Genomic DNA, 139,033 nt, shown 5'->3' on the forward strand with positions numbered 1-139,033 from the left:
TATTCTTTAAAAAAATCTAACTACCTTTCTAATATTTTTGTATTCTATTTTCTTTTCATTTATTATGCAATTGTATGTGTGTGTGTGTGTATGTGTAAAGACCTCTAACTAGCTTGCTCTATTCTTTTATTTTTTATTCTATCTGTTTTCTTTTTATTTATTATATTAGTTAAAATCCCATGCTACGTGTACTGTGTTAACTTAACTGAGACTTGTTATAGCACTTATATATCATTGCTCTTTTTGTTGTTTTTGATTGCTTCCACTGTCTTCATCTGTAAGTCGCTTTGGATAAAAGCGTCTACTAAATGAATAAATGTAAATGTAATTTTTTTAATGGCTACAGAAAATGAATCAAAATGGACAGACGTCAATTGAGTGGTTTTGCAAAAAGAAAGTTAAAGAAAGACAAAGAAACTAGACATTTAGCGACAATTCAAAATGTTCCAGGGATCAGGTTTTTTTTTTTTTTAAACGAGTGAAGAATGAGCTCAGGATGACAATGACACAGAAGCGATTGACTGCACTCTCCCTGTTTACCATTTAAGTTAAAGTTAAAACATTACCATCGCGAGAGGGCGCTCTATGCTGCTCAGTTCTCCTGTAGTCTACCACTGAAAACATAGAGCGCCCTCTCGCGGCTGTAGACAGTAATGTTTTCTCCTGGTTCTTGGTTTTAAATAAATACGATTTATAGTCCAGTGTGGCTTATATATGTTTTTTTTCCTTGTCATGATGTATTTTTGGACTGATGCAACTTATACTTAGGTGCGACTTATAGTCTGAAAAATATGGTAGCTGGAAAAGGTAATAAATGACATTTGAGAAATCACCTTAATTATGGCTTTGGGGGGGGGGCTTTTGAGGTACCACGCTGTCTTAATATGGCCTGCCCCCCTGCGGCTTCCTCCACTCCCGCTCGGCCACAGCAGTAGCCTTCACCCCCGCCGCAGCGAGGAGTTGGCCGCAGAAGGGCGGCGCAACCCGTCTTTGCCCCTAAGCCTGCCAAACGCCAGGCCAAGCGGCGTTCCTGAGACGGACAACCCGGAGTTGGAGTCGTCAGCTCATCAGGAGATGGTAGCAGGAGGGCCGGGGGAGAATCCTTTGTTTTCATTTTCTTTTTGTTCTGCCACTGGCCCTGCGGCCGGTGGTACCCAAACCTTCACTAAAATAGCTGTTTCCTGTACCTCCGGGTCCCAAGAAGCCACGAACGACAGTTGGCGACGTGCTTCCTCGCCGCTCTCGTTCTCCTCTCCCCTTGCCAGTTTCCATGCAAAGCTGACTCGAGAACGCTTCACCTGCTCATGCCCTCTTTGCTACTTAGAGTCAGACAAGTGCCCACACTCCGCCCCTGCTAAGGGATGCTATGCCTCCCATGCCGGGGCTGCCCCACCGTGGGTACGCCTGTAGTCTCATTGACTCCACTGGTTCGGTTTCTGGGAGCCTGTCTAGAGCTAGAAAACTGCACTCCTAATGGCTTTGGCTTTGGTGAAGAGGGTCGGGGACCTGCAGGCATTTTCAGTTGACGAAGCGTGCCTGGAATTCGGGCTGGCAAACTCTCACATTATCTTGAGACCCCGGCCTGGGTACGTGCCCAAAAGTTCCTCTCCTTTTAGGGATCCACTCCAAAAGTTCCACTCCTTTTAGGGATCAGGTGGTGAACTTGCAAGCGCTTCCCCTGGAGGAGGCAGACCCATCCCTGGCTCGCACCTACATGGACAGAACTCTATGCCTTAGGAATTCAGACCGGCTCTTTGCCTGTTACGGAGGCCAGCAGAAGGGAAATGCTGTCTCCAATCATAGGTTATCCCACTGGATAGTGGATGCTATTGTCCTGGCTTATCAGGCTCAAGACCTGCCATGCCCCCTAGGGGTGAGAGCTCACTCAACTAGGAGTGTAGCTTCCTCCTAGGCGCTGGTGCCTCACTAACAGACATCTGTAGAGCTGCAGGCTGGGCGACACCAAACACATTCGGGAGATTTTATAATCTCTGTGTAGAGCCCGTGTCCTCCCGGGTACTCGCTGCTTCGGGCCAGTAAGGACCTGCTCTGTGTCAATCCGCTTGCTGCGCCATTCCACTCCCGCGGACTGGATGCATGTGCTATTCCCCTCAGGTGAGTTCCTCAGTCAGAACCCTGGGTTCCTCCAGCACTGTTAATGTCCAATACTTGCGTACATGCCCTTTGGTCAGCCCTGTGTGGGACTAGGTGTCTCCATGTGTTGTGATTCCCCTTTTCTGGGCAATCCCACGTATGTATGTCCACATTAAGTAACTCCGCAGCATGTGTCTTTCCCTTGGCAAGCCCCTTGTTAGCTCTGTAGTTGAAACTTCCACCCTGCGGGCTGGGTACCTCAGAGTTCTTATGTATCACCACCTTGGTGGATACCTGCCTTCTGTAAGTTCTCCCACGGGCAGGCAGCCTGCTGTCATACGGTATATGCTACCCAGTGTATTCTGTTTAAGCTATAGGCCCTCACTCGTGCTGGCCTTATGACAGTGTGCTGTCACTCACACGGGTCACTGAAATGTGGCGTTTTATAAGGGACCCCATTCGTAACGTCGAATGTGACGGAATGAAAGGGAATGTCTTGGTTACGTATGTGTAGCGTATCTGACCCGAATCAGACAAATTAAAGAGTCGATTAGGACTGTGGTTGAAACACAAGCCAAATTCCTCAGAAAGGCAACAGGAAGTCATAAAACATTCTGTGCTACAAGTTCCAAGCAAGATAACCAACCAACTCTTTCACAGAACAGCTTTCAACATTAACACCACTAGAAAAATTATTGACAATTTCAATTCAGAGAAGAGATTGTCAAATTTGGGGCAAGCAATTGAGATGCAATGCTGGACATCACATGTAAACCCATGAGAGTTATACAAAATATCCTTAACCTGTTAGCCAGCACCCCCCATTATGGGACTCACAGATGAAAATGCTGAAAGAATAATTTGATTAAGAAAAATAAGAATAAGAAAAAAAAAGAAAAAAAGATCTAACTTTGTTTGCCAATTATAGAAAATCCTGAGAATGTTAGAAATGCAGTATTTACAATGATTTACGATGCAAATAAGTGCTGAAGTGCTGATGGCCACTTATACAGATGGTAATAACACAAATGTGCCATAAAATCCACTCTCTATTCATATAGACGCGTTCACTTTGATAGCCGTGATCATACAGTAATTTTGGGCTGATTTGCACTCAAACAGATGGTCATCACGCAGATACATTCACATTCAACATAAAACACACTCTCACATATATAAAAACTGTCGAAAAATAAAAGAAACAAAGGCGATCGCTGTAAGTTCCACCTCCATCAGCTGACAGATGTGTCAGACCGCGTCACGAGGGAGCACCAAATTCAAATAAACTATATTTCGCTTATCTTTCATTCATTCTTTTTTCCAGTGAATTGCCTCATTCAGTTTGTGACACTGTACGCTGCAAAACCATGCCGTGTTTTTACTACCAAGACACAGTTTCCGACTGTGAGTTATTCCATAACGGACAAAAACAGTTCTGTCGCTGAAGAACTGAAACGTAAACAAAGGAATTATGATCCATATTACAATGGTATTGCTTCGTTGGACTAAACATGCCCCATGAGATGTCGTTCAGTGGACCCTTACCTTTCTAACTAAACCGGGATTTACAGCTGTGGATGTGTTTATGTCTCGTTATTACAACGGATCTGGTATGTACAGCATTTCTAATGTTCATGTTTTTTATGTGTACTGCACAAATGTAGCAAATACAGTCTTTATAAGCTTTCCATTGAAAAACAGCAATCTGTAGTCGATGCTAGAAGCTTAGATCTTTATAATGATACATAGTTTGTCAAGATTAAATTTGTCCCGTTTCATTTAATCTTTTTTTAAACACTGACACGTGTGAGTTGAGTTGCTTTGAGGACGAGGGCGTCGGGGTGCAGGCTAAGTTAAACACTTCCCCCACCTAGCAGAACCAGACTGAAATTCCTAAGTGGGGCCTTTGAACCTCTGGTCTCCACAGAAATCTATGTCAGAGAATGACAAAAATAAATAAATGGACCAAAATGACTTCTAAATGAATATCAGTCCATCGCTTAACTCTTTATTCATTTATATGTAACCCACATATTTGACTATCATGTTTAATCACTTATTGTGTATGTCTTTTAATAACTATTGGATAGCTTAAGGATACATATTCATGTTTCATATGTATGTGCTTGAATCTGCTTGCTTGAAACAGTCATGGCCATCAGTTATTTGTCAAATGTATCATATCAAAATTAGACCCAGCAGGAGCGGGAAAATACAGACCACATGCTTGATAAGATAACATGATTTATGATACCCCCGTGCCAAGACAATATCTTGAAGTGTGGCCAACAGGCCAGTATAAATACTCAGGAAACCATAAAATTTAGCTTTTAGCTTTTGTTAAGCTTTTGCTATCAGTCATGTCTGCTTTAGCTTTTTTCTTGCGTTTAGCTTCTGCCATTAGTCATGCCTGCTTTAAGTATGCTTTTAGCTTGTTTAGCTTCTGCTATTAGTCATGCCTACTTTAAGTATGCGTTTAGCTTTTAAATTGTGTTTAGCTTCTGCTATTAGTCATGCCTGCTTTAAGTATGCTTTTAGCTTGCGTTTAGCTTTTGCTATCAGTCATGTCTGCTTTTAACTTTTAATATGCTTTTAGTTTGTAGCTTTGCTTCTTAGCTTTAGCTTTTAGCCATGCTTTTATTCATCACTGTTTTTTTGAGTGCGGTTCCAGCGTGCTTCGGCCTGCACGCCTGCTGCTACAGGAGACGCAAGCAACTTTAAATCCAGACGGTGACCTTTACTGGTGTATCTTATATAATTTTAACCTCATTGAGGAACTCAATGCGAGGGCTAATTAAGTGATTGATGGTTGTTTATGTCTATGCAATTTAAGGTATTGATGTAAACTTGGGATTTCACATTTCCATTCTCTTAAACTCATTCTTCCCTAACTTTCGATCTTCCTGCAACTTGTGTGAATGTGTGAGTGCGTGGGTTTATATGTTAGATTAGTTTAAGTCTTAGGCTTGTGTTCACACCAAACACGGATAGAGCATCTGGCGCGAATGATTTCAATGTTAAGTCAATGCAAAGGTGCGTTGTCTGGAGGTCTCGCGGTGGGAATGAGGCATTTAGCGAGGCGCGGAAGACGCGAATTCGCCTCATTCGTGCATCTAGTTGGCCCAAATTGAGCGTCTGGCACGATAGGCACGTTACAAGCTAATTGTACTTTTGTACATTTATGTGTTTGACACGAATTCGCGTCTGCCGCCCGAGTTGAAAAATTTTAACTTTGGCGTCAATTCGCGCCGCCTAAACCAATCAGGAGCCTGCTCAGGAGTCACTCATTCAACATGGAGGAACGACTGATGTTGTCAGTGAGCAGTCAACCGGAGCTTTATGACACAAGTATCACACACAAGTTCATATTTCAGGAATATAAAGGACCTCGCTTGGATGAGTGTGTTGTAAATACACATTTAACTTTTGAGTCACGTAAGTTACACATTTATCGACCCGCGGCCTTCCCGCTGTTTTTTAACAACTATTTTCCCCCTAATATAGGCTACAGCTACTTTTCGCTAACAAGATAATGCGTTTATTCAGAGGACGTGTGCAGGAAAAAGTGGAAAAGACCCGAGTGCTCGATCAACATCAGCCATCTTGCAAACAGACAACCACTGGCACTTGCCCCTCCCACAAGAAGCGGATTTCACCTCAGACGCACATCAATTTCGCTTCAAACTTTTGCTTTCTATGCGCGTCTATTTCGCTCTAGACACGCAAATGCATATAAAATGTTCAAGTGGCAAACTAGACGCGGTAGACGTGAATTTGACGCTCTATCAGTGTTTGGTGTGAACACAGCATTAGATTTATCTAATAAAGCCTTATTCATATTGAAAATAGAAGTATCTTGTGTTTTGTGCTTACAAGTTAATGCCATAAACTGCCGATCTTGTTACTGTGCTAATTGATAGTGTTTTCACTATACTTTGGATATTAATATCCAGCACAGATTTGATGTTAAACGGCTTGTTCAGTGAATCGCAGGGTGTCTCAGTGATCAGCCGTGAAACAGTGATTCTGTTCAAATTCCCTTTAAAATCTTAAATGTTTCCCTTTGAGCTAAATTGACCTGTTTCCCTTACATATGTAACCCTCGTTCCCTGAAGGAGGGAATGGAGAAATTAAGTCCCCATGCCATATCGCTGTTCCGCTGAACGGCTGGTTCACTGGCTTGGCTCCTCAGCGAAGACTTGAATGCGAGTGTTTTGTACCACTCGAAGGTTATTGGGCTCTCGGGAGAGATCCCATTCGTAACAACTCCGTTCCCTCCTTCATGGAACGAGGGTTACATACGTAACCAAGACGATAATTTAATAATGCTTTTTTTGTTTGTTTGTTAAATAAAAACTAACTAAATAAAAATACAAATTTGTAATCATTTGTAATCAAAGGATTCCCCGTTTCTTTATAATTCAACCACTGAGTATTATACTCCAGGAGTAGAGCTAAATGACCCTGGTTTTGGAGTTATCATACAGAGCTAAACATGCCCATAAATGAAAACAGTGTCTAAAGGTGTCTTTTCACAGCAGAGTTAAATGGCTGGTCTGTGCCTGCCCAAAAATTAAGTGTAACTTAACAGGTTCAGACATACCTCAACCATCAAAATATACAACACAGTTGTAAATGCATTTATGCCACTTCTGAGCAGCATTACCCTTGTGAAAAAGTGCTTAACTGTATTAAAAATGTACTTGTGTACTTCCAATCATAAAAATATATAATTTAAATTAAAGGCCACTTACTGTAAGTGTACTTAAAGATTACACTTTAAATCACAATAGGTCTTAACATACTTAAGTACACTTAAAAAAATGCACTTTATGATGTCTAATTAATTGCTTAAACATACTTTTTACATAATTCTATTATAAATAAGTACAATTATTTTTTATGTATATCAATACTTAACCACATGTAAAATAATTGATTTTAATTACAACTTAAGGGTGTTCTCCAAAATTACAGTTGTGTATTTTAAAATGCATTACTATTTAGACTAATATATAGCCTACTATGTGCATTAATAAAAATAAAACTTCAATACAGTATACTCCAATAAAACTTTGAATTATTGAAATTTAGTACTTCTTCAGCAAACCACTTTTACTCGAGTCATTTTCCAACATTGCCGTCGGTATAGGCCAAAATATTATGCCCCAGGGTGCAGGTTAGACTTATGCATTAGGAAATAAAAACGCCTCATTTACTGAAATGTATTGTAATTTGTTTCTTGTCAGAAGGATTGGGTACACCAGGATTTTCTCCTCTCAGCTAAACATGCTAAGGAATCATTTTACTTGCCAAAAATCACTGATGTAAAAAAAAAAAAAAAAAAAAAAAAAAAAAAAAAAAAAAACCCCACTCACACTACTCTAAAAACCAACACTGACCTGACAGCAAAGGCAAAGTATGGCAACCCATACTTGAAATGGTCCTCCAATTTTAACACTTCCAAGTTACTACATGCACATGAGCAGTGAACACACACACACACTGCAGTTTGCAACCAGTCACTGTCGTGCCTGCGGAGCAACTGGGTGTATTGAAAGTGGAAGGGAGCACGTTCATTCAATCCCTAACCCACATTCCCTACTGGTATTGGGTATTAAACCTTTAGGTCACAAGTCTGACTCAATCCATTAGGCCACAACTGCTCAGCTTGCAACCAAATCTTTCCCCACACAGGCAAAAAGTACTAGGATGAATGACAGCGGCATCGAATATGACCCACAAGTTGTAGTGGTTGAGTCTCAGCCCAATGGTTGATTAGTCAGACCTGTAACCTAAAGCTAATGGATTGAAGTCTCAGTCCCAGCAGGAACCTTGTTCTGCTCCAGGAGGATGGATAAAGGACTCAGAATGCACAATCTTACAAAACGGAACCTTGGTTTGATAGGGAGGAAGAAAAATAAAACCTGACAAGATGGGCGTTTAATATCAGATTCTGCAAAAAGTTTATTAAAAACTAGATTTACATGACCAGAGTAACTGCTCCACTAGAAACCACAGTCTGCTCCCCAGAGACAGCCTTGATACGAGTATCTCTTCCTGAAAGAGAAGGGTTAGAAGTGAGAACACTTCTAAAATGCTCCGTTCCTCTTGTCAAGAGAAAGCGAGAACTCACGTTTCCTGGTGCAGCTTTGCTCACAAGAGCCAGATGATGGATGGCACACCTCTGTACTGCAATGGATGAAGATCTGACAGGAAAGAAAGAGGCTCAAGTCATAGAACCCACAAGTAGTAGATACAAATGTTCAAGTAAAGGGGGGGGGGCATACAGTTTCCTGCAGAGCAGCCAGTGAGGCTGGGTCTACAAATGTGAACATCTTCACAACAAAACGCCTATAGTGGGTTGGGAACTGAAGACCAGATGATCCAGTCACTGGAACCAGTGTGGTCAGATATCGGTCGTCCTGGTAAGGGCATCTGAAGACAAAAGAGAAGGTTAGAAAGGGTCTCCCAGCAGACTAACGGGAAAAAGATCAGCTGTACACTCACCCATCAATCAGAAGGTCCCACTGGGGGAGACTGAGTGGACTGGGGGTTGAAGTAGTCCAACAACGTCCCAGCATCAGGACAATGTTGGGGTCAGTCCTCTCCATAATGTGCACCTCAACATACACAGGCTCTCGCAGGACTTTTGTGATGGGATAATCAGCGTCACTGTAGTAGGATGTGTAGGCCTCATCACCTGAGGAACACTGGGGTTTAACCAGACTCAAGTTTGAAAGGCTTTAGGCAGACACAGGACAAGACCTTACCTTCAGCACATCCTTTGGTGACACATTGGCCATTGGCCAGTCTGAGCGCCACCCTGAGAGGCCCAGGAGCAGCTACTGGTAGAGGTGGAGGAACGGAGTTGACCTCCACAACCAGAGCTTCCACAGAAGTTTCAGAGTATCTACACTGGAAGAGGAACCTGGACAACACACAGCAAGCTTATAGCATTTATTAGGGACTAATATTCACACCAAGTCATAGATCACCTACTCAAAATGACTGTCCCTTGTGATGGAACCATATGGTCCAATCCCCACTTCATAGGAAGAGGTCATTCGGTTTTCATACACCACATATCCGCCGTCCTCCTGTGAATAGAAGCCGTGGCAGCATCCAGTCCATCATAAGCAAATGCAGAATAAAACCAGTAGCAGCTGCTCACCATCACACTCGTGCCACATGCGGTCACAGGGAACTGGTATATGGCAAAAGAAGGTGTGGACCCCACAGGAGCACAAGGTGGGTCGTTTCCACCCAGTAGATGAACCGAATCCAGACTCAGTCGAGGCAGAGTAACGTCTCTAGACACCACTACCACAAACTGACCATCTCGAATACACTGGACAGTTACTAGAACAAGGTACAAGAGCAGGTTAATGCAGAGAATCAGTTTAACACAAACAGAATAAGATTGAGAACGTTTACCCGCTCTCCCATAGTAACACTGCTGTGCTTTAAAGCAGCAGTTGATAGCTTCACACTCAGCACCACTGATGCCAGGTAGACCACATTGGATCTGCTCAGAATCAGCTACAGCACATTTATCAATAGGATCTGTCTGCACTACTGGCTTCTGAAGCGGAAACTGTAGTTTAGGTTGCTGAACCGGCTTCTGAAGCGGAAACTGCTGGGGAACCTGCTGGTTACTTGGTTGTTGAACCAACTTCTGAAGCGGAAACTGAGGTTTAGGTTGCTGAACTGGTTTCTGAAGCGGAAACTGCTGGTAAGTTGGTTGCTGAACCGGCTTCTGAAGCGGAAACTGAGGTTTAGGTTGCTGAACTGGTTTCTGAAGCGGAAACTGCTGGTAAGTTGGTTGTTGAACCGGCTTCTGAAACGGAAACTGCTGAGGAACCTGCTGGTTACTTGGTTGTTGAACTGGCTTCTGAACCAGAAACTGCTGGTTACTTGGTTGTTGAACTGGCTTCTGAAGCGGAAACTGCTGGGTCATCAGAGATTGAACATCCTGAAGCGATTTACTCCAGTGTGGAACAGCATGACAGAAAGCACAAACCAGCAAAATCTGAACCAAACACCAACTTCCAGCCATTGTTTAACAGCTAAACACAAAGTGGAAATACTGCCCTTTGGTCTTTTTGTATTCTACAGATTTCTGCTAATTAACGATAGTCCCTCCCTCTTCATTAACACTCATGGATCTCAGAAAGGGGAGCTTATGCAGCTGGGTGATTCTCATTGGATCTCAAGATAGAATTCATTTTTTCCCTATTTTGAACATAAATGCACAAACTGAATTTGAAAAATCTTACTAACTTATCTGATTGTAATTGATTCTCAAATTCTGTTAACATGGTGTTTCTTGAGTCCAATGTCATATTGACAACAAATAAGATTGGTTCAAGTCCAATGTTTACCGGAACTTGCCAAAAGTAGATGTTTTTCTTTGGTGCCATTGTCCTTACCACCCCCAGCTGACAAGTGTGCTCTTACAAATATGAGGAAAACCCTATATTAAGCAGAAAATGATTTTAAGTATATGGAAGCTTATTTCCACCACAGAATAAAAAATAAATAAATAGAGAAAAAAAAAAAAATCATTTTGACTATTTATGTCACGACTGATCTATCTCACAGTTCGCTAATATCTCAAGGTTGCTGACTTTTTTTTTCCAAATTGACCTTTTTGATTCCTTGGGGGAAATAATGCCATAGAATCCAAAGAAGTTTGTCAGCAAGTTTATTGAAACCACAAAAAAAAAAAAAAAAACATTGTTAAAGAGAAACCCTAACAACCTTTTATTCTTTGTGATCAGACCTTGAACTTTCTTTAGTAAAACATGACTGCAAAATGAAAAAGCAAAGAGCAATCTGAGTTAACATGACTAAATTAGTTGACACTTAAAGGGTTAGTTTATTGAAAAATCATAATTATGTTGTTAATAACTCACCCTCATGTCTTTCCAAACCCGTGAGAGCTCCGTTTATCTTTGGAACACTGTTATTTTAGATTTAGACCGAGAGCTCTCAGTCCCTCCATTAAAACTGTGTGTACGGTATACTGTCCATGTCCAGAAAGGTAAGAAAAAGATCATCAAAGTAGTCCATGTGACATCAGAGGGTCAGTTAGAATTTTTTGAAGCATCAAAAATTGATTTTGGTCCAAAAATAGCAAAAACTACGACTTTATTCATCGTCTTCTCTTCCATGTCTGTTGTGAGAGAGTTCAAAACAAAGCAGTTTGTGATATCCGGTTCGCGAACAAATCATTCGATGTAACCGGATCTTTTTGAACCAGTTCACCAAATTGAACTGAATTGTTTGAAATTGTTCGCATCTCCAATACGCATTAATCCACAAATGACTTAAGCTGTTAACTTTTTTAATGTGGCTGACACTCCCTCTGAGTTAAAACAAACCAATATCCCAGAGTAATTCATTTACTCAAACAGTACACTGACCGAACTGCTGAAGAGAGAACTGAAGATGAACACAGAGCTGAGCCAGATAATGATCAAAAGATTGGCTCATCGGTTTTCGGATCACCAGTAGTTCTTTCGGACAGTTCGATTCAACAAACCAGTTGAAGAAAACAGTTCACCGGTTCTTTTGCGCTCAACATAATGGCGTCACTGGCGATAATTGCCCTTCGTTCAAGCCTCGGTTTACCGGCGCTCATAACATTAGCACAGAATCAGTTCAGAATCATTCACCAAAAGAATCAGTTCGGTTCAGACACTCTGTGTGTCAGTCTGCTTCACGCTGAATCACAAATGCCCAGTATCATCAGCTCCTTGGTTCTCGAATCAGACACGTCTGACAGAAACAGTTCTTGACTCGAGTCAATCTTTTGTTCATTATCTGGCTCGGCTCGGTGTTCATCTTCAGTTCTCTCTTCACAGCAGTTCAGTCAGTGCACTGTTTAACTTATCAGACAAATTAATTATTATTATTATTATCTACATATAATAATTTATAATGAGCAACTTCTCATGTTCTTCAGAAAGAAGAGAACTAAGGTATGATATTTACCTGATTACAGTTTAAGGACATTCCTATGTGTGACTGAGAGGATGAAGGATGATAGGCTACTGAGAGAGAGAGATAGAGAGAGAGAGAAGGGGTGCATCCCATTCAGTAGGCTAATGATCGCCCTTTTCTAATATTCATTATGAATTCAGGGGTGAAGGCAGCGAAAGGGTAAAAGAAAAATGGTAGAACAGCGAAGAAGGATGATTTTAAGTTTGGTGGAAAAAGTAAGATGGGCGTTTTTTTATGGGCCCAGGTCTGCCCAAAAAATGAATTTTGCCATATCCCACTGTTATGAAGTGTGAAAAAAACATCTCCAAAAGCACTATTTTCATGATGAAGTATATTATAATGTCTGAATGCCTCTGATTAAAATAATGAAAGATAAATATACCTGTGAGTTTTTTTTTTTTAGTTTTTTTTTATCGTTACCATAGGCTAGTTAATCTTAGAATGTGTGGGTGATCGCAAATGTTAAACGATTTCTATGCAGCCGTTCAACAGACAGTAAGTTAAGTGAGTGATTTTCATTTCAGACACATTTAGTCTTTTTTACTGTTTAGCAAAAATTAAATACTTCCAAACAAAGCTGCAGCAGATCTGCCGTGTGTCTCAGAGCATGTGTTTCTTTCATGAATTAATCCCTTTTTGAAAGAATCAAGTGAGCCAATTATTCGGTGATCCATTCACAGTCAACTTGCGTCGACTCTACATGAATCAGCAGTTTTGAAAGAATTGTTTGCTTGAAGAATTAAATTAATCATTCATTTAACAGATACTTGTCACCACCTATTGGTGGTTTTACAATTATATTTCTTTATCCATGACAGGCTCAAACAACGCTATCTCACGACCAATTCATACGTATTTTACGAGGTGGCTTATTAGTAGGAATTTGTACGACCACTCGTACGATTTTATATGATTTGTCTAATCCCCAGTGTCGGTTAGGTTTAGGGGCGGGGTTAGGTGTAGGTCATTCATACAAATTCATACAAATTGTGCAATTCGTAAAATACGTACGATTTGGCAAAAATCTTATAAATTTGTACGAATAAGCCACCTTGTAAAATATGAACGAATTGCCAGGAGATCCCAAACCATCACTCTGGAAAATATTAATGTTATTGACAAAAAATACACCCAAGAATATATAATTTTTGTCAACATGCCACACAAGGGGCATCATTTAGGTGATTTGACACACAGACACACAGAGATTGTGTGTGTGTGTGTGGGCGTGTGTGCTCATGTTCGTGCATGCAGGCCACAGGCATTGGTTTCACCTACATTGTGAAGACCCCCCCCCCCCCCCCAAAACAACTTAAAACTTTTGACACAAGGAAAACAGCTCTTACAAACCATAGATCATTTAATAAAGCTTTTTTTGTTTTTGTTTGTTAAATAAAAACTAAATAAATAAAAATACAAATTTGTAATCACAGAATTCCCCGTTTTTTTTTTCAATTCAACCACTGAGTATTATCTAGGTAGATCTCCAGGAGCAGAGCTAAACGACCCTGGTTTTGGAGACACCATACAGAGCTAAACATGCCCATAAATGAAAACAGTGTCTGAATATGTCTTTTCACAGCCGAGATAAACGGCTGGTCTGTGCCTGCACAAAGATTAAGTGTAACTTAACACGTTCAGACACACCTCAACCTCAAGTATCAAAATATATAGCACAGTTGTAAATGCATTTATGCCACTTTTGAGCAGCATTACCCTGGTGTAAAAGAAGTGTGCTTAACTGTATTAAAAATGTACTTGTGTACTTCCAATCATACAAATATCATATAGTTTAAATTAAAGGTCAATTATTGTAAGTGTACTTAAAAAGATTACGGTTTTATCACAATTGGTCTTAACATACTTAAGTGCACTTTAAAAAAACAAAATGCACTTTATGATAATGTCTCATTAAATATTACTTAAACATTTTACATAATTATTGTATTCTAAATTAGTACCATTTTTATGTATTTATCAATATACTAAAGCACATGTAAAATAATTGATTTTAATTTCAACTTAAGTGTTCTCCAAAATTACAGTTGTTAATGTATTTTAAGTGTATTACGATTTCAACTATAATATATATATAGCCTACTATGTGCATTAATACAAATAAACTTCAATACAGTATACTCCAATAAAACTTTGAATGGTTGAAACTTTCATCACCAGCTCCTGCTGGTGTCTAGTACTTCCTCAGCAAACCACTTTTACTCTAGTCATATTTTCCAACACTGCCTTCGGTATAGCCCAAAATATTATGCCCCAGGGTGCAGGTTAGTCTTTTATGCATGAGGAAATAAAAACGTCTCAAATGTATTTGAATTTGTTTCTTGTCAGAAGGATTGGCTCCACCAGGAGTGGAAGGGAGCATGATCATTCAGTCCCTAACCTACATTCCCTACTGGTATGGAGTATTAAACCCTTAGGTCACAAGTCTGACTCCATCCATTTGGCCACAACTGCCCAGCTTGCAACCAAATCTTTCCCCATACAGGCAGAAAGTACTAGGATGAATGACAAAGGCATCGAATTTGACCCACAAGCTGTGATGGTTGAGTCTCAGCCCAATGGTTGACTAGTCAGACTTGTAACCTAAAGCTAATGGACCTCAACTACAGCTGAGGTGCCCTGAGCAAGACACCAGACCACCAATTGCTCCCCAGTAAAATGTGTATGTGCACTTGGATGGGTTAAACATCCTGTTTACATTTAACCCTTTAAAAAGGGGAACCTTGTTCTGCTCCAGGTTAACAACTGGAGGATGGATAAAGGACTCAGAATGCACAATCTTTACAAAAGGTTCTGGAACCTTGGTTTGATCGGGAGGAAGAAAAATAAAACCTGACGAGACAGGCGTTTAATATCAGATTCTGCAGAACAAGACCAATAGACAAGATACCTCACGGTTCTGCAAAGAGTTTATTAAAAACTAGATTTACATGACCAGAGTAACTGCTCCACTAGAAACCACAGTCTGCTCCCCAGAGACAGCCTTGATACGAGTATCTCTTCCTGAAAGAGAGGTGTTAGAAGTGAGAACACTTCTAAAATGCTCCGTTCCTCTTGTCAAGAGAAAGCGAGAACTCACGTTTCCTGGTGCAGCTTTGCTCACAAGAGCCAGATGATGGATGGCACACCTCTGTACTGCAATGGATGAAGATCTAACAGGAAAGAAAGAGGCTCAAATCATAGAACCCACAAGTAGTAAATACAAATGTTCAAGTAGAGGGGGGGGCATACGGTTTCCTGCAGAGCAGCCAGTGAGGCTGGGTCTACAAATGTGAACATCTTCACAACAAAACGCCTATAGTGGGTTGGGAACTGAAGACCAGATGATCCAGTCACTGGAACCAGTGTGGTCAGATAACGGTCGTCCTGGTAAGGGCATCTGAAGACAAAAGAGAAGGTTAGGAAGGGTCTCCCAGCAGACTAACGGGAGAAAGATCAGCTGTACACTCACCCATCAATCAGAAGGTCCCACTGGGGGAGACTGAGTGGACTGGGGGTTGAAGTAGTCCAACAACGTCCCAGCATCAGGACAATGTTGGGGTCAGTCCTCTCCATAATGTGCACCTCAACATACACAGGCTCTCGCAGGACTTTTGTGATGGGATAATCAGCGTCACTGTAGTAGGACGTGTAGGCCTCATCACCTGAGGAACACTGGGGTTTAACCAGACTCAAGTTTGAAAGGCTTTAGGCAGACACAGGACAAGACCTTACCTTCAGCACAGCCTTTGGTGACACATTGGCCATTGGCCAGTCTGAGCTCCACCCTGAGAGGCCCAGGAGCAGCTACTGGTAGAGGTGGAGGAACGGAGTTGACCTCCACAACCAGAGCTTCCACAGAAGTTTCAGAGTATCTACACTGGAAGAGGAACCTGGACAACATATAGCAAGCTTGTAGCATTTATTAGGGACTAATGTTCACACCAAGTCATAGATCACCTACTCAAAATGACTGTCCCTTGTGATGGAACCATATGGTCCAATCCCCACTTCATAGGAAGAGGTCATTCGGTTTTCATACACCACATATCCGCCGTCCTCCTGTGAACAGAAACCGTGGCAGCATCCAGTCCATCATAAGCAAATGCAGAATAAAACCAGTAGCAGCTGCTCACCATCACACTCGTGCCACATGCGGTCACAGGGAACTGGTATATGGCAAAAGAAGGTGTGGACCCCACAGGAGCACAAGGTGGGTCGTTTCCACCCAGTAGATGAACCGAATCCAGACTCAGTCGAGGCAGAGTAACGTCTCTAGACACCACTACCACAAACTGACCATCTCGAATACACTGGACAGTTACTAGAACAAGGTACAAGAGCAGGTTAATGCAGAGAATCAGTTTAACACAAACAGAATAAGATAGAGAACACTTACCCGCCCTCCCATAGAAACACTGCTGTGCTTTAAAGCAGCAGTTGATAGCTTCACACTCAGCACCACTGATCCCAGGTAGACCACATTGGATCTGCTCAGAATCAGCTACAGCACATTTATCAATAGGATCTGTCTGCACTACTGGCTTCTGAAGCAGAAACTGTGGTTTAGGTTGCTGAACTGGCTTCTGAAGCGGAAACTGTGGTTTAGGTTGCTGACCTGGCTTCTGAGGCGGAAACTGAGGTTTAGGTAGTTGTTGAACCGGCTTCTGAAGCGGAAACTGCTGGTTACTTGGTTGTTGAACTGGCTTCTGAAGCGGAAACTGCTGGTAAATTGGTTGTTGAACTGGCTTCTGAAGCGGAAACTGCTGGTAAGTTGGTTGTTGAACCGGCTTCTGAACCAGAAACTGCTGGTTACTTGGTTGTTGAACTGGCTTCTGAAGCGGAAACTGCTGGGTCATCAGAGATTGAACATCCTGAAGCGATTTACTCCAGTGTGGAACAGCATGACAGAAAGCACAAACCAGCAAAATCTGAACCAAACACCAACTTCCAGCCATTGTTTAACAGCTAAACACAATGTGGAAATACTGCCCTTTGGTCTTTTTGTATTCTACAGATTTCAGCTAATTAACGATAGTCCCTCCCTCTTCATTAACACTCATGGATCTCATGAGTTGCAGAAAGGGGAGCTTATGCAGCTGGGTGATTCTTATTGGATCTCAAGATAGAATTCTTATTTTCCCTATTTTGAACATAAATGCACAAACTGAATTTGAAAAATCTTACTATCTTATTTGATTGTAATTGATTCTCAAATTCTGTTAACATGGTGTTTCTTGAGTCCAATGTCATATTGACAACAAAGAAGAATGGTTCAAGTCCAATGTTTACCGGAACTTGCCAAAAGTAGATGTTTTTCTTTGGTGCCATTGTCCTTACCACCCCCAGCTGACAAGTGTGCTCTTACAAATATCCACCACAGAATTAAAAATAAATAAAAAATAAACATATAGTAATTTTAATAAACAATAGTCATTTTGACTATTTGATCTATCTCACAGTTCGCTAATATCTCAAGGTTGCTGACTTTTTTTCTCCAAATTGACCTTTTTGATTCCTTGGGGGAAATAATTCAATAGAATCCATAGAAGTTTGTCAGCAAGTTTATTGAAACCACAAAAAAAAAAAACCTAACAACCTTTTATTCTTTATGATCAGACCTCGAACTTTCTTTAGGAAAACATGACTGCAAAATGAAAAAAGAAAGAAAAAGAAAAGAGAAATCTGAGTTAACAAGACTAAATCAGTTGACACTTAAAGGGTTAGTTCACCGAAAAATCTTATTTGGCTTGGCTCTGTGTTCATCTTCAGTTCTCTTTTCACAGCAGTTCAGTCAGTGTACTGTTTGAGTAAATGAATTACTTTGGTATATTGGTTTGTTTGAACTCAGAGGGAGTGTCAGCCAAATTAAAAAAGTTAACAACTTAAGTCATTTATGGATTAATGTGTATTGAAGACGCGAACCATTTAAAACGATTCAGTTCAATTTGGTGCATGAACTGGTTCAAAAAGGTCCTGTTATATCGAATGATTCGTTCGAGAACCGGATATCACAATATCTGCTTTGTTTTGAACTCTCTCACAACAGACACGGAAGAGAAGACAATGATGAAAAAAATCATAGTTTTTGCTATTTTTGAATCAAAATGTATTTTCTATGATTCAAAAATTCTAACTGACCCTCTGATGTCACATGGACTACTTTGATGATGTAACTTTCTGGACATGGACAGTATACTGTACACACAGTTTCAATGGAGGGACTGAGAGCTCTCGGACTAAATCTAAAATATCTTAAACAGTGTTCCAAAGATAAACAGAGGTCTCACGGGTTTGGAACAACATGAGGGTGAGTTATTAATAACGTTATTATGATTTTACGATGAACTAACCCTTTAACATTCTCATAACCAGGAAAAAACATAAAAATAAAAAAAAGCTGGACGTCCAGTGAACATTCAAAAATACAATTTTAATAACTTCGTGGAAAAGCTTGCAAAATGATATTTGAACATATTTCTGTTAAAGGTGCCAGAGAATGGAAAACTGTATTTACCTTGGCATAGTTGAATCAGAGTTATGTACATGAAAATGATTGTGAAATATTGTGAGTCTCAAACACCACTGAAAATCTCGTGCTGCAATAGTCCACTGAAAAAGAGGCGAATCCAAACATAGCACCAACTGTGACGTTACAGTAGGGATCATTAATGTTTACACCCCAACATTTGCATAGCGTTTTCCAGCACATGTTCTAGGCCAGCAAGACCTGCACAACGATGCAATGTTGCCAGATATTGCTATTAAAACTGATAAATAAATAAAAATAAACAGAAATGTTTTCAAATATTTAGCAATTAAGATAGATAAAGATATCGCTCACCCCTAAACTGCAACGTCCTACTTTATTCGTTCAACGTCCTATACTGCAACGTTCTTAAGTGTCAAAAAAGTGGAAAAGATAAGTTCAAAAATGCTTATAACAGCAACACAGAGGCTGCGTCCACATCTTCACCGACAACTCTCTCAAGCATCGATCACTCGGACGCTAAACATTCTTTCAAAATCTCTTAAAATCTGTACCTTTGTCTGATACAGGCTCAGACATATCAGGTTGGTTGCCTAATCTCTCCATCATTCACGCTGGACTGAAAAGATTTGTGCTGTGAAACAGCCAATAAGAGCAGAGCTCTGCAAACCCGATGAAGTAACAAACTCATCCTTATCTTGGATGGGCCGAGGGTGAGCACATTTTCAGCAAATCTTCATTGTCACTAATGCTTTATAAAACTCTTCTCGTCCAATGCAGAGGACAGGAGTCTCAAAGCCTCGGCCATGCCTTTCTTTGCTCACCTCCTAACCAGGCGGTGCAGTTGGGTTTAGCAGGTGGGCTGTGGATTTGGACACTCTTGGTAGCCAGAGCATCGCGGTACTTGAGTTTCTCCACAAGCGAGCAGATCTCAGACAGGGTCGGTGCAGGAACACGGGCAGCATGGACATACTGTCAATTATCACACCGCTCTCTGACAAAACCTTACGAGTGTCAGTGGGACACTGGTGAGGGACAAACACAGAATGAACAAGGTGAATGATGGGAAAACTGTGTCACAGTGTCTGGTCTGTTTATCCCTGGGTGTCCACTAGAGGTCCCAATTCCCCATATCCTCACCCCACTTCAGTACTGCATTTCTCACAAGCATTATGGACTAATCACTTCACTGTACACAGCTGTTCCCGCAGTGTTAATTTTGACACAAAATTTTAATTTAGTTTTAGTCTTAGTCTTTTGACTATAATTCTTTTTAGTTTTAGTCAAGTTTTAGTCATCTGATTTGTTTTAATTTTAGTCTTATTTTAGTCGACTAAAATTGCTTGGTATTTTAGTCGACTAAAATAAGACTAAAATCAATAACAGATTTACTAGACAATTTTTTACAGCTGGTATAGGAAACAAACTTAACCAAAATATATAAAACACAAATTCAACTTTATTTCAACACAACTGTGTCTTTATTTCGATTCAAAAGCTTTTATCCAGCAACAAACACTGTCGTGATAATGTAAACAATAACTAGCTGCCAATTGACCATCAATAAAAGAAAAATAAAGTTAGGTCCAGGACCTTAAAGCTTACAGCTGAGCTGAACAATAAGTGCATACATTTAAAGTAAATATTTAATAAGTTGGCAGCTAGGTGGATAAAAAAAGTAACAAGATTTTATAAGGTATTCATTTGTCTAGCAATATTGTATGTTTTAAATACTACAATATTGCTAGATTTGTATGTATAATGATAGGATGTGAACATTCATGTTTCACATGACTAATATAGAAACATTTGTGATATTGTCAACAAGTAGAACATTATAAAATATACTAAACATTAGTATTAATCAAATGTATTTATCATGATATTACGTATAGTATTGTGCTCTCATCTAACTTGAAGAAGGGGCTATTTTACAGTACTTTTCAGTTCGTAATATTTAATGCTACAACATCTACGCACTGCACTATTCCAATTTTGCTTAGCTCAATAAACAAAAGAACATCGTTGTGAAATTACATTTGAGAAAATGTCCGGGTGGCTCGTCTGTAAATGTCTTTTCAAATTGGTTGTGTTCTTGCCACGAATGAGCGCTCTGCGTGCTTTACACTTTGTTTTGTTTTGTTCGTCGTCAAACGTGAAGTGAGCTGTGGACATTTTGTCGCTCTTTTAGACAGTAGGGACTTTAAGCAACAGCTGCGAATGGAACGGCTACAGCGACCGGAAGTTTGCCGTCACACCGCTGTAGCCAAGAAGGTAAAAGTCACTAAGCAACGGTAAAACAGAACAGCGCAACGCAGCATTAATTCATTTATTGAGATCCAAAAAAATATATAATTTAAAAAAGCAAGAGAAGGATTGCTTTTGGCGTTAAATGACAATCATTTGTCAAGAGAAGTTGTTAATATTGTATGATGTAAATAAGTCTAAAAACATAACATTTATTTACCTAACCTCTCACGTTGTAGCGACTCCGGCAAATCAGCTGTTCTCCCGTAGTAGACCGTTAAATTAGAACGTCACAAAGTAGCAGTTAAATTCGCGCAGGCGCAATACAACGCCAGAATGGCGTTGCCGTTCCACCAGAGGCTGTTGCTTAAAGTCCCTATCACCTCTTCGAATGCCGTCTTCCCGGGAGCTCATAAAAACTGAAAACCTTCGCTTCACGTCTCAATAAGTCAGGCTCTGATTGGTTCTCTTCTCTCATGCAGTCTGTTCTGTTTTGCCGGTTCTTTTGCTCATTCCTCGCATCTCTCCCGTCTGCTGATTTGATTTTCGTCACAGTCTATTTTCGTCTCGTCCTTTATTCGTTGACGATAATGTCAATCAATTTAGTCATAGTTTTAGTCTCCATCAGTGCCTTCTATTTTAGTTTTCGTTTCGTTTTCGTCGGCAAAAATATATTCGTGACGAAAATAATGACGAAAATATTTAGTCAACGAAATTAACACTGTGTTCCCGCTCACATTGTTTGCACCTGTCTATATATACCCTGTTTGTTTCTGTCATTGTCATGGAGCTCTTGGCTAATGCCACCCGTTATTTTCGTGTTCCCTGGTTTTTGCCGTGTTTCTTGTTTTGGACTGCTTTTCTGGAATTTGACCTTTGCCTGGCTGACTTATGATTCTGGATTACCCTAATAAAACACTGCTTTTGGATCCTCTTGTTTGTATGCACTCTGTGACAAACTGTTGCTTCGGTCTCTTCAGAGAGGCAGAAAATATTTTTGATGAAATTCTACAGTCTGCATATAGATACCTAAATACCACTTCAGTAGAACTTCTGTGCCTCCTTTATGGTGTAAATTTGGCAAAAGAATCAATCATTGGGGATTTTTTTTTTTTTTATAACCTACTTACAATATACTGTATGAGAAAAATCACCACACCATAAAAGCATGTTGCTAATTACAAATGATATGGATCAAACTAATTTACTCAGTTATTTGGAAAATTTGTTAAGAAATTAATAATTTGCATAGAGGACAACGGACATGATATTATATAAAATATCAATATGATTGTGATGAATCTTTGTACAATTATAAAAAATCCTTCAGCTTGGCATTCTGCTGAGGAGTGACAAGCTACAAGAAATGAAGAAAAAACTACTGTATAATGTAGAGGAAGTTTGAAAGCGTAGATCTTAGTAGAGTAGCGGCATATTTAATTTCTGACAGGAATAAAAACGTGGCTGTGAGGCATGGAATGATGTTTAACCACATGTCAGTTAGCTGCGTTTAAGTTCAAATTTTAGGCCTCATTTGCGGCAAGGCACAAACCGCTTTGTCATATGTTAAATCCCCAACAGGTGCCGCCAAATATTTATATTTAGACATAGTCCTCAAAACGGTTGAACTTGGATTACGTCTGATTTGAATGTCACGCAACTTATGTAGACTGACTGCCAACGTAGGCTATTAAGAATGCGGTCGAAATTCACAAAGCTCCCTCTACACGAGGCCTACTTAAAATGAAATCAAACTTTACAAAAAGGATTTTCAATGCAACTTGATCTAATGAATGCAACGTTCATCTTCAAAAAAGAAAGTGAGATAAAATGCCTACAACTACAAATATTTAAGTACATTTAAACTATGGGATAATGAGGTATAGCTGTACCTTAACACAATCAATCTTGGCGTGTAAATTATCATGGCAGTTGAAAAGCAGTAAAGAGGGATTGTCCATGTTTTCTGTCCGGGACGCCTCCTGGATGATGACGTCACGCAGCTTCTCCTACTGTACCAATAGTAATAGTATGTTCCTGCACAAGCGAGACGCGCGCTCACGGCAGCTGCACATAACGGTCCATACTCAAGAAACTGACCGCATCTTCCAAAAAGTAAGTATAATTTATATGTTTTGGCTTTTATCCCTTCCATCCGGCTTTCATCGATTAGTGGGATGTAACGTTAGCTATGTTCGCGTCGCTATCTGCCACTGAGTTGCCACTTTTCTTGCTGAACTCACAACTGCTGTTTCTGAAACTTTAGCTCGAGTTATTTGCCCATTTTCGCCGTGTTTGACACTTGAAACTTGCTAGAAATTGGAGACTGTGTGAGTCTGTAGGTCTTCTGAATGTCTTCATCTGTTTACTGGAATTTCACAATCCGTTTCAACTTGTTCATCCAGCCACCGAGGACAGTATCTTATCTTACAAAGAATCTGAACTCGCTGTTTCAAAGTGAAACAGTGAGTTTAGCCCTAGAAAACTTCATAAAGGGAAATGTCAGATAATGTCCTTTGCGCCCTAATTTAGACTGACCAATGTACCTGTAACCGATAAAAATTGTATCAGTTACAGGACTCAAACCTTCAGGAATCATCTCATGTCAAACTACTAAGTTCATCTTAAATAATATATACTAGCTCCGCATAATTAATGTTTAATTAAACAGGCTGAACAAGATTTTCTTCCTAATTTCTCCTCACAAGTCATCTACATTGGCCTATATTTTTTAGATATATGGGAAAAAAAATTAAAAACGTGGTGCAGATGTTTTGAGCTCTGTCTGGAATGTACCATTCTTCAAAAAGTTTTTTTTTTTTTTTTTTTTTAGGTTTTTATTATTATTATTATTCATTTATTTGGCACATTATTAAGCATTACTGTAGTATTTTAGCAGTTCATATTGTTTAAATATTGTATAAAGCCATGTCACCAAAAAGCAGCCGTCATGCTTCAAAACTGAATGCTCGTAAGGCAAGTTCAGTCCTGAAAATGTCCAATGATGCATAAAGGTCTTATGACATTATGACAATTAATTTAACAGTTAACACTGGGATTCTTTTGATGTCAATAGACCGGTATGTTCTGTCATACCCTGAAGGTGTTTGCTGAAATATGATTGTGCAATGGAAGTTTTGGGAAATGCAGCACATCCTTATTTTACAGGCTCTTCCTCTGTATTTCTGGAAAAAAAGGTGGTACAATGAGTTTTTCACAGAGCAGATGCTGGAGCCCTATAAATACTCATTATTATTATTATTATTAATATTCCTGTAGCTCAACTGGTAGAGCATTGCGTTAGCAAGCAAGCAAGCGCAAAGTTGGAGGTTCGATTCCGTGGGAACACATGATAGGTAAAAATTGATAGCCTGAATGCACTGTAAGTCGCTTTGGATAAAAGCGTCTGCTAAATGCATACATTTATTCAATTTAAATTTAAATACTGTACACCATACTATAAATACTGTAATACTGTTACCATACTATTTTCAGAGACATTTGTCCATTTATGAAATAATAATAATAATAATAATAATAATAATAATAATGTTTACTCCATATTCATTTCTAGTAATATCTTTTATATAGTTATTTACAGAGCAGAACATGACTGCTACCCATTTGCTATATATATTTGCTAGATAGATAGATAGATAGATATATAGATAGATAGATAGATAGATAGATAGATAGATAGATAGATAGATAGATAGATTGATAGAAATTTACTCCTTATGATGTACATCTGTGTGAACAGTTTCATAACATTGCATATGCAACTGTAACCCTGATCAATAAAGCAGCCTAAGTGGCTTTGCTTTTGTAGTTAGTAGTTTTATAATATGTCAGACTGTTGTGCATGAGACATTCCCAGTAGGCTACAGGTGGGCATTTTCTCTAAAGGCAATTCACTGTGTGTGCTTTCTTCCCCAAGGTGGTAGCCATAGAAACCATTGATGTGTATTGCTTTAGAGCCTTTATAGTTCATGATCAGACTTAAGAAGATGCCGAGTTTCACTCAAACACTATCCTACTCTTGATTACTAAAAGCCAGCAACGTTTGATCCTTAAGCTTTCATACTGCAAAGCAGCTCAGATGGAACTTCTATTAATAACTGAATAATTCAAACACTTTGCACAATTTTTGAAGCAATCATTTGATATGTTACTGCACAAAAATAAAATAAATAGAAGTATAATAATTAACATAAAAGAGAAACAAATGTAGCGACTTTGATTTCAGGCTATATGGGCAATTTATTGTGCAACCCTTCATAGAGACCAGGGCCTTTTATTCTCTGTTTATGTGCTAGAGGATATCATGAATAACGTAGACGTGTCTGGACAAGAGCAAATATTTCTGCCCTTATTAGCCTTCCTTCAAGACAAGTTGTGGCAAAGTTTAGGTTCTCTTAGGTTTAGGATAAGTGGGACGAGGCCATAAAACTGAAGTTTGCCTTATACATCTGATATAGACCAATATGGAAAGAATTATAAAAGATACTTTACAATCTTACTGTGATTAAATTACTGATTAACTGAATGGAAAAGAATATATAAAGTCATCACAGCCAACAGCATATAATCCTTGTTGATGAATGCTTGTTCTGATCATTTCAGAAAAGGACTGATGCAAAATTGTATTAGAAAACATTTTATGTTTTTTTAGAAAATATTTGAGAACTAAAGATTTTTTTTTAAGAATTAAACTTATGAATATTCTTATGAAGTTTTTTTCTTTTCATTTTCTTGAACTCATCTCTGTTTTTTAATTGTGCAATCAATATATCAACAATATCAAATTTCCTTAAATACTATATTCTGCCGAAATAAAAAAGCAAACTTATAATGTTCTTTCACCTTTACTTTGTGACAGATGTTATGGAAGGCTATTGATTTCTCACACTGAAACAAACATGGGAAGAGAAACTTGAGACAAGAAGTGGAGTTTGGTAGAAATACACACCATGGCTGCCCATCGCATTCGATCAGCAAACAACAACACTGTGCTCCCTCGCTGCAGATCTGAGGGTGCACTTATTGATCTCAGTGAAGGAGTGCCAGAGGCCACCCTTACAGATGTTAAAGGTTTCCTTTCTTATTTTTACCTCACAGTCAGCATAGTGTTAGCTTTTAGTTTTAACCTCATTCACTTATTTATTTATTTTTTTTACAGTGCCTTCAGCTAGTGCCTTACGACTGGATGCTACTGCCTCATTTGGAGCTGTCAGGGAAGTGATTGCCATTAAGGATTACTGTCCATCCAGCTTTACCACACTCAAATTCTCAAAGGGAGACTGTCTTTATGTTATAGACACATCGGGTGAAGAGTGGTGGTATGCACACAACAGTAAAGAGATGGGATATATCCCAGCTGCTTACGTTCAGCCGATCAATTATCGAGATTCCTCGTTCAGTGATAGTGGCATGATTGACAGCCTAAGTGACATTTCTGAGGGAGTGAAAGAAATGGATATCTCGGGGGAGTGGACAGGGTCCATCAAAACCACAGAATCTAGCAAAGACCATCCTTTTGTTAATAAACGGATGTCAACTAACCCTTTCCTAAATGGCACGCTGCAAGGTTCCCCTGACCAAAATAGCAACCAGAATTCTGCAAATGCTTTGTGTTTAGAAAATCTCTCACCTCCAAACTCAAACACCAGCTCTACTATTAATATTAATGTCTTTGAAAGTGGGCTATTTGACACAAACAATATTAGCCCTTGCCCAAATTTTCGCAGGGACAATCCATTTTTTAGGTGTAAGCGTTGCTACAGCATGTCAGAACTGTCTGTCCTGCAGTCCCTGTCTGATGGGAATCAAGGTTCCTTGAGTTTTTTTAGTGGTTTGAAGTCTCCTAAACCTGAGCACTTTCAAAGTAGAGAGGATTTCAAAACGGCATGGCTAAATCACCGTAAACTTACACGATCCTGCCAAGATCTGGACTCCATTGAACAAAACCCAGGTTGGGGGCAAACCCAGCCAATAGAGACCGATATTGTGTGCAAACTGGACAGTTCTGGTGGTGCTGTGCAGCTACCAAACACCAGTATCAGTATATATATTCCTGAGGGTCACGTTACACCAGGTGAGACTCAACAGATATCACTGAAGGCCCTTCTGGATCCACCGTTGGAGCTTAACAATGATAGATGTACTACCGTGAGTCCAGTGGTAGAAGTAAAACTCAGTAACTTGGAAACCAAGACCCGGATCACTTTAGAGATGAAGGTGTCTGTTGTAGTAAAGATAGAGAGCCGCAAAACCACAGAGGTGGTGTGTGTGAGAAGCAACTTCAAGGAAGGTCCGTATGTCCCGATTCCACATGTATACATGTATGGAGACACAGTTCAAGTAACTCTGGACAATTTAGAGCCTTGCATGTATGTCTCTGTAGTTGCCCAATCACAAACGGTGGCCCCATACAGCACAGTCTGGGAGCATGTCGTAAAAAAGGTCACTCTTGGGGTATATGGGCCAAAGCACATCCACCCATCATTCAGCACAGTAGTGGCCATTTTTGGACATGACTGTGCCCCAAAGACATTGCTAGTGAGCGATGTAAAAAAGCACTTACAGTCAACTCCACCTGTCGTCCTCCAACTCTGGGGGAAACACCAGTTTGTACTAACAAAACCTCAAGACCTTCAGGTTGACATGTATTCGAACATGTCCAATTTTGATGTGAGAGCCAATGAAGATGCAAGAACCGTGAGGGGATTTCAGATCAAACTTGGCAAAGTGGCTCGCCTCATCTACTTGATCGCGGCACGTGATTCAACTGACATTTCAGACTTTACTTTGCGTATTCAGGTCAAGGATGATAAGGATTGTATCTTGGCCCAGTTCTGCGTTCAGACCCCAACTGCACCACCAAAAACAATTACAAGAAGCTCCGTTCAAAGGCGCTTCATAAAGAAAAAGGAAGTAAACAAAATCATACTGTCTCCTCTTGCACCGACCACAAAGTACCCTGTGTTTCAGGACAGACTAGTCAAAAACCTAAAATTTGCTAAGTTCCTGAAAACTGTTGCAAGACAGTCCAAAAGCGTATATTTGTTAGAGTATCTTAAAGGTGATGCAATGGCACTTTTGAGTGAGGAAAAAATAAAACTTAAAGGACATCTATGGACCAAAGAATGGTACATCGGATACTATCATGGAAGAATTGGGTTGGTGCATGCAAAAAACATTCTAATCATGGGAAAAGTGAAACCTGTTCATTTCAAAGGGCCTGATCTTACAACTACAATCCTATTAGAGCAGATCCTAAAGCCCTGCTTGTGCCTGACGTACATCTACGCATCAGTGCAGACAATACTGATGGAAAACGTGGCGAGTTGGAGAGTGTTTGCTGACGCTTTGGGTTACGTCAATCTGCCTCTGACACATTTCTGTTGGACAGAGCCAGAAAGTGAGCCTGAAAAGGTGGCTTCTGTTCTTGAGAAACTTAAGGAAGACTGCAATGCAGCTGAGGGCAATGAGAGGAAGTCTTTCCAGAAGGAGCTCATGAAGGTAAGCTTTGACACGGAGGTCAATCTTTCAACTAAACTTAGTTGTGTACTGAGAAAACCTTTAAAGAAACTAATTTAAAAAGGTATATAGCGTGTTTGTTTGATTAATTTATTGGAGGTTTTCTTAAAATTGACAAGCTGATAATAATTTTCATGTAATGTTTGATAACTAATAAATGACCAATATGACTATTTCATTATATTTTGAGACTGGAGACTCAAAGCAAAGACCAAGTGCTAAAGATTTTAAAGTGCCACCTTATTTGCAGAAACCCTACCTGCTACCCCCCCCCCCCCCCCTGCATATTATTATGGTGGATAATATGCAGGTTTGTCTAGCTGTCACCTGCTTAAACCCCTCTGTGCCACTGTTTCAATAAAGCATGATGTTAAAACTTTGTAAACAGGAACCTGAAGTAGGATGTTTCCCAGTGAAATATCAAATTGCATTTTAGCTACTTATTTTACAAACATTTAAATAAATCTGCTCTATGATGCATCAGTCATTCTGCAACAATCACCTAAAAGAAACCTCTCTGTATAAGAGAGAGCTGACACAAAAGATTATCTAAATAGCTCACACTGAAGATTATCAGACACTTAAATCATATACAGTACTGTGCAAAAGTCCTAGGCCACTAGTTTTTTTAACCAACAAAAAATGGTTTTAAGTCAGTTATTTCTATATTTTGATGTAGTGTGTCAGTAGGAAATATCAGTTTACATTTCCAAAAATTATATTTCTGCCATTAAATGTAATAATCCAGTTAGATTCTTGTTTGCACAAAGTCTGACAACAGCCAGTGCTCCACACCGAGATCTGATCTCACCTTCATCCATCCTGTCTGGAATAGCATGAAGAAACAGAATAAACTGAGACAGACTCAATCCAGAAGAACTTTGGTAATGTCTTCAAGACACAAGCTACAGTACTGTGCAAAGTTTTAGGCACTTGTGTAAAAATGCTGTAAAGTGAGGATGCTGTCAAAAAAAATTTAAAATCATGACATTTGCCAAGCATGGTAACCCATACTCAGAATTGGTGCTCAGCATTTAACCCATCCAAGTGCATACATACAGCAGTGAGTAGGGAACACACAAACACTGTGGACACACAACCGGAGCACAATTTTATTGTAAAATAAATATATTTTATTAATTCACTTCTATTAACTTAACTAAATTAAATCAACATTTGGTGTGACCACACTATGCGTTAAAAAAAGCTTTTGTCCTAGGTGCACGCACATTGTTTTTCAGGTAGCTTTGCAGGTAGGTTTCTTGAAATATCTTAGATACATTGCCACAGTTCTTCTAAATTTAGTTTATCTCAGTTCTTTTTCTTCATGTTATTCCAGACAGTCTGGATGAAGGTGAGATCAGATCTCTGTGTGGAGCACTGGCTGTTGTCAGACTCCTTATACAAACAAACATCTCACTAGATTATTACAATAATGGCACAAAAAAAAATGGAAAAATTTAAACATTTTTTTATTATTTTTTTTTTATTCCTTAGTATCCTCCCTCCTTTAGCCTATTGTTAGAGCAGAAGAACTTCCCTGTATAAACTGTCAGTGATTTCTGACAATAGTTTATAAACAGAAGACTAAATGGTGAGCTTATACAAAAGGAAATCACGACGGACAGGCAAGAAGGGAAGATAATGAATTATAAGCACTATCATAAAATCAGATGTTAAAAGAAGAGGAATTCAAGAGAAAAACATGTAAAGAATAAATAATTTTGTGCTCAACTGTCTTAATAATGTAAGATGCATCTTACTGTGATTATGTCTCAGGAGCTCTCAACAGTGATAAATCAAAAGCTAAGCAAGTGTGTGTGTACAGTGACTAATTCACAAATTATATTTTATGAATTTAAAGATTTAATCTCAGATAAACTGATTTGCTCATGCAGGCTTTGGGTGTAATAAATTACAGTTTAAATTAGGTAGTAGGTCAACATGGCAGATCATGACTCTAACAATTCTGGTAAATTAGAGTTCAAGGAAACTTGTAGCCTGAATTTACTGCAAGTTGCTTCGGATAAAGGTGTCTACCGAGTGCATAAATGTAAATTAGTAATATAAAGCAAAGTAAATGCCTTTTAATGTGTGGTTACAGAACAGTATAACTGAGGTATACCAAAGACTTTTTATAGGTGAAATTAATGAATCACTTTAGAACTTTAAATCTGCAAATACATTTTTCTGTACCAAATTTAGCCAGGTTTACTAGGTACATTATGCAAAACGAATGTGTCGTTAGTCACAAAGAATCTGCACACCAAAAAAAAAAGAAGAAAATCCTGGAGACAAGAGCCTCACAGCACAGAGGAAAGTCAAACATTTAAACAAACAATTGCTTTTTTGTGCAACTGCACAATTTTTTTTGTTGTTTTTTTTTTTGCATGTGCACTTGTTGTTTTTTAAAAACATTTTAGTCAAAAAAAAATTATAATGGACCTCAATTAAAAAGCCTCTCCTCTGAAATTGTTTGTTTTACTGCATTTTTTTATTTTATTTGCAGTTATCTTGTTACTGATGCAGCATATTAATAGAAATGTACTGAGGTGTCTAAAGGAACAATGAAGAGAGCATTACAATGGAACCAGCTTTGTCATATTTGTGGGCAAAATATTGGAATGATCACAACAGCATTAAAATAATAATTTGCCTTTCTTATTGGATTTTAAAATGATAACAGAAACACTACTGCTAATTTCATTAAAAGATGAACTTGAAGCTTCTATAATAGTTCTGTTTGCCCCACTTGACTTCATTTAAGGCTTTACCAGTTGGTTCAGGATTCTGTCAAAAGTCTGAGCAGGTCTATGAGCATGGTTTAGGTTTTAGGTTTTGTTTGGCTTCCTATCACTTCCATGTCTCTGAAGGATTTACTTTAATAAGTTCCTGACTGTGACAGTGGTCAGGGGTGAGACACCTCAGGAAACATGTATATTAAAAGCATTATCTTTCTTTGGCTAATGCACACAATCAATGTGTACACAGTGTGATACATTCACACACAATATGCTTCTTTTTCACACTGTGGCACTGTGACTGCTTGTACTACAGGCCAGGAGAAGAGTGAAAATCTTACAGATTATGATTTTTTTAGCACTGCTTAATGTACAAGTCAAAAACATACCTTCCTGTTTGTTTTTAGATCTAGCATTTTTAATAAGAGGGAAACCATCCAAGACTCCCACTATTTCATTGCACTGTTTGGAGCCAGACCTTTAACAGGTCTTCTGGGGCATCAGCGCTGTGTTCCTCCCCCTCTAAGCAGACTTCCTGTCATTCCAAACATTCCAAGCTATGGAACTGGAATCAGAGATTAGTAGGTTCAGGGTGTGTAACTTTTGTGGTTATGTGCACTTTAACATATTTGAGCATATTAAGAATGCCTGCATTTTTTATTAATTTATATTTGGAAACTGATTTGAATTCAATGATGGCATGTGTATTAAGATTGATTAATTTCTTATTTGTATATACCAAGCAAGTATAAATGTCGAATCTTATCTTCATCACATAACAGTTTCAGACATTTTGTAGATCAGTGAACATCATATACTCACTGAACAACATATATTCACAAGGCGCAGTGAACTTAAATCCTTATTCAGTTTTTTAAATGTCACGCCAATCTCTCGGGAGAAAAGAAGGTCACATTAATAAGACAGAACTCTTGCCAACAGAATGGCCAGATATTCTTCCCTAACATTTCCCTTGTCCAAGGGTCCCGGAGTCACTCTCATTATATTGTGCTCACAGGAGCATACACGTCGTTTCCTGCATATCGCCACATGTGTCTTAACAGGCGTCAACAGCGTGTGGTGTCTCGAACGCTCAAACATTGAATCATTTTGAGAAGCAAATAATGTGCAGAGCGAGGTTTCATAAATCACTGAAACAGTTGAATTAGGTGTGAGGGTTTATATGAATGTATCTTTGAGGTGAACTGTCTGTCTTAAGAAAAGTTTAGATGGTGTTTCTTTTCAACTTGCCTCCCTATAAAAACTTGATGACTTGCTCTTGTATAAATTTACTGAGGTGGTACTTAGAAAACCACTGACACTATCTCAGTTTTGTAGTTTGTGTGTTGGTGTACTCTTGTTGAAGTTTACTAAGAACAGGCTTTACATTGCAACCACTTGGGCGGGCGCAGTATTTATAGTGTGAGATTGTGAAGGCAGATATCAACAATATACACAACTATACAAACTATTAATTTGATTTAATTAAGATTTTATTTGAAGTCTGTTAGCTAAAATTTCATTGTCATATATTTTGGGCATTTGAAGCAAATCTGGTGTAAATGAATTTTAACTAGGGATGCACATGTATTAAAATTATAGCTGTGGCTGATATAGGCCTACTGCTAACTATTTTATGTTAATGTAGGGCTGGGCGATATATCTAACGATATGATCACGCGCATCTAGTCAGTAAATCTGGTTTTGTGATTACCGCTAAATCGCCATCACCTGCTTTTAATCGGAGCAGCATTTAATAGACAGAGCCGTAGATCACTAACAAGCTACGCAATATCGCGTTCATTATCCCAGATGAAACGCCTTCGATAATGAACGTGATATTGCGTATTGTCAGTGATCTACGGCTCTGTCTATTAAATGCAGCTCCATTTAAAAGCAGGTGATGGCGATTTAGCGGTAATCACAAAACCAGATTTACTGACTAGATGCACATTCTCATATCGTTAGATATATCGCCCAGCCCTAGTTATAGCTGATGCAATAGCCAACAAATGGTAACAATTGAAATTCTTAAATTCTTCCCAATTCTCTAAATTAGGCTAAAACACTTTCAACTAAAAACCGATAGTTTTATATGTTAAAAGATAATTTTGGCATGACAACATTATAACTTACATTATGAAAAATGTGTGCTGAGCGATATACGTGGTATAAACCGGTTTGAATTTCACTTTTTTTTTTTTTTTTACGCCTACCGGTACAAGTGCTTAAGCAACTGTTAACTTAACGTGTAAACATCACCGGCGGCCTCAGATTATTATTTTTTCTTTTTTTTCACAGAACACCACACTTTTAATTGCATGTAATATATTATACTTTATGAAAGAATTTGCACTGGGTTTATAAAAGCTGTTTTAATGCATGTTTGAGATGAGTTTTTGTTGCATTTACACAGTTTCGACCAACAGGCGTCAACAGCGTGTGGTGTCTCGAACGCTCAAACATTGAATCATTTTGAGAAGCAAATAATGTGCAGAGCGAGGTTTCATAAATCACTGAAACAGTTGAATTAGGTGTGAGGGTTTATATGAATTTATCTTTGAGGTGAACTGTCTGTCTTAAGAAAAGTTTCTTTTCAACTTGCCTCCCTATAAAAAATAATAAAGTATCAATTATTAGCTTAGTGCTGGTTTGTTTACAATCAGGGAAACACTTATTCTCTGCTGTGCCATTAGCACCACCTGCTGTCAGAGAGTGATTTTCCATTCTCGTGCAGCCTGCCTGCTGTTTTTGTTTTGTGTAGTTGCTTTATGTAGCATAATTTCACAAAGCTATGGTCAGATGAATTAGTTTTTGCTCTAAATTGTGAAATTATACAATCTAATTGCAATCAAATCTGTTAATGCTACATGTAGCATCTCTGTTTGGATAGTGATTATAATGCAGTGGTTCTAAATTTCTTTCATGCATTCTGACTCATATAAAGGCACGGTTAGGGAAACCAAACCAACTGTGAAAGATTTTTGGTTAAACCGCCCAGCACTGTAAAAAATTATTATTAAATTGTAAAATTAAGATTTAATACATTTAGGAATATTTCATCAAAAAATTTAAATTCTGTTAACATTTACTCACCCTCATGTCATTCCAAATCTTTATGACTTTCTTTTTAAAGCTGCAGTCGGTAACTTTTGACGCTCTAGCGGTTAATAAACATAACTGCTTGCGTCTTGCGGAAGAACATCGTAGCCGGAGCTACTTCTCTCTGTTTATGTCTATGAAGAATCACAAAGGTACTGGGTTACTCCGCCGCGGTACCCCCGAAGCAATCTAAAATAGTCCGAATATAAACACTTATTATAGGTGCACCCTAGTGATTCAGGACAAGCCAAAAACACGGTTTGGAAAATGGATTCATGGTGTACTCGCTTATTATATACATTTTTCTACATTTTGAACACAAACAAAGTTACGGACCGCAGCTCTGATTGGTTGTTTCTTACCGGGAGTGGTGTATTTCTGCAAATGGCAATAGGATCACTGGGAGGAGCCAGAGGAGCTTGATTTTTTTCACAGATTATCTGTCTCATATTCTACTGTCAGGACATAATGACAGGTTTAACAAATATGTAAAAAATATAGTTTTACAAAAGTTACCTACTGCACCTTAAGAATGAAAGTCAAAGAGATCCAATGTGGTTTCAGACCCCAGTGATTTTCATTGTATCGGTAAAAGCTGAAACCATCTTCAATTAGCTTCTTTTATGAAAGTAAGTCATACAGGTTTGGAAAAACATCAGGGTGAGTAAATGAAAGAATTTTGGGTATCCCTTTAACAGTGTTATTAAATCATAAAAAGTGCTAGATGATCCCGAAAGTAAAAAAAGAAAAGAAAAGAAAAGAAAAGAAAAGAATGCACAATTAAACATCCATAAAAAAGCCAATGTCTACCAATAAAATAAGATAAAAATCCCATATTTTGTGCATCCCAAACTATAACCAGTATTACATATGCTTAGACCTCTCCCTGAAGTCATACTTCTGAGTGGGAATTATTAGTAATCATTATCTATAATTTTTTACATTACAAAACTGGCATGTGGGGATACAAACATGTAGCATTATTAAATTTTTGACTACTAACACAGTGACATAAAGCTGAGATATAAACTTTGCATAACTCGTGGTGTAACTGTATATCTGTCATTCAGGGTCTTCTGAAGATGGACTGTCAGGGCCTGGTGGCACGGCTGATTGTGGACTTCGTACTGTTGACTACAGCTGTGGAGGTGGCGGGTCGCTGGAGGGAGCTTGCTGAGAGACTTGCTAAAGTGTCCCAGCACCAGATGGAAGCATATGAAGCTCCACACAGAGACAGCAGGGGACAACTGGATAGTGAGGTAAAACAAACACTGAAAGCATTATGATGATGATTATGCTTATGCTTATGACCTGGCTTAGATTGTAGAGGAGTGACCGTACAGACAACTGTGTAAACAAAACACAGAGAAGGTAAACATCAAGTTAAGCAAAATATTGACCAAATAGATATGGAATGTTAAATCCTCTAAATTATAAAAATGAGTGAGGTGTGAGAGACAGAAACTTACACTTAAAACTGGCATTTAAAAACTGGATTTTTATTTCAATTACAGGAAACCCACAAGTCATGTCTATAGTGTTTTGTGTCCAGCTCAGAAGGGGAACCTAAATGTTCTGCCAATAATTGATGAGATTATGAGCTTCCTCTTGCACTTACGGGTTTATGGTATTTGTACACGTCCACTCTAAAGGAGAGCATACAGATTGTGTAGAAAGTATTTTTAGGGAACAAAATTCAGGGCATCTTAATGTCACATTCATGCAGGTTTACATGTCAAATTCAAATGAATTTATACTGTTCTGTTTTGTAAAGGCCATGTGGAAACCTGCCTTTGACTTCCTGGTCACATGGGCAGCCCAGATCGGGGACAGTTACAGGGATGTGATTCAGGAACTTCACACTGGATTGGACAAAATGAAGAACCCCATCACCAAGCACTGGAGGCACATCACAGGTTCCCTCATACTAGTCAACTGTCTGGATCTCCTACGGAGCAATGCTTTCAGCCCCTGCTCTCAAGATGACTGTGCCATATAAAGACTGCCTACATCACCTGACTTTTACAAGACCCAGATACACCTGGTTTCACCTGATTTATTGTTAAAAGCACTTTGCACAATAGATTTGTTAGCTGTGGTGTTGTTGCACAGTAAATTGAACCAAATTACTGAAAAGTGTATTGCTGATGTTATAATACAAGCAAAGGTCTCTATCTCGTGTAAAACGCTAATGTAAAATAAAATATGATTGTTCAGATTTTTTTTTAATCATTGCATATCATCATGATTTTATACATGTACATTTTGTTCAGTAATAATGTAACAACCTTTCTCTTTTGTTTTAAGTATTATTTTGTAATGCCACTGTATGCTAAACTGTCTTTTTTACTTTGCTCTAAGTGTCTGCTGTTTATGTTTTTCAGATATAAGTTACCTAATGTTTTTATAAGTGAGAGTAAATGTTAGACTGAAAGGTAAAATGGACAAATAAAACCTTATCGTCTTAATAAAGAGACACCAGAATTATTAGTGAGTAATATATAATGATATCACTTTTATTTCACCTTTACATAAAAAAAAAACTCATCAGCACAAGTCCTATAACTAAATCTAATCTTCTAATCTTCAGCTTACAGAAATTAAAATAATTACTAAATTAAAATGTGCCAAATATATACGAAGATATCATTCCAGCACTTTAGTTACTAAAGATTAGAGTAAAAAAATTAAGTCCATATGATTGTGATGCTAATTCCAAACAGCACATGCATGGTTCATAACAAGTCGTTTTATTATTTATTATTATTATTTGTTTGTTCTTATTTGAATTAAGAACAAACAATGCACATTATAGTCATAACTTTTAATTTGTTGTTGCAAGTGATGTCCCATATAAATTCAACGCAATTTATCGGCTGAACACTTTGTAGATGTGTAGATGTCATATCCTTGATACGTTGATAGGATGAATTTGTATGACAAAACTGACTCCAATAAAATATATTAAACTGGTTGCAGTCAAAGTACAACACTGAACATTATTTTAAGTGAAGTATTCTTGCTGTGCCCATTTAGAGTTTTACAAACCTACTTGCTATGTGCGAATTCCAGTCTTATCACTCCAGCATAATATTTCTCACTGCTTGACAGGATCTCCCAACAAAAATTATGACCAGTGTAAACAGTCATCTCTGTGGGTCTTACAAAAATATGCTTACATCTTACCCTACTCTAGACACAGGCATGCAGGCAGCATTTTTCATATCACAAGCCTTTAATCAGTGCCGTCTCTCACTCTTTGGGGGATCCCACAACTACTGACAAGTGTGTGTGTTTGTGTGTAAAATATAATGTAAAATATAACATTTGTGGCCAACTATGTAGATTTTATACAGTTTTTAACTGGTGTTCCAAAGATACAGCCAAGCAAGTGTGTGTGTATCAATGTGTCTGTGTTTGCTGTTATATGCCTTAAATAAACTGTGTTCTTTCTTGGGTCAGTGAGTGCTTACATTTTTTCTCCTCAGTTCTTTTGAAGACGACAAAGACAAATGGCTTGCCTCAGCACAGTGCTTTATTTTTCTTTCTCTCCATGCTAATGCTAAAAAAAGAATAGTGTTCTGAAATAGTCTATAAATTTTAAGATTTCAATTAGAGCAGTCAATGACTGAATGTTGCATTCTGAGTCATTTTAACTGCCTAAATAGATCAAGGGGAAACTAAATAAGGCCAATAATCATTCCCAGTCATTTCTCATCTAAAATTTCAATTACACATCTACCATCTAGAGGACAAACAGTTAATATAAAGGACAAAGTTTTACTCAGTGTAAAGAAAGTCCCTCTAAACATCCCAATATAACAAATATATTTTTGACAAAGTTAGCAAATGATGATTGTATAATATCTAGAAACCTCACATTAACGATTGTCATATGATAAGACGTCTGTGAGTTTTTGATAAATATATATCAAGTCAGCGCCTAAACATTTTGGTTAAACGGATGGAGACCACAACTGCATCTGACATCACATTTAACTGAATACAAGTAAATTCATTAATACTGAGTATAATTTAAAAGCATTAATAGTAAATTAAATAGTTATTTACTAATGTAACAAGCAAATTATGTACTCAGTCTAGTCTTTACAATACATCTTAGAAAAGGTTCAACAAAGCACCTTAAACATGCTAGGTTCTAATATGAACCTTTTACAACAACAAAGGTTCTAAAAATAACTGCCAAATAACCAGTGGATCATTATAGAACCTTTAAGTTCAACTTTAAACCTTTTTGATAGCTAGAAGTTCATATTTGCACTTTAAAGTTCTTTAAAGGTTCAATCTCTTCTAAGAGTGTAGCTGAGTAAATGTATGTGATAGGCCTATTTACCTCAGTACTCCTTGGTTTAATAGTAACAGCACTGATCATTGGTTATGACTACTTTAAATTACTTTTCCTATAGTAAAAACTGGATATAGAAAAAAAAAAAATGTGTATGTACTATGGACGCCAGGCGGCGATATATATCAAAAAATAGCCACAAAGTAAGCCAGAGATGACTGAAATTAAATGAGAAATAGAAAAGATTTCAGTCAGACGATTTACCAAACTGCCTTAGACACGCAGTTATTATGCTTTTTTAAGGATTTCAGATGAGAAGTGGAAACATTAGCAGCTTATTATAATAATTTCAGGAAGGTGTGAAAATGCGTGTCTAAAAAGTTTTTTTTTTTTTTTTTTTTTTTTTTTTTACGTGTTACAAGACAAATTTCGTTGACGAAGCCTAGTTTCTGGACGAATTGCCTCCCATCTTCCACGAAAACTAGAGAACTCTGTAACCTGTGCACAAACTGCTGAGGGGAGCTGTGTGGAAAGCCATTTTAACATTTAATCCGTTAAACTATACAACTAATTATATTACTGTTACTTGAACTTATTTTTTATTACTTCAGTATAATTTTCAATATTGCTATAGGCAAAGCCCACTAACAATAATTTCAAAACTATCCCCAGCCTGCATGTGACTGACCTTCAACTTTGAAACACGGTTGAAATGTCAAGTTGTTGTTTCAACATTGATACAACTTTAATGTTCAAGTTCAAGTTCAAGTCTGCTTTATTGTCAATTTCCACATGTACAGTACAAACATACAGATAATCGAAATTGCGTTACTCTCAGACTCCGGTGCATACAGATAACATTAACATTAAAGCCTAAAAAATAACTAGATCAAATATAAAATGTAGATACAACTATACAATAAGGGAATGATAAAAAAAGACATATAATAAAAATAAAAGTTAAAAATAAAGTTAAATAAAGCAGCGCAAGGTAAATGACAGATATAGTGCAAATCAATGAAGTGAACAACAGTGCAGTTAAAAGATTTTTTTAGTTAAAAAATTAAAAAATTAAAAATATCTTAAGTCTGATTAAAGTGACAAGTGACAAGTGACCAAGAGCAGTTATTTAACTGACTGATGAGGTAGTGGAATGACGTCAGTTCCATGCCGAATGAGGTAGTGAGCGGTGAGTGAGCAGACCAATGCTGCACAAGTGACTAGTGCATGTCATCATATAATTAGTGTGGGGGGGGGGGGGGGGGGGTCATAGTTCAGTGGTGCCTGGGGAAGAAGAGGGGGGGGGGGGCAGGTTTGGGAGGGAGTTCAGCTTCCTGACAGCCTGGTGGACAGCCTTCAGTCTGCTGGTCCTGGCCTGGAGACTCCCCAGTCTCCTCCCTGATGTAGCAGGCTGAAGAAGCTGTGTGATGGTTGGGTGGGATCACCTGTGATGCAGAGGGCTTTGCAGATGAGAGGTGTTCCATAAATGTCCTGGAGGGAGGGGAGAGAGACACCAATGATCTTCTCAGCTGCTCTCACTATGCGTTGCAGAGTCTTTCGGCATGACGCGTTGCAGGCGCCATACCACACAGTGATGCAGCTCGACAGAATGCTCTCAATGGTGCCTCTGTAGAAGGTGTACATGATGGGGGGCGGGGCTCTGGCTCTTCTCAGTTTGCGGAGGAAGTAGAGACGCTGTTGTGATTTCTTGGCCAGTGCTGAATGGTTGATCAACTACACTAATCAGCAAGGGTACAATGGGGCTAATAAAGGAACACATTCTTTTCACTACTCCCATAGTGTATGATAGTAGAAAATGTATATGTTTTATTGAACATTGATGGAACAACTAATTTTTGATAAAAATACTTTAGCTAAAGTAATACTCTAAAACGTAATATTGTTTGTACTTTTGGTTAGTTAGTTTTAAGAATACAACAACAACAACAACAACAAAAAACAATTTAAAGGAAATCCCATATAGCTTTGTAGTTATAACAATAAATATGATTTGCTATATGGCGAAGGTTTTTAAGGTGGACACAAAACGATTATTTAATTGTTAAGTGATAATTTGCTTTATTATTGGAAAATAAAAAGATAGGCAGGGCAACAACTTTTTAGTTTAAGGAATAGATAGTTTGCCATAAGAGGGGTTTGTTTTTTTCAGTTTCACACGAAATGCGGGCGGAGTTTCTCCAGTGTGATGAGCAGCTGCTTGCTTCCATTCATTACCATATACTCGCTCGCTTGTGTCCATCACCGGCCGCTTGAGTAAGTGCCCTCATGCTTAAAAGAGATCTCTGATCACATTCATTCATCGCTGATGAGGACGAGCTCCTGGAGAGACTGAACGCTGAGCCGTCAGAAGGAATTTCCAGCAGTTTGTGGTGGGAATATTTATGTGAGCGGTTACTGCGGAGACTCTCCGCTCATAGAGGAGTGTTTACCGAGCAGATATCACGGGCACTGCAATGATCGCTCCATCACATCCACTCTGAATTTGGTCGAGTCGCTGGTGCCGACGGGGGCTGCATTGGTTATACCCCTACTGACGAGGAGATCAAAATGGGGAACAGTTTCTCCAACATATCTGCGTTTCAGTCCCTCCATATAGTGATGCTTGGCTTGGACTCTGCAGGGAAAACAACCGTCCTCTACAGGCTGAAATTCAACGAGTTTGTCAACACTGTGCCTACGATAGGATTCAACACGGAAAAAATCAAATTGAGTAACGGCACGGCCAAAGGATTAAGCTGTCATTTCTGGGACGTTGGTGGGCAGGAGAAACTCCGGCCCTTGTGGAAATCTTACAGTAGGTGCACGGATGGCATTATTTATGTGGTGGACTCTGTAGACGTGGATCGACTGGAGGAGGCCAAGACGGAGCTGCATAAAGTGACCAAATTCGCTGAAAACCAAGGAACGCCGCTCTTAGTAATAGCTAATAAACAGGACCTGCCGAGATCTCTGTCTGTGGCGGATATAGAGAAGCAGCTGGCGCTCCAGGAGCTCACGCCTGCCACCACCTACCACATCCAACCGGCCTGTGCCATCATAGGCGATGGGCTTCATGAAGGCATGGACAAACTGTACGAAATGATAGTCAAACGACGAAAAAGCCTCAAACAGAAGAAAAAGCGGTGACTCTCTACAAAGCCTCCACCTGCCTTTTTCCATTGCTTATGGCCTGAGTCACTGGATTTGCCATTTCAACATTGCACTGCTGACATTCATCTGAACGGTTGTTGTTTGTTGTTGAGCTGGATTTATGTTGCATGTAATCTTGATGGCGCAGGTGAACCAAAATGGAAAAAACTAAATGGAAACAATTTGTTAAAAGGGCTGGTCCCCTATTAAGCTGCCATTAATTTGCATAGTCTGGTCATCAGTTTGAAGGAGTTCTCTACTGAATCACTGTGAAAAATGCTGTAAGATGTCATGGAATGCATGATATCTTATTTTGACTCTTATGGAGCATCGAGAGAACTGCTGAGGACATTGTCAAGAACTGTAGCTTCAAAATCCCAGAATGAAATTGGGGTGTGAGGACCTTGTAATTCACAAAATTACTGTAACTTCACTGGGTATGAAGTCTCGTGAAGACATCTCGATTCACAGGAACTCTGAAGAACTCAAGTGATTCACTGGGCATTGTCTGGGACACAGTCCACTTCTAAGCACTTTTTTTTCTTACCAGATAGTAGCTAGTGTACAACACTGTCGATCAGATAATAGACTGTCAGTGTATTACAAAGTCGAGATGAATCCTGAACTATTTTTCAATTAAAATGTGTGTTATTGCAAAACAAACATCTTATCTCATGTTCTTTATCACGAAGATCTGAGGGTTGAGGGTATTTATGGTGATTGCAGCTGTATCATGGATGAATCTCTCACCAGTGTTCTAGGATCATTAGAAAATTGTACAAGTATGAACTAAACATTTGGGCTTTTTCAGGTTCTGTTAAAGAGGATGTAGTTTTGAGTTTTCCAAGCTTTCTGTAAACACTGAAAGAAGCCATAAAGCAACCGACTGATGAATTTTCAATTGAGCTAGCTTGGGTGTTTTACCTTCAGCACAATTGAATTGAAAGGACTCAATTTTATCTACATTCATCTTATGGTTTCCTACCAAAACAAATATATTTAACTTACTTTTTGTGCATAAATTTTGTGTTTGGATAGCCATGCCATCTTTGTTATTTAAGCTTAAGTTAATAAGCCCCCTTTCCAGCCATGCTGACAATGGTGTCTTTCTATCCCATATAGCCTAACTCTAGGGTTTCATCCCAAGAGGAGAGAGATGGTCAGTCAATACAAAACCCCCATTTAAAAAACCTGTCTGGTCACTTACAACCACAATTATAGTGAACGGTTGTGGGCTTGCCTGAAATTTCTGAATTTGACCAAATTTCCAGGGAATAATTACATATGTTAACATTATATGTGTTTGTTTTTTGAATGTGGTCTTTATTCATTACACTCAAACATCAAACCAAAGTCACACTAAAATATATACTGTATATAAGTTTAATGATACCTTTTTTGTAACAAACTGAAAAAAAAATATTCAAAAGCCTTATTTAAGGGGGTATTTGGTAAGAGTAATTTGTCATGATTTGATATGCGAGGTGATAAGAGCCTCACTATGCATGAAACTTTGATGAAGATCAGATTTCACATGGGGCTTTTGTGGAGACAGAAGGCAATTCCCTGAGCACCTCCAAATGGACAGCAGAAGATGATGCCATAATGAGGTCATCAAGGCAATCTTTACATTTGTCTTGTCTAATAAAGACTAACCTAACAACTAACTTTCGCAATTAAAGTTCAGTACCATGTTATATATTCATAGTGAATTAACAGTATCCAGTATATGACATATTTAAAAGAATCTATGATGTGGATGGGAGGAATGTTTACTCAAAAATGTATAGTATTTTAAATGCAATGTTCAATATATTGGGATATATTCGAGTCAATTAGGATTAAACAGACCTTCATAAAGACAGAAACAGGTCAGCACTTTTGAGGTCAGCAAAAACCCCGTTAACAGAACTTTTGCAGAGATTTCAGGCAAGATGTATTCTTAATAGCTACTATCTTGGACACACATGATAAAACCATATAGGATTTCCCCTAACAAAGACTGGAACGGTGCCAAAAATAAGAAAAATGCCACACACTCTCACATTTCTATTCTGAATGTTAACTAAAACTGTTGCCAGAACAAACAATTGTTCTGAATATGGTTTAAAGCAAAAAAATAAATAAATGTCAAACTCAGTCAAAATCAAAAGAAAGCTAAAGATTGTTTAAGAACATTTGAGATTTTCTAAATGTGGGTATGCTTTAAGGAGTGTGTTTCTAAGTGTGTGGTCATTCACACATTGAACATGCTGATGGTCTTTATTCTCAGCTGCAGTTTCTGTTGGATCTTTTTTATATATATATATATATATATATATATATTAATTAATTAATTATATATATATAAAAGATCCAACAGAAACTGCAGCTGAGAATAAAGCAGCAAGCTAGTATGTATATAAAAATTCACATTAAGCAGCCCATTTTGCCCCCTTAGTCCTCTTGTCAGTCAAATGCATACTTCTGCCCCATATGTGTAAATTGTGCTTAGACTGGAGGGCCTTGAAAGAAAGTGTGAGATGTGAGTGAGAGATCTACAGAGGAGGGGAAAGCTGTTTACATTTCCCTAGAGAGGGGGATGGGGACAGAGCCGCATAATGGCTGAGTGTCTGTGCTTTGGACAGGGGTTTGTGGCTGGAAATCTCCAGGATCCTTGAGGGAATATAGCCCAACAGAAAGAAGAAATCCTTCAGTAAATGGCTGCAAATCAATGTCTGTGTCCTCCCTCTCATGGGAGAGAGAAGTACAGAATGAGAGCCACAATCATCAGGCCTGCAGTACCATAATTCAAGTATCAAGAAGCGTTATTGGCATTTAGCATTATAAAAGCATTATAAAAGCAAGTGTGTGCAAAAATACTCAATCTAACAGTCTCTAAATGGCATGTTTTATCATGGTTTTAACTGAATGTCAGTACAGTGTCAGTAGAGCTGCAGAAAACAGTGTCAAAAAGTCTGAACAAGCATTAACAATCCTTAAACAAAAAAGATGTCAAACCACTTATTATGTCCTTTACCTTCTTAAGCTCTGCAGGTGGGAGTCTCCCACTGGATTTAGGGTCAGGTCACCCTCTTTTCCCAACATGCTTGACTGCACATGCAGGGGCGGTTGTGTGATTCTGTGTAGAGGTTGTACAGTGCTTATTTATTATCCAATACCATAAGCGACAAATGTATCAGATTATCTGAAAAAAAAAAAAATAATATATATATATATATATATATATATATATATATATATATATATATATATATATATATATATATATATATATATATATAAAGTAAACTCTTAACTTCAATGCCTTTAAATCACATATATTGTGTAACATCTAAGTTATTACCACCTTTCAGAAGTTTGGGCTCAGTAATAATTTTTTAAAGAATAATTCAAATGAATAATTTTGCTTAGCAAGGACGCTTCGTTTGGCTTGGCTTGATTAACATGTTGCTCTCCTGCTCACTGTTGGCAGCACAGAGAGAGGTTTCTGGAACACTCCTCCCCACCCCCACACCACAAAATACAGCATAATTAATCTATGAGAAACAAAGTGTGTAAACAATCTAAATCACATTGCACCAGCAGACACAAAGAGACAAATTAATTAGGTCTTTAATCTAGTAATGACAAAGCGCATCTGTCAGACTCAGAATAAACAAACAGGCATTTGACATCAGTAGACCACTGCAACCCATGAGCAGTACTGAACCACTGGAGATCCATGCAACTCTCAGGAAAACAGAGCAATGAAGAAACTATCCATGATACATGGCTTTATTCTTTATTCAGAAAGCTGAATATGAAATATTAGCTCATGTACATGCTTCAGGCATAACAGGCTTTTGTAAAGCTTCTGTCTCTTATGTCTTGACTTTGTACCATCGTAACAGAAACCACAAATGGATATTTGATAAGTGTGAAACAGCAGCTACACCCAACAGACTTTTTGTTCTGAAGAGAAATCTGGGTTGCATCCCACACCCACCTCTTCTAACGTTTTATCTTTTTAGGCCTTTATAGAATCATTTAATTGTTTGTGCATACTGCAATGAGGCTGACTATAACTTTGGGACAATAGTATCAGGTGATTAAGCTGAATTGATTGAAAAAGTGAAAAAATGGAAAAAGGTACATTTCAACCATAAGCTCAATCAACATCACTTTTGGCATAATATTGATTACTGCAAAAAAAAAAAAAAAAAACATACAGCATATACATATATACATCCCTCCTTTTTTTTGAAAGAAAAAAAATCTGGGTTACAGCTGTGAGTGCATGCATGCAGATGGGGCCAATCTGTAAACATTAAAAGACCCACTAGATATAAATGAAACAATGCATGTTAACAGGATTTAAGCAGAAAAAAGAAAAAAAAATGTTTCTGTATGTCGTTTTATCCAGCTTTGATATTTTGTCACCATGGTTTAATGCCTAAAAGCTTAAAATCACCTAAAAAATTATGAGCCCATCTTTTCAGCTCAAACAAAACAGTTTTTACAATAGGATTAATGTAAGTACTTTTACTAAATTATAACCTTCCCAATTATTTCCACTGCAAGAGCTTCACTTCAACAGTGCGTTTTTGTAATCAACAATTTGCCACAAATTCTGTCGATTAAACTTAACATATTGAATATGTATATTGAGTTTTAATTGAAGAGAAGCTGTAGGCCTCTATTAGTTTCAGCTGATAATACTGAAGAGCATCATCTTAAATCTTATCTCATGAACTGATCAGTGACAGTTTCTATGAAGACTTCGTGTCTTGTTTTGTTCTGCTACTTTCCTTGATTAGGAGACATTTCGATGCCATGTCCACTTTCCTTGAGAACGTGAGACGGCCACTGATGTGCTTCAATTCTCGGCGGCCCAACCTGGAGGACTTCTTTCAGATGGAAATGGAGCAACTTTCTGTTGCCCTGCTCTCTTTTGTTTCCTCTCTCTTTTTCTCTGTCCAATCCTATCTGACTCTCTTGTTACTCGTGTGCCCCTGTTCTACTGAATATAACTCAGCAACACAAAATTTTCAGTTCATTTTTTGTAGCACATTTTCTTTACACTAAAATAGCATTTTCCACACTGTATTTCTGAACTCTAGGCTGTACAAATGTATACATATATGCCCTTAAAAGTTGATTGTTCCATTGTTTAACAAGAACTTCCTTTCACCTCTTTCATTCATTATTAGAAACGCATTATAATGAACGTGGGAAACCAAACCAATCGAATCCAGCTAGAAGTTGTGCTGGTCCTGGTTGTTATTAAATGATTACCCTGCTATATAGTCTAAAACTGCATTATTTTAGTGATCAAATGCGTTGTATCAAAAATATTTTTTGGGCAAACATGATACATGTTATTTTAGTATTCTTTGACAGACAGACAAAAGCCCTATGTCCATGCCATTTCGCAAACACCAGTGTGTTAGATTTCCCAACAAAACCGCCATTGTCTAGTTGGGGTGATGCAAGCCTGTATGTTACAATGTTACATCTACGTACACGACATGTACAAGATTCTTTTAGATATTAAAAATAAATAAAATAAATTATATATATATTTATATATATATATGGTATAATATATACTATATATTATATATATATTATATCTAGTATCTCTACGTACATATAATATATATATATATATATATATATATATATATATATATATATATATATACTGTATATCATTTTTTATCTAAAATAATCTTGTATCTAGTAACTCTAGTATACTGCTGTGCGATCAGCTTAATATTTTGAGTAGACAAGTATAAATTGTTATGTAGCATAATGCATATAATGATCATCATGACTTCCTCTTATTAGCAGGCTCTATGGTTGCCTTTCCCTCAGCTCATCACAGTCATTCGGAGTTAAATGTCTAATGTTAGTGTTCAGTACCTGTTTTCAGCTTCTTTTTGGAACTATAAATCTGGATTTGAGTTGAGTTTAAGGATGGTCAGAGATCTGCACTATTTGGCCAGGCAGCACTATTTGCTCGGCGAAGACTTTTTTTGTGAAAATTGTCACAGGTCAAAGGTTAAAGTTAGTCTACGCATGGTTGAGTAAACAAACCAGCTCTAAATGCATAAGTCACACTAATGCATGTGGGAAAGACACAACACGACATCCTGGAAAAATATAATCTAAAATATGATGAATATAATCAGTCGTTAAATAAAAATAAAATAAAAAAAACATCAGCTTTAAAGAAAAAAACTAAATGAAATAAAATGACAGAGACACATTTGAAACATCAAATCAGGATTTTCATTTAATATTGTGTAAGTGGTTTAAAGGTTTGAAATAAATAGAATTTTATTTTAAGACTGCATAAAAAAATATGTATTTTTCTTGGTCTGCTTATGTTACAAAATGTTCAGTAATGAAATTCAGTACTTCACTTTTTTGTTGTTGCTCTATTTAAAGGTAAAGGACAAATTCTGGGTTCTTTATTGCCAAATGTGAATGTTTTTTTTTTTTTTTTTTTTTTGTCATGACAGGATGAATAACAGAAGCTGACATTAAGCTAGACTAAGCTCAACTTAAAGAAAAAAGTATCAGGTATAACAAGGTGCGTGTGTCTCTTCTCTTGGTTAAAATGCCCAGAACAAAACATGAAAGTTTTTATGTATAGGCTCCATGTTTAAATTCTAACAATTATTGGATCTTACCATACCATACCATAGTTGGGATCACAGTGTGACTGGAAATATAAGACAGAATTCAGCACTGGAGAGAAAAAGAAAACATTATAGTCATTGCTTGTTCTTCTTCAAAAGTGTTGACTCCATGACATGTCATGCTTACTCGTAGCAGTGTGTGGGCTGAACTGCTGAGCACAGTGTTCTTCTGAGAATCCCACAGCTCTGTCACCCTTTTCAAAATCTAAAGATTACAAAACCTGTTCACAAACACCTAATAAATAAATAGTGCATACCATATAACCGATGGAACGTTTTTGGAACGAAAGTTGCCTAATTTAAAACCACTTCTGCTTATAAAGCGTAAGCAAGAACTTAAACTAAATGTTTGGTGACCAGTTCTAGACTGGCATGGAGCCATAAAGCGTCACTTCTCCACAAAATCAGTTTTAAATGCATGATTAATGACTGCGCAGGATCAGTCTGCCTCATTGTCTTCATCTAAATTCTTCCACATGACCTCACAGCATGGTGCAAATTGAGTAAAAAGCTGTGCAAGTGTGCAAGACAAGACACTTTGATACAGAAGCCTTTGATTGTTTTAAAGGGGAGGAGAGATGATGTTAGTAATAAAGATGATCTGAGATTTCTTCATCCACAGCATGAAATATTTATAATAACACTAGAACACAAAGTATGTGTGGAGATTGAATCCTTCACATACGTCTCAACTCTTTGTTCCATCCCCAAAAAAAGGAAAAAAGATCAGCTTAATACAGATACAGGATGTGCTAACGTTTCTCAATATGAGTGTCTCTGAAGGTGTGAAGTCAGCACTCACACCTTTAAAAGCTGCTTCTGGCTTACTATTCCTTGCATTTCCACATCTACAGGACGAAAAAAAATAAATAAAAAATTGCAAAGAAGTTGAACCGTGGCATGTTACATCGACATACTACTGTTCATAAGTTTGGCACTGGTAAAAAAAAGAAAAAAAAGAAAAGAAAGAAAAACACAAAAAAATTAACCCTAAAATTTATTTTAAAATGCATATAATATGCTCACCAAGGCTGCATGTATTCATTTAATACAACAATAGAGTAATATTCCTAAATTCCTAAATTACAATTCAAAACGTTTTCTATTTAAAAATGTAATTTATTTATTTAAAAAGCAGCAGCATTACATATCCTTCAGAAATAATACTTATATCATGATTTTTACTGTTATTATCAATGTTTAATAAAAACCCTATATATATATATTTTTTATTATTATTATTATTATTATTATTATTATTAATAATTATTATCAGTAAAAAAAAATCTCTAAATCTTTTGTAACAATATGAATACCTTTACTGTTACTTGATCATTTTAATCACCCTTGTAGAACACAAGGTTTTTTGTTTTTTTTTTCAAATAAGTGGCCCATGCAGGTGACTGATCCATGAGTGGTATTTATTCTTTTTGACCAACATGATTCCCCTCAGCTGAAATGTGAGAGAGAGGCAGAAGGATCTCGTAATGACATACAGCTTTGTTTATGATCAGCCCACTTTCACAAAAGTGAGATGGAATCAAGAGGTTGACATGGCAACCGGTCCATCTGGTCACACTCCAGCTGTCTTGAGAGAATCATAGGGTTTCAGTGCATGGGGGAAACTCTTCACAAGAACTCTACTTCCTCTGAAGCTGCAGATAACACTCTAAAATAAGACAAGACAAGTAAAAACATAATCTATTTTCTTATCATCTTCTTCCTAAAACATCTCTGTATTATAAATTAAATGCATTTGGTTGGACAGACTTGGAAATTAACATTTCCTTTGTTTTTCAACTGACTGAAAGTCTTTTTTGGACATTTTGTTTACTGTCAAAATTAAATTCCTATTTATTTACTCAATATGATTTTCCTAAGTTTGTAATATGTCACCACATGCTTTCGTTTACACTACTTTCAACTTTTCTTCAGCAAAAAAAGTTGCTATATAGTATTCTGCCACTCTTCTAGTGGCTGTTCTGTCAGGAAAGGTCTAATGTGGTCATGCCATCTTGCTTCCATGAGCGCAGATTACATCTTCACACAGATCTATTGACTCTTATATGATTTCCCTGTTTTGTTGGTCACAGTTGACAGTTGTTTCTTCTGCTCCAAGCTGAACAGATTGAAGTTGTTTCTTTACACAAAGAAAAACAAAGTGTTTCGCATCAAAGATTATGTTTTCAGACCAATAGAGACACACTGTCTTATTCCTACACTCTCCGATACAAAAGCTTTCACTGGGGTGCTACTCTTTTAGAAGTTACTGATGTGTATTATTTAGGTTTTAATTTACGCACTTATATGTACACTTTAGGTTCTAATATGTAATGCATCCTTAAGGGATAAATAAGATTAAAAGGTATACCTATTGAAAGGGTATCCTCAAATGACAGCTTTTGTACCCTTTTTTTTTTTTTTGAGTGTTTATAGCTTACAATGTGTTAAGATTTAAACATATTCCCGTCATTAGATTGTTTTTTTTAATTTTTTTAATGAAAAAAGTATACATATTCTTAAATGAAGTGATCATGCAACAACATTTTCTTTTAATTACCTTTTCAGTTTAAAAGTACAATTCATTTAAATGAACAATCTATTTGGCTCAAAATTATCTGGGCTGGGATTTCTAAATGCTTTTCCAACCATTTTTATTCTCCCCCACTGGATGTTTTTTTCTCTCCATCATTTAAAGATAAACAAATTATTCATCATTCGTTATCTTTAGCCATGACATAATTGTGTATGGGAATGTGATTCATTTGGCATCTTAAATGCCATTAGTCAAATGCTGACCATTCATCCACACTTTTTGATGACTCTGAAGTTTATTTAGCATATTCTGTGTAAAATAGTGAGAGCGTTAGGCTGCTAGCATTGCTAAATCAATAGCATGAGTCGGTGGATCATTGCTGATGCAGGTATTGTGACTAATCTGTGTACTTTAAAGATTTCGACATTGTGCAATTGATTCAAAACTTACTATTGGTTAACAGGGTATCTATTCAGATAGAAAATATTTTTTTAAAAATCCAATAAACCTAATATTGGATGATCAATATTATGGTGAATGAACTGGTGAAAGAACTTGCTAACATTTAGTGAAGTATATTTCTAAGTGTAAACAACTTGGTTGGACATATTAGTGAGTTAAGCTAAACAGAACATTCAGATTGAATCAAAGGACTGAAAGGCATTTATCCAGAATCAAATAAATACAAATCTAAAGCTGTTGACTGCTGGCAAACATTTCTCATGAAGGAAAGGACTGAGCCATTCATTGTTCCTTCTGAAAAGGTAGAATGGCCTTTCTTTGCACAACCACAAAAACAGCAAGAGTGAAAAGTAGATGGAAAGAGAGAGAGACTCCTTGTACAAAGGTTGATTCATGGCTGAGACACTATTAGTCAGTAATAAAAGAACAACTTCACCCTGATGTAAGCTGGGAGGTGGTGGGGGTGGAAGTGATCAGGAAGGTTGGAGATTCTGCCAGTTCAATGCAATGCAATGCAACTTAAGGAATTGAAGAGTTATGTAATATTTCAGTCCTTATTAAATTTGGGGTGGGGGGGTGGGGGGGCTTGTAATAGTGACTAAGCTTGGAAAAGTCAGGAAACACTCTCCCTAATCTTAAATGTACACCAATATCCCTGAAAAAAAAAAAAAAAGAAAAAAGAAAAAACACATTAGACATCAGAGAAAAAGCATCTTGCTGCATTCGATTAAATGATGGGTGGTTTTAGGAATTACAACAAAAAGTTCTTTGTTCTTCTCTTTGTTCTTCTTTTTTTTTCATCCACTCCCTCTCAGGAAACAATTCCCACACACAGACAGCCTCACTGAGACTCAGTGGTCTTTGTGGGACCAGAGGGTCAGAGGTGGTCCTGAGGGGTCCCCAGCTGGAGAACATAAATCCAGACAAGCTTTGACTGCATGTCTTCTGGGCTGCTTGGTTAATTAGCTTTTTCTTTATTTTGGCTTGCAATGGGCTAAATGTCCTCAATTAAATAAAAATGCTTCAAATGCAAATCAGATAATGTTGCATATTTTGACCATGTAACATGTAAATACTATTTGTAAAATAGATTCACGTCATTGCAGTGAAATTGTGAGAGCACTCGGACATGTCTTAGCTTGCTCCTGCAATGTTTGTGTTCTGAGTCAAACATTATCCAGTCTGAACAAACCACTGGGTGTTTCTCAATGACAGGGTGTAGCAACAATAAGAGCTTGACTTTCATGAACACATGTGTTGTTTACATTTGACAAACAAACCTGAAAGGCACACAGCTGGCATTTCATCTAATGTAGAAAACAGTAACTAAGTGCACTACTGTGATTCATGATGTATGGTTTCTGAAAAGATTTGCCCTTTTAAATCAGAATACAGCTTATTAAATAGCTGGCTAAATTTTAGTTTACAGTTGTTTTAAATATAATTTACCACTATTAAAATTAGGTTAACAGTTTAACTTTTTTTCACATATATAATATTTATATTAAATGTTGTCAGATTTACATAAACGATAGGGATTTGTATGAATGTGGTTTATGAGATCATGTTACAGCAGGAGATCCAACCATAATCACATCAACCCCACAGCTCCTCTTTACTGTAAACCTTTCTAAAGGAGGACTGAATGATAATGCCTGATTTATCTCAACCTGTTGACTATCCAAAAATAGCTGGTATATTTACAGATAAGTATAACTGATAAATCTGATAATCCCAAAATGGCACGTTGAAGCTAAAAATATTTTGAAAGAGATGGAAAAGATTAAAGACAAGAAGACATACTAAGTGATAAATCCATACAAGCTGTTTTACAAATCCCCAGCAGAACAGATAAACTATTTTTGACCTCTTTGTATTTTTTTTTCCATTGCAGTTCTTGTTAGCTTGCACACAAACTCACAGTCCCATACATTCTCATGGCTAAACTGAACAGAAAGCATGTTTCAGTCCTGGTAGGATTGTATCAACTGGTTTGTCTTGAATAGGAGTAAGTTTGGACAGCCTCTATAGTCAATTATCTGTCGTTGCACCATTGACGCAGTAAATTCAATGGCATGTCGTAACACACAAAAGTGTGTGTATTTATTGCGTATAATCCAGACTCACCACACCTGTTCTCTGTTCAAAGAATTCGGCCAGTAAAGTCAGACTGGAATCTTTTGGGTGTTTGCCAATCATTTAATTACTCAAATCTCTGTGCCTTCATTCCATTTTATTTTGTTTGTAAACAGTGCTTTGCAACCAATAGCTACACATACAATATCAGCCATTCACATAGAAAGCATTATTGCATTCCACTTCCACTTTCTTTTAATTGTTTTCTAGGTTAGACTGACGTGCTTGACAATGTCGCTGGTGTAACATTTACTTAATGATGAAGTTTACACATTAACATCCCCAGAGGTGTACGTAAGGCCAGATCTGTAATCCTTTTCCTTCATGACATTTCCACACACCACCTCTTGTGCCTTTATCTATAAAATTTTATGGCACTGGTGCATTTGGTGCAATTGTTTTAATTTGACCATGCTGGAATTTTATTCTGAAACATGGAAACATGGAACAACTTTGTAAGTAATACAATTAAGCATTATCACTTGACAAGAGCAACTACAATATTAGACGTGCTGATTATGAGTCTGATATTGTGTTTGTAAAGTTAACACTGAGTATCATACATTTTAGACAAAGTATTGATAGTTGTTTGTCCACCAAAGTGTTTTATTTATTTATTTATTTTTTATTTATACATTTTTTTTCAATTGTTTTCAATGGAAGCCAGTAGTGTGGTGAGGTGCTGAGCATTTATTTCACTGAGCGCTAGACATTATTCTTCTCGGCGCCTGGAGTTGAAGAATTTTAAACTTTGGCTGAAATGCAGCACTCATCACTGTCACTTTTTGGTCAGCTAACCAATCACACTTGAGGAGTGGCAGGATTAATCAGTGTTCTTGAACGAATTGTTTTTGTGAATGATTCAGTATTTTACTTGTATAATCTTAAATGACTCACTCATTAAAATATTGTTTAAAAAAAAAAGTATTTACTTCACGATCATTAAAAATATATGCTATGATATAATATGATTTTGTGCATTATGAAAGTAATTCAGAAGGACTACGTTTGTCATTGTCATGTGACCTATATAGCATCAGTTGTGTTGTTTAACTACCATTCACAAACCCCCTGGCCTTATGAGATATTAAATTATCCATTGCATACGCACTTCAGAAACTCATCAATAGTAGTATCATCTGGGTACTTTTTGGCACCTGGTTTATGAATGCTTTAAAATTTGGACATACTACTCAAATACTGTTTTTTGTATGTAAGTATGTACATTATATTCAGATGCTGTCTGAATGTGTGTTTTTTCCCTCACTTGCTTCAGGTACTTTTATTTTACATTAAAGCTGAACAGAAACCTCTCAAACATTTCTCAAAATACTTCAGCAGAAAAGTTTTAAATATCTGCCAGTAATATTTATTTTCTTTTCAGCATCGCTTGTGTCTTCCTCTGCATCCAGGACCATTTTTCTGACAGTAAAGCCGAACAGTTCTCAAAATATAGCTACTGGTACTTCAGCAGAAAAGCTTTTATTATCTGCCAGTTAAATAATTTCTCGGGTTCATATCTGTGAATGTTCCCTGTTTAAATCGAGTCCATCTGCCAACATTATAGATGTCTCCATCCACCACTCATTGGCATTTATTAGATGCCTGCTTTCTCCCTCCCCCTCCATACACCAAGCTTATGGCTGTTGTCATGGCAACAGCTGCCCCCCCCACCTCCTGTCTAGCATTGGCTGATACAAACATTCCATAAGCAGGAAATCCTGAGGTCTCAATCAATCAGTGTCACTGATGGGTGTTAGAAACATTTCTGTGTTTGTTCATGTGTCTGGACCACTGTAAACATTAATATGTATAAATTTGGTACAGGACAACACCAGTTTCCATTAGCTTGACCCTGCAGGCCTTTGATTAGATACGGTCCTGTCTTCCGTCTGTGGTCTAGTCCCATGATGCATTATTTTTTATCATTGTTTGATTGTTTGGTTAAATAAGATGGACGACTTGACCTACTTTTGACAAAGAACACCTCACTAGAGGGCAAGTGGCCACAAAGACTCAGCACTTACTAAAGCATGAACTGATCTTAATCACTGCGCTAAAACATAAACATGAATGCTTACTGAATATCAAATTAGAGTTGCAAAACAAAAGAAGTTGTGAAGACCTTTTATCATGATAAAACAAAAATACATTTAAAATTAATAAAGGATGAGTGTTTGTCCAAACAAGTGACTATGTAAAAAAGATAATGAATTTATTAGCCACAACTGATAAAACAGACCTATTAAGTTTTCATTTTGAATTAATTCTTGAACTTCTCTCAAAATGTCCAAATAAAAAGAAGGCATGTTTTTTTAATGTATATATTTATTCATATGTATAAAGATTTCAGTAGATTTTTACACAATGTTTTAATAACCACAAAATATTTACAAAGTTTTTCCCAGTGTGTCAGTGTAAACTAAATAGTAAAAAAAAAACTAATATATTTTTTTTGTCATTTAAATAGGTCAATGGTTAAAAAATGCTTAAAAAGGTGAAATTATAGGCCCACACACACACACACACACACACACACACACACACACACACACACACACACACATATATATATATATATATATATATATATATATATATATATATATATATATATATATATATATATACAAAAATGTGATGAAAATTTTTAACTTAAAATAATTAAATGAAAATGTTGGCTTGGCATTTGGCCAATATAATATAACTGAAATAAAAACAAAATAAAAAATACAAAAATGTAAATAAAAACATCGCCACATGCAGTAAAGGTATATCACTTGAGTACTCAAAACACAAGAACTGTCAGTATTTATCCCTTTATTTTAGATTATCATGGAATAATAGAATGTCATGGAATGATTGACACACTGGCATAAACCAGATTAATGTAATACAGTAAGAATGAATACAATTGAGAATGAAACACAGTTGTATTTCATACAAGACCCTGCATTTAGAAGTTAATACTCTGTTGGTCCTTGGCCATGGAGGCCAAAGCAAGGTCGAGGATATTAAGATCTGCAGCTGTGAGCTGTAGCTCATATGATCTTGTATTGTGGTATGCTCACATCACCTCTGGAATGCTGCTCCATTCAGTGAACAAAGCTTCACCCCTGCTTTAAGGTTCATACACCTCGGAGGCGAGGAGAGTATCGAACATGCTCTGAGTTACTGGAGCAGCCTGACCAGACTGGGAACATGCTGAAATGAGAAATGTGAATCACCTTTTCATTAGTCAGATTCAAAAGCATGCTGTACGTAAGAGACCTTCTTTCTTTCTGGTTTGCATTCATTCATGGAATCTGATGGAATCTGGATATGTCCATTTTACATATAGACTCAGAGTCCAAAAACAACACTGAACAGCTGTAAATGTCATTTCAAACATGTCAGTCTGGGATTTATACTTGAGGCGGGTCTTGTGGGGGTGGAATGGATCAGGAGATTCCAGCCATTCCCTCCGGCTTTGGGGCAACATTTGAAAGCTCGACTCCCCTCTGAACCCCACTTCCAGGTGCCTTTCGGCTGTTTTGGTCTGTCTGTCACCATGACTCCAAGCTTGAGTTTGACTCTTTGCCTCCATCAAGTGTGAAATCTGTTCGTTCAGCACAGTCTGACTCCTGTGTCTTGCAGTCAGAGTTTCTCGTGAAAGTGCTCTGTAAGCCAAGTCACAGATGGTAGTTTTCACAAGTTGTGTTTATTAGGCACGTCCTGATTTTGCCAAGTCCGAAGTGTACCTAGGTCAACATATTTTGTTGACCCTGGAACAACATTTTACTCCAAAAATATATTCTTAACCATATCCCTACACCTAAACCTAACCTTAACCATGAGTAATCCCTAAAATCAGAGGAAATGATAGATGAATGACACTGATGTACAAGCACCAAACACTGATTTTAAGCATAAACTTCACAAAATCTATAAACTGGTTCTTCAAATCTGATTGGTTAATCACAATGTTGTTCCAGGGTCAACAACGATGTTGTCCCGGGAACATGTCTCACTTGGTAAAATCAGGTTAGGCGTTTATTAGATAAGACTTAAATTATAGTGAATCTGATGATGTATAGAAAATGATGTACTTATACTTATGTGACTGACAACAGATCTTACTGTAAATCATCGTTAGATGTATTTTAAAACATGTCTGACTCTGAGATTATCTTCACCATCAAATAGGTACCAAAACACCATGGTGTTGCTAATGTTTTCCTGAAGAAGTCACATGTGAGAAACAAATCATATCTATTTTCTGCCTCCTACTGGTCGTATGAAGTATTACACACATTCACTTTTCCGCCAACCTGCATCTAAAAACTTTCAAAACGTATGCTTATTGAACATAAAATCACCACAAAAAGCCCTTAATTACAATAAAAAAGTACAATAACCTATTTGTAATTATTAACCTATTTAAATACATTTCGGGCTGGTTCTGCGGTGTCCTATTGTATTATCAGTGTACTGTATGTAACTATCTGTTAACAGCTCGCCATCTAGTGGACATAAATAAAATGTGCAGAACACCTCCTTCAGAAATAAATCGAAACTGAAGTTATAAAAAGCACTGATTCTGTTGTTGAAATGGGACGGGTCAAGTTGTCACACATTTTACTTAAGTGTATTTTTGCTAAGGTAGATTTAGATTCTGTTGATATTCACCAGGGCTTCTCGGAAATTCATTTACATTAAGACTGTACAGCTGTTACTGTAACAATAATGTTACAACAAATATGTCAAACTGATAAATACTAGACCTACTAAACAGTAAGTAGCACAGTACACAATTCAAAATTATGAGATTTTATTTTTCCTACAAGCCATATTTCACATGTTCTACAGAAATAAAGATCAGTATCACTATTGAAATGAATGTACATTCAGAACCTCGTCTATGTGCCAGACATTAGAAATGTGTTGCCTGTGCATTTGCTTGTGCATGTGTGTGCTTGTGTAACAGTGTTTGTGCAGCGTTTTGTAGATATGTGGTGGTTTTTTTCATGCAAAGCCTAGCAGTGAGTATTGCTTAAGACTAAACTACACCATAAGTACAGACTTCAAGCCTGAGCTAACTAAAACAGGTTCCAGCTGTCAGCTTGTCTTTGGAATAGACTGATTTTTACAATCGTCACAACCTCAACTAAGCACATGTAACAATTTCACCCATTGTGTGGACAAGCAACTACAGTCACTGAAGTCTATGAACAGACAGCGCTGTTCTCCTATGTGTCAGCTGGTGGTACATTACAGTCCAACACATGCTTAGATTTACAAAACTAGCACAATATACCTGATGAAAAGGAATGAATAAAGCAACTGACTCATAACAAACAACCTGCCTGTCTGGCAGTTGTGACCTGACACCTGAATAATACAAGTACTCAATACCAGATTTTGTAAAAAATAATACAGCATTAATTCGGCACATTGAAATATCAGTTACCGTGGGCAGTCTATACATATACAGTCTAGTCAGTACAGTTTATATAGGATTATGGAACACTGAATTTGAAATATTCAGGTTATAATGCACTGATACGTACATGGAATGATGCTATTTTATTGTTACACAAACACTCCAATGGCATCACCTGAGCACAAATCAGTAATAAATAAAAACAACATTGTTATGATTATTGAAGGATCATAAATATGAAATGTTCTGCTTTAAAGTTTCCCTCTTCAGATGAGATCACATTGAGCAGTAGACAAAAGGCTTTGGGAGTCTGTGCTGCCGTTATTGTTCGACTCGTGATTGTCTGGTAATATCGGTGAGATGCATGCATCAGCGGGAGCGCCACTGTGGTTTCTGGACCCCCTCTCCCTCGTGGGCCCCTTGGATTCATCCTAACCCCCCCAACACCCCCGTTACGGCGCCCCTGTACATCAGTAGGTGTGCAGCAGCTGAGCTGTGAACTTATCACAGTCTTTTACATTCAGTTACATTTAGATCCTAATTATTTGAGACTATAAAAAATAAAATAATTAATACAAATAAGAAAAAACCTGTGAGAATGATAGTTGGTGTACTTGGAATTGTCAGTGACAGACTGCATTTTGTAAGAAAGCATTACATTTAAAAACATATCTCTGTGCTTCGGGAGTCGTGTAAAATGTGTTAATTAATAATTCATGTTAATTCAAATTAATACGCATTTTTATTTTACACATATGGATAAAAGGAATTTAAAATACACTACTATTCACAAGGTTGGGGTTGGTAAGAATTTTTAATGTTTTTGAATTTAGGCTGAATATATTTGATCACAAATGCGGTAAAAACATTAATACTGTAAATTATTATTACCATTTAAAATAACTGTTTTCTATTTAAACATTACGCTGAATTTTCAACATCATTACTCCAGTCTTCAGTGTCACATGATCCTTCAGAAATCACTCTAATATACTGACATTCTAACATTTATTATTATTATTAGTAGTAGTAGTAGTATTACTATTTTTGTTGAAAAGTTTTTCTGCTTAATATTTTTGTGAAAACTTTAATTCATTTTCAGGACCCTTTGATGAATAGAAAGTTCAAAAGAAAAGCATTTACACTAAAATAAAAAATAATAACAACTTTTGTTATTTTGATCAAATTAGTGCATCTAAATAAAAGTACTTTTTTGTTTTTGTTTTGTTTTTTATTATTGTTATTGTTATTTTAAACACTCACACAAAATCTTACTGACCCCAAAACTTTTGAACAGCAGTGTAGATTTGTAGGTCACAAATTAAAAAGATTTGGATTAATGTCTCCGTGGAGAAACAAATGAAAGGTGAAAAACTCATTATATTATAGATTAGTTTTGTTACAGTATCGTATGAAACTAAAATGTGCTTTGTTTTTCCAACGATTCGCTCTTTATTGTGGAATAAGCTGCCCTGCCTCACAGACCCTCCATAGTACAACAATCATTCATTCTGTCTGCTGGAGCCCAAATCAATCATTTCTACGTCAGACGATACTTCAGGCCATTCTAATCTCATTCAGTCTTGGCACGAAAAGAATATCTGATAAATTCATTAGCAAGTGGCAAACAGACACAGCAATGCATGCCACGGAAATCACGGGCAAAACACAGTGGATCATCGCACGGCAAAGGTCAGATTATTTGATTGCTTAAAATAAATACAACAGTGCTGCAAAAACATTAATTGAGATATTTTGCATTGAATTGCAAAGTATGCAGATCAAGCAAAAAAGACAAGTAGTAAAGGACTCAGGAATTTTTCTGTAATTCAGTTTGTGTCTTTTTCCTGGTTGTGGTGCTAGAAATGGTTCAACATCAGGAAGCTATAACCTTTCAAGAACCCTTACATCTATAATTTTGAGGGGGTTTGTGCTGATTAGTCATTTTGACTATTGATTCATAAGATCTCAATGTGTATGAAAAGATTACTAATGGATTATGGGCCATTTCTGTCAATTCTGAAGCTATTTTTCAATATGGATGTTTCATAATTATCTTACTGACCCTGAACTGTGGTCTTTAACCTTTAGTGTAATTGTGCCTAATACAGTACATTTCTGTGTGCTTTCTTTACTGAAACGAGTGTTACCTCTACACTGCTGGTCTCTAGCTCTACTATACACTAAAATATAAACATACAGTATAATTAAATCATTTTGGAGGACAACAGGTGGGATGACATGATGTAACAGAAGGATGATCTCTAAAACTGACCTAAACGAATTATAGGCATGTGGTTTCAAATACACATTCACGTGATTTTTCATTAAACAGAGTATAATAATATAGTATAAATTCATGTTTTCCTCCATAATTTAAGAGAAAGAACGAAAAAAAAAAAACATAAAATGTGGCATTGTAGAATTTCATGGATGTGACCAGTAAATGCTGATCTCTGCTTAAAACCAGTGACTCCATCCAAGATGATATCTTGAGTGCCAGGAATGACACCGATCCACTGACCAGCTCATTCTTCTTCCTCCTTCCTTCTGTTAAATGTTGTGCTGAGTGAAAGAGGACATCAGGATCTGGTCGGAGTGGGGATTCTACAATACATGATGCTGAACTGGCTGCCAGCAGACATCATTCCTGGATGTATTTGGGTATCATTTGAGTCGAGAGAGCAGCAGGAGCTAAGAGGGATAACTGGATCCATATGATGCCTTTTTTGTTCTTCTAAACCAGCATTATTCAAAGCGCTCATAGTTTCGAGTTTGTCTTACTCGTGGTACCATGTCGATCAACAGCCTGCAGGACAAATGAAGAATGGAAAGATTCACATCAGAGACATTTTAGTGCGAATGACTTATGTCTTTTTGAGAAAGCATCAGTATTTTCTCAGTGAATGCACTTACTTGACCCCATAAGCTAGAATGATGAGTCCAATCAGGACCCCAGTGGTTCCGTCCAGGTACCAGATGGTGGGATGATTTCTAAACACCTCAGCACTGATGAGGATGGAAAACCCCATGACGCCTCCAACCATAGAATTAAAGCCTTCACAAAAAATAAATAAACAAAGCAATTACATTTAATGTGTTATTATAAATAACAGAAATGTTGCCTTGGCAAATAACTTATGTATAAAATTACTATAACTAAAATCAAATGAAATAAGAAAATAATGAAAACTAAATAGAAACAATATAGCATAAGAAAATTGAAATAACCAAAATTAAAATGAAAACTGGAAATATAAAAATAAAAGGTCATTCAAAATATTACAATATGATTTTTTAAAAACGTTTTTTAAACGTTTATTTCTTTCTTTTTTAAGACTCATCACACAGTGAAAATAGTGAAAGTGAAAGTCGTGACATTTGCCAAGCATGGTAACCCATACTCGGAATTGGTGCTCTGCATTTAACCCATCCAAGTGCACACACACAACAGTGAGTAGGGAACACACACACACAACATGAACACACACCCGGAGCAGTGGGCAGCTATTTTTCCCAGCACCCAGGAAGCAATTGTGGGCTGCTCAAGGGCTCTTCAGCCACGGGTATTGAGTGTGGAAGAGAGCACTGTTCATTCACTCAATTGTCACTCAAAAAACAGGATTTCATTTATTTTTATTTTTTAGATTCAGAATACATTTCAAAATGGTATTGCTGTAGAAATTTAACAAATTGAATTGCAATTAAATGCAAAATGACCACATAGACCTTTGGTGATGCTTGTGTCTAAATGAGAAAATATTTCATGTAATTTAACAGATTTAGTCAGTGAATGCATATTTTTTTTTTTTTTTTTTTTTTTTTGCCAAAGCAATAAAAAATGATCCACTGTTGTGCTCGCGTTGAAAAAATGACCAAAGAAGTGAGAAATTGCTCCTTGCGACTGTAAAAAATATTATATTCAATTCATATATTCAAAATCACAGAGGCATGTGGCACCATGATGTTGTGAGCTAATAATATAAACTTAATCGAAAACAGTAACATGGTATGTGCTAATGATGTGTGTGTGTGTGTGTGTGTGTCATACCATCAGTGATTAGGGCCCTGCTGGTCAAAATCCTTCCCAGCATGAACTTGGCAACAGCAAGAATGGTACACATGATGCCACTGACGATAGAAACGCTGAACAGGAAGTCGTCCTGGCAGAGAGACAGACAGTTACAGACAGAAAGAAGAACTGCTCACAGTAGAAATGAAGCAGGGTCCATATGGTTGAATCATGAATTGGGAGGTGGGTACAGGCAATACCATCATGGAGACATTAAAGCCAAAACCTTAAAGGCCTGTGAAAGTAACAGAGGGATAAATGTAAAGCAATATCAGTGGGTCTTTCAGTTATGTCTAGTCGGCTCTTGAGGCAATACAAATGAAGTGCAGTTCATTTTAAGCACAAGTGAAAAGTAGCCAACTTAATATTTAAAAAGTAATCGAATAAGCACGATAAGAAGATTAGACTAGATTATATACAAAGACTAGATATGAAGACTCACACAAACATGATGGCTTCTCGTAAGTACACAAACACAAATAACAAGTTAACAGAACTATTCTAATAGCTGTGGAAAATGAACACGTGTGTATCAGAATATGGAGAGTTATCTGAAAATATGTAAACATGCATAGTCAATGAAACTGATCACAAAAGCTTTATCACAAAGATTCACAATAAAAAGCCATGACAAGACGAAGACAAATGAAAGCAGATCTTCAAACAAAGCACCAAAAAAAGGAAAAACAAGAGGTACATAAATAGCTTTTACATATAATAAAAATGCATAAACGACTAGTATCAGTCTTGAGGACATTTTCAGGTGCATCATAGATGAACTACAGCTGGTTTTGCTTCTCTTGCTTTTCTCTTTTCTCTCCAAACTAAGAATGTCTGCTTTCCACCCACACAACATCCAGAAGCACTTCTACTACATTTCTAACAAGACAGTTTGTTCAGAGATCCTCATCTCTGAGGAACAGCTGAGAGTCAAAGAATGTGTTTCAATTCAGACTTTCATCTTGTAAGCTGTAGACTGGCTAGTTAAGACTGACAGTTTGGATTAATTGGACCACACAGTTTTCAGTAAGGCCACCTTAGAGATTCAGAGTGATGGGTGCTGACATGAAGAGTCCAGGTCTAATGAATGTGGAACTGCAGGCCGACAAAATGAAAAAAAAAAAGAGCACATTAAAGAAGGTGGGAGCTCACTTCTAAATCATCCATCCTAATGCAACAGTAGATTGCTGACAGAACAGATGTCTTACGGCCAGCAGAATTCCATCATTAAAGTGATGTTTCATTAGCACTTAAGGGCTGAAAAAGGCTTGAATTAACTTGTTTTTTCTCTCTCTCTCTCTCTCTCTCTCTCTCTCTCTCTCTTTCTCTCTCTCTCTCTCTCTCGAGTGCATGCTGGGGAATTGTGGGCGGAGCGTGAGTGTGTTGGAGTGAGCTCTACGTACGGTACGAGTGAGTTTTCTATCTTTTTTATCTATCTGTTGCGAGGTAAATAGTGGAAAGTTTGTAGGTGTTTGTGAGGAGCGTCGTCGGTCAGTGTGTACTGATCGCCATGGCGGCGTCTCAGCAGGCGAGTTTGGAAAGTTTAACGCGCCGGCACGGGGTTAAGGTTGCACCTGCAGAGCGTTGTTCAGTCGAGGACTGCGTCCTTGCTGTTGCTGCTGTTGTCGGTCATGATTGCATTCTTTCTGCATCAAGAATGAATAGTGCAATAGTGATGTTTTTGAACAACGTTGACAAAGTGAATGAAGTTGTAGAAGCCGGGATTGTTGTGAATGATTCCCTCACTCCAGTCATGCCTTTGGTGCAGCCGGCAAAAAGAATAGTATTGTCAAATGTCCCGCCGTTTATTAAAAATGAAATGATTGAAAGGGAATTGTCCAGACACGGAAAGCTTGTGTCAAAAATGAAGAAAATCCCACTTGGTTGTAAATCGCCACAGCTGAAGCACGTTGTATCTTTTCGGCGACAGGTGCACATGATCTTGAATACCCAGAATGAAGAGCTTAATTTGGCAATGAAGTTTAAGATTGACGATTTTCTTTATGTTATTTTTGCTACCTCAGATTCAATGAAGTGTTTTTTTTGTGGACAAGAAGGTCACGTGATACGCGTGTGCCCTGAGAAAAATGCAGATCAGGATCACAATACAAGCGAAATGCATAATCATGCACAAACAAGCGATACAGTATCTTGTGTTGAAAAAAAAAGTGACGATCGTGAAAGTAATAAAAATGAGAGTGTGACTGCAAATGAAATTGTACATGAAAGTGATGTTTCTGAGGCCAGTAAGCAGGCTTTATTAGAGTATGCTGTGGATGTTGACATGACAGAAGATCAGAGTATTTTTAAAACACCTGTATTAAAAAGGAAAACTAAGACTAAAGCAAAAGAAAACAGGGCTAGTAAGAAAGCAACTGGAGTAGCTGTTGTTGATGTTAGCGAGGTGGACTCAGAGTCGAGTAATGTTGAAGAGTCTGTTGTGGATAGTGATTGTGAATCATCAGACTCTGTGAGTTCAGCTTCACAGCAGCGAACTGGCCGCAGCGCTTACGTTTTGGACAAAATTAAAAAGTTTCTTCAGACCACGAAAGGCATGAAAGGGGTAAATGTAGAGGATTACTTCCCAGATCGTGAGTTGTTTATAAATTCGACAAGGGCTTTAATGAAGGAGGGTGGAGCCTTCACTGAACAAGAAGTCTTTAGGTTGAGAAAAATTGTCCAGAAGTTAAAACATAATTTTTTAAACGATGAATTTGAACCAGTCTAGCTTCTCTTCTCGTTTTTTGAGATGTTTGTTACTGGTGTGCATATATTCCTTTTTTATGAGTAGGATACGACTGGGCACACTTAACTTAAATGGTGCACGGGACAGCAAGAAAAGAGCTATGCTTTATGAACTGATTGAACAAAAGAAAATTGATGTAATGATGGTTCAGGAAACTCATAGTGATGTTTTTAATGAGAATGAATGGTTAATGGAATGGGGTGGGTCGATTATTTTAAGCCACAAAAATCACTGTAGTGGTGGTTTAGCTGTACTTTTTAAGAAAAACTTTAAACCAATTTCATATGAGACAGAACATGTTGTTGGTGGACATCTAATGAAAATAACAGCAAAATTTGAAAAAATGGTTTTAGTTTTCATAAATGTGTATGCTCCTGTTGTCGGTCCTGAAAGGGTTGTCATGTTTGATAAATTAAGTAATATTCTGTCAAACTGTAAAGAGGATGAGTTCATATTTGTTGGAGGAGACTTTAATTGTACAGCAAATGATGAAATGGATAGGAACCATAAAGAGCCACATCTAGCTTCTCAACATGCTATAAGAAAGCTTCTAGAAGAGCATGATTTGTGTGATATATGGAGAACTTTAAATAATGGACAAAGGCAGTACACATGGTTGCAAACAAGAGAAAATTATATTTCTATGGCTAGACTGGATAGGTTCTATTGTTTTAAATACCATTTTAATGTTATTAAGAAATGTGAGATTCTGCCTAGTGGTTTTTCTGATCACAGCCTAGTAATCTGCAGTGTTTTCATTAGTAATATAAGGTCTAAGAGTGCCTATTGGCACTTTAACACTTCTTTGTTACAAGACAATTTTTTTAAGGATGTTTTTAGTTTTTTTTGGAAACAGTTTAGTTCCAGGAAAAAAGAGTTTTCTTCCCTACAACAATGGTGGGATCATGGAAAAAAAGAGATACAGCAACTGTGTCGTCAATACACTCTCAACGTATCCAAGGACATTTCCCAATCAATGAAAGCCTTGGAGATTGAAATAGTGGAACTTCAGAATTTGGTAGAGTCCACAGGAAATCGAGGACATATTGAGCTCCTCAAAGTTAAAAAAAGAACTCTGGATAACCTGTTAGGCATTAGAGCACAGGGAGCTTTGATCCGCTCACGTTTTCAGAGTTTAGTAGAGATGGATGGCCCAACTAAATTTTTTTTCGGTCTCGAAAAAAAAAATGGCCAAAGCAGACTTATACACTCTTTATACTCATTGGAGGGTGTAGAAATGTTGGAGCCTAAGGAAATTAGAAAGAGAGCTGTTTTGTTTTATTCTGAGCTTTACAAAAGTGAACATACAGAGGAAGGTGAGCTGGACAGCTCTTTTTATATGGGTCTGCCTAAAGTTCCAGATGAGATGAATTCTTGGCTTGAGAGGCCGCTATCAGCATCTGAACTGCATGTTGCTCTGCGGAGCATGGATTGCGGTAAATCCCCAGGAATTGATGGTTTACCAATTGAGTTTTATAAAACGTTTTGGTCAGTGCTGGGGGGTGACTTACTGTCTGTGCTCAATGATAGTCTGGCCCGAGGGTTGCTACCTTTGAGCTGCAGGAGGGCGGTCATCACCCTGCTACCCAAAAAAGGTGACTTAAAGGAAATAAAGAACTGGCGCCCTGTTTCACTTTTGTGCTCTGATTTAAAGCTCTTTTCTAAAGCTTTGGCCATTAGGTTGAGGGAGGTAGTTGGGCATGTTATTCATCGTGATCAAACTTACTGTGTGCCTAACAGGTCTATTCATGATAATGTTCATCTAATTCGGGATATTTTGGATGTCTCTAAGCTATTGGATATAGACACTGGTCTCATTTCTCTAGACCAGGAAAAGGCATTTGACCGGGTTGAACACAGTTATCTCTGGCACACGCTGGAGGAATTCGGGTTCAGCTCTGGTTTTATCGCCATGATAAAGGTTTTGTACCGGAATGTTGAGAGTGTACTGAAAATTAATGGTGGTCTTAGTGCTCCTTTTCAGATTAACAGGGGCATTAGACAAGGCTGTGCACTTTCAGGAATGCTTTATGCTCTTGCCATTGAACCTTTATTGGTTAAAATTAGAGCGAGCATTGAAGGTTGGACCATACCTTGCTCTGGAGCCAATTTTAAGGTATCTGCATATGCAGATGACATTATTGTTTTGGTTAAAGGGCAAAATGATGTTGATCTTCTTAAAGACATTTTAAACAAGTTTGGTACAATTTCCTCTGCCAAAGTTAATTGGTCCAAAAGTGAAGCCATAGTGAGGGGTAAATGGTCTCATGGTCTTCCTAAATTACCAGGCGGTTTGCTTTGGAAAAGGGATGGTTTAAAGTATTTAGGAGTATATGTTGGCAATGACTCAATGATAAGCAAAAATTGGGAAGGCGTTTTAGAAAAAATAAAGGGGCGATTGGATAAATGGAAATGGCTTTTGCCAAAAATGTCTTTTAGAGGGAGGGTAATCATAATTAATAACCTGGTGGCTTCAGTTTTGTGGCATCGTTTGGCCTGCATTGACCCTCCAAATGGACTTTTGAGTAAAATTCAAGCCAGTATGGTGGACTTTTTTTGGGGTACTTTTCACTGGATTCCACAGAGCATACTTTTTCTACCCAGAGATGAAGGAGGACAAGGAATTATCCATTTGCCCAGCAGGGGGGCAGCTTTTCGACTTCTCTTTATTCAAAGGTACCTCACAGGACCTAAGGATTTAGTCTGGAGAAAAGTGGCTGATGTTATCCTTAATCAAGCTGGCAGACTTGGATTGAACTCTGTTTTGTTTTTGATGGACTCAAGTAAGTTGCAGTGCAATGGATTGACTCCTTTTTATAAGGGACTTTTTAAAGTGTGGGACTTATTTGAAAAGAGGAGGTTGGAGCCGACATCCTCGTTGTACTGGCTTTTGGAGGAACCTCTTGTACATGGAGCTCGGTTCGATGTTACTTGTGAAGTTACACCTGGATTGACTCATTGTTTTATTACCACTAAGACTTTAAAACTACATCAATTATTGGATGTTGCTGGTTCTGGCTTGAATAATGCTCAGTCCATGGCCTCATGTCTAGGTGTGTATTCGGTACGGCATGTAGGAAAAATTCTGGATTTCTTTAAACAGAAACTCACAGAGATAGAAAATAATCTGATAATTGATTATTATAATGGGAAACTGGTTCCTAATAGTACAGATTCTTTTCCAAGTATTTCTCTTAGTCCCAATCTTAAAGGAATGTCTGGACCTTTTCTGAACTTGAGGGGATTAGAAGGTTTAAATTTGCAGGATGTTCAGAGTAAAGTTTTGTATAAAGGTCTTGTAAAAGTTTTAAATAAAGCAAAATTAAAAGAGCGCAGTGATACAGTGTGGAGAGAGAAATTGAAAATAAATGATGGAGATAAACCTATTTGGAGAGTTTTATACAAACCACCAATTGAAAAACGTACAGGTGATATTCAATGGAGAGTGTTACACGGCGCAGTTGCTGTAAATGCATTTGTGAGTCTAATTAATCCTAATGTATCAAGTGATTGTCCTTTTTGTGAAATGAGGGAGACTATTTTTCATTGTTTTTTAGAATGTTCAAGACTGCATGACATGTTTAGTTTTCTGGATGTTCTTTTCATGAATTTTGGAGAGATGTTTTCTTCCAAAATTTGGATTCTTGGACCCAAATACAGTGTGGCGCAAAGAGTAAAAAGTCAATTGTTGAATTTTTTAATTGGGCAAGCCAAACTTGCGGTTTATATAACCAGGAAAAACAAAATAGAAGGTAGAGAAGGACAACATGTGGTTACTGTTTTTAAAAATATGGTAAAAGCAAGGGTTTTGTTTGATTTCAAGTTCTATAAACTGATGAATGACTTAGAAAGTTTTTTTTTGCCCAAATGGTGTTTTAATGGAGCTATTTGTACAATTAATGAAGAAATGTTGACCTTTACCGCCATGTTACAATAAGGTTTCTTTAGATTTTTTTGTATTATTTTCTGGATAATGTGATGTTTTGCTGACGTTGCAATGATATAAATAAAGTGTGTTGAAAACTCAAAAAACTCTCTCTCTCTCTCTCTCTCTCTCTGTGTGTGTGTGCTTTTGTTTTTGTGACATATCAGGACACAACTCTGTATAATGACTTGGGCATGACACAGGTATTACAAGTAGAGGGTGACTTATGAGGACATAACTCATGTCCCCATTTTTCAAAATACTTATAAATCATACAGAATTATTATTATTATTATTATTATTATTATTATTATTATTATTATTATTATTATTTTGAGAAAGTAGAAATGCACAAAGTTTCCTGTGAGGGTTAGGGTTAGGTAGGTTCTATTACTTCTGTGATGCTCATACTCCGTGGTGATGCAGATCTGGAGTTTTTGTCCGAGGGCACCCTCCAGCTTCCAGTATAAATAAAACATACATTGCATGGGTTTATAACTCTCCATAATGGCCCATCCATCCTATTTTGGATAAAAGTAGGAAAAATAATACTTCTCTTAAAATACATTTTAAGTAGATATATAATAATCCATGTCTTTCTCCAGTGTACAGAAGTGTAAAATTAGTTTTTTATTGTTCATTTATTTTGCAAAAAAAAAAAAAAAAACATGAACAAAACACTCCAATGCCAAGTCATCAGAACTGAACCAAACTGGGGGAAAAAAACAGTATGTATTGAACCGTGGACTAACTGCATTGTTGCATCCCATAAATATATACTGTGTATATATATATATATATATATATATATATATATATATATATATATATATATATAGAAAGAGAGAAAGAGAGAGATTTGTTATTTTAGTATGCTATTATAGCATGTATTAATATTTTAAGTTAGTATTTATTTTTATATTTTCAGTTTTAATTTTAATTTCACTTTGTCATTTTTAACTTAAGTTTAAGTAAATTTAGCATGTTGAACTTTTTTCATGTAGTTGCCAAAGCAATATTTTTTCAAATTTAGGTTTTTCATTTAATATTTATAAATTGTTATATTTTAGCTTAATTTCAATTGGTGGAAACTATTTTTAATAGTTTTAGTTTTACTTAACAACAACAATCTTGGGTGCAAGTCACTCAATCCACTGCAAATTTTATTTACAACTAGTCAGGATCTTGGCAGCATTTTCCTTCTAAAAATAGACATATTTAATATAATTTTCTGCACATTAGAGATTCATCAAATAAACCGCAGAGGAAAGTGATAAAAACTCATTCTTGACCCTCCCGCTGTGCTGCTGGAATGAACCATAGCAGATCTCTGACACCTATTATTCCTGTCAGTGGCATCCTTTATGTGTGACTCCAGACTCCTCACACTCATTAATATTTTATAGTGTAGGAATATGAAAAGGGTGTGAACTGTTATTTCCCAGCCAGAAAAAAAAAAAAAAAAGTGAAAACACTGATTTACATTTAGATTTTCTTTAATTATCGTGGAAAGGTGATAAGTTTATATATAGCCATTTTTTCTCTCTTTCATTGTTTCTGCTATCCTTACATGTTTCACTCTCCAGATCTGTATATCAGTTTACATTTTGTTGGTAAAGGATCATAAAAAATAATGTTCAGTAATATCACAGTAGGGATGTATCAGAGATTTATCAGAGGCGTAAAATAGATGAGAGTAAAGTCGCAATAGCATTAATCACCACCTCTGAAACGATTATCATGCAGCTCTTTAGAGTGGTACCAGTCTTTGATTAATTAACGGATAAAGACTGAACACATTGCTGTTAGCTCCGACTGCTGGAAAAATCCACATCTGACCTGTGAGATGAAATACATCAGTAGAAAGAGGTTGTCAGGTAACCTAAAGTCATTTTTATGGGTCAAATGAGGTAGAAATAGGTCCTTCAGTGAACAATTATGCATTCGATTTTTTAAGGTGTGAAGATGACTGTGAACTCCATGTCTATTTGTCTAATTCACGATTTATTATATTCACTGCAAGGAAATGTTACCTTAAAATTATGAATATGATACACTGCCCTCAAACTCACCACTTCAGGAAGAAGTTTGGTGGCCAGATCATGGATGGCCTTCCCCAAGATACACATAGACGACAAGATGAAAATCACTCCCAGGATCACACATGCTCTGTTGATGGAGAATGCAGAAAACATATTCTGATAAAATAACCCATTTAATCAAATCTCAGATGGCTTTATATGTTTTTGAGTTCATATTTAAGTTACTTTATCATTCTAATTATTGGGGTCAGTAAGATAAAAAAAAAAAGCTGACAATGAAGACACTGAAGACTAGAGTAACTGAAAATCCAGCTATATCATCACAAAAGTAAATCCCATTTCAAAATATATTCAAATAGATAAGAGTCATTTTAAATTGTAATAATATTTTATAATGTTACGGTTTAATTGCACCTGGCGAACACTCGCCTCGTTAGATTAAGAAATTATTTGTTTTTCATATGAAACCTGCAGAAACCTGATCCACTCTGAAAAACATGAAATTTGCCCACGATACATGTTCAGATTCCCTGTATGAAAAGCGGCCACCGGTACACCTACAGAGACCTGCAATTCCTCTCTAGTATTGCACTATAAATCTCCCTTTCTGACACATCGACCAGAGAAATGAGATTCGCAAGCCCCCACAGACTGAGGATGAAACCAGCAGCCAAGGCCTTTATCAACATAATACGTCTCGAATTGAGACAGTCAAGGTGAAAGCCAGAAACATGCCAGATCACTCAACAAACCTGATAAATCGAACATGTTCAGACTTAAAAACACGTCACACTAAATGTTGGTAGGAACCAGTCGAAAGAGAAAATATTTTGTGTTCTACCATGCTCCACCACAATCCCAAATGTATAGCTTTACTAAGAATAGGGCTGACAGTGAAATGTTGACTTATATTTTAAAATGTGTGGAATATTTTTCGGTAACACTTTAGTATAGGGTCCAATTCACACTTCTAACTAGTTGCTTATTAACATGCCTATTATTAACATATTGGCTGTTTATTAGTGCTTATTAAAGGGGGGGTGAAATGCTCGTTTTCGCCAGTAAGCTTTTGCGTTGAGAGAGTTTGGAAGCTGTGACCGTGAGGGGAAAAAACCATCATCCAAAACAAACCATGGCTAACAGTCAGATTCAGTCGTTTATTTATGATCCAGAATCAGATCCCGAGGCTGAAACTGAACGAGAGCAGCAGCAGCAGCGACTCGCTCCGAGCGGGGCTCGAACCCGGGTCTCCGGCATGGGAGGCGGACGCACTAACAAGGAGGCAGAGATATTTTAAGCAGTTTTACTCACCGCCTGCGGTTCCAACACACGATCGTGACCCTTTTTCGTTGGGTCTGCATTATCTTTAAGAAATAAACGATGTGCAAATCCGTCGTCAAACTGGGCCTTGTTTGTAAAACAAGCATCTTCGAAATGCAGGGAACAAACACAAACACTTGCACAACTCCGTTGATGCTCTGTAAAAATAAACTCCATCCACTGGTCCCTTAATGCTGTTTTTTTTTTTTTGGTAATCTGTGCAGGGTTGTCTTGCCCTGGCAACCAAAAACACACTTCTTTTGTGACAATTCGCGACGCTCTCGCCCTGATCAGTGAATGTCTGTGCTCTCAGTGCGCTGCTATACGGGAGCGCGCGCTCTTCCGGTAGACCTGCCCTTAGGACCCTATAAGGAAATTCCGCTCCATCTAACGTCACACAGAGCCATACTCGAAAAAAAACTTTCCGAAACCTGTTCCAAAAATACTCCTTCAAACGTACAACTTAATTTTTGAAACTTTGTCCATGTTTAGCATGGGAATCCAACTCTTTAACAGTGTAAAAAACTCAGTATGCATGAAATAGCATTTCACCCCCCCTTTAAGTACATATAATGCATGACATGCCTAATCCTACCCAATACCCTAAACTTAACAACTACCTTATAAACTATTAATAAGCAGCAAATAAGGATTTAATTGAGGCAAAAGTCATAGTTAATGGTTAGTTAATAGTGAGAATTGGACCCTAAAATAAAGTGTGACCTATTTTTTTTTTATTTTATGTTGGTCACAAAGGAAGCATTATTCATCCTTGTTGGTAATTTGCTGAAGGTTTTTTTGTACTAAGCAGTGCCCTACATACCACAGACAGCTCATCTTTTGTTTACTTACATGTATTCTCTATGGGCAGAGTGCACCGCTGCCGCGTTGCTATAGCGCCACAGCACTATAATGGAGGAAAGAACATCTAACGTCGCGTCAAACTGAAAAACAACAGTGAATCATCAGTGCTATAGAAATGGTGATTATCTCACTAAGTCACAAACTGAGGTTCAGTGATACATTAAAACACTCCCAGTGCTGCCTTGAGCACATGAATGTAATGAAGGTAAATGTAATAAATCAAAAACAAAACCTGCGTCATAAAAATATCCTTTTAAGCAGCTCATCATCTTTTTGTTCCCAGTGTCATTAGCAACCATCTTTCATATCTTACATTAGGTTTATGGATAATATAAAACGGACACTATTTCTATAATATTTACACATAGCTTGACGAGTGAACATTAAGCAGAAACAAATACACACTTTTCCAGACATCTTTGCCTAAAACTAACATGTAATTCATTAACACTGAAGATTATACTTACGGCAAATCCAAAAGCTGATGCACTGTGTCTCATGAAGGATACAGCTAAAGGGGGAGAACAAAACAACAGAGAAGAAGAAGAGAGAAAGATGTATTTATATATAAGCTGTATTTATATATTACATTACAAATAATACACAGTACAGAATTTACAGCGCTGACCAATGTAAAGCAGCTTCTGATGGATATTTCTGAACTACAGTCACTATCATTCTGAACATTAAATAAAAAAATAACACAGTATCACCATTGTTTTTTTGAAAATGGTACAATGAGAATACTAGGTATTAAGCACATAAATATCATCTGTATTATATAATATGTATTATTCTATTCTACACCACAGTATGGTTAAGGGAAAAGCAGTCACACAAAAAACAAACAATGGTAATAAAAAAAAATTGCAATATAATATAATGTAATGTAATGTAACATAAACCAAAAGCTGGGACAGGAAAGGTAGAAAAACATTATAAATGGAATAAAACATAATGTCTTTTGAACAGACAAAATCATAGATAAGTCAACAGAGGGCAACAGACAAACTGCTTTTGGAAAGTCTGGTGAGGGGATTGTTCCTTTTGTGAAACATCAGTGAGTTTCACACAGACAGGAAGTGCCTCCTGTACACGTTCAGCTCTGAGTCCAAACTAATGGCTCATTCAAAGCTCAGGTCTGTTGTACAATGCCAGCTATTGTTATCAGATGAAAGTGCAATTGTCAAATCCCATATTACATTTATCAGTAACAGAATCCACAGTCAACTCACCCCTCTATTTGCATCTATTAAAATGTGAATTGAAAAAGGCTGCCTACTGTTTTTTGACAAAGTTTTTTAGAGATGTGATCCATTTTATCAAGCGTGAGCTTCATTTGACAGGCTCTATTTGCTGCCTGCCTCTTGAGTGGAGAACTCTCACTGTTTATTGATCTCCAACTTTAAAGACAGACTCGACCACCACGTGTCATAGCAACAGAGGGCTTGTGCACTGCACAATGCACTGCCCTTGAAACAGAAGAACACCTATTGTTATGCATGGAAAACAAACAATGTTTTGTTTATTAAATCAAATGATAAAAACTACTGAGGATGTTCCCATAACTAATTTTGATGCAGTCAGTGCATTGTAATATATAATATCCAACAATGTCAGAGTGATGGCATTGTGGTCAGTACAAGTAATCAGTGGTGAGATCCAACCAGGTCCAAGTTTGGCCAAGATTGTGTTTCCATCACATTCTATCTCTTCAGCTTATCTCTCGGGCAATAAAAATGTGGCAAAAAAGCAAGAAAAAAAGCTACTTGCACAACGAAACAAGTACATCTAAAATTGAATTTCTGCATTTAGCAGATCAACAGTGGCCCAAAACTATGGCTGAGGGGTCATAATACTAGAATGAACATATGGATTACATGTTTAATAATTATATGTGCAGTATGATGGCTTTTCTGAACTTGCCAAAGTGAGCAGATTAAAAAATACAAGTCTATCTGAGAAAAAAAAAAATCCACATTCTTCCTATGCATATGAAATATTCCAGAAAAAAAAGAAAGAAAAAAACATGCACATAGGAATGAATGTGAGGATCAAAGATCCCAGTGGGTGTAGTTACAGCAGAGGAAACAGCCAGAGGAAGTAGGTCAAAATGAGTATGAACATCTCCAGTCCTGCATTACATCCGTATTAGTATTATCAAGAAAAATCATTTTTTTCTGCTGATGTACAGTAAATACATGGTTTTGAAATTACATGTTCCATAAGAACATATGGCTGTAGTGTTCAGGTGTCAGTATACTCTCATTTGTTTAGCATATGTTTTAAAGGCTCAGGTGGAAACTGGAGGTGGGAAGTGAAGGTTGGTCCAGATCTTTTGACAAACAGCAGGTTTAAAATGGGGAAATGTATGCATACTTCAAGTTTCCAAATCAGAACACAAAACGAAAACACTGTGGAAAAAGGGAATTTCACCTGAGGGCAAATGATTTCACCACACAGCTTTCACAACAAGCTCAAAATGGTTACACAGATTATCTGTTTTGACCATCAGAACATTGCTTGTTTTGAATGTAACTTCTGTGTGTTTGGCACTTTTTACATCTCTTCATGCATGTGAAATATTGCTGAAATTGTCTCTAACTTGGTTGTTTCTAAAGCCACCACATTATTTTTTTATTTTTTATGAATCGACTAATCCAATTAATAAAACTTGTCTGAATATGTTTAGTTGAACTCACTGAATCAGTGATCATGTTGCAACAGTTACAGAATTACAGTCTGTTGATCACACAAACCTAAAATGACTTTAATAGCTCCAGAATTATATGGACAACACTTGTATGATCATCTTATACTTGATGCACTATTTGAAGCTTCAAAGTCCCCATAAATGTACCCATTCATTAAATTAAAAAGGCAATTCGTCAAACTTTGTGTTCCACAGAAGAAAGCCACATTAGTTTCAATTAACATGAGAGTGAGTCCATGATGATTCTAATGATGAGGACTATTCATTTAATTACGGTAGACTGACAATTTTATATAATTCAAAAACATTAATCCTACACAGGTCAATAAACTATTAAAATATAATTTGATTTGCTAAAAAACAAATACATACTGATTTGAACTCAACAGAATGACAATTACATTTTAAATTCCTCTTTGTAATAAATGAGGAATGGTGGGAGAACCCCTCTCTGAGAGCTTCGGGCCGATAATGGCCACCGCTCCTGCTTTTCATCACACTAATATCCGTCTCACAGGAGCGGAGCTGACTGAGAATGTCGTCCTCCTGTAAGACTGTGTGTGCTATGAATTTCAAAGAAGGACAGAGACGTCAGTGAATTAAAAAGAAGAATTTGCTGCTTCCTGTTAATCAGATTTCGCTCTTTAAAAGCTTTGAACTGTCACAAATATAAAAATGCTGCAAAATGTTGTCTTTAATAATTCACAACCTCCAGTGCTGGGCTATTTGCCACATGCAGAGTGGAGTTTACTGCACTCCCAACCCTCAGTGCAGCTCACCAGCGCTGCCATTAAATTTGGGGAATTTAATTCAGAAAAACGGTGGAGATTAGGCTTCATGTGAAATATGATCATCATACAGTGCAAGACTTACAGGGGAGCTGAAGCCATATGCTCTGTGGGTAAGACTAACATTGGATAAAAAAGTTTAAATGTGCACCTTAAGGGTCTTACAGCTTTTTTAAAACTACAGGATAATTCACACAACCTGATTTCCAGAAACTTGTTCTCACCGCAAACAAACAAATAAATAGACCAACCACAGACTTCCACAGTCTTAGAAAGAAAGAAAAAAAATACTAAATGAAAAAAACACATTTGCATTATTATAATTCCAGAAGAAATAAGGCACTTTGCACATTCATAAAGTAAGCTGTTTTTCACACCATTATTGGACTTCAGTAGAATAGTTGTAATGCTAAGAACTTAGTCAAAGAACAAATGAACATATGGAATAGTGAAGCAGTATATCAGTGTCTTGACTGTTTTCTCAAATTAGTTTTTTCAGCTGTGTGCTGGTGGAAAAGTGTGACTTTAAAATTGATGTTTATCCACACAAGATTTTTTGAAAAAAATTTGCAAAAAGTGCAAGCATATTTGTTTGTGTTTTATAAGACTATAAAACAAACAAAACACTTTAGTTTACTTATAATACCAAATTTGAATTTTATATGGCACTTTTGATTTACTTTAAGTAATTAAATTATGTGAATAGATGGATGCATTTAAAGGACTTTGATGCCCTGTATAAAACAAGGGTTTAAAGGAGTATTAGATTATGACTATTAGATTAGATTATAAATGATTATTTTATAATGTGGAGATGCTATATAGACCTGTGACAACAAACAAAATAGAATCCTCCCAACATTTTTATTGGATGCATTTAAAGGAAAAAAATAATTTCATGCAATAGTACATTCCAAGGAAAATGCATGAATTCCATTATTTTAACAAGTTGGATATAAATCTCTTTTATGCCTAATACCAAGAAGGAATTCCATTTATTCCCTGAGTTATTCTCAGGTTCCAGGTATTCCCTCCTGTGGGACCAGCCACACGCCCGACCTGCCTCCTCAACCTCAGAATCTCTGTGGTACCGCATCCAGGTTCCAGAGACCTAATCTAGGTTGATTTATTGAGGTCACACTCACAGCACATGCAGCTCACGTCTGAGCTCGGCTTCCAGGAGCCCCTTGAGACCAGAGGCTCCAAGCCAATATGGCTGGTCGAACAGATTTGCTTGGCTGCTGTTTCGCTGTTAACAGAGAGAGGGCTGCACCTGCTTTCTGCTGCAGAACGCTATCAAATATATACTGATACAGGCTTCAGGACATGCTAGACTGACAATGCTTCTAAGGAAGTTTCATGGTTTGCATGCATGTTTCAAGGCATGTAAATATAATGTGGCGTGTGAGAAGAAGCATGTGACAGGATTGACATGCCCAAAGACACATCTGATCCCAGTCAGTGCTCACGTTTACATAAACACCCTACGGCGTTAGGCTGACTGAATAGCTGAATCAATTCTGCAGGACAGAAAATAAAAATTAATGTCGTTCAGTACATGCAATAAATGTAAATATATTTACATTTTAATTATTTAATACTTCACAACAGAAGCTTATGATTTTTATTGCATGAGGCTGAAATAAAATAAAAAAGACAAAGAAAGTTTAACCAGAAAATACCAGATTTGTTGGTATAATGACTTTGTATTACTCAGAGGTGTCTCTGGTGTATTTTAGAAGAGTTTATTAGACTGGGGCACAGTGGAAACTATAATAACTTAACTAGATAAATATTTAATCACCTTATAAATATATTTCAAGATAAACGATTTATTATTAAAAAGGATAACATGTTTCGACTATGGTGAATTGTAGGAGTTTTTATGAATCTAACAATCAGTTATGCTTAAAGTTAAAGTGTGTAAAATCTGAACCAAATAACGTCACCAAATAGAATAATGCAAAAATATTGAATGTTATCAAACGGATGTTCTGAACACTCCCCGTCTGCCACTGGACAAACAAACAGGTAGCCCCACCTCCAAACTCATGTCTTTGGTTGAGCCAATGTTGCTGTGTCGAGCCAAAGTCCCTTTCAAGGAAACTCTGTTCACTTTGCGGCCATATTTGCATTGCTTTTGGGGAATAATTTTGAGCATGCAAGACAAGGTCCTATAGTGGGGAAATCCTGAAATCTCAAAGACTGCTTGCCACACTCACATGTAAATAACATGACATGAACCACCCATAAACATTGTTTCTTATTCTCAAATAGTGTAAACAAAAAATAAATAAAATTAGGCTTATTTTTCAGGCTGGTCCTACCAAAGTGCATGTGAATTCCTAAGCACCCGTCTAAGGACAGGTATATGGCTTATATGGCAACTAGAGTTTCTAACAGCAGTTGCAGTGATGTACTTACATTACTAATTGACCATTGGCTCTTTTATTTAGAGACCGGGATTCATTTTGCCTTATTGCACTTTTTCCTATTGATATTTATATAATGCACCTTCCTGGTATTTCTAAAGTCTTTGGTCAAGCTGGACAGAATTTGCAGAGTAATGTTAAAAGTGCCACAGAAGCTACAGCGTTTACACTTTTCAAGCTGAATCATCCTACAAACTCTGGCTGCATATTAAAAACAGTACGCAAACATTAACATTTTTTAGCTTTAACATCATTTTCCCTCTGCATTACAGTTGCCTGCAGACTGAGGCACAGGTTGAAAGCTGACCTGTTGAGCTGACATGCTTTAGAAACACCTGCTCAGCGTGTGTATGTTTGCTGTACATGAACACATGTCTTGGCAACAGCTAACCAGAGCAGCAGCTGTACTGTCCATATTTTAACATGAACAGCACAGGAGTTCAGATGAAACAGACTGTATTGCCCTAGTGTTAAATATGGTGTCCATTCATGCATTCCTAGATGGCATATCCAGTTATATTTAACCAAAAAAAAAATTTCCAGTGCAAAAGAACTTATTTTTTTTCACAGTCTACTAAAATGCTCTTAACTAAAAATTTTCTTGAACTTGGCCTTTTTCCAGCTGTATACAATTTATATGCAGCTTTACTCAGAAATAGCATCATTCAACCTCAATCCAGGCTTTCTTAACTGTAATAGCCAGAGGGAGTTCAGGACCATGGACAGCAGCAGCACACTAGGTGATAAACAGCTATTCTCTAAACTTATATGTAAACAGCATTAGCATATTTTTTGAGGGCTTACATTGGAGCATTATGAATATCAGTTGTTGCTGTTGCACAATAACTCTGAACTTAGAAAAAGCCCCATAAGAGCAGGCATGAGAAATTAATTTAAAACCTAATATATTATCCATATTTAACAAATGGACACCCACACTCTGCATTCCATCAACAAACACCTTAACGCACTACTAGAGACTTGAAGGAGGGAAGGAAATAGCAATTTTTGTAAGAAAGATCAAAAAAAAAAAAAAACATTCGGAAAAAATGAAAATTCAATAATTACATATATTTCAGAATGAAATGCAGAAAGAAAGAAAGAAAAAAAGGACAAGCGTGCAAAGTATTGCAATGTTTATAAAGAAGCTCAGAAGACAAATTATATTTTCATAAACAAGACTGAAAGAAGTGAGTATTGCTAATTTTATAAAGAAACTCAGTAGACAAATCATATTATTTCAGACTGACAGATAGACACACAGACAGGTAGATAGAAAGAAAAACTGCAGAGTTTCAGAGTGACTGATGATGTGTCCCATAAACACCAGCAGGACACTGGTTCCATTATTAGAGAACAATTTTGTGATGTCGGTCCTGTCTAAATGGACTGGAAGGAGAACTCAATACCGACACTTAATGTGTTTAGACAGGTTCCTAATGGAGAAGAACGGCAGACGTCAGCAAAGCTCTGCTCAGGTTACAGTGCCAGTAAAATACATGCAACCCATTTAGCCAAACCTTCTTGATGCTTCAAGCAGGTCATGGAGAGGAAGCCAAAAACATTATATACTCAGCTAACAACACGGGGATGAAAAAAAGAACAAAACAATAAATTATCATCATCTTATGACAACATGGTCAAAATAGCCTCAGGCAGCACAGCACATTGATAAGGTGAGAGAAGAACATTCAGTAAGTGCAGAAAATGAGGAGCGACTTTAGGTGAAATGTGTTTCCACACTGAAAATGTCACCAACCACGGTCTTTTAAAGGTGATGTCACATCTCAGTGATGATTCACAAGTGAAAAAGTGTCAGATAATTTTAGAGAACTGAAGAAACCAACAGGGATAAAATCAGCTGAAGTACTCATCGCAGTGTATCTGAACTGAAAATGTTCTCCTAAATGCTTGGTTGAACTTGATATAAGATGCCCGTCTTCAGGAAAGGAATAAAGACAGACAGCTGGGAATAAAGTTCAACCGCAGTGAATAAATCTTCTGTCTTTTGGCACTTGTGTGTGTGGATATAATCCATTATACTGAGAAACGTATAGCTATAGCGCATGTCAGCATGAGGCTGATGAAGACAGTCCCAGTGTAAAGATACTGAACTCAAGTGGGCGATATTATATTACACGCACACACTTTTTCATAACCATTAATTAATACTCACTATATTGGTGAGTGGATCTGGAGAACTTGGCCTCAGTTTGCTTAATGTCAGTTCAATTAAACAATGCTAAATTTGGATCTGATGTTGCCTGGAATCCCATTTGAAATGTAACATTAACGTAATGATATATTTAATATGATCTATTATCTGTGTAAGTAATAAAACTGAACTGAAGATGCTGATGAGGTTGAAAAGCACGGCGACTGCTGCAGTGATGAAGCACCACATGTTAGTTCAGTTCACTAAAAAGTCTGAAATGACAGGCTAATGACTCATCACTATCGCTTCTCACTTTCAGTATTATTTTGGTAGCAAGCAACATGGGTGCACATTGGAAAGCCTGAATTAAAATAGAAGTCTCAAGGATCTAGTTATTATGCCACATATCATGATTTGAAAACTGGAATACTGATTTCCCATGAGTGCCACATTCCAAAAGTGTTGTCTCATTTTGGACTATGAATCCAGTTCTTTATGTAAAATCATTAAAAACTCAGTTGCACACCCAACTACACACATTCATACCCCATGATCAGGAATGATAAATTGATGTGAGTGTACTTTAATTCAGGTACTTTAATTCTGAATTTCCTCCCTGCCTGCCTCTTAAATGAGTCATTTATACAAATAATAAAATAAAATAATTAAAAATATATATTTATTTACAAGAATAGCTCAACCTGTTGAAATGTATCCAATGGAAACTAAAATAGATTTTTAAAGAATTTTTAGAAGATTTGAAATATAGCATATGAATTGTATAAAATACTTTTATGACACTACCGTCTATTTGTGATGATTTTTTAAAAATCCTTTTATAGTTTCACCTTAAGGAACAATGCTTTAAAAATCACAATACAATTTCACAATACTAAATAAATAACCCGTTGTTTTTTTTTTTTTTTTTTTTGTACAGCCAATGTGATGTGTGAATATAGTGAATGTAGGCACTGCGGTATGAGGAAGGTGACACTGAAGGAACAAAAGAGATCATTTGCATAAAAGGCAATTGTTCTCTGAGCACGTCTGGCATTTAGCTAGTGTAAAAATGACGATTTCATTTGTGCAGTGCTGTTGCACTTCACCTGAAACTAAATGCAAAATACTAATGTTGCTATACCATTACTAAACCCTACAAGCTGTTTAAAACACAAAGCATGTATCACATCACCAGCTGAATTATAACAGTACTGACCCTTCATTAAGCTCTTTCCACCTTAAGTTATTCTGCTAGCTCTGTCGAGCTTTCCGACAAACATACATTCTGCTGTCTGCATTGTTGAACTCAGGAATAAATGGATAAGTATTTAATAACCATGCCTGCTAATCATGAAAGTAAATGGTATAACAGAATAATAAGAATAATAACAGGACAATAGAATAAGTCCTAAAAATACAGTGCAAATGAAAATCCTTATTTCCCACACTGACCTAACTGACTGAAAAGCTTCACAGATACAGATCCGTTTCTCAGTACAAATACTGGATTGACTTAAAAGTCATTGTAAAGTACTGCAAGGCACATTGAAGTTATTTACACTACCATTCAAAAGATTGGACTGAGTAAGATTTTTATAAAATAAATTAATAATAAAATAAGATAATAAAACAAATTATATATTATTATTCAGCACGGAAGCCATTTGATAATAAGTGACAGTGACAACTTTTTTATAGTTCAAATAAATGCTGTTCTTTCAAGCTTTATTTTTCGAAGAATATAGGAATATTAAGCAGGCCAACTGTTTTCAACGTTGATAATTATTTAAATAATTATTTTTTATTTGATTTAAAATTGTAAGAATATTTTGACAATATTACTGTTTTATTATATTTTTGATCAAATAAATGCCTTGGTAAAAATAAAAAAATAAAAGAACCAAAACTGAACAAGAAAACATTCTACTCTGTGACCATATATTTTTGGGCTTACAATAATATTCTGAGTCATGCATCAGATATTTGCAAAGTAGTTCAGGCGACTAAAATCGAATTTTCTTAACCAGAATGTCAATATCTCTAACATCAACAACTAGAAATATTTAATCTTCTTAAAATCATATACAATCAAAACACTCAGTGAAATGAGAAGGAAATCTATAGCCAGTGCAAGAAAACCACATCTACCAGAAGCATTGGTATCTGACAGGTCCTTATTGTGAAATCACTGCCGGACAGAGATATCTAACCACTACTCATGACAATGACTGATGAAAGCAGAAATAAAACATCAAGCTCTTTTGCTGATCGGTGCATTACATTGTAAAATTTAATAAAGTAAGTAAATTTTGCTCATAACATCCATCTTATGCAAAGTTACCTGGCCATATTGATAGCACAAATGTGTCTTTGACAACATAAATCGTTTTCACAGCATCTGATTATGCAGTGTCTGACTGAAGAAACTGCGCAAAAATTACATTTCATCTGTAACTGCCAAAAATGCATTATTTAGCATTAATAATCCTTTATGTCAAATATACAGGCAAGTAAAGGATTGCACACATATCACATGTTAAAGGCTTGTTATCAATGAATTTTCATGCTAGTCTATTCAGCTGAACTACTGAACAAGACTGGAGTAGAGAATACAATTTCCTAATGAGAAACATCTTATATATTCCACCAAATCTAAAATAAGTACAAAGCAAGAATTCAATCTTCACACAAATACTGCCCTAGATAAGAGTTTTTCAGCTCTCTTTAGAAATATATGAGAACAAATGAGACACTTAGGAGAACACGGGGCTTTATGCTGCTGTAGATGTGTGTAACATAAAGGATCAAATAAATCAGTCATGAAAAAAACTGTAATAAAGGAATTGTTTCAATTAGTGTTATTTCAAATTATTTGAGAGAACAAAATATCTTATTTAATCCTTTCCTTAAAAAAAGATGAAAATCACTGAGATTTTGCCATAACTTACTGAAAAGCATGTTTCAGTAAAGAGAAGTTTACTTAAAAGAGGTAAAAATATCCAATTCAAGACAAATATCTTTCTTGTACGTCAGATCTGGTCAATGAATGGTCTATCCAAATCACAAAAAAATCAGTTCTCAAGGTCATTTCACTGATTCAATGATCAACAACATACCTCAATGTGGTTATCACTGAATAACAACTTTGAAACTACACTCTGTTCATCACACAAAGCTATCGTTTAGTTTAGGATGACTCTGAATATATAAGACGGACCACATTTATGATACTGTTATGGTGCTTGTTCGTAATTTTTTGAAGCGTGAAAGCTCCAGTGCTCATATCAGGTCAAATTCTTTTGTGTTCCATGGGAGAAAATCATAGAAGTTTGATAAGACATGAGAGTGACATGATGACAGAATTTTCATTTTTCAAATCTCTGAGCTTTCCAAATACGATGCATTGCCTAAACATATTTTTTTTATCATATATTTTCCTATGAGTTTCAGTGAGAATGTTTCCAGATCCAGCATATCATATGATTTCTCAACAAACTCTTGCATGAAATATCTGAAAAAAAGAAAGAAATAATTTGAAGTATTCCGAACCACAGAAACAAAGCTGGTTGTTCATCTGCTCAAGATCCAAAGACGGTCACAAGCCTGCACCGCTGGCATCACGAGAATCATGATGTCTGTTCGGTGAAGAACGATTCTTTCCAGTGTAAGTGTGACTGAACAATATAAGAGCGACAGTGTAGTGACTGCTGCATCATTACATATTACAAAACACAGAGGACACACTACACATTCTGTTTCAGCATGAGACATTCAGACTGCTCGTGGACAGCTGTGCCATGGGCTTTACATAAATTAAGGGTATGAAGGCAGAGAATATCAACTGGTACAAACTCACAAAAAGTCACAGTCACTGTTGAATTTAAAGCAGCTTTTGCAAAGTTCACAGTCATTGATAACACAGTGAGTATTGTCATGTGAAATGTCTGACAACCATACACGTTATTACTAAAGACAACTCGTGATAAACACACTGTCTACTTCGTATGCCAACTTCCTTTTTCCTGTTAGTCATCCTGTTATGACATAAAGATTAAAAATAGACAGGGATGATAAAATGACAACGCATGTTTAAGTATGGTTTCATGTGTGTGTTTTTGAGAGGTAGAGGGGATAAATATAAAAACTTAAAGCTACAGTCCCTCTGGGATGAGAAATTGCTCTTTGCCTTCATTACAGGGCCATGGTATACATCTTCATTTCTCTCAGCTTACACTCTCAAACAATTCCTTCTCAATTCAATCTTACCTGCTCTTTTTACAAGACATATGGTTTTATACCAAAGCAGCTTTACAAAGAATAATGGCTTGCAACCTTTAATGATTGAGACAAAGGCAAAAATTAAGATGATTAGATAGAATGAGCAAGAAACCTTGGCAGGAACTAAGACTCAGCTGGGGGGTCATCGTCATCTGGCGAGCAAAAACTGAAACTTCCTGTAAACCCTTTTCATTTACTCCTTTGCTTTATCTTTGTGCATGTGCAAAAAGGAATTATCTTCAAATTCTATACTGTTTCAATATGATATATTGAAACCACATTTATTTTTTGTCCTAGGGTTAGGGTTATCTCTAAATCAAGAGTGTGAAGACATAAAAAGCATAAAAAAACAGGGTTGCTTGTAAGTTCTGAGATCAACTGTATAGATGACAGTGAGCTTTGATATTTTAAATGAGCATCTGCTGCACAAATGCTACACCCCCTTTAAAATGAGCAACATTCCTTATCTGCATTTTTCCTCAGTCTCATGAGGAGTTAAGAGGCTAAAGTCAAGAATGTTTTAATGCCAAGGATCCCACTGAGAATGTCACCCTCCTATGTTTTAAAGGCAGCTATATATCTATAAGGCATGTGAAAAATAGTGTGCAAGATATTATCATTAAAACATTCATTAATAATGATATAATATTAATATATTGCCATAATTGAAATAATTATAATTGAATTTTCATTATAATTATTATTATTGAATTATTGAACATATTTACTAAAAAGATACATACTAAAAGACCTGTCTGTGAGTTTTTGCCCCTGTGACCCAGTTTCTGTGTCCGTGGTTTGTTAATTTAATTCCTGGTCTGTTTCTTTCCCATGTGTTCCATGTCCCTGTTAATTTAGTCATTCCATACACCTGTGTTTCTCACATTATTGTGCCTGTATAAGTCCATGTCCTTTCTGTTCAGTTTTGTTGGGTCTACCAGTTACATATGTGTGTCTTCCTAAAAATAACAAATGTAACTGTGTCTCTAATATTTTCTAATATATACATATATATAAATATAAATATATATAACTGCTATGGAAGCAAAAACCTATGCTCCATGAAAACTTTATCATTAAATTTTTTCTTCTAACTAACATTATTAATATAATGGAATAAAGGTTTCCTGTATCAAAACTACCTCAACCACTATTAAAACCCAAAATATTTAAAAACTACAACTCTGTAGTGCAAACTATTCTGACAGCCTACACTTGACCACATTGGCCAGTTCTAGCCTAAACTTGAATTTACCGAAAGTCTTAACTAGTCTAAACTAGCTGCCCATCCTGAAGGATGGCTGTTGAAGCTAGCCAGGGCTTTGACTAAGACAGCATAAGGTCTGGTCCACGCTGCAGCTTATTTAAGCCAACAACGGCCCAGTTAGATAGGAAAAGATTTAACTGAAATGTAATGTGCCATTTAGGGATCATTTAATTTATCTTAACTTCTATATAGCAAAGTAATAGAATGAAATGTAACTGTGAGGAATTACTGCAAACGGTTGTTCAGAAAATGTGTAATCAGAGTAATCATAATTCAGTCAGCCAATCAGACTGAACCTTGCCAGACTGAGAAAGTAGTATTTTCCACTTTTGTGTGTAATAAGCACCAGACAGTCAGTGAACAGACTGTGGGCGGTCTGTGGGTGATTAAGACGACTTCTAACCTAAACCAACTGAACATCCAGAAGGCTGCCTGCCTGTCACAGCCAGGAAAAGCATCACCGTGAACTTACTGAAGCCTGCCACAGCCAGGATGAGCGTCACCACAATGGAGATCCATGACACCCACAAAGCTTTCTTCCTGTAACTCTGAGCTTCATGAGGCTTCAGGCGCATGCTGCTCTCCAAGAGGCCTGTCAAAAGAGTAAATAAAACACTGGTCAAAGGCCATACAATTAAATCAAGTGCACTAGGAGAACAGACAACAAGAGCTGATTATTTACTCACTGGACCATGACAGGCATTGAGCCTGAGGTGGGTAGCAATGTTAAAGAGCTTTATGTCAGACACAAAGATGAGCAGAAATGAATCTACACTGTCAGAGGGGCATTGACGTGTTTAATTAGCAGAGCAAAATGGTTTCAACAAGATTTAGGTGCCACTAATAAATTATGTGTATCATGTATTGAGTCACAAAGGATATGACTTTAAAAGCTGTTAGCTAGCAGCCCTAGGAGATATTTAGCTATTGGAAAATCCACCTCAGAGTGAAATAAAAGAGTAAATTAAACATATTAAAATGTATTTGTGACTTTATATATCACAATAAATTTATATCTTGCCGTTTGACTTTCCACACAATGTACAGTATCATTCAAAAGTTTGTTTTTGTTTTTGACATAAGTATTTTATGCTCACAAAGGTGTTCATTTGATCAAAAATACACAAAAAGACTAATATCACAAAATATACTACAATTTAAGATAAGATTTGGTTGGCTGCAGTTCTAAATATGGTTTGCTTTGAAATTAATTTTATTCCTGCGAATGCAAAGCTGAATTTTCAGCATCATTCCTTAAAGAACAGCCTTTATTCAAAACAGAAAACCTTTTGTAATATTATAAATGTTTTTACTGTCACTTTTGATCAATTTAACGCATCTTTGCTGAGTAAATTTTAAAAAATCTAACTGACCCCAACTTTTTTAAACCATATAATATTTCACTCTGAGGTAGAAACATCCTTGACAGAGGAGACTATGTGGGTGTCCCTCAACAGAGTCTTTATCAAGGCATTATTAGAGATAAATTCTACACCACAGGTCACAAATTAAATCCGCAAGTGTAATTATGAACAAGACTAGATGAACAGAATCAGCAGAACCTGTTGAGTGTCTATTGTGTAGCATCCAAGCAATGTTCATATTGTGCTGTGTTTGCCAAAGACGTGAAATTCAAATATGCCTCTGTCATCTGTTTAAAATGAATGGCAGCTATGTCATGGTGACAGTGGGTGGCTGTGTATATCTTCCCCCACGCTCATCAAACTGATCTGTCGGCCTGTGGAAGTCACATGCTGAGGGTTATAATGAGCACAGAGTCAACAGGTGGTCAGTCAGTGTGATTGCAAGAGCTGAAAACAGAGCTGGGGAATGTGGCCACTCACATGATTCATTTCATCGGTCAAGATCGTGAGCATGATTTGCTATCACACAAATGTAACCCATAAGTTCCAAACTATTTCATTTCTGAACAAAAGCACACTCCAGTCAAGCTGAACTTTATTCATCCAGATCTGTTACAAAAACCTTAACACACAGTGAGTTTGCTCAGTTTGTACTAACCCTAACCCTAACCCTAACTTTACCATGCAAACTCTAGACTACAGGCACATAAAATGAGCCGAAACTCAACATAAATGTCTTGCCCCCACTCCGTCTGTCTGCTAATCATGTGGAAGCAGGACATCCACATGACCCAGCATTTCTTCCATGCTTAATAGGGTTTGCATGAAAGCGAGGGAAACATTCCTCTTAATGGCTTAAAGAACATCGGCTAAAAGATTTGCCTTTTCTTTAACTTGTAGGAAAAGCTGTAAGTGGAATTAAGCCACTTTGGCATTAATGATGTAACTTAGAAATACAGGATATTTTTCTCTTTAAAACATATGCATTATTTGGGACAAGGCAGCTGCATGTCCAAATTAAATTAATAAATATATAAAAATGCTTTATTTTGTTTAATAATCAACTGCAACTACCCTTTTGTACCACAAAAAATCTTTTTTTTTTTTTTTTTAAGTCAAAGACAGCAGTGCCAATTGGCCATGGCAGCCTGAAGTTTATACTTGCTTTATGTGCCAAGAATTTACTGAAGGCAATAAATGCCAGTTTTATTCTAAACTATCTGTCCATTCTTTTGGCTGACACTGCTGGTAACTGCAATTCTTTTAAAATTACTAACCACAGACTGTATTATATTATGTGCCAGTTAGGGTGGGGTTTATCTGAAGTACATTATACCAAAATAGTAGACTATCATGAATTTTCAAAATACATAAATAATCCAAGCACTCAGAATGTAAACAACAGACTGCTATTTTTAACTAAAACTCCTGTTTCTGCTACATCGTTAATTTGTGTTTATTCTCATTCTAATGCCCCCACAATTTCACCAGTGGAGAACTGAAGGGTCTTATGAATTATTCAGCGGCTCAAACTGATTGCACAAGAGGGTGCTACATCATACAGCCACACTCAGATCCAGCAGGTGCAGAGAATGCTGCTTCTAGAGCAGAAGTTCTGATATGAGATCAGATGCTCCTCTAAACAGCTCACCTGGAGGTGCGAGTCAGATTCAGTTTGAGTACTAGCAGACACAAAGTTTCTAGTCTTTTACAGTGGGGGCATAACCATCATGGCCAGATTGTAAACTATAACATCTGTTCCCTCCAAATGGTAAGAGTCTTGTTTTGCAATCATGTACAGGTTAATAAGAGCTTATGAATGTCTAAGTCGACTGCAACTGAAAAAGATTGTCCAATAATTGTCACATATTTAATTAAAACACACAGACTCACACACACACGTTTGTTTTTGTGAAAAGTGGGGATATCCCATAGTCGTAATGGTTTTTATAATGTAGAAACTGTATATTCTATCGCCCTTCACCAACCCTACAGCTAACCCTAACCCTCACAGGAAACTTAGTGCATTTTTACTTTCTCAAAAAAACTCATTCTTTATGGTTTATAAGTGTTTTGAAAAATGTCATACCCATGTCATTATACAAAGTTGTGTTCTGATATGTCACAAAAACACACACACACACACACACAGACACACACACTATTCCAATGGTAATAGACTGGAGAAAATCGCTCCGAATACACACATGCAGAGTCAGACTGCTGACAGCAATGTTGACTTTATATAGTAACAATGTTAATGATAATAACATATAAACAATATGTGATACCATCGCAGAATCACAAAACAATCTTTTTTTCTTCTTTTTTCTTCTTTTTTTTCAAACATGAAACACCGCTCTGTGGTGAAGCAGAATCAATGCGACATACAGAGAGCGACGTGACGAAACTGAAATGAAACAAATGAAGCTGCTCCATTGAAACAAAATATTTGATATAATAAACAATGTCCATCTATTCATCTAAAATCTAAATGTATTTTGTTAAATTATACTCCTAAAAATGTGCAACTCAAGAAAGGCTGTTTAGTCTCTGGTCTGTTTCTTAACTTAAACTGTGTGTTTTGTGCTCACCTGAATTATTAATAGCTTCTAGAGCGCCTGCGTGCGCCACTGAACTGCAACCTTCTCCTGCATTTTAGTCTTATTCACAACATACCCCAAATAAATTACTTTGAAGAAGTACATTGTGTTTTAAGTGCATTTCAGAAACAACTATAGGAAAAGTACAGCTAGATCTGTTGTATGTTAAAGAGATGAGGTGTGTTTACCTTGGCCCTCAACGCTATCTGTGATTTTCATCTCCTGGTCCCGGTCCACATCGAAAGGATCGTCCTGGCTCCCTCTTTTGGGTAGGTTCGGATCCTGGGCAACGGCGCATTGTCCGTTTCGTACAGCCGACGGGTCCACAATAGTCGGATTGGGAACAGGGCACGGATCAGAAGTGGTACTGTCTGTCATGTTTGTTTGCTTTCTTCTTTTCTGAAATCAAATGAAGCACTCAATATATGATATCTCCCGTCGAACCGCGACGCGCAGCCATCCAGTGGCAGCATTAAGGGTAGCGGAGCAGAGATGCGGAGATAAACGCAATCTGCCCAGCATCAGCAACGGACCCCCACCCAACTCCACCCTCCCACCGAGAACAACTCCAATCCGAGCGCAAGAACTGCAGCCAACCAAACTGTAATTTGACATGGGGATGAGTCGATAGTGTCGCTTTCTAGTTTCAACATATCTTGACTTTTGCACATCATCTGATCTTAGGCGATAAAGCACAGTGCTGCCTTAAGAAACGATCTTGTCAGGTGTCAAAGTCATTTCACAAATAGCTGTCCTTCAGTCAGATGACAAATTTAACCCAAAATGGGTTTGGTCACATATATGAGTTAACCAAAAAAAAAGCTGCTTGGTTTTGAAAGTGGTTTCTGTGTGAAGGGTGATATCTCTAAACTACTGATAATGGAAAGGGGCCTTTTTTTTGCCCAAAATTTAAATTTCATTAAAGTGGTCGCGCTTATTGGCTATTGATTCAACTTCCAAAACAATCAAATATAACGAATTAAGCCACATCCCCTGCTCAAACATTTCTGAAATCTTTTTGGCTCATGATCCAGTCCGGGGTTTCCATTTCCTCACTAGATAAAGAAACCCGCTTCGAGTGATCATCAGCATGGTTCGAGAGATTTTTGGCGTTCCATCATCGCACATAACATAACTTTTGTTAACTCTACAAGTAAACCCACTCCACCAGCGTATTACTTCATTCTATCTAGAGCTAAAGCAAACTGAAATTCACAAACAGAATTGGATGCGCGCAGGTTTATCTACGCATAGCCTACGAGGGTCGGTCTTACGAAAATTTTAGATTTTATTATTTTTTTGACTAAGAATTGAACCAGCCCAATTAATGATGCCCCTTATGCTCTCTCTCTTTCTCTCTCTCTCTCTCTCTCTCTCTCTCAAACGAAAAAAGATGTGCATAGACTAAATAAAATTTAATTAAGCCGTTTTCTTAAAAGTAACATTTTTCTGTTACGTTAACTGATTTATCTCTATTTATAGTTTACATATTTTAAGATTCCCGCCTGTAGCGTCTGGCGCCCTGCCTGCAGCAACCGCTAGAGGACACTGTTGTGCAGGATGTGAAGTAAATAGAGGCGATCAAGGCAGATATTTCCTGAATTCGTTGAAACACCCGTCAAAATATTTATTACCAGCAGCGGTCTCTTCTTGTACATTTTTAAACCTTATTTTTGCGTTTATTCTTTTTTTTTACCAATGGTTTTAACCAAAAGTCTTCCATTGCATAAGTTACAAATACGTACTTTTGTTCAGTCAATTCATAAAAATGTATACGAATTCATGCAGACTAGTCACAAAAAAAAAACTAGTACTGCTTGGTGTGCCTCTTCTCAGGGGGTTTTCATTGGGCCATTTCAAAAGACAGGACGGGGTTGGAATGTTTGTTTTCTGTTTCACACACTGCTGAACATTAACAACTGCAGGAGGGGTGAACATTACATTAACAAGTCTGTCAAATCTTCAGGGCAACTATTTGAGCTCTTAATGTCAGCAGCATGAAGATTGATATTCATAATCATATTTTACCAAAAGAATGGCCCGACCTGAAACAGGTAGGTTGCTTAAGATATGAACGTTTTCTTTAAATAATGTGTCATCATAGGTAACCCAAGATTACCTGGTTTATATTTGTCAGCATTTTTACATTGTTTCACTTGGACATTGCCTTGCTGATATAAACAGGCTAGGAAATTGGATTTTGATGTATTTCGGTCAGCTGTACATTTGTACTCTTTTCCCCAGCATTTAATATACAGAAAATGTCTAAATATAAAGAAAAATCTGCATGTCCGGTTTTAGATTATCAGATGTAGATGTTAACGGCTAAACCAAAAATGGTCTTTTCAGTGCTAAAAGTGTTCAACAAGACACTATAGCTACTTCAGGTTAACTCTTAAAATGTGTACATCTGTTAAACATTAATGAAAGGGTTTGATCACCAACCCTGACCTTTATTGCTTGCTTATCTGAGCGAGCTGAGGAAGACTCTATCAATCATTTCTCGTGTCTCAGCATGCAAATAAAATAAGTTTATTTAACATTAAAGTATATAAATTTATTTATTTATATTGCCGTAGTAAAAGTGTAATGTTATAATGTAAAATGACATCTTAAAATTCACCTTAGCGTTCTCTTCATGTTTCACAGAGATATGGATATGGTGGATTCATTCAGCTCCACCATCACTGCAAAGTAAGTTTAACAATCTAATACACCCTTTACACACCTGATCATTGCTCATGGAGAAAATCAGCTGAGTCTGCAATTTAGTGTGACGATGGTGGAAGAACACCAGCTGGGCGGAAAGGGTTCTGCATGCTTGGCATTAGATCTACAGTAGCTGGCATGATCTCTCTCAAGCTCTTCCAGAGAGAAAGTGTGAGTGTGTGAGAGTATGTTACGACCCCCATGAGGAATGAGCGGGCAGCAGAGACAGATCTGATCCTCCACTCAGAGCAGGAGGATGCTAAAGCACCTGCTAGCCTCTACCTGCAGTCCTTGAGAGTAATTGGATTGTTCTGTACTGCACTTTAGCTTGTGTCTCAGGTGGTTTCTGGTCTACTCAGATGCTCAGCTTATTCTGTTCTTTGGTGCAACAGGAAGAACTCTACAACAGAAACACTCAAACATACGAATAATGCACTGCTCATTAAAACATTTTGCTGTGAGTCCCTGTAGCAGCCCAGTTTTTTGCATTAATTCTTCGTCAGGCTCCACTGCTTTTCTATTCAAACCAAATGAGCAAGACTTCTAAGAAAGCACACATTCTTGAGAATATCGTCAGGATACTCAGGAGCGCTTGTGTGTGTGGAAAAAGAGGACAGCAGGCCTTCCCTACACTCCCTGTCTGAGCAGCTGTAGAGCTCCACATGGGGTTTAGCTTCAGTAAAATATCAGATTGAAATGTTCACCTTGAGCACAACGATAGGACTGCTGCATATATAAACACACCCACACAGACTTCAGCTGTGCCTAATACATAATTTACCTTATAATAAGTAAACAGGAAGATAGACTGAATGACTGCAATAAAGATAATTGTAACAAATATTTTCATCATAATTTACCACTCTGAAATTAAATTCGTATTCTCTGAACTGCAGATGAACATTGATTGCTGATGTAAAATGTGCTTGTCATGCTAAAAACTTTGCACCTCCTTTCGATCTAAGGTCCACTCACTCCATCGAGGAACTGTATTTATTTGACCTTGCTCTCCACTGCCACCAAGTGGTTGAAAACACAATTTGTCATGTGGCTGCATTTTTCATGTAAAAAACACAACAACAAAAAAACACCATGGGTTTGTGTGTACCAGGGTGAAGCTAAAATGATGAAGGATGGAAAATTGTTCAGAGTTATTCAGGAGAACTGCTGGGATGCGGAGGCTCGGATCCGGGATATGGACAAACATGGTAAAGACAGTACATCAGTAGCTATTTCTCAAGGAAAATGTTTTGTGGTTTTGTTTTCAGATAATCATTTATCTAATAAATAAACAAGTTTTACATTTAAAATTCTTATTTAAATTATTTGTATATTATCTGCAGACCAGTTCAATTTTATTTAATTGTTATATATTTATTACAGAGATTTGTTTTCATTTTTCAGGGGTGACAGTACAGGCTCTTTCCACTGTGCCTGTGATGTTCAGTTACTGGGTAAGGTGTAACATGAAAATTAAAATGAGAATTTAAGTGACACTCTCAGTCACTCTCAGAAATAAATGGGACAGTTTTTCATTGTGTTGGTCAAATGGTTCTAATATATACACTTTAGAGACCTTAAGGTATACTGGTACTGGTACCTTACGGTGCTATATATAGACACTCACCAGTTTTACCTCAATATTCTTTTTGATGTTCCACTGCATTTCTTAAGGCCAAACCCCATGACACTCTGGACCTGTGTGGGATATTGAATGATGATCTGGCTGCTACAGTGAAGCAATATCCAAAGCGTTTCGTTGGGCTGGGTACTCTGCCCATGCAGGCCCCTGATCTGGCAGTACAGGAGATGAGACGGTGTGTGAATCAGCTCAGATTCCCTGGAGTGCAAATTGGCTCTCATATAAACACATGGGACCTCAATGCTCCAGAGCTATATCCTGTTTATGCTGTAAGTCCATTTGTTTTTAGTAAACCATCCCACAGTCACACTAAAGTATTTGGTCTCTTTTTCAAGTAATCATTCAGCTTTGTGTTAGTTTGTAAGGCATTTTAAACCAGAAATATTATTATCAATATTTTGCCTCTTACTACAGGCCGCTGAGGAACTCAACTGCTCAATATTTGTGCATCCATGGGACATGCAAACAGATGGTAGAATGGCAAAATACTGGCTGCCCTGGTTAGTTGGTGGGTTTGACTGAATGTCTTGCATGTGATATCCAACAGCTTTATATATTTAATATCAGATTCTGATTAGTAAATTACACATCTGATTGCAATTTTTTTTATTAATATACACTTTTATGTCATGTTTTTAAATACTTTTGTGTTTTTGTGGAAAATTTGTATTGTACAGTATGTCATAATCTTTGTTTGGCTCCACTTTTTGACAGGTATGCCAGCAGAGACTACAATGGCAATTTGTTCCATGATTTTTGGAGGTGTTTTTGAAAGATTTCCCAAACTTAAGGTCTGCTTTGCTCATGGAGGTAAAAATATTCATATTATTTTTTAGATAATAAAGGTAGCATTTTTGTGGAGAGCAATACAACGTTAGAAATAACCTTGAAATATGATGATTTTTTTTTTTGAGAGATGTGGGATGATTTGTCTTGAGGGATTTGTCTTGAGGGATGTGGTATCACACTTTGGGTTCTAGGTGGTGCTTTCCCATACACTATCGGCAGAATTGAGCATGGCTTTAAAGTGAGACCTGATCTTTGTGCGATCGACAACCAGATCAACCCACGCAAATACTCAGGATCTTTCTATACCGATTCTCTAGTGCATGATCCACTTTCACTGAAGTTATTAATGGAAGTCATAGGAAAGGTAGTTATTTTAATTTGTATATCAACAGTATATATAATGAGCTACCTAATTGAACTCTAAGTGATGAAATAGCAAATCTAGATGTTTCATGTGCAGCAACTTTCTGTTCTGGTAATAAAAAGTGTGCAGCAATATATGTACAGTCTTGTTCAAAATAATAGCAGTACAATGTGACTAACCAGAATAATCAAGGTTTTTAGTATATTTTTTATTGCTACGTGGCAAACAAGTTACCAGTAGGTTCAGTAGATTGTCAGAAAACAAACAAGACCCAGCATTCATGATATGCACGCTCTTAAGGCTGTGCAATTGGGCAATTCGTTGAAAGGGGTGTGTTCAAAAAAATAGCAGTGTCTACCTTTGACTGTACAAACTCAAAACTATTTTGTACAAACATTTTTTTTTCTGGGATTTAGCAATCCTGTGAATCACTAAACTAATATTTAGTTGTATGACCACAGTTTTTTAAAACTGCTTGACATCTGTGTGGCATGGAGTCAACCAACTTGTGGCACCTCTCAGCTGTTATTCCACTCCATGGTTCTTTAACAACATTCCACAATTCATTCACATTTCTTGGTTTTGCTTCAGAAACAGCATTTTTGATATCACCCCACAAGTTCTCAATTGGATTAAGGTCTGGAGATTGGGCTGGCCACTCCATAACATTAATTTTGTTGGTTTGGAACCAAGACTTTGCCCGTTTACTAGTGTGTTTTGGGTCATTGTCTTGTTGAAACAACCATTTCAAGGGCATGTCCTCTTCAGCATAGGGCAACATGACCTCTTCAAGTATTTTAACATATGCAAACTGATCCATGATCCCTGGTATGCGATAAATAGGCCCAACACCATAGTAGGAGAAACATGCCCATTTCATGATGCTTGCACCTCCATGCTTCACTGTCTTCACTGTGTACTGTGGCTTGAATTCAGAGTTTGGGGGTCGTCTCACAAACTGCCTGTGGCCCTTGGACCCAAAAAGAACAATTTTACTCTCATCAGTCCACAAAATGTTCCTCCATTTCTCTTTAGGCCAGTTGATGTGTTCTTTGGCAAATTGTAACCTCTTCTGCACATGCCTTTTTTTTAACAGAGGGACTTTGCGGGGGATTCTTGAAAATAGATTAGCTTCACACAGACGTCTTCTAACTGTCACAGTACTTACAGGTAACTCCAGACTGTCTTTGATCATCCTGGAGGTGATCATTTGCTGAGCCTTTGCCATTCTGGTTATTCTTCTATCCATTTTGATGGTTGTCTTCAGTTTTCTTCCACGTCTCTCTGGTTTTGCTCTCCATTTTAAGGCATTGGAGATCATTTTAGCTGAACAGCCTATCATTTTTTGCACCTCTTTATAGGTTTTCCCCTCTCTAATCAACTTTTTAATCAAAGTACGCTGTTCTTCTGAACAATGTCTTGAACGACCCATTTTCCTCAGCTTTCAAATGCATGTTCAACAAGTGTTGGCTTCATCCTTAAATAGGGGCCACCTGATTCACACCTGTTTCTTCACAAAATTGATGACCTCAGTGATTGAATGCCACACTGCTATTTTTTTGAACACACCCCTTTCAACTAATTCAACTAATTGCCCAATTGCACAGCCTTAAGAGCGTGCATATCATGAATGCTGGGTCTCATTTGTTTTCTGAGAATCTACTGAACCTACTGGTAACTTGTTTGCCACGTAGCAATAAAAAAATATACGAAAAACCTTGATTATTCTGGTTAGTCACATTGTACTGCTATTATTTTGAACAAGACTGTAAATACATCTCTGAGAATTTTCAAATATTTTTGGTATTGTGATTTTTGCAGGATAAAGTGATGCTAGGCACAGATTACCCATTTCCACTGGGGGAACTGGAGCCAGGTGCACTGATTGAATCCATGGATGAGTTTGATAGTTTGCTAAAGGTAAGATCTATCTATCTGAACACAGGTTTTATTTTAAACATCAAATTGCAAATACACTGTGCTTGTCACTTTACAGCTTATCATTATTTTACCCTTTTGTTTAGGATAAACTGCTTGCTGGGAATGCTCTGGAATTTTTAGGACTGTCAAGAAAACAGTTTGAGTGACTGATCCCTCAGTGTGTCACAAGTTATCAGAGAACTGGATCATGAGAACTAAACCTTACTTGATTTGTACTTTTTATTATTATTATTGATTTATATTCAATTAAGGATGACACCCTTCTGTCTATTTTTATTTTATTTTCAGATTCTAATTTTGAATCTTGTGTTAGACAATCAGATCTACAGTTCTCTAAAAAATGTTTTCTTTCCCATTAAAAAAAGAAAAGGTTTGTTAAATGGTTACAAATAATTGTTTAAAATAATTATTTTAAATTATAATTATGGCATTAAGTTAATTTGTTAAACCACAAATAATATGCTATATTTTATTCATACACCTACAAATAAACATCTGCCAGGTGATACAAAAATATGATGTTTGCTTTTAATAATTAACTCAAAAGGATTTCAATAAAACATTAAAGTATTACTCAAAGCAACTGGTATTTGTACACGCATAACATTCTAAAATTCTCCTTCATACTAAACAATATAAGCGAAGAAAGCTATGAGCGAAATTAAACTACAGTTCCCAGCAGAACCATATTGTAGGACGTACGTCAAGAACGTTGCTCCGCACGTGCGTGACGTATGTGAAAATCCGAGACGCTCGTTCTCTCTTTTCTGTTCATCTGCTGGACGGTAATGGCGGAGTACCGGGGATCATCGTCCAAATGGGTTTTTACCCGGGAACAGCTCGAAAACACCCCGTCGCGCCGCAGCGGAGTGGAGCCAGACAGCGAACTGTCGTATCGACAGCAAGCCGCGAATCTTATTAAGGACATGGGCCGGAAACTAAATGTGTATCCTTCAGACGCACACATCAACAACAGGCCCGTTTCTGTCTCTCTGTGACTCTTTGTGTTGCCTTCACAATTTCTATCACTTTTGCGTACCACTTATATCTGTAAGAACTGTGAACTCGGCTGAAATTATTTGAGGTTGTCAATTAAACCCCCTCGTGTTAGCAGCGCGCACATGTCTCGGACAGGCGCTTACTGATTAATGTTAATGTTCTACAAATGATTAACGTGCAATTTGTATATGTACGAGCTATCTATCTAGTCTGTCTTATATATATAACATAATAATGAGCTGGTTGTGCCATGGATTTATGTTGAAGTCACTCGGGCGTGTGTGACAGCACGCAGCTCCCGCGCATCTCACGGCGTGCGCCGGTTACCGTAAATATTAAAAACCCTGTCAGGATATGAATTGTGTAATTGTTTTAAATTATATAACGTAGACTAACCATGTTCCGTACACTTTTCGCTATTCACCGCATGCCAGTGACCACTCCTCCGGTGTTGAAAGACAGACAAGCATGCTTGTATGCTAATTCCCCGGGGGAATACCCATAGACGTCATATGATGTCTATGGGAATACCCATAGAGTGCCGAAGTTATGACGTCACTTTGTAGGCCAACCCGGAAGTTAGCGGCGCATGGGTTCCCTCGATCGAAAAGCCATGCATTTTTCACATAGACTTTTGAAGAATCGCAAAAAATAAGATCGGTGTTCAACAAAGAGTTATGACCCTTACACGTTTTGTCTATCAAGATAATCTTAACAAATTACTCCAAAATGTATACATTTTGAAGCTTAAATAAAACCGTCAGATAGAAAATGCTAATGGTAGGCTATAAACGGACTACAGCACACCATGGTCGCGGATTAACGTCATCATCAAACTTCCTCAAATTTTATTTACAAAAAACACGCTCGCTCATTATGATCTGCGCTGTGTATGAACACTTAACCACGTTTCCATGAGAATATTGCCTATTGTTTTTTGTTTTGTTTTTTAATGTTAGAAACTAATTTAATGTATAACTCTCTGAGACTTTTTTAAAATCTTTTGTTAATGTTTTATTTTTCGTTCATTATTTTGTTATTTAATATAAACTTTAACATTATTTTCTTTGTGATTAAGATTATTATGCCTTATCATTGTGCCCCAAATAAAGTGTAACGATTATCTAAAACTAGGGAGGGATAACGTTAGATGAGTTATAATAGTATGAATGTATTTAACATAACTATACACACAATCTCTGAACAAGCATAACACGGTTAAATTCCAAACATTTAATATAATAGTTGTATATAATTACATATGTTGAATTTAAAGAGAATTGTCCAATAGCATAATAATATAATATAAATAAACCATATATGTTCCCTGAATAAACCATATATACATTTTCTATATATTTTTACCTGGTAATCCACAAGCACCAATGTGAGAACTAGTGCAGTAAATTTTATCTCACATTCACATTACTGTGAGCTGACTGGACTGTAGTTACAATAGTATACAAGTAGTATACAATAGTTTAACATTTAATTTTTGGTATTTGTCAAGACAGGCGACTTACAGTGCATTCAGGCTATACATATCAGCATGTTCTCTGGGAATTTAACTCGCAACCTTTTGCACAGTTAATAAAATGCTCTAATAACTGAGCCACAGATTCCTTAAAGCAAGAGTTGTAGTAAACATCTTTATTTTCATAAAATAAGTAAACTGAAAAAAAACTATATACTAATTGCAAAAACTCATAATTCACACCACAGGTCTCTACAGGGAAAGATGGCATTGTTGATACAATGGGTGGTTGAACATTTTTAGGCACATCAGCGCTATCCTGTCTCAGGGAGTATGAATGATCTTTCAAAATTTGTCCAGTGGGAACATTGTTTGTGGATAAAAAGAAAACAGGGACATTTTTTCCCCTGCAGGAAAATAACAGCTGCAGATGCGAGAATGGACACTGGGTTTCCGGTCAGCTCATCTAAGGATAAATTCAAAATAAGTAATGTTAGTTTTATGGAAGTTACACCTTTACAGATTAAAATTACAAAGTGGGGTGGGGGAAAAATCACACAATAAAATATTTGTATTATATTAGAATGGAGTTTTTCAGCATTTACAGACATCTTCATTGATCGGTCAACGTTTATATAGCACATTAAACATAGTTTACATTTACTACTAAAATAACAAAGATTAATATCAGCTACCTAATGCCTTAACTAATGCTGTTTACAAATACAATCATAAGTGGGTAAAAGCCAAGTTCACAAATATCAGGGTGCAGGATCCACCCTTTCTTAATTATATCCAAACAAGTTACAATAAGCCAATAAACCAAGTATTATTTTGAATATTTTAAACAAACACATTAATCGACGTAACGTTGGCCTTTAATAAAACTGTTTATTAAACAGTGGCAAAGTAAACAAGGATTTAGATATTTTAAGAGAAAGACAAAGGTATTTTAGCTGTTGATTTGGTTATGAAAAACTTTTATTCTTGCTAGCCTTTTTTACTCCATCTGACCGTCAAAGTAACAATAGCGTGTTAATCACATTAAGGCAGTAAATACGGTGTTCACATGGAAATCATCGTTGTGTGAGCTTACCTTACGGCACGAACCCAGAGTCTCCGCTGGGTAACATCGGATGGAAAACGAACATCTTTCATTCGACGACTTGTGGTTGCATCTCGGGACAAAACAAAACATCATTGTCGAACTACAGTCTCTCCACAGAAATAAAACTGCGGTCAAGCCAGCCGCCAAGTAATCAGTTACCTTAAAGGTGCTGTAGGGAACTTTTGTAAAAAAAATATTTTTTACATATTTATTAAACCTGTCATTATGTCCTGACAGTAGAATATGAGACAGATAATCTGTGAAAAAAATCAAGCTCCTCTGGCTCCTCCCAGTGGTCCTATTGCCATTTGCAGAAACTCCATCGCTCCCGGTAAAAAATAACCAATCAGAGCTGCGGTCCGTAACTTTGTTTGTGTTCAAAATGTAGAAAAATGTATATAATAAGCGAGTACACCATGAAACCATTTTCCAAACCGTGTTTTTGGCTTGTCCAGAATCGCTAGGGTGCACCTATAATAAGTGTTTATATTCGGACTATTTTAGATTGCTTCGGGGATACCGTGGCGGAGTAACCCAGTACCTTTGTGATTCTTCATAGACATAAACAGAGAGAAGTAGTTCCGGCTACGATGTTCTTCCGCAAGACGCAAGCAGTTCTGTTTATTAACCGCTAGAGCATCAAAAGTTCCCTACCGCAGCTTTAATATCACAGAATTATGTGTTCAATAATATTTGTAAAGACTAAATATATAACGTTATGTATATTAACTGATGTAAACTTCTAAGAACGTGAGGCTGAAACGCCGACTAGTGAGAGATTTAATGACGTCTAAAGTCCCCGCCAAAGGGATGTAGTCCCTTTTAGCAACTTGTTAGCAACGTTTTTAAGACACAATAAAGTTTAAAAAAAATCACAAGCAGGTTATAACCAGAGATTTCCATGCGGCCCCCAGAATAATACTGAATTCAGGAATAGCCTTGTAAGAGGAAAAAGTTTAGGGCTGGTCCGAATACCATTTTTTGAGCTTCGTCACCTCGCGACTCTCCCGGATAATCGAAAATGGGCAAAAATGCGGGAGCTGATTGCTGAAGCCACGCCCACCTAGCGCGACGGCATTGTCAGCAGCGGCAATCCACCTGTCACTTTAGTGGCCACGCCCTTAATTATGCAGAACTTTAAGGCTTAATATAATTTAAACGGATGAGTTATAAAAAAAAATTCACCCCCTCACAGTTGTCATGAAGGGCAAAATTAGCAATATAGACCAATAATAATTTTTTGAACCAGGCTGTAAACATGTTTTTTTCTGCTGTAAAGTTGGGCATTTTAACATGGGGAGTCTATGGGACTGACTCCCTTTTGCAGCCAGCCTCAAGCGGCCAGTCGATGAATTGCAGTTTAATTCACTTCCTTATTGGCTTCACGAGAGAGAGCAAGAGGTTGCTGCTCCTATAAAATGCACACACACAGGTCTGTTAAATTAAGCAATACTTTTAAGGTAGTCTAATATTTTTCTGACTAACAAATTGGCACAGTAAGGGTAGATTTAAATAAAGAAAAAACGAAATTTAAATCAAAGAAAAAACGAAATTTAAATAAAGAAAAATTACATTTAAATAAAGGAAAAACAAAATTTAAATAAAAGAAAAAACAAAATTTAAATCAAAGAAAAAAGAAATTTAAATTAAACAAAAAATGAAATTTAAATTAAACAAAATACGAAATTTAAATAAAGAAAAAACTAAATTAAGTTAAATTAAAAATGAGATTAATTTAGATTAATAATAACGGGTAAAAATGCTAATACATTTTGTTTCTATTATTCTATTGTCCACAATGTCAAAGCAACAAAACACAAGCTCAGACATGCACTTCGGTCCATACAAACTCCGCTGTTCTGCACTGTAGCCAAAGAACACTCCCATGGCTGGAACAAGCGCCGGTTCTATTTCTAGCATGCACGCGTTTTCCGTGTGGCTCGAGCGCGCCTGAGACGCGCGTCTCAGTGTGCAAACTCCAACTTGTTAAATGGGAGCTGAAATAAAAACGGACACGCCACGCAGCTGAGACGGTCACGCAGCCAGTGTGTCGCCGGCCTTATTGAAGGGGGAATGAGAACTGTTTCGCGGGGGATCCCAGGTGTGCAAAAAAATAATATTTAATAATATTCGAATGTCAAATTTTCAAATTGAATACCAACCCACCGAACGAATATTCGGGTCCGTTCCAGATTTATTTATTTTTAAATATAACAAGAAAAAAAAGCAAATGAGGCAATCAACTTTTCGCTTAAGGCTCTTTGAGAGTGCCATTTTTTCATTTAAATATATTCAGAAGGCTTTTCTATAGTGTTCTCCACAAACTACGACCTGCATGTGACAGTGATGGACAGCTTGACAGCCTCACAAATATGAAGCATACAATAACGCTATCGCCCCCTGGTGGCTCGCTGCAGTACAGGTAATATGTAAAAAAAAAAAATAACATATAGGGGTTAACGATGTTCCATACAGGCTTATAATGGTGTTCCGTACAGCACTCATAACTTGATTTTATCGGCAATAATTCACATTTAACTGATCAAAAGTGAACTGTTTATTTATTTTAACTGCAAGAAAACATAATTTCAATGAATATCAAAGATTAGTACCTTTTTATTTGATTAAAATACAAGTTAATTGCTGCTTTAATAAAGGGTGCATGCGAGTTAGGCATGATTGTGTCGTGATATTAATTATAATTGATATTATTATTAGTTAAGCATGAACCATGTGAAAGGTTAGTGAAAATCATTTCCATGTCTTTCTGAAGGTGCAGAAGTCGAGAATGGCAAATAATTTGCACTGATTAATAATAAAAAAAGGTTAACCAATGTGAAAACTTCATAAAGTAAGAGATCTCTGCTGCCTGTCTCAGGTGAGGGTGACGCTAGGTGGTCATCGCCCGCAATCGATGCTTAAACATTCCCATTTCAAAGCATTTATTCAGCAAAAGGTAATATATTTAACAATTTGTGATAACATAATATTCATTTAATAAAGGCTGTAGTAATGTGGGAAACATAAGTGGAATAGAAATGTACATTTTCGCTGCTCTAGTGCTACCCTCCCAAGCTGAAGTTTTGAAGTAAATCTTCCCCAACGTCCATTTTCAAGCACGGTGGGCGCAACGAGCAAACTAACTCAAATCTTACTGAAACAAACAGCGGATGGGTCTCTGTTTAGATCGGAGGTGAAAGAGAGAAACATAAGGATGACACAGATATATAGTTTATGTACGAACTGTATTTATTCTGCAATCAGCGCTAAAACGTCACCTGTACAGAACATGGTTAGTCTACGTTTTTTATATATATATATATATATATATATATATATATATATATATATATATATATCTCGGTATTTCGGGTAAATTTTCTCACTACGGAACGCGAATAAGTAATTGGGACTGTAATATGGCTTAAGTTATGTAATCTTTACATTTTCCTTAACCGTAAACATCAGTTCTCAACTCACAATAAATACTGCCATTGTTTACATGCACAGATTTTATATGTACCACTCTTTCTCCAAGTTCAACAGAAATGTAAGTGTTTCCATCTGCACTGCCTGCATCTATTACATATTCCCTTTTCAACCATATGAATATTCATGAGCCCATGTGTTTCACCTGGAGTGTTAATGCAGTTAAACTGGTAATACAGTTTCCAAAATGAAGGTGAAATAGATAAATCATAGAACACTGTTAACCACAACAATGAACCTGATAATAACTGGTCTACCCAACTGTGAGAACATTTTTCATCAGTTCTGGTGATGTTGATGTTTTAAAGGGACACTTAAACCAAAATGTACAATTCTGTCATCAGTTACTCACCCTCATGTCATTCCAAACTCTTTTAAGACTTTCATTTTTCTTCGAATGAAACCTGAATGAAGATATTTTTAATGAGACCTATAAAGATTTCTGTCCGTCCATTGAAAGTCCATTCACCCAAAACACGTGAGAACAAACCTCATTGGTTTTCGCAAGTCAGGCAGTCATGTTCGAGCTTCCTTTTACCATATCTGATGTATGTGCTTCGATCAGTGTTTCTATGTGAATAAAAGCCTAAATTAAATATTTTTATTCTCTTCAGTCTCTTCAGAAGACTAAACTGCTCAAATCATATAGTTTTTTTATGATCTTAATAAATTTTAAAAGAAATCTCTCAGGTTTCATCAAAAGTATCTTCATTTGTGTTTAAAAAGTGAATGAAAGACTTGTTGGTTTGGAATGACATAAAAGCGAGTGAATTATGACAAAATTTTAATTTTTGAGTTAAAAAAAAAAAACTTTTAAAGTAGGCTTGCATCTTTTGACATGACAGTAAAAAAAAAATTCTTTCATCTCTAGACCATCTCCCCAACGGCATTATTTCTGGCTGCAAAAGTTGAAGAGAAACCACAGAAACTCGAGCATGTCATTAAAGTAGCTCATCTCTGTTTAAACCCCCAGGAGCCTCCGCTGGATACAAACAGTAATGTAAGTCCTGGTTATTATTATTGTTTTAATTTTCTTCTTCATTTTCCTCAACCTTTTCATCACATTGAGTAATTTATGCTTCATGTAATGGGGCATTCACACTGCACTTTTCTCTCCATTGATTTCCATTCATATGCATGCGAATGCGTTAGACCGGAAACGCAAGCTTATGCGAAAAAATTTGCATTTCACTGCGTTCCAAAGTTCAAGTTTGGTGAACTCTGACCTGCGAATTCGCATCATGTGAAGATGTGGGACCAGTAGAAGATCGATACGTCACTGCGTGACCTCTCTGTACAGAAATTCAAAAATGAAGGAAGCGCTATGTAACTTTAGCTGTAGAGCAGCGTCCTATTTTATATAATACATATATAAAGGATTATAAAAATAAAAATCCATGTTGTGATAATTGAGGAGAGACCGTTTTATCTTGCTTCCGCCCATATTCGCAGCGGCGTCCGAAATAATTTCGCACGTTTAAAGTCTAGTGTGACCGCACCTTAAGTGCGTTTAGATTCTGTCACTACAGAATTATGTGTCTTACTAGTCAACTCCAAACAACTTGATTTTCGTCAGGGGTTTCTCACCTGCCAACTGTTTTTAAAAATTGTGTCCTCTTCTATCACATACAACGATTAAAGGTTTAGTTCACCTAATATATATATATATATATATTTATTAGGGGTGTAACGGTACGCAAAAATACTAAAAATAATACGCAATACTGTTGACGGTGTCCTTTATCACTAGGCTTTATATTTATGCTCAACATGAAGTATAGATATTGTTGTCGTGAAGACAAGATCCTGGTCTGTCGGCGGCCTCCCTCTATGTCACCTACAGTAGCAGCAGTGTGCCAGCGCAGCGTCAGGCACAATTCTGGTGTGTAAAGACACAGAAAACGTGAAGCAGACATCACGCAACTGACACACAGCAGAAACGCAATGCTCATGCCACGCAGCTAGTGTGTCACCGGCCTTAGAATCAGCTGCAGGACAGGATTTGCGCTGAACGCGGGGACTTCCGCCACTTAATATGTTCGTTTGGAAACACGAAAATGTACCTATGTTCCGTACACAAAATATTGCATTCGGTCATTCGGTACACACGTGCACCGTACCGAAAGCCCTGTACCGAAACGGTCCGGTACGAATACACGTACCGTTACACCCATAATAAATATGTATATATATTTATTATTATTTTTTTTTTTTTATTATTTATCAATTGTGGTTAAAAGAAGATCAAACGTGTTTGGTGGCAAACAATTAACGTTGCCTGTAATTGGAAGGGTGCAGGGGTGTATTCCAGAAAGCAGGGTTAACTTACTGTGAACTAAACCCTGAACTCTCGGTTGATTAACCTCAACAGAGCGACGAATCTACGAGTCACTATAGAAACGGACGCTAAGAAAAAGCGCGCCAAGCTGCTTCTTTCTTCTTCTTTTGTTCATGCACTATCTGTCACGCCCACTGAAGTCTCGCTGAAGTGAACTTACCCTGGAACATAGTTACGTTCAGAGAGTGAGTTGCTATGACTACTAACATACCCTGAAAGTTACCTCCGTTTTTGGAACCGAAATTTGAGGTTATCCGCTTGCTTACTCTTAAACATAACCTGCTTTCTGGAATACCCCCCAGATAATTTAGTTTATGGGTTGAAAATAAAGAAAGACACATTACAAGCCTCATGTAATGATTGTCTATTGAACTTCAGGCATACCTCCAGCAAGCAGAAGAGCTGGTGATACTTGAAACCATAGTGCTGCAGACTTTAGGTAAGTCTATGGAAGGAGGTTTCTTTCAACTGAATAATAGTCAACTTGCTGACAGTGGTTCAATTCTGAAAAAAAATCAAAAAAGCATTTCCACTAGTTATGCACTAGTTACATAATCATGACTGAATTGAACAGAATGGTGATTTTAAACCTTGTTCCCAGCGTGCAGACATATGATGATCCATTTGTGCTTTTTGTATAATAAAAGTAATACAGTAAGTAGTATACAGTGTGTGCAGATCCTGCTTTTTTTTCTTTCCTTTTTACATTTGAAGTCATTACGTTTTTACTGATCTTCACACCCTAAGTGGAGGATGAAAACAGTGATTTCACTTTTTTTTTAACCGTTGCAAAGAAACCAAACTGATTTTCAGTTAATCTGGGATGTTATTTTGCCACATGATACATGGTTATCATCTCATAATTCTGCATCGTTTTAAAGGCTTTGTTCTAACTAATGCATGATTATCTTTCATGATACACAGGTGTTGACAGCAGTTTGATTCAGCTGTGAATGAAATTTATGTGCTTTATATTGCAGGCTTTGAAATAACAATTGAACATCCACACATTGCTGTGGTGAAATGTTCCCAGCTAGCACGAGGTATAGCTTTTCCTTCATATGCTTACTGCAATCAACTCTAGATACAAAAAAGTGCTTACTTAATCTTTGAATCAAACTATTGGCTTTTGAATTATGGCTAAGCATGCAGTTCTCCGAGAGGTAAATCTCACTGTATTGAGCGTTACTGGGGTCTCATTCCTATTGTATAGCTTGACTCATTCTCATTCTCTCTTTGTTTACTTTCACAGCAAGCGAGTATCTGGCACAGACTTCCTGTTTCTTGGCTACCAACAGGTTGTTATCCAGAACCTCATTTGTTGCACTGTGACTGCACACTATAGCTTCCTTTACTGCAGGTTACCCTACCAGTGTCCAACACCCTCCTTGCACTGGTGGCTACTGGGACACCCCCCATCTCTCAAACATGCCCTCAGAAAAGGGTGAGGTGGGGTTTGGTGGCACCGGCCCCGGTTGCAGTGCGGTGTATTGTACGAGGGATCATTGTTGGCACAGAGGGGTTGAATGCACAATGTGAAGTGTAGTGGTGCTCTTGAAGCTCACGTTTGCTCGGTTACAGAAGTGCATTTGTCTAAAAAAGACACTTTGGTAGCCTGAATACCAGCTAAAGATTACACAGATGTAAACATTACATAGAAGTCCTCACGGTAAGTACCCAGACCCCTTTGTTTTTTGCTATGATTTGTTATTCTCAAAGTGACAATTGAACCTTTGTTTTGGTCTTTCGTATTCAAACTATTTATAAGTACTTTTTTCTATTGTTGCGTTTTTTTTTTTTTTTTATCTGCCTTGCTTCCATTGTGAAATGCCTTTGTTTTAATGCAAATAAACCCATTAAGGACCTGTTTTTTTATTGAAATAGTTGTTTCATTTGGCTATGTATTTTTATACCCATTATAATCCTGAAAAATTGTTAGTATCAGGTGTGTAACAAAAGGTCCTTAAAGGGTGTAGTCATCATTGTAATTTAATCAAATAGAGGTTTTTCTTTGTGTTAGTTCTCCCTAAATGTGTAGTTATTGTCTTAATTATTCTTAAATCAGGTTACCTGTCATTGGTGTTTGGCCCCTTGTTTGCATAAGAATACTGCAGCATTGTATGCAATGTCTGAACATGGGACTAGAGCGGCACATGGTCTGCATATAATGTGACCATTGATTTGTTTTTTTGTTTTTTTTCTTAAAAGCAATGTTACCCAGAGAATGTGGACTTTTTCAGGTTTTGAAACTGAATTACAAAACTTGATTGATAAAGCACAGATGTGTATGGCCAATGTGTCCGATGATGGATGATCTTCTAATGTTTATTCCCTTGTGTATTTTCCTTGCTTTTTTTTATTATTATTCTTTTGAATAAAAGTAGAGGCTGTTTTTTTTTTTTTTTAGGTATTTTATAGCCATCACCTTAATGCAATTAATGAATTTTGCAGTCATCATTTGTTTGTCTTTGTTCCATTAGGATTTAAAGGCTCCTCTTACCCCATGTCCAAACACTGATTCTGTTCTGTAGCACAGGGTTACCATCCAGCTTTGACTGAGGCTTCAGTTTATTGTTATTTGTCTCAAATGTCAGTAAAACACTACTTTGTTCAATGTAAGACTGTCAAAAGCTTACTAAAAGATTGTTAGCATTTTGGTAGAGGAATCTTTGATTTCTCATGGCTTCTTCGGGGATTACTGATGCAGTTTAGATGCATTTGCATTTATTTCCTTTTTTCCTAGCAAAAAAAGTAACTACCTTCCACATTAAAATACTAAAATTGTTTTTAGAGATGTAGGCAATTTTACAAAGATTAAAGAATACGCACTTGATGAGGCCTAACAGTCAGCCCTGCTTTGTTTTTCATAACATGGGCTTGCAATGTAGTAAATACGGATGGTAACCATATGCTTGTTTGCTTTACTGTTCCCTTTAATTCTGTTGACTGCAGGCTTTTACGCCTGTAATTAAATGTACAGTATTATGTCGATAGTTCCAAGTTTACCCTTGATTATGAGTAACAAAGCCTTTATTCTTTCGCTTGCACATTTTATTCCACAATGTAAAAGTTCTTTTATGTAATTTTTTGACTTTTTACTGCAATTCTAAACTTCAAATATAAAGGTTATAAAATTGATCAGCTGCTGATCAGAATTGGCTGACTGACTGACCATTTCCTCTTAAGCCAATCTGTTTACATGGATAACAAGTTTATGAAGTTCTGCTTGAATATATCTTTTTGTCTGACCTTTTCAAATTTTTGATTTCTCATGTTGTTTTTTGCCATTCAGTTTATACCCTTTGTAAAGTACGGTCTACCTTAATTGCATGGTGCTAAATCAAGTAATTTATGAACTGTGCAGGTACATTTTGGAAGTGTTACTCACAATTGGGGAATATCTTAGTGGCTTCAATGCTTCCTTAATAATTTTCTCTAGATGCTTAACACTGCCTTCTGTCCGCTCAGTGACTGATCGTTTTGTGCTTTCTTTGTCTTTTTTTTCTTCTTCCTCATGCTGCTCTTGCAGTCTGCACCTCACCACATTCTGCTTGCAGTACAAGCCCACAGTTATCGCCTGCGTCTGCATTCACCTGGCCTGTGACCTGTGGTCCAACTGGGAAATCCCTGTTTCCACCGATGGAAAGCACTGGTGGGAGTATGTGGACAGCTCAGTTACACTTGAACTTCTTGATGGTAAATGAGCATTCCCTTAAATGAACATATATCATTTGGCTCATTTTGCCCTATTTGTTGTGTAACTCACCCGTCATTTATATTCATTCAAATTTTGTTGTAGAACTGACCCATGAGCTTCTGCAGATATTTGAGAAGACACCCAGCAGGTTGGAGAGAATTCGTAACTGGATAGTAAGTGATTAAACTAGATGAGTCACGCATTTTGGTGTCTTTAGATTGTTTAATTTGGATAACGCATAATGCTGTGTTTATTTCTAGGCTACGCAAGCTGCTAAGATGCCCAAATCAGATGGTCAGGCCTCAGACAGCAGCTCTTCATTAACCCAGGACATGTCCTTGATGGATGCCCTTCCTGGGGTTTCTACAAATACAGGATTCTCCAAAGCCTCTACGTCTTTCCCAGTGACCCTGCCAAGCAACTCAAACAGCAGTCTTTCTCTTGATTCCATTGCCAACATGCAGGGAACTTCATACACTTACACCGCCCCCAGTGACTGGCCTCAGGACCAAGTACACTCAGACCAGTGTTCCTTCAAACAACTTCCCCCACACAGTTCTATGCATCCACCCCGGCCTGACAAATTTGCTGAGTTCAACTCAACTGCCAAACACGAACATAAGGCTAGCAGCGGGGCGAAGCACCAGGCCTCGACCTATCCACCACCTGCAGCAGCCACACAGAAGATGTCTCTGGACAAATACAGGGAGAAACACGCTGCTGAGCTGGCAGTGCAGAAACGCAGGCAAGAGCAGCAGAACGTGGAGAAGGAAGTCTATGGTGCTCCAACACCGACAGATCACCGGAAACACCTTCCCCAACTGTCTCACTGGCAGCAGGGAGCAGGAGCCACCACTGCCTCGCCCCTGAAGATGAAGCTGCCCATCTCTGGGCAGGACAAACGCGAGAAAGGGAGCTCTTTAAAACTGCGTCTTCTGGTCCTCTCCCAGAGCGAAAAGGATGGCTCAAGTAAGGAGGAGCTAAAAATGAAAATAAAGGTGTCCTCTGAACGACACAGCTCCTCTGACGAGGGTGCTGCAAAGAGCAAATATTCTAGCCCGCTTGTGAGCAAGGAGAAACACAGAGACCACTCAGCCCATCGTCACCATCACAGACACAGCCACTCACACACGCACATGCATAGTGGCAATGGCAGGAGCAACCTTGAGGTACCCGCATCTGGTTCGGCCCTTCGGAGCCCAGTAGGTTCCAGTGGTGATGGCACAAGCTCTGCTTCCAGTTCCTCACGCAAGCGGGTGAACCCCGATGCCAGCCACAATCACCACCCCGAAAAGAATAAAAGCTCCAAAGGCGGTGCAGGTAGTTCCTCTCATTATTCCTCTGTTCAGCAGTGTGTCGTCTCACAGCTCTGTTTTTAACCTTCCCTTCCCCCTCCCCCGTCACATACCAGGTGGGCTACGGACATCTCAGCACCCTAGTGAAACTGGACAGGAAACCAGTGTAGAGCCATGGCCCTGAGGGTGCCAGCCTATCTAATGGCCAAAACACCATCTACTAAGATACTTTTGACATGCTTGATTCACTATTAAGTGCCCAAGGAATGGACTCCTGATCTGATAGGGAAGAGGATAAAATATAAAAAAAAACAAGCATATATTTCATTATAAGAGAAAGAAAATAAAAAGGCTTCCCGATCTTCTGGCAGTTCGGTTCAGTCTCGCCATCTCTGTATAACTGCTGCTTTCCTCAGTATTCCTTCACTAGCAGTCTATATGTATGTGTGAGCCAGTATAGGAATGTGAGGGCCAATATAGTGTTAAAAAAAAAAAAAAAACTATTTTTCATACTAAAATTTTTGCTACAATGAAAATTTGTTGAACTGAAAGCACTCTTTAAAATGACTGACGCTCTCATTTTTTAAACAAAGTTAGTAGAAACAAAAGTTCCATAGTTCCTTGAATGTTTCTTTGTTTCTTTTCCCCTCATCTGATTCCAATCTAAATGAGCTGCATGTCTATAATGAAAGGGACAAGATAGTTGTTTACAGATTGTGAAGAAAATTTACATACATTCTCGTATGTCAAAAGCTGTACCATAACTTCTCAGGTTTGGAGCTGCTTGGAAAATATTTATATATCAATATGGGGGTAGGGGGGATTTTGTGACTCAGTGTTAGAATCTATGGCATCTCTAGCGCAGCCTTCCAGTAATATGCTCTAGAGCTGGTGTTCCATGTTGCTTTCAGGAGAGGGTTACCTGGCATGTTGTCATGAGGCCATGCAATTTGTACCTTTTTTGACCTGCAAGATGAACTTAAGCTGGATGCCAAAGGTTGTGCCTCAAAAAGTATAGTTCTTTGAAGTTTACATAACCTTCGCTGTGAAGTGCATTTTATATATTTCATGGCTTGAAGCAGTAACCTATTTGTGCAAGTCAGTAAAAAACGACCAGAAATATAGGTGGGTAAAAGAAGATTGATTTCATTATCACAGTGCTGACCCAAATAGATCTGGGCTTTCACAGGCTCTTAACATTATTTCTGAATATGATGAATGGTTTTGATCATTTGATTTTGATTCTTTTTGAGTGTGAAGCTATTGGAAAATGAGGCCAGCATTGTTCACACCATGATTTTACTTTGGATCACTGAATTGCAGTTGGATAAGGCAAGTGCAAACCCTGGCACTTATTTTTATTATATATTTTTATTATATTATATATTTTTTTTGTCTTTTGCCAGTTTTATTTAGATTTTATAATAAATTCCATGTTTTCCACTACCTTAATCTCAGTCTTTGTGTGATTTGTGTTAAGAACTTATTGGCACATTTATCAAATAAGGATTTAAAGATCTTCACTATTATTTTATTAATTAGATTTTTATTTCCCCATGTTAAATTTTGTTGGGTCACAATGTCAGTTAGCTTTGCATCATGGTTTTTAAAAGTCACCTTTTGATTTGGTGAATCGAGTTTTCAGTTCATTGGCCTACTGTAGGCTTGGCTGTGATGAAAGATGAATGGATGTTCTAACAGTTCCTCTACTGAAAGTCATTGCTTTGGATCTCTGCAAAGAGGAACAATGTTGGACCGTTACAAAACACCTAAAATAATCTGTGGAGATTTTACAAAAAATATACAATGGATTAAAAATTACCAAATTACCTGGTTAGGCAAGCCTTGACGAAGCCCTTTGCATTTGTAGAGAAGTCATCAGACAGAGATGGCATTGAGCCCTTTTGAGTCCCAATCTAAAAAAATAGTGCTGCCATCCTGTTCATGTGTGCGAGGGGTGGCTTTTCTTTGACCATTTCAAACACAGTGCAGTCGAAGCTCCAGATGTCTGATTTTCTTCCAAGACCTGTCTCACTCATGACCTCTGGCGCCATCTAGTATGGAGTACCATACACAGACTTCAGAACATCACTCTTCCAGTTGAAGTCTGAAGACAGCTAAGATGGCAAGCACAACCAAAATCGATTAGCTTGACCACTCCATTGGGCATAGGCATAATGTTGTTCCCCTTCAGATCTCTATGGATAACCCTGTTAGCATGAAGATAGGCAACACTTTCCAGAATTTGTTGAGTGTTTAGAATGAAGACCTTCTCTGGCAAGGGTCCGAAACGGCTGAGGATATTAGAGATAGACCCACCTGGAACATAATCCATGAAGATGCTTACAGCATTTTAATGGAGATCTGTGCCCAAGAAACCAACAATGTTAGTGTAATGAAGGGTCTTAAGAAGACCCAATTCCCTCTCCAGGTGTTCACACTCCTTTTTTTTTTCTGCCATCTCTGAAGTTTAAGCATCCAATGCCCCCTGTTTTACTGCAATCAGCTGACCTTGACTGGTTAACCCTCAATACACCTATGAATTAAAATGGTTTTGTGATTATGTTTGAAAAAACATTTTGAAAATCATGATTGTTTAGCTAAGAATAGTGCTTTAAAATGACTTTTAAAATACCTACCATTCCATAAGCTCCTTTACCCAGAAGCTCTCTCTCAGAATCTTTTGTCAATGTGATAGCATCATCTAAGCAATATTGGTTAGAGTAATGTAGTTCACCTGAGGACACACCCTTATGAACAACAGAAAGTCACTGTGATGGCCCATATAATACAAGTGACAGAACCGCGTCACCTTTGAACCAGAGGCTTCTAGAGGAGGTTGGTGATGGACCTCTCACAGATGACCTGCTGAAGTCTTTGGCAGAGGAGTTGATCTCACTCGAGAGAAGAGACGTTGAAACACTCAAGACTGAAAAGGAAGATAGCAAAGAGGTCAAACAGAACTCGCCTTCAAAATTAAGAAATTCTTAAATGAGGTAACATTAAAAAAACTAAGCGTGACATACCTGTTTTCAGCACTGATCGTAAAGGTTTGGAGTAATGACTACTTAAAATTCAACTTTGTCATCACAGGAATAAATAACATTTTAAAATAAATTTTAAAACTGCTGTTTTATTTTTATTGTAAATTGTCTTTTAAAAAAATGCAATATATGCAGAAAGTACCTTTTACAAAGTCAGTCCACTTTAAAAGTCTTGCATAATCCTTATCTGTGAGTGTCAGAGGTTCTCTGTGGACGACTCTGTGAAGTCTGACTCATTTGAATAGAAGGAGCCCAAAAAGCAAGAGTCTGACACCCCTCCTAATGTCATGGATTCTCTGAGGGATGGGCTGAGAGTCTGAGACTGCTCTCTCTGTGTGTGTGTGTGTGTGTGTGTTAGAGAGAGAGAGAGAGAAATAGAGAGTGTCTGTTTCAGAGTCTACAGTATGTCATTCTGGAATGATCCTGCATTTGTCCCTCTGATAATTCATTCTGTCTTGTAAGATTAACAATACATTTTTAATTTTCAAAAAGTCTAGATGTTGACTCACCTTGGTGGATGTCTGCATGATCCTTTTGTGCCTTTATAGTCTCAGCTGATTCTTTCTGCAAAAATATAAGTTCAGTAAAGAAAATGGCAATGACAGCTGGTATGCAGCAAGAAACAACACTGCAAAATAGTTGCAAGGTTACAATAACCTTTCCCAGAATAACACGACTAATTCACCTGTTGACTACTGACCATCTGGAGGGGGTCTATTCAATAAAAAAAAACAGCGTTAGCTAGCTGTGATGCCTGTGACAAAGGCTCAGCTAAATGAAACACCAAAAAGGTATTAATCAAAACTTTTCAGACCAAATAATCTACATTTAATTGGCTTTGCCTTTCAATCTCACTGAGAATTTTATTTAGTTTATGCCATCATTATGTTTTTATGCTTTTTGTTGGTGCCCAACAGCCACGTGTAAGAGAGCAGCTGGGGCATAGAGGAGGACTCACACAAGAATAAAGTCTCCAAAATACAAAAAAAAATTACCATTCGTCTTAAATTAAATTTTACTGTTTACAATTCTACATTTTCCAAAGACATTGCATTTCAATTATTTGTTGTTTATATTTTTCATTTCCGTAACAAATCGAACTGAAATTCGATTCCTTACAACGGAAGAGACAAGTTACTTCAACACTTCCACAGGTTGATAGTCCCACGGCGTCTGTAGTTCTTCAAACAGATCCACATCCCTTACAGCCAGCATCAGGGGAGTCACTCCATCTCTGTTCTGTTTAACTATTCCAAGTCAGTCTGGGCCTATAACACACAAACAATTTAAGCTTTGTTTGTTGTAATTTACTCCAGCCATTGCCTGAGGTGAGTGCAAAAATATCCCTCCCTCACATGATAGGTGACCAATACAGATCCATCAAGAGAACTCTCTATTGAGTCTAGTCTGCTTTGTGTGAACCAAATCTGGAAACCATATACAGTATAAACAGCCAAATGGCAAGTGAAGTTGAAGACTGAGCTGCTCACCATCAGGTCCTGTAGACCGCAGCAGTCTCCCCTCCAGGCTGTTAGTGAGAGCTGCCTCTGATGGGGTACGTCTGAAGAGCTGTCTGGCTGCTATAGTTACACAGTGTAGCATCGGCTCCTCTTTTCAGAAGGAATTGTATCACCTGTTTCAAAATTGCCTATGTTAAAAGCAGTGTATCAGAATGATAATTCAAATTATAATTAACTACTGCAGGTGTATAATATCCTTATAGGTTTATGATATTTAAGCAATCAAACAAGAGTTCCATGCTGACATTACCCAATATCAAGTGTGAAAGTGTGATATAGCTTTTATACAACAATTCAGTATGTTAATATTAATTAGAGCCACACAGATGGGAAATCAAAAATTACCTGTATTACAGTGTATGATGTAGCTGTCCATCAGTGTAAACAATGTGCAAAGTAATTAAACCAAAAAGTACACGATTTATAAAGTTATTGGCTTCTAATGTTAGGAGTCGACTCTGAATCGCTGAAACGAGTCGTTATAGATTTCAAATATTTTGCCCATCTCTATGTACGTCACTAGAACACTTTGCATAATAATCTCCGCCTACCATGTTGGAAGAAACAGAACTCTGACCCCCACCCCACACACAGACGCTCTGGTTGGTGTGAGAGCATCATGTAGAGGAGACAGTGTGTTTTTAATTGTAAAGGCAAGTTTGTTTTATTTTCACTGCCAAAGAATGAAGATCAGAAGAACCAATGGCTAAAATTCATTTTTACCACAATAACAGAGCAGTACAACAAATCCCTTTTGTTGTGTTCACAACATTTCACTGATGACTGCTTTTCTAATCTCGGTGAGTACAAGGCGGGATTTTCAAAGCCTTTGGCCATAAAAGAGGGTCATTACCAACTTTATTTAGAGCAACGAGCATCTCTGAATCACAACGCTAAGTATGATTATGAAGTTATGTGTTTGTTTTCTCCTGAGCGTGTTATCATTATGTGCGCTGTCTGCAGCCTTTATCTGTGCTGATCCTCATTTACAAACACGTAATTAAAATTAACAAGTGCTGCTAACAGATATTCTGTGCTAAAGTAATCCATATGAAAACAACCCGATGTCCGTTTTTCACGTCTCCCTACATTATATCTAATGTGACCACGCCCCCGCGCTGAACCGCTATTCAGATTCAAACTGAAGCACGCGTCTTGAATACACCCACACAGAAGAAAAAGCAGCAAGACTGTTCAAGTTTTGTATTTTACCATTTGCTTCGCGATGAGAGGAATAAGACATAATTCACCCCAAAAATATGCTAACGCATTGTTTACCATGAAGTTGTGTGCGGAACAACCAATCATAACTGACTATGTTAGTTGACCAATCAGAACACAGTATGCTACCGAAAGGTGGGGTTTAAGGAAACTGAATTTTTTGAACAGCTTCGTGCGAACCGTTTGGGGATCTCTGAGAATTGAGGTAATTTTAAAATGATATTTTGACAAAATGACAATGTTTTTTAACCTTGGATGGATTTAAACCTATTGTACAGGACTTATAAGCAGTGATAGGAAGCTTAAAATTTTCATCTTACTGGCTCTTTAAAGGTGCTGTAGGGAACTTTTGTAAAAAAAATATTTTTTACATATTTATTAAACCTATCATTATGTCCTGACAGTAGAATATGAGACAGATAATCTGTGAAAAAAAATCAAGCTCCTCTGGCTCCTCCCAGTGGTCCTATTGCCATTTGCAGAAACTCCATTGCTCCCGGTAAAAAACAATCAATCAGAGCTGCGGTCCGTAACTTTGTTTGTGTTCAAAATGTAGAAAAATTTATATAATAAGCGAGTACACCATGAATCCAATTTCCAAACCGTGTTTTTGGCTTGTCCTGAATCACTAGGGTGCACCTATAATAAGTGTTTATATTCGGACTATTTTAGATTGCTTCGGGGGTACCGCGGCGGAGTAACCCAGTACCTTTGTGATTCTTCATAGACATAAACAGAGAGAAGTAGTTCCGGCTACGATGTTCTTCCGCAAGACGCAAGCAGTTCTGGTTATTAACCACTAGAGCGTCAATAGTTCCCTACCGCAGCTTTAAGAAATTGCCTTCTATAACCTCATTCACTATTCCCTACATTACTCCACTATAATAGTCCACTCAATGGGTGAATTAAAACAAATGAGCAAATTCAGACATTGAGTGTGCCTGATGTGCTACGCAATTTGGGAAATTCATTAGGCATGACATTCACTTGTTGACAGATTTGTTACTATCAATTTGGTGCCACAGAATACTGTGATATTATATTACAGTATATTTGAATTCAAACAAGCACAACATGTTTTATTCACAGTGATTTTATCATACATGTAAAAATATTCTGAAAGTTTTATGTAGAGTTGAACACTGATGAATCACAGCTCACTAAAGTCCACAAGCAGGTTTTTAGGATTTTCTTTTTTTTATTTTTTTTTTTTACTTTTCACAGAAATTACATAGAAATGATTATTTATAAGTTAATATAATGAATAATAATGAATATTATAATATGATATCAGTAATTCTGTCTATATATTTTGTAATTTCCATTTTCACAGAAATTACATAGAAATGATTATTTATAAGTTAATATAATGAATAATAATGAATATAATAATATAATATGATATCAGTAATTCTGTCTATATATTTTGTAATTTTCATAGCTGGTATGTGATAATGCAGACTTAAGATGTGAGCTGCCCAAACTGGAAAAACGCTTGCGTGCAACTGCTGAGCGTGTGAAGATCCTGTAGTCTGCTCTGAGAGAAGCCAAAGAAAGTGCCATGAGAGATGGTAAGAAGTACCAACAGGAGGTGGACCGCATCAAAGAGGTCATCCGAGCCAAGAACCAGGCCAGGATGAAGCAGAGCGCACAGATCGGTCAGAGCTGCTTCATCTTCAGATCTCAATGTTGCATTAAATCCAGTAGAGGTCATCACATACTCATTCTCCTATTACCTGATGACCAAACCCTCTCATGTATTGCTACATGTCTCAAATATAGTATGCATATTCCATATATGTCTGTGCACATATTAATTTACTTCACATTCTATCTGTAAGTTAAACGTTTTCTGCCACAGCAATATGTATTGCTTCATTTTAACCCTGAAACAACTGGCAAACGTAATACTAAAATATAATAATATTTGGTACATCAGGCTTTTATGGTACATATATTATGATATAAAATGCATATACATATCAGTTGTCATTCTGTATCTCCCAATAATATGTATTATTTGACAAATGCTCACATTTTAACAGGATTTTAGTAGCTTCAGTATTACTAGCAATATAGAAGTTATTCTTACATTTACTTTATAAAAATCAGTATTCACAGCAAAAAGAGGTGTACCACAAACTGAAGGTGGACATTTTTACAACTAAAAGTTTGGTTTTTACGTTTTGTATAAACTATCACTCGGATGACAGAAGGCATGTAAAAGATTGTTTGCAACAGGTTTTTCAGTTTTGATAATGTATCAAATATGCTAGGGTTAAGTCATGGAGCCAAGTCATGTTCCTTCAGATGCATGGGATTTTCTGATTAAATTTGACGTTGAAACAAGCTTGCGTGATTCTGTTTGGCTTAATGTTGAGATTAATGAGTCATTGCTGAAAAATGCTGCTAGTTAGGTTTCCAGCATGTGATGCATCTGGGAAGCACAAATTACTTTAGACGGAAAGTTGTAGTGTAACATTAGTTACTGTGCCAGCTGTTTGACAAAGATGGAACAACATGGTTATAATAGCTACAAAAGACTTGTGCTCAAATGCATAGTGGACAGTGTCTAGTGCCATCTGGCGTCCTCTGAAATGTTGTCAAAGTTTATGGATCTATTTCAGAGTCACGTTCATTTACCCAGTCTGATGATTTCTACATGTTCTGGGTTATAAGAAAAACTGTTTGTCAGTGATATAATGTTAAGGAATGTAATGTTTTTTGCTAATATTTTTTTCTGACAGGTTTCCTCCCAATACAGTGTGTCTAACTCTTTATACTTCAAACAGGGGACAAAAAATGAGCGGTCAATATCAGTCTGCACATTCTTTCCTTTCCAGCTATGTGTGGCAACAAGAAGACGTCTTTTTCCAGTGCAGTCAATTCTATTCAGTGAGGGGTGAGGGGGGGGGGGGGGGGGGGTGGTGAACTGCTGTCATCTTATACTAAGACTTTTCAGGTTCACTTCTTGTCCTTACTATGACCTCCATTCCCAAGTGGAGATTTGTGGACTCACCTATGAATAAACAAACCCAGACCCACAAACTATGAATAAAGTATGTTGTCTTTTAAAATTATTGAAATGCTATTTCATAGCACCTTTTTTTTTTGCCCCCGAGTCATTTTGTATTTAAAGTCTTCAGTGTTTCTATCACATTCTGATTACAGTAATTCAGCTTTCCATAGCAGTTTCCATAGCAGGAAGGCTGGATGGATAAAAAGTTGTCACCAAAAGTTTTTAGACCCTCAGGAGTAGCATTAAGAACTTTCTGTGATTCTTTTAATTGGCACTAATTCCTTCAGCCTTATAATGGCCATTGAGAACATGCAGTGACATGACTTAGGAATGTATCTTAGGAACACACACATTGCTTCAAGCTTAATCTGTCACAGTTTATAACGACTGATAATCCTGTTGCTGGATGTAAATTTTTATATGCATTTATTTATTTTTATGTTAGGTATTGGAATTTAGTTTATTTTATTTGCCTGTTGTCTTTGGTATAATATTTTTTAGTCCCTCACAGTAGATCCAGGTTGTTGTGTGTAGACGTTGTTATGCAGATATGGGTGCTTTGAAAATTTTATTAACTGTTATTTATACTGCAAGGTGCTCTGGAGCAAACAACAACTGTAAAATATTAGTATTAATACCACATTAGTGGGAAAATCAGGAATCGTTTCTATCTTCTTGTTATTAAACTGACCTGTTTTGAAGGGCATGAAATGCAATCCTTAAAGAAAGCCAAAGTCATAGAGATGACCACTTAAGTTAAAGAATGCAAATGTGGAGAGGTTTTACAGCTGATTGCTCTTAATTTATTTTCATATAATTATTTATTTTTCTTGATATCATTATAATATGAACGGAGAATTCTTTAAAAAATAAAAAATAAAACCTTCAAGAAGGAGATATCATATATTTGTAAAGAATCACAAATAATGTTTCATCAGGTAAAGTATGCTACCATGCCATAGCTATTTACAATCTTGTACTAATACAAAAATGTTGCCTAATAACTTGTGTGGTGTTAATTTTCTCCGGTCTATACTTCTACATCTGAACTTTGAAAGCATTGTTTTTTTATCAGCTGTAATGAAGTGACATCAGTACATGAAAATGTTAATATGGTGAAAACCAATTCTTAATCAGTTTAGAGTAAAGACTTATCATCTTCATGGTAAGTAATGTGAACACTTTCTTGCACTCTTTCTTTGGATGTTGTGAATTGAGGAAGAAAAACACAAATACATTCACAGAAATTCAAGTTAGTTTCTATTTGAGAACCTGTCCTATCGAAAGAAATTCCTTCATCACTGCAATAATTAGTTTTTCCTATTTAAAAAATAATCTGATATAAAGCATACAAACCACATAACCTAACAAGGCCTAGTGTTCTTGTATCTATCTCTCTGTACTGTTTTTTTTCCATGTAGGCTACAGCTCTATTGTGATGATCGCTGTACTGCACACAAAGATGTCTTTAAACTGAGTTTGTCTTCACATTCTTGTTAATCAGCATTTCAAAATTTTCTAAAATGTGCTATAACTTTACCTCAGTAGGTTATGCAATTAATAACGAGATATTAAAAAACACGGAATGAACTTCAAATGAAGTGCCACAACATGGATATGAAAAGGTTTCTAATGTTTGTTTCAAGATGCTATATATACATATACAGTTTTGTTCAAAATAATAGCAGTACAATGTGACTAACCAGAATAATCAAGGTTTTTAGTATATTTTTTATTGCTACGTGGCAAACAAGTTACCAGTAGGTTCAGTAGATTGTCAGAAAACAAACAAGACCCAGCATTCATGATATGCACGCTCTTAAGGCTGTGCAATTGGGCAATTAGTTGAAAGGGGTGTGTTCAAAAAAATAGCAGTGTCTACCTTTGACTGTACAAACTCAAAACTATTTTGTACAAACATTTTTTTTTTCTGGGATTTAGCAATCCTGTGAATCACTAAACTAATATTTAGTTGTATGACCACAGTTTTTTAAAACTGCTTGACATCTGTGTGGCATGGAGTCAACCAACTTGTGGCACCTCTCAGCTGTTATTCCACTCCATGATTCTTTAACAACATTCCACAATTCATTCACATTTCTTGGTTTTGCTTCAGAAACAGCATTTTTGATATCACCCCACAAGTTTATCAATTGGATTAAGGTCTGGAGATTGGGCTGGCCACTCCATAACATTAATTTTGTTGGTTTGGAACAAAGACTTTGCCCGTTTACTAGTGTGTTTTGGGTCATTGTCTTGTTGAAACAACCATTTCAAGGGCATGTCCTCTTCAGCATAGGGCAACATGACCTCTTCAAGTATTTTAACATATGCAAACTGATCCATGATCCCTGGTATGCGATAAATAGGCCCAACACCATAGTAGGAGAAACATGCCCATATCATGATGCTTGCACCTCCATGCTTCACTGTCTTCACTGTGTACTGTGGCTTGAATTCAGAGTTTGGGGGTCGTCTCACAAACTGCCTGTGGCCCTTGGACCCAAAAAGAACAATTTTACTCTCATCAGTCCACAAAATGTTCCTCCATTTCTCTTTAGGCCAGTTGATGTGTTCTTTGGCAAATTGTAACCTCTTCTGCACATGCCTTTTTTTTAACAGAGGGACTTTGCGGGGGATTCTTGAAAATAGATTAGCTTCACACAGACGTCTTCTAACTGTCACAGTACTTACAGGTAACTCCAGACTGTCTTTGATCATCCTGGAGGTGATCATTGGCTGAGCCTTTGCCATTCTGGTTATTCTTCTATCCATTTTGATGGTTGTCTTCCGTTTTCTTCCACGTCTCTCTGGTTTTGCTCTCCATTTTAAGGCATTGGAGATCATTTTAGCTGAACAGCCTATCATTTTTTGCACCTCTTTATAGGTTTTCCCCTCTCTAATCAACTTTTTAATCAAAGTACGCTGTTCTTCTGAACAATGTCTTGAACGACCCATTTTCCTCAGCTTTCAAATGCATGTTCAACAAGTGTTGGCTTCATCCTTAAATAGGGGCCACCTGATTCACACCTGTTTCTTCACAAAATTGATGAACTCAGTGATTGAATGCCACACTGCTATTTTTTTGAACACACCCCTTTCAACTAATTCAACTAATTGCCCAATTGCACAGCCTTAAGAGCGTGCATATCATGAATGCTGGGTCTCATTTGTTTTCTGACAATCTACTGAACCTACTGGTAACTTGTTTGCCACGTAGCAATAAAAAAATATACGAAAAACCTTGATTATTCTGGTTAGTCACATTGTACTGCTATTATTTTGAACAATACTGTATATATATATATATATATATATATATATATATATATACATATATATACATATGTATATATATATATACATATATATACATATATATATACATATATATATATATATATATATATATATATATATATATATATATATATATATATATATATACATATGTATACGTATATATATATATATATATATATATATATATATATATATAAACAACTCTTTTTAGCTTTTACTTGGGTGTCTGAAAACACCTTTCATAAGCATTGCTTAAAAAAAATCCATTGAAAACCAGAAATACCTGTTGATTTTTCAGTAAAAGTCATCTGGATGTCACAAATGCAAAAATACCAAAATCAAATTAATTAATTAAAGTCCAATTTAAGTTTTTGGCAAAATGGAACATCATAGCCCATTTTGTCTGTTTTCTTTTTCATTTCTACTGCATAGATAGCCAAGTATTATTAAAAGCCCATCTTTCCAGCTGTGAATTACCCCTTTAAAAGAAAAAAATGGCCCCTCCCCCCTTCCTACCTCAGCTGTCACTCATCTCTGCTCTCAAGTAGAACTGGAGGACACTTGCAGATCACAGGCAGGATTGTTGTCTTTGATGTGGCCCTCAGCTCCTCTAGATATCATTGAGGGTCCGTCTCTGGCTACAAGAGAGCTTCCATTAGTCTGTCAGTGAAAGCTCAGTCTTACCCAGGGATCAGATTCCGCTGTCAGCTGCCATGTATCTGTGCAATCAAGAGTCAGACTGTCATTAACAGTGTGTTGAGGAGCCCACAAGATAGAGATGAACTGGTCACGTCCTGTCATTCAAACCCTGGTTTGTAGAACGCATCACTAAACCCAAAGACTGAAGGCTTCTCAGTCACTCATTTAATCTTTGTAAAAACCGTGTGTAATTTAGCTTGTGGCAATTCTAACACATTTATGCATTTCTTTGTGTAGACAGAAAACGTCAATAAAATAGTTTCCTTGTGCCTTGACTATTTGAATATTTTATTTGTGTTATTTAAATACTCTTATAATTTTATTTTATATTTAAACAAGTATTCTATATTTTAAAATATTAAAAAATGTATTATTGAATTATTATTATTATTATTTACATATTCTGCCCCCAAACAAACAAATCATTCATATTTAATGAGGCTTTTAATAAGAACTGTTGTACCATCCTGACATTTCTTTTCAACTTTTAGCTTCCAAAAAACATGCTCATCACAGAAGATGTGAATTACAGTTAGTGTAAATATGAATTGCATTTTGTATGTATTTTTAAATAAATGACTAGGTTCAGAGAGAAAGAATTAGCATGAGGTCATTGAACCCAATTATAATTTAAAGAGACAGTATCTAGGTAATTTTAAGAAGGTCGTCTCCATGCAGCAATGAGTTGGATCCTTGTGTTCAACTTTTATTTGATACTTAGCTTAGGATGTTCTGCATCCAACTGTTTAGATCAAATCCACATGACTCGTTTATTTCAGTCCTGATTCAGACCTTTGCAATTACTGTGGAATTTTACTGTGGCCACATACCACACCAGTTACGTTTTTTATCGCTTGCATAGAGTGTAAGATTGCTTGCCCTCTTTGATTCAGAAGGACGTTGTTGCTGTGGACAGATGAAGGGGGACAGATGGCACGAAGGTCCCAGCTGCTGTTGACTGATCCACACGGTATTGTGCTCGATGTCAAAACTACTGTTCTATTCAAGTTTGCACAGCAAATATACTGTAATGTTCATGTTTATAATCAGGGGAAGATTTCTCCCGTTTTTGTGTTGGATGCTCATGTTTTTCCTCATTTTTGATTGAGTTTGTTCCTTAATGGATGACGTGCAGAGATCTTTTTGTTTAATAGGTGTTTGGATGTACTTTAAACACAGGGTTGTTTTACTCCTTGAAGTGGTGCTTACGATAGCTAAGAGCTCAGCTATTTCACTGCGGTCTATCATTAGAGTGAGTCATAAGAATCAGCTCTTAACAATTGACTTGAGAGGGAGCTCAGAGCTCACAAGTGGGTTTTCATCAAACCTTAAAGGACATGATCTTGACTGGTATCACATGACTCCAGTTATGTCATATTCTAACGCAAGGAATGATGTAAAGAAGTCGTTTCAGGTCATAGAAAGGTTCTGACTTGTATCTTTTGCCCCAATTTTTAACAACTAACCTGACAGGCCCTGCCTCGCTGGGGGCATGTTTAGACCAATACATTCAGGTTTAAAGAGTTCGTTTGTAGTAGTTACTATTCTGTTTGTGTTCAATATATCAGTATATATTCAGGTGCAAGAGCAGAAACTGTAAATGTGCTTTGGCTCAGGTGTGTGTCCCCCTCTAGAATGACTGGGGATGGTCAAGCGTGGAGATAAGCCTGACCTGAGGCCCTGTGTTGCAGGATTATCACAGTGTCACCAAGTAGAATGACAGGGGAGGGTCACCTGCTCTTGCCCTCAAGATCATGAAAACAATAGAGGTCCCCAGGGTCATCGATGAGAGACACATACTCTTTTATCTCCAAAAAGTCAGCAGAAGCATTAGTAGAGTATCTAGAATCAACTCTTTATATGGTTGAAGAATAGGTCCTCCCATATGAGGAGAGTTTGTTCATTATTTAGACTACTAAATACAATTTTCCTGAAACATCTTGCCGTCTAGGTGGTTCATAGTGAAAAGGATCAGATATCCTCTGAAAAATTTTGCCTATTCAAACCGAGAGGGCAGGATTTTTTGAGCTATGTAGATTTTGAATGCAACTTCCAAGAAATAAAATTCCAATAACTTCCAATAAGTTGTATATTTAATAAGGTTCTTGTTTTTGTGCGTAAAAAAGGTGTTCATCTGCAGCATTATGGCTGCAAATACCATTTTCAATTGTGTGCATTTTGTTCGTCCATTTACGTCACTTTTGCAATTTAGCTGGGTTTATATATGTATTTATATATTTATATGAGTAATTTGGGGTTTGTAAGATGTTTTATTTAATAAGTTTATTCAGTAAACATGCATTTAGTTTATCAGAAGTAACAAAAAGTTCACCCTTATTAACCCACATTATTCTGCTGTATTTCCACCTTTTTCTCATTCTTCAGGTAAACTGCACATGACCTCAGCAGTATTATTGCACTTAGCACAGGCTGCATTCCTTCTCATTGCTCTCTTCAATAAGAGCACTGTAATCCTCATCAGATCCTGAGAATGCAGGGAGACTCTCTCACACAGAATAAATGTCCAGGCATCTCTATTCAGTTACCTTGGCCACAGTCCCATGTGAGACAGCTAAAGGGTCTATTTAATTTTAACTTGACGAGAGCACTTTGTAAAAGAACCCAATCTCTCATCATCTCAGGAGATTAGATCCACATACCCACAAATCAGATGTGTCAAAAGCAGTGGCCAGAGTAATAGGCGTTTAAGTCTGGGCTTCTGAACCCAGTGTGTCTTCAGATGAAGCACTCTGACCTATTAATTAAGAATGAATAGAAACTTTCTGGAAGAGTAATAAGTAGCTTTTGACAAAAAGACATTATTCAGACCCACAATTTACTCATTTACACCCAATTAATAGCTCTTCTGTTAAATTTAGCTTCTCAGATTATAAATACATTTCAATGTTTGCAGAAAGGGTTGTGTAGTTTTTTGATTAGCTAACGCAAGAAGAAGTACAATAATTAATATCTTAGTGATTTCAAAAGCAGCACATTCTAGGAAAGTGAAGTGTTACGCCCTTTGGGGTGTATCTGTTTTTCTGCAAATCCCCTGATTACTTTTTCTGCCATTCATTGTCAACTACTGCCAGCTCTCTATTCATGATAACACTGGTCTGGACCGGTATTTAAATGTTCTTTTTTTTTTTTTTTTTTTTTTTTAAAGAGACTAAGAACATATTTGTTAAATCCTCTTGCTGGAAAGTTTTGTTTACAATCTATTTTGTGAGTCATATGAGTTTCAAACCTACTATTGTGTGGAGCCTGGGCGCACTGCCTTTCTTGCTATGTGTATCGTATTAGTGCTTGTGCTGGGATGTGAATAGACAAGGGACCCATCACATTGTGCAGCACACAGACTGATTTACTTTCTTCTGGATAGTCAGGTTGAGTTGTGACTATTTTAGCAGCTTCACTTTTCTTTCCTTCATGTCTTTGGCAACATTGTTGCTCCTTTTCCCCCTTTTGGTTTTTAATTATTGAGTGAATAAAACATTATAAAGCGCATTTTTCAAATTTGTTTTTGGAATAAAAGTCCTATGCCTTAGACTAATCAAGGTGCAACAGAAATAAATGTTTGGAATACAATGACTGATTATTAAAAGATACTTCACCCAAAAATTCATCATCATGTTGTTCCAAATCCTTACCTTCTCTTCATTTTTGGAATAGAAATAAAGATTTCTTTTTTTATATGTATTCCTCATCATGTTTATCCGTCCATTTAAAGTCTATAATGTAATTAATTTCTTTTATAGACATATAAACATTGATCAGTGCACATACATAGAGTACAGTTGTATGGTAAATGGAAGCTCAAACACGCTTGCTTGGCACACAAGAACCAATTTGTTCTCACGCGTCAAACATGTTAATGCAAGTACATCAAGCAAGTGTATGTGCATTCATATATTTCCTTAATGTTCTGCTGTAAAATCTCACCAGACACATAATTGCAAGAATTTATGTTAAATTATTAAGGGTCCGTCAATATCTACGCCTTAATATTAGAGAATGCAGATTGAACCAGCTTTGAAACAGCCAGTCCTTTTTAAGGTTATTCATCTCGTTTTTGTGTGTGTGCAGAGGTTTTAAAGTTTAAGAACGTTCTTGGCTTCAGTGTTTGAGATAAATAATTTGAAGAACATCACAGCACTACGGTCATGCTGGACTTTTCCAGATCTCATCCAGTTTGATATCAGTTCACCTGCCGTTAGTGATACCTGATAGCCCACGTTTCTCCCAGGGCCCCATCCAGCCCTCGCTGTGGCCTCAGAGGCAAATGGACAAACTCATCTCCATTTCTCAGCCCAGTGAGGCACACAAAGAAAGCCCTTGTTGTGGGGCTCTGATCTCTCTGATCATGCAGGCCAGAGAACAGGAAGGCTTCTGAGAGTATGCAGGAGAACGGTGGAGTGAAAGAGCGTATGTGCTGTAATCAGTTGGCCAATTAAACAGACCCTGGTCTCTCACCCCCATGTAATGAGAGAGGCTGACAATCAAGGGTTCATTTCTCAACATATGAATCTTTGGAAGGGATATGCTTCTGTAAGCATGCTAAGGGTGTATTCACACCTGTCTTGTTTGGTTCGATTTAAATCTAACTCAACTTGGTGCGGCTCTTTTGGGCAGGTGTAAATGCAATGGCACTCAGGTGCAGACCAAACAACCACACCCAGACCCAGTAAGTAGTCATCTTGGTATGCTTCCAAACAAACTCTGGTGCTTGAGAATTTCTGTCCAGTGAATGGATGGCCTTTAGCACATGTGTAGTTTTGTTTACAATTATTGGTTCACTTGCAAAAAGGGCAGTGTGAAAGCGAACCACACCAAACAAAAAAATCAACATTGTATTTGTTCCAGAAAAAGCAAGTGAACTAGCGGACTTTACTTGTGTGAATACACCTTTAAAGTGAAGATTAAAATAGTATTTATGCTAATCATGGAAGTAGATGGCAGTAATGGTCTAAAAGCCTTTGGGACTGAAGAGCAATTGGCAGACAACGACAGACTTTTGAAAATTCCTTTAGAAAGACCCCAGTGCTCTAATGAAGGGCTAGGTCAGCTAGAATTGGTTGAGACACCAAATGCACATTCTCAGTCTTTCTTAAAGACTTTCTAAGCTGCTTTTAGGTGTCATGTACCAAAAAGTAATCAATACTTGGGAAAGGGCCCACAAAGAAATTTAATGTGAAATATGAGACCTGTGTAATTTTACCAGGGTGGCCGTTGAGCCCTTAAAATTGTTGTGAAAGGAGACGTTCATGCAGCTTCCCTTCCTGAAACCTTTTTCCCGGTTCAGGTGCCAAGCGCAGCGGCTTCCTACTCTGATCAGAGTATTTTTTAACTACATTTACATTAACTACATTAATGCATTTAGCAGATGCAAAAGTGAGTTTGCAGTGCATTCAGGCTATACATTGCTGCTTTTTTTTAACAGTATGTGTGTTCCCTGGGAATTGAACACACAACATTTTGCGCTGCTAACGCAATACTCTGCCACAGAGATCACACTGTTTGAGTAGTAGTTTATGTTGAATATTGTAAGCTTTTAATTAGTTTATTTAAAAATATATATTATTTCATTATATTTGAATTTGCCTTTGTTTACATATGAGTCAAGACATTAAAGTATTAGGTTGATATTTTGTATAATCATGGAAGGTTAATAGATTTGTTAAAAGTATTTTATTACTTTTTAAGGAAATTGGTTGAGGTTATGAGGAAATTTTCATTAGAAAAAAATTATATCCTGTAGATATTTTTACAGTAGACTTTAACTGAATGGATGAACTAGGACACAAGTATTTTTCATAAATATAAATTTTAAATATTGGAAATGTATTAAATTGATTGATTAGCCTACAGTTATTTGTATTTTTTTTATTTATTATTATTATTATTTTTTGTTGGTTAAAACAATGGTTTGATATTCTCATATGAGAATTTTTTTGCCGTTTCATTAATTGTTCAAATTTAGCTGGAAAGCCTTTAATAGGTTTTTAAAGGCAATTTAGTGAATGATCTGTATCTTCTTCTTTTTTTTTTGCCCAGGACATCAACAGTTCAGTAGCTTTTCGTTGTCAGAACATTAAAGTAACCAACCCTAAATCTTTAGAAATATTTACTAAATATGTGATAACTAGTCATGGTCTGCCCTGCTGTTCTCAGTTCAGATGAAATGTCATGACACAAGTGAAAATGATCCACCTCAAGCTGCTTTTTTTTTTTTTCTTTTTTTTTTTATCCTACCTTACTGTGACCCTCATCTTCACATACACATAAATACAGACCTCAGGGATTTTCCACACAGATCTCACTAAGGCACGACTAGACCTGATCTGGTAACAGAAAGGCATTATCCAGAATTTATCACTGTACGTCACCTGACACATGACAGCCTGAAGGATATAATGGAATCTTTACATGACATTTTTATATAACAATGAACAATTGCCAGACTGATCCTTATACAGTATGTGAATGGATAAGATTATGCAAGTCAGTAATATATTTACAGTATGACCAGACTTTTTTTTTTTTAGAATGAATAGACTTTTTATACATCCTTTCCTGATAACTCATTCGATAATAACAAATAAATACTGGAATAACTTAATTATCATGATCTGCTCATTTTCTTCATTTTCTTCTCAGTATTTTAGAAGATTCCTTAACCGTTTTTATTATTATTATTATTATTATTATTATTATTATTATTATTATTAGTTTTGTTTGAGTTCTAATGTAGTTTTATGTAATTCTAGATTTATTGTTACTTAAATTACTTTATAATATTTTAGAAGTTTTTTTTTTAATAAAAAAATCTGAAATGTAGTAATATGAATAAACCGTATACAGCAATTTACATTAAAATATTATTTAAATTCTGTGATGTACATAGTTTTTCATTTATAAAATGTCTTTAAAAGTCCACCAGAGTACTAATAGCCCCTGGTCTGAGTTGTGGTGTATTTTCCTCAGGGCCTTTGTGTTTTACAACCTACATGTCTGTGTGCTGACTTGGTCAGCATTGATACATGAGTGGGAAAGACACCAATCACAAATGAGCAATATAAGCATTCCCACAAAGCCCCCTTGAGTTTATATGCTTGACCTGGTGTGTTTATGAACGTCTGTCTTCCTGTGAAGGTGGGCTCACATACCTAACCAGTCACTGACAAATGTGAGACAAAGGAGATATAAATGTGGTGAGATTGTGTAGGAAAATTCCTGGACTCTTTCTAAGGAGAGGAAATGATGATGTTTGTCAACTAAGCAGTCTGGATAGATGGATTTAATTGTGTGGATAATCCAGTTTTTTTCCCCTTTTTTATCAGCAGTTTCTTGAGGGGGAAAATGATTTAAGAGAGACAGAGGAAGTGTTTTACTCTTCTGAGGATCTCAACAGGAAATCTCAGGTATCTGTACCATCTGAATGTTTGTATTGTTCGTTCAGTGTTGCTATGCTGCAATGGTCCATGAGATTGATAAATAAACACACACTTGAGTGTGGCGTACTTGAAATTCTGCCAGTGTTACTGTGTACTGAGCCATCAACATGATGGAGGTCTTATAAATATTGCTTTGATGTCACTTTCTCTCCATATTCCAACAGAAATTTGATTCCTCAAATCTGTCATTTGATGAAAGTGTCCTGGAACCAGGGCGTTTAGGTCTTTAAAGCTTATTTTTCTATTTCATGCTAAGCTCTCAGTTCTGACATATTTCAAGAGATTTGACATGTGGGTTTAAGTGTTTTTCACTTGAATGGTCAGGATCTGGGTCGTACCTCTGCAGGTGCTTCTTAGTGAATTGTGGGAATGTTTTCTTCTCTCTTTTTTCTCTCTTCATGTTCAGACAAATTGTTTTTAAATTGCTAGACTTAGGATCACATTTACGAGAAGGTTGCTGAGTAGCATTAAATCATGCTGATCATAGGACAGAGAGGTAATAATTGATTTCTGGATTGGTATGTCTGAACATTGGCTTTTTATATAACTTTTTTTTCTACACAGTTTCTTCAGATTCCTCTTTTTTCAACTGTAACCTCACAGAAGCAAAAATAGAATACTTTATAATGTAATGAAATAGATGCACCGGCCCTCAGGCCATCAGAAAAGCCCTCCGGCCCTTGAGAAGGGTGGGACCATCAACACCTATAGAAGAGCACGTTATGTGTTCTGGTTTTCTGTCAAAACACAGCGAAATCTGTTAGATTCAAAACAAAGTAGTAAATCTGTCAACGGCGTCTTCCAGTAAAGAAGCTGATAGAGCAATTTACTGTGTTCCTGGACATATAATGTACATCTTGTTTTGGCATTAATGCTAGTGAAGATCGTGCATTAATGCAAATTATATTTGGAAAAGATTTAAGCTCCATTGATAATGACGCCGTCTGACTGTTACCTAGCCTAAAGAACACAGGATAAAACACAAATTAATCATGTGGCTGTATTTATTGTATTATTGTGAGTTCTTAAGAGTCTGTTTCTGACAATTAATTTTTTTTTTTAAGTTTATCGTGACTTTTACAATTTATGCCATGTCAGGAGAAGGAAAGTCCTATTAAGAAAATGAAAAAAAGTATATCCATTCAAAGCAAATTATTAACACAATTTCTTTTCTGGATCGTGAAAAATAGTGAATTGACTAGTTCTAAGACTAACTGAAAAAAGATCCTAAAGTCACGACGATTTGTCATTGATTCGTTCCTTTCAAATCCAGTTGAGCTTCTTTGTTTTGAAATCGTCACTGTGGAAGATAGTTTCCCTCTAGGCAAGACAGAAGGTGATTTGCTTTCTCCACTAAAATGTGTTTGAAGAACTATTTCAATTTTTTTTACGCACATGGTACAAAAAGTGTCTTGACATAAAACGTAAAGCATTAAACCTTTACTGAAAGGCATAAATGGGAAACACCAAACTGTTTATGGCCAAAAGGCAGTTGTGAAATATTCAGGAATGCATTTGAGAATATCACCAGTGTTTTATTTGATATTCAAAGGATAGTCCAAGTCCACCATTTATTTGATGGGTTTTTAAAAGTTCTGGTTAGTCTGGGAACATTCCTGTAATTCTAACCCTGTCAGAACATCAGACTTGTATAAAGCTCAAAGGATGCACTAAAACTCACTGTGGTGTGGTATTTACACAAGACTTGAAGATTTCACAGCTGTATATTTAGGGTGACAGCCGTGAGGGACAGCTAGATCTCAAGGTGTAATATGAGCAATACTGTATCATATTTCAGTGATATTCCACATGCAGCTTTTTATGGGGACTGGCAGGAGGCCATGATATATTTTCCAAAGTACATAAAAATGTTGTATGCAGCATATTGTATGAGAGAATCAGTAGTGGCTTACAGTATGAAGCCTTCTGTATTTCCTGTTATCGTGGTGTTGATGTGATTTGTCCACTCAGCAGTCTTTTCCTCACTTCACTTGCTGATCTCACCTTTTTGTTCAGTTTGTCAACCAAGTAAGATCCTCAAGAATAGTTTTACAATAGAGTGAATACATTAAATCCCACTGTTACAGATTTTGAAGTAATAAAACAGTTGACTATGCAGCAGGCACCTCATAAGTTTAGTGTATTTAAGTATAGATCTTTTCAGCTTTTGCAAAAATCAGTGCACAAATCACTCATGGAGTGTATTGAGGAAAGTAATCTAGCAGAGTGTTATGTTCTGAGTGTTCCAGAGGTTATGGGGTGTGTGCTAAGTGTGTTGTGTGAATGCTAATTACATGGGCTAGACTGGCTTGACACCACACTGTCGAGTTCACACAAAGGCTAGAGGCTCCGCCCCCACAATGCACCTGCTGTCCAATCAGAAATGTGGGATGTCAGGAGGTTGGGGTCTGTTTTTTTCTGTTATTGTGAGAGAGAGCTGAAATGGAAAATGATTTCCAAGCTTCCTCTTTCCTTTGAAAGTCTCAGTCAAGACAGGAGCCTCTGCACATTTAAACATTTACTTAACTCTCTGCCTTTCACGTTAAACCTATAAGCTTCCCATACAGACGAAAGGTAAGTCTTTGTTTTTGTATAGTTAGATTTTCAAATTCATGTATATTTTCTCTATTATTTTGAGTGAATGATGTATATGTGTTGTATTATATTATTTCATTTGTATTGGATAAGTAGGCTACTTTTGTCTTGTTTTTCAAGCAAATTTTGCCTTTTTAACAAGCAAGTTTTTAGTAAGTGGTCAGTTTTTGTAAATTCTAGATATTAATTAGAACTTAGATTCTCGCAGATGTTTTTTTAGAAGAAGTTACTATGTTAAATGTCTTGGTCATTCACAGATGACTGTAGCAATCAACAGGCCTCTGACGTTCTTAAAGGGTTAGTTCATCCAAAAATGAAAATTATGTAATTAATAACTCACCCTTATGCTGTTTCAAACATGTAAGACCTCCTTTTATCTTCGGAACACAGTTTAAGATATTTTAGATTTAGTCCGAGAGCTCTCAGTCCCTCCATTGAAGCTGTGTGTACTGTATACTGTCCATGTCCAGAAAGGTAAGAAAAACATCATCAAAGTAGTCCATGTGACATCAGAGGGTCAGTTAGAATTTTTTGAGGCATCGTAAATACATTTTGGTCCAAAAATGGCAAAAACAACGACTTTATTCAGCATTGGCTTCTCTTCCGTATCTGTTGTGAGAGAGAGTTCAAATCAAAGCAGTCTGGATATCCGGTTCGCGAACGAATCATTCAGTTCACCAAATCGAACTGAATCGTTTTAAACGATTCACATCTCTAATACGCATTAATCCACAAATGACTTAAGCTGATCACTTTTTTAATGTGGCTGACACTCCCTCTGAGTTCAAACAAACCAGTATCCCAGAGTAATTCATTTACTCAAACAGTACATTGACTGAACTGCTGTGAAGAGAGAACTCAAGATGAACACAGAGCCGAGCCAGATAACGAACAAAACATTGACTCGTTCACGAGTCAAGAACCATTTGAACTGAACTGATTATTTTGATGATTCTGTGCTAGTGTTATGAGCGCGGGTAAACCGAGGCTTGAATCAAGGGCAATCATCGCAAATGACGCCATTATGTCGAGCGCAAAAGAACCGGTGAACCGTTTTCTTAAACTGGTTTATTGAATCGAACTGTCCGAAATAACTACTGGTGATCCGAAAACCGATGCAACCGGTTCTTCACTCGTGAACGAGTCAATCTATTGTTCGTTATCTGGCTCGGCTCTGTGTTCATCTTCACAGCAGTTCAGTCAGTGTACTGTTTGAGTGCATGAGTAGTACCTATAATACAGCTTATGCCAAGATGATTTATGACTTTGACCTTTGACCTTTTGACAGGTTGAACTTCCGGTAACCTTATGATGGATGGGCGGGGACAAATGAGTTCAAGGGTTAACCTATGACCTTTCCACGCATCGATCATGTGCTTTTGACAGAAAGTTTTACCCTATTGACCTAATTAGTTTTAAATCATGGTTTTGACGGCTAGTTTAAACGGAAGATGAAAGACTCCTCACGCATCGATCATGCGGTTTTGACAGAAAGTTTTACCCTATTGACCTAGTTAGTTCTAAATTATAATGGTACATGAAAGACTCCTCATGCATCGATCATGCGGTTTTGACAGAAAGTTTTACCCTATTGACCTGTTAGTTCTAAATTATAATGGTACATGAAAGACTCCTCATGCATCGATCATGCGGTTTTGACAGAAAGTTTTACCCTATTGACCGTTAGTTTGTTTGAAGTCTGTGCCAGTTGTTTGAACTCTGTGTCAGTTAGCTTGTTTGAAGTTTATCACAGTTATAAGGTTATGTGTGTGGTTATAAGGCTTCTCCCCCTCCCATTACATTTATGAGCGGTGTATAAATGGGGTCGGTGTGTTCTACATTTTATATATATATAAAACATTATATAATTTATATAATCTCAAACAATTAAAGATTGAAAACACATTTTAATTATTTCACATTTATATATATATAAACATCATATAATTTATATAATCTAAAACACATTTTAATTATTTCACATTTATATATATAAAACATTATATATAAAACATTATATAGTTTATATAATTTATATAATCTAAAAACAATTTAACTAAGGTTGAAAACACATTTTAATTATTTCACATTTATATATATATATATATATATATATATATATATATATATAAAACATTAGATAGTTTATATAATATACATAATCTAAAAACAATTTAACTAAGGTTGAAAAAACATTCCGTTCTTTTAAAAAAGGTTATAAATTAAACTGTATAAAAAATATACTGAAACCGACTGTTTCAGATAAAACAAGATCTTTTTTTTTTTTTTATAGAGCAGAAAAGAGATGTTTTCACACACCTTTGATCCTGACCCTCTGTGTCCCCACTGTCTGTGTTTGCACGCCACAGTGCACACTCGTCGGAATTTACTAACCAATCATAATATCTTCAAAGCCATTTTTAATTAAAACCAAACGTATCTCACACGGGAGTACCATGATTTTGACAGTTTTCTGACGGTTCACCTATGAATTACGGCTGGTGCGCGTCTAGCATCTCTTGTACCCCCTTTCTCTCTCTCCCTCTCTCTCCCTCTAATGCCTGTGTACACACATTCGTCTCCAAGTCTTATTTTCTTCTTTTAATGAATATAAACACATTATACATTCACAAACAATATAAAACAAAACATTTACATTAGTTTTGTTCATCACTAAAAAATATACATTTTACCAGGATCGGGGAATATATAATTGAACAGAATGAAGAATATGGTCTATTGAGGAACCCGGACGTGTCATTGACACAATTCAGTTAAATTCATTTCACATTATTTGTTGCAAGACATTTTCTATATTATATTTAAAACCTTTTATATCCATCTT

The 139,033-nt window shown here is 37.0% G+C and overlaps 8 protein-coding genes and 1 long non-coding RNA gene across 12 annotated transcripts in view; 5 read left to right on the forward strand and 4 right to left on the reverse strand.

Annotated features, from left to right (window-relative positions):
- Positions 1-8,036: 8,036 nt before the first annotated feature.
- LOC113053304 (zona pellucida sperm-binding protein 4-like) lies at positions 8,037-10,168 on the reverse strand. Its single transcript, XM_026218226.1, has 8 exons — positions 9,532-10,168; positions 9,269-9,456; positions 9,097-9,194; positions 8,868-9,025; positions 8,605-8,797; positions 8,385-8,532; positions 8,231-8,303; positions 8,037-8,154 (listed from the first exon to the last, which is right to left on the reverse strand). The coding sequence occupies exons 1-8, from the start codon at positions 10,151-10,153 to the stop codon at positions 8,078-8,080; spliced, it is 1,557 nt and encodes a 518-aa protein (XP_026074011.1). The 5' UTR covers positions 10,154-10,168; the 3' UTR covers positions 8,037-8,077.
- A 4,843-nt stretch (positions 10,169-15,011) lies between these two features.
- LOC113053318 (zona pellucida sperm-binding protein 4-like) lies at positions 15,012-17,089 on the reverse strand. The gene is made up of 8 exons (XM_026218241.1): positions 16,499-17,089; positions 16,236-16,423; positions 16,064-16,161; positions 15,835-15,992; positions 15,572-15,764; positions 15,352-15,499; positions 15,200-15,272; positions 15,012-15,123 (listed from the first exon to the last, which is right to left on the reverse strand). The coding sequence occupies exons 1-8, from the start codon at positions 17,055-17,057 to the stop codon at positions 15,047-15,049; spliced, it is 1,494 nt and encodes a 497-aa protein (XP_026074026.1). The 5' UTR covers positions 17,058-17,089; the 3' UTR covers positions 15,012-15,046.
- Positions 17,090-22,765: 5,676 nt separating this feature from the next.
- Positions 22,766-37,676, forward strand: sh3bp4 (SH3-domain binding protein 4). Its single transcript, XM_026218242.1, has 5 exons — positions 22,766-22,951; positions 25,716-25,927; positions 26,016-28,357; positions 35,289-35,477; positions 35,993-37,676. Exons 2-5 carry the CDS (start codon positions 25,807-25,809, stop codon positions 36,215-36,217), a joined length of 2,877 nt encoding a protein of 958 aa, XP_026074027.1. The 5' UTR covers positions 22,766-22,951; positions 25,716-25,806; the 3' UTR covers positions 36,218-37,676.
- Positions 37,677-40,715: 3,039 nt separating this feature from the next.
- On the forward strand, positions 40,716-42,337 carry LOC113053321 (ADP-ribosylation factor-like protein 4C). Its single transcript, XM_026218243.1, has one exon. The coding sequence runs from the start codon at positions 41,093-41,095 to the stop codon at positions 41,669-41,671; it is 579 nt and encodes a 192-aa protein (XP_026074028.1). The 5' UTR covers positions 40,716-41,092; the 3' UTR covers positions 41,672-42,337.
- An 18,243-nt stretch (positions 42,338-60,580) lies between these two features.
- Positions 60,581-92,058, reverse strand: LOC113053322 (transmembrane protein 163-like). Its single transcript, XM_026218244.1, has 8 exons — positions 91,677-92,058; positions 87,994-88,113; positions 74,356-74,399; positions 73,877-73,968; positions 71,735-71,831; positions 62,971-63,082; positions 61,836-61,977; positions 60,581-61,728 (listed from the first exon to the last, which is right to left on the reverse strand). The coding sequence occupies exons 1-8, from the start codon at positions 91,864-91,866 to the stop codon at positions 61,668-61,670; spliced, it is 858 nt and encodes a 285-aa protein (XP_026074029.1). The 5' UTR covers positions 91,867-92,058; the 3' UTR covers positions 60,581-61,667.
- A 1,299-nt stretch (positions 92,059-93,357) lies between these two features.
- acmsd (aminocarboxymuconate semialdehyde decarboxylase) lies at positions 93,358-99,447 on the forward strand. The gene is made up of 10 exons (XM_026218247.1): positions 93,358-93,542; positions 94,138-94,182; positions 95,309-95,405; positions 95,602-95,651; positions 95,872-96,108; positions 96,254-96,347; positions 96,554-96,649; positions 96,820-96,992; positions 98,814-98,912; positions 99,017-99,447. The coding sequence occupies exons 1-10, from the start codon at positions 93,486-93,488 to the stop codon at positions 99,077-99,079; spliced, it is 1,011 nt and encodes a 336-aa protein (XP_026074032.1). The 5' UTR covers positions 93,358-93,485; the 3' UTR covers positions 99,080-99,447.
- Positions 99,448-99,653: 206 nt separating this feature from the next.
- Positions 99,654-114,785, forward strand: LOC113053325 (cyclin-T2-like). Of its 2 annotated transcripts, XM_026218246.1 has the most exons (10): positions 99,660-99,879; positions 105,983-106,064; positions 106,875-107,003; positions 108,720-108,780; positions 109,322-109,384; positions 109,594-109,639; positions 111,871-112,037; positions 112,141-112,211; positions 112,299-113,358; positions 113,450-114,785. In XM_026218246.1, exons 1-10 carry the CDS (start codon positions 99,722-99,724, stop codon positions 113,515-113,517), a joined length of 1,905 nt encoding a protein of 634 aa, XP_026074031.1. In that variant the 5' UTR covers positions 99,660-99,721; the 3' UTR covers positions 113,518-114,785. The 2 variants fall into 2 exon arrangements, 1 of the variants encoding a protein (XP_026074031.1); XR_003277212.1 differs by lacking the exons at positions 112,141-112,211; positions 112,299-113,358; positions 113,450-114,785 and having other exon boundaries at positions 99,654-99,879; positions 109,594-110,010.
- Positions 114,786-114,818: 33 nt separating this feature from the next.
- On the reverse strand, positions 114,819-117,625 carry LOC113053327 (uncharacterized). Its single transcript, XR_003277213.1, has 5 exons — positions 117,497-117,625; positions 116,887-116,941; positions 115,973-116,262; positions 115,164-115,869; positions 114,819-115,065 (listed from the first exon to the last, which is right to left on the reverse strand). It is a non-coding gene; the product is annotated as an uncharacterized LOC113053327 (long non-coding RNA).
- Positions 117,626-133,391: 15,766 nt separating this feature from the next.
- lypd6b (LY6/PLAUR domain containing 6B) overlaps positions 133,392-139,033 on the forward strand; it is a 23,043-nt gene continuing 17,401 nt past the window's right edge. For 2 of the 3 annotated variants that reach the window (XM_026218248.1, XM_026218250.1), the window contains exon 1: positions 136,038-136,167. The gene's annotated coding sequence lies outside the window, so the exon portion shown is untranslated. Of the gene's footprint in view, positions 133,561-136,037; positions 136,168-139,033 lie in introns of those variants that run through there. The other variant, XM_026218249.1, reaches the window with a different exon arrangement.

This window comes from Carassius auratus, chromosome 34 (genome assembly GCF_003368295.1).
Source record: "Carassius auratus strain Wakin chromosome 34, ASM336829v1, whole genome shotgun sequence".
NCBI lineage: Eukaryota > Metazoa > Chordata > Actinopteri > Cypriniformes > Cyprinidae > Carassius > Carassius auratus.

Excerpts from the sequence above, each read along its gene's own strand:
- LOC113053321 (XM_026218243.1), top strand. The coding sequence starts at position 41,093 with ATGGGGAACAGTTTCTCCAACATATCTGCGTTTCAGTCCCTCCATATA.
- LOC113053304 (XM_026218226.1), bottom strand. The coding sequence starts at position 10,153 with ATGGCTGGAAGTTGGTGTTTGGTTCAGATTTTGCTGGTTTGTGCTTTC. Across the intron at positions 9,026-9,096 it reads ACAAGGGACAGTCATTTTGA|GTTCCTCTTCCAGTGTAGAT; the intron begins GTAGGTGATCTA and ends TGTGTTGTCCAG. Across the intron at positions 8,155-8,230 it reads GCAAAGCTGCACCAGGAAAC|GAAGAGATACTCGTATCAAG; the intron begins GTGAGTTCTCGC and ends CTTCTCTTTCAG.
- LOC113053325 (XM_026218246.1), top strand. The coding sequence starts at position 99,722 with ATGGCGGAGTACCGGGGATCATCGTCCAAATGGGTTTTTACCCGGGAA. Across the intron at positions 107,004-108,719 it reads CGCTGGATACAAACAGTAAT|GCATACCTCCAGCAAGCAGA; the intron begins GTAAGTCCTGGT and ends ATTGAACTTCAG. Across the intron at positions 112,212-112,298 it reads AGAGAATTCGTAACTGGATA|GCTACGCAAGCTGCTAAGAT; the intron begins GTAAGTGATTAA and ends GTTTATTTCTAG.
- LOC113053322 (XM_026218244.1), bottom strand. The coding sequence starts at position 91,866 with ATGACAGACAGTACCACTTCTGATCCGTGCCCTGTTCCCAATCCGACT. Across the intron at positions 74,400-87,993 it reads CCTGGCTGTGGCAGGCTTCA|CTGTATCCTTCATGAGACAC; the intron begins GTAAGTTCACGG and ends CTCCCCCTTTAG. Across the intron at positions 61,978-62,970 it reads CAGGGCCCTAATCACTGATG|GCTTTAATTCTATGGTTGGA; the intron begins GTATGACACACA and ends TTTTTTGTGAAG.
- acmsd (XM_026218247.1), top strand. The coding sequence starts at position 93,486 with ATGAAGATTGATATTCATAATCATATTTTACCAAAAGAATGGCCCGAC. Across the intron at positions 95,406-95,601 it reads CCGGGATATGGACAAACATG|GGGTGACAGTACAGGCTCTT; the intron begins GTAAAGACAGTA and ends TTCATTTTTCAG. Across the intron at positions 95,652-95,871 it reads CTGTGATGTTCAGTTACTGG|GCCAAACCCCATGACACTCT; the intron begins GTAAGGTGTAAC and ends GCATTTCTTAAG.
- LOC113053318 (XM_026218241.1), bottom strand. The coding sequence starts at position 17,057 with ATGGCTGGAAGTTGGTGTTTGGTTCAGATTTTGCTGGTTTGTGCTTTC. Across the intron at positions 15,273-15,351 it reads TGGCTGCTCTGCAGGAAACC|ATCTTCATCCATTGCAGTAC; the intron begins GTATGCCCCCCC and ends CTTTCCTGTTAG. Across the intron at positions 15,124-15,199 it reads GCAAAGCTGCACCAGGAAAC|GAAGAGATACTCGTATCAAG; the intron begins GTGAGTTCTCGC and ends CCTCTCTTTCAG.
- sh3bp4 (XM_026218242.1), top strand. The coding sequence starts at position 25,807 with ATGGCTGCCCATCGCATTCGATCAGCAAACAACAACACTGTGCTCCCT. Across the intron at positions 28,358-35,288 it reads TCCAGAAGGAGCTCATGAAG|GGTCTTCTGAAGATGGACTG; the intron begins GTAAGCTTTGAC and ends TCTGTCATTCAG. Across the intron at positions 35,478-35,992 it reads GGGGACAACTGGATAGTGAG|GCCATGTGGAAACCTGCCTT; the intron begins GTAAAACAAACA and ends TGTTTTGTAAAG.